We start from the raw sequence: 113,880 nt of genomic DNA, 5'->3' as shown, positions 1-113,880 counted from the left end.
GAGGGCAGTGGCTGAAAAATGCCTAGGGCCACTCCTGCAAGCAGGGCTTTGTAGACCTTTGTAGGGCTCAGGATATAATTTTAGAACCACTGGTCTATAGGAATAACCTCAACCTCCCCCCCTCCTGCCCAGCTCCTGCCATTGTTCAGATTCATGTTACTTTTCAAGAAGAAAGGAAGCATCTAATCCAACAGGAAAGTGTCCAAGGAGAAGGCAGGGACCTGGGCTTTAGGCCAACAGCTGCAGGCAATAGGACCTCGTGGCATTACTTAGGTCTCAGCTTGCAACTTCCTCTTGACATTCAGCTAGCGGCAATGCGGGTTCCCCACCCCCCTCAGGAAATACGTCTTTGCATCTAGTTTTGGATGGTCACTTCCCCTTTTGCAGAACCACTGGTGTCTCAGCACTCACTGCTGCCAAAGGTGCGAGGCCAGGCAGGGACGTCTCAGCAAGGAGTCTGAGAAAGGCCTAACCTGACCTGTGCAAGAGGTTTCATGTGCAAGAGGTTTCACCCTGCAGTGCTGGCTATTTCCTGGCAGATCAAGGGCACCTGCTCTCGTGCATGCTGTCTTTCTGTAACTGCAGCAAGGCAGGTCGGTGGCTTGCCCAGCACATGCCCAAGACACAGGGCACAAAGGGACTGCTTCTGCTTGCAGATCTGGGTGCACACATGCTCCTTATTTTGTCCACCAGTTAGGCCTGATTTCCAAAACACCAATTTTGGATGCTTGATTTCTGCTCTGCTTGTTTACCGGTCATAATCGTAACAGTCCTTGGGTAGTATCAGTTAACGCTTTCTGTTTATATTAATTCGGTCTGTCTCCTCACAGCTTTCCTTAATCAGTGTTATAGAGAGTTCATTGTGACCATTCATGAACCTCTGCCCACTTTTCCGCAGTTGAGCTTAGGACTATGGTAAATTCGTAGACCGCATTACCACAGCAGCCCCCTTCTGTGTTCAACCCACAGCGGATGAGAGTCTATTAAGGCCCCCAGCTACCAAGCCTGACTAACTCAAACTGGAGAGACCCTTGCCATTAGATCTAGGGGTGCCTAGTGCTAACCAAAATGGCAGCAGACACACGTGGCACCAGGACAAAGAGAAAAGGCCTTCAGTTCTAAACCCTCTATCCTCAAACATCCTGCTTCTCTCCCTGGTCTCCTTTAGCAATCAGTACAGCAAGGGCCTTTATACTGTCTGTATGCTGCAGCCAACTATTTGAGGGCCAGAGCATCTCTCACACTATTACAAGGCTGTGTGCAAGGTATGCACCATCTATTTGTGTACAGGAAGCTATTGGTTGTATAGACATGTACCCGTGACTGAGTGCGAGTGGCATGACACTGAACAAGCATATAGGTAAACGCATAACATGAACATGAGGATGCATATGAGTATGCGGCTGGAGAGGAGATGGGGGATAAAGCATTTTGTAGGCTGTGGCTTAGAGAAAGGAATTTGCAGGGATGGAGACTGAACAGAAGAGAAGACAGGTTTCCAAGTGGGATTCATTTCCACAGTGGAAACTCTCCAGCCTTACATGTTGATAGCAGGTTAAATTTAGATGTCCTGGGGTTTTTCTTTTCTTTTCTTTTCTTTGCAGGGGGAGGGCAGGGGAGGACGACAGAAAGTACCAGTCTATTCACAGCTGTTTGGGGCTACGCACTCAAGTGGGTGAAAGGCTCCAGTCACTTGCTGTATGCACAGCAGAGTCCAGATATTTCCCTACGAGAATCCGAGAGAAGGAGCAGCAACGGAAGCTGTTGCATTCATTGCTGAACCCCTAATCCCCCCCTGCATCTTAAAAAAAGGTGCAACACTTTTTTCATTGCCAAGGTTGAGAAACCCAGCAGAAAACTCAAAAAAAAAAAAAAAATCAATCAGGTCCCCACCAAGATCAGCCAAGATCTTCTGGTTATAGAAGTAGTCGGGGTCAGGTGGTAGGGGTGTGTGACTAGAAGTCATGTGAAAAAGGAGGCAAAGCTCTATGCCAGGATTCCTCCGCCACTGGGCTAAATGAAAATGCAAGTCAGTGAGGCCAGCATGAGCACCAGATGTGAAAAGGAATGACAATAGCAAGGCTGGACGTGTCATTTACATCAAAGGCTGCAGGGTCACTTTTAGCAACTGATGTCAGGAGTCGGCAGGTCCTTCAAGCATTTTAGAGCCCTGGCTGGTGCTGGAGGAATACGTAGCAGCTTCATCCAACTCATAGGTTCCTGCTCTCACCAAACACTTATTTCCCTTCGAGGTCACCAGTAACAACAGTACTCCAGGCCAGAGCAGCTCTTGCTCCTGTTCACGTGGCCAGACACGCTGTCAGGGAAAGTAGAATTACAGTCCAGTCACTGGTTACAGAAGATGGCATGGGGATTGGCCATGTGGCCAGACTCCCGCACCATAAACTGAACTGACCATAGGCTCTCTGTGCAGTGCCTCCACTCTTAAACAGACACTTCCCCTCTCCGCAACCCATGGGGGCGGCGGGCGTTGAAGCTGGTGAGCCTAGTTTCTGTTCCACAGAGGCTTCACCACTTTGGTTCGTAATTTCATGGCCTCTTTTTTAAGTGGAATAATGCGTCAGATTTTATTACTCTTCAGTTGTTAGCAGAAGTCTCCTATTTATCTCCACGGTGCTGCTCAGAACCATTTTCAGTGGACTTCCATCTGCTGTCACAGGCTGGGCTTTGTCTTTTGCCGTCTTGCACTGTGGTGACCTCTGACATGCAGCAGCTGCAGATGTTGCTTGTACTCCCCAATGTTGTTACATTTTAAAACAAACGCTTTTCCGTAAAGTACAGAGATGGTTTGCTGAATCCAGAAACATCTTTAATTCGGAGTGCTGTGTGTTCTGTGCACTTAACTAAAAAAAGTGGCACAAATAACTGTTCTAATTTTCCCACCGGACTCTCCCATGCTAAACCTCGGTGCGTCACCTTTATAACAGAGCCAGTTTTTTATGGGGAAATAATAACTTGAGCCCTTTGGCTTCCCACAACAATACTAAAAAAAACAAAAAATGAAAAAACTGAAAAGCCCCCACACCTCTCCCCAGGTCTTGGATTATGGCACAGTCTGAATGCTGTCCAGGTCACTCAAGAGTCAGATCTGAACCTCAAGCAAATTATAGTTTTGGGGTAATTCAGGCCCCTCCCCTCAAAAACCAACCCGGGGTTTATTCTTTGATTTTGGAGGTTTCAGGCTCATTTGCAGCCAAAATACTTGGAAGCCCAAACCTCCCTCCACCTGCAAATAAAACCAGAGAGAGAGAGAGAGAGAGAGCGCGCGCGCGCGCTCTGGTGGGATTTGCCTTAGGAGAACACTATCAGGCTAATCCCGGCATCCTCAGCTTCTCTGCTCCTTGGGAGGTCGCAGTTGTTCCCTTTCCATGGTAATGTAGTCATCTCAAGTCCTCAGTGCGGGAGCCGACAGTTTGCTTTAATTAAAAAAGGAGACAGCCCTAGGTCTAGCTGAGACAGACAGAAAAGCCTCTCCCAGGAGAGGGGAGTCATGGGGCAGGATCCCCGTGGCAGTGATAGAGGGGTCTGCTGGTGCCCCTCCCCTCCTCATTTGACATGGGAGCGAGTCAGCCAGGGAGGCATCAATAACCCTGCGATACCAAGGGAGACATTTACAGGACAGTCTCTACGAGAGCTTCCCAAAGGCCCCCCATCCTCTCTCACTCCCCCCCAAAACATGCTGAACGTACCCCTGTGCAGGGGCTAGAGATCAGCATCCCCCCGGGAGGTTAAACACGCCTCTGACCAAGCTGCACTGCTGGGGAAGGGGGGCCCTTTTGCTGCTGAATCACAGATTTTGGTCTATAAATTCTGAGCTGCTGCTGGCCCCCCTTCCAGCTGGGGGCTCAACTTGACATCTATTCACCCCCAAGCTCTGCAGCCAATTAAAGGGCATCTCCGTCCAGCCATTGCTGTCACTACTGGAAGCCCAACAGCCATCTCTGACTTACCATTGAAGGAGTGCATACCACCGTGGTCGTTGTTAAGCAGTGGAGCCTGCAAAAAGAGGGACTGTCTTTTGAGAAGTGGCCTACGTTAAATCTTTGCAGCACTGCTCTGTGGTTTTGGCTCGGCAGCTAGAGTTGATGTGCATGTGGTAGGTATAACCAAGGAAGGTAGGTGGTTCACCCCTCCTCTAACACTTGGTGGCTTTCCTACCTGTCCCATGCCTAGCATCCCCTCTCTTGCTCAGATTCTGCAGGCAGAGGAATGTAGTTGTAAGTGGTCTTGTTATTTAGCTTCCGCAATTAGCAGTGCTGCCCAATCAAAAGATTCCTCTTTGCTGAAGGGCTTTAGTTTTCATTCAGGAACTATTTGGAGCTCAGGAAAAACAACAGACCCGACGCTGGCACCAAGCATGGATGGATGTGTGTATCATCTTCTCAGACATCAGCCACTTACTGTCAGCAGAAGGCTCGGGGGCACTAACTTCAAACAGGAGGCATTATACAACCATCGCCTGAATGGTGAAGAGGTTTAATCAGCCTTCTGGGAACCTAAATGCAAACTGGCCTTTGCTCATGATTAGAAAGGAGTTGGAGGGGCTGATAGTGGAAGTGACCCAGGACTGGAATGGAAGGCAGGATAGAATACAGTCAGTAATTAAGTGTGTTGGCAGAGCTAGGTAGATGTCTAAGACTGGAATAAGAGGTTAACCTAGAGGTGATTGGGATCTGGTATTAGAAATGCAGGGCAGGCCCACTGACCTGAGACACACTGACTGACCTGTTTGTGGAAGTTCACACCATGTCTTTATGGAATTTGCTAGGCCTGGCTCCAGGAGGGTTATCGGTCCCTTATCTCCTTGAGAACTAAAATCAAAAAACAAAACTCCAAATAAAATAGTGCACAGGGCCTGAGCTCACCCAGAAGCAAGATCTCAATCTTTTCCTACATTGCTGTGAATACTATTTGGTATCCAAATCTGAGTCCATGAGGACACCCCGGGCAAGTTTTCAAAGATGCTTCAGCATCCACACTCAGGGACTGATTTTCAAAAAACACATTGAGTACTGAGCTGTTGAAAACCTGGCCTTACAGCTACAAGAGCAGAACAAAGTTATTTCTTAAGGTTCTAATTCAGTATTCCTCTCCTGTCTTCCCTGGCACTGCCCTCCCTGACATACTGGTTGACTCTCTCCAGCTGCCTGGCTTAGGATAAAATACGTTAGCAAGGGCTGAGAAAAACAAAGTAGGGCAGAGCACCAGCTCCTGAAAGCAGCTGGTTTCTTCTACCAAGTGTGAATGGCAAAAGTCTGAGATGGAGGGAATCTCATCCATGTGGTCACCCCCCACTCGCTTGTTCACATAGACTACACCTGTGACTGTAGCATCTGAGCTCTCCAGGGTTTAGTACAGGCTGTGCAGCTGGAGGGCCAGATGCCTGGACTCAGGGACTCCCTCAGGTGAAATGGAGCTTTAGAGGAGATGGCACGTGAATTGGAAAACAGGAATAGACACAGCAGCAATAAGCTACTTTTTCCAGCTGACCTGGTTACTTGGCCTTCGCCTGGGGTCTAGGCTAGTATGTCACTCAATGGTGGCTGACGGATCATTGTGATAGCTAGAATTAGAGCGTGGTGTGGCGGGTCAAACCTGGAACGCTCGGGGTGAAATCACAGCCTCGTTGATATCTACAGCAAAATTTCCCAGCTCCATATGTCATGACCTACCCTAGAAAGGTCCCCTCAACGCTGGCATATCCCTGCTGCCATTGGTGGTGCCTGCAGTGTCATCACAGGCTTAACTGATGTTTAAGAGTTACCTTAAAGCTAGACCATCCCAGGTTTCTCCTATTAGCAAAGTGGGGCAGTAAGACACATCTCCACCCATCCAACACTCTTCTCACACCCACTCCTCCATCTGGTGTTTCCCTCCTGTCTCCTTGGCCGACTGTTTAAGAACTAGCTTCCACAAAGTCATGAATTCAGAATATTTGCCATGGGTGAACTCCTCCTGGTACCTGCAGTTTTAGGAAGGTGCATCTGGAAGGAAGTGTCAGAGCCCCCCTCTCCAAGGGTTGAGACTTTAGTGACACTCTCCTGGGAAACACTTAATGCCAGCTGAAGCCAGTTATAAACACAGTATTGTTGCAACTTTGGTTCAAGGGCATATCTGTAAGTGGGTCATAGGTTGGAGCCTTCTGACACCCACTTGAGGATGTGAGAGTGGAGGGAGGGGGAGAGGAGGAGGAGACTGGCAGCCTGTGACTTCACTAGAGAAGGAAGGTATGAATCAGCTTGGCACAGCGATCAGCAATATATCTCCTTAAGAAATCCCCATCCTGGGAATATATGTGAGATCAATGCACTTGGGAACAGATAGGGAGCGGAGGTAACACTCAGGATCCATCAGGTGTTGCTATGTAGTATGAGGGGAGTGGGGCCAAAATCTCAGGCTACAGCTCACCAGAAACACAATCAGCAGCACTATAGGACACCCCCCACACACACACACACACACCAGGCACTCAAGTGTGACTTGGTCTAGAAATCTCCTCTTGCTTTAGGCCTCACAAATCCCTCCAAGGTTTGAAAACAATGCTGGGAATCTCTGGTCAAGGCCCTTCTCTGTATGGGTTTCTATTTATAAAGTAGTGGAATGGCTCACACGAAAGTGGGCAGTTGGAGCAATGTCACACCTTCTCCCAGCAGTTGCTGGAAGCAGCCAGATGAGACTGGTTCCTGCTGAACTCCAGAAACAACAGGGCTTCCTGTGTACCAAGGAAAGGAGCAACTGGAACACCTAAGAAAAGCCAAACAGCAACTTGCATCCCAAGGCATGTAAACCTGTCACAGGCTCTCCCTCACCCACTGTCGTGACCAGAGAAGCAGCTTTTGCATTTAAAACTACAGGCCAGTTTCCTGGTAAGTTCGATTCCCTCAGCAAAACACAGATGGTTCAATATTCCCCCCTCATCTCATACCTGATAGGTGCCCAAAGTTCCTCTGATCTTGACTATCCAGAGATGTATCCAGAAGCACTTTATCGTAGGCAGGAAATTAGTATTTTAAGCAAACTAGAGTAGGAATGGGATAGCACACATTATGCAATACTGCACTTAAAAGTGAAATGAAAATAATTTTGTTGGAGCCTTTTCTGCATCTTTATGATATAACAAGAGCATCCTTCAAAAAAAGGAAGATTTTCCCCCGCTGTTACAGACCTCAGAAAAGGAATACCCAGTCTGGTTTCTCCCCAGCCTGACTAGACACCCTCTTCAAATATACTGATAGGAAAAGTCTATTTCACATCACTGCATCTTACCAAGGAGGCATGGTCTTATTTTTCAGCTTACAACCCATGTTGTCACTGGCTGTGCAGACAACTGAGTACCATTCACAGATACCCTTGGGACCCCTCTGCCTAGGATACAGAATACTGCACAAGAAAAACAGACTGGAATATCTAAGGTAAAAAAACAAAAGCAAAAAAAACACCTTTGACAAAAGACTTTTCAGACCTCCTTTCTCCATCATAAAAAACAAAAGTACATCCACCGTTTATCTCCCTTTCCACGTCACCTTCAAGGCATCCCTTGGGTGACTTGCTCTCCTGAGCTTAATGGCTATTTAAGGATTAGCCAATCTGAGGCAATAGAACTAGGGAAGTTCAAGTGCCATTAAGTCATTGGCGTCGTTGGTATGACTGCCAACAAGGGTGCCAACTGGAATAGTAACTTTATTCTCTGATGTGAACACCTGCCCACTAGAAATTGGACGGAAGCCATCAGCTCACAGACAGGCTACCTAACAGCTGTCAGATGGTAATGACTTTCGGCGACTACCAGCCTGGGTTGGATTTGAAGTGCACTGAGCTATAAGTGAACGGCTCCATATACAGTTGCCAAGCCCTCGAGCCATCCAATAAAAATGCAAGCCAAGGATCAATCACAGCCTTCTCTATGCTAATTTGCTTCTTACATAGCTAAACTGGAGGTCTACACACTCTCAGGTGTTGGGTGCCACCCATTTCGCTCCAGCAGAGGATCACTAAAATCGTGGGGTTGCTGCAGTCAGGATAAAACCACAAGTGTTTTCTTTTAATTGACGCCTGAAGCAATCCTTTTGCCATTCCACTTTCACTGGGAAAGGAGCTAAACAGGTACTGAGAGGGCAGGGACGACCCCCAACTGCTCCCATCCTCCTAAAAAAGGAATTCTAAATGGCTTAACATGCCAGCCTCACATTCTTACCAAGCCAATCTTCTTCGTAGCAAGTGATTTGTTAGCTATCTGGGGGAGCACAGCTGATACAGCCTTGCTAGGAGGTGTCACATGCCACAGCGATGGAGGATTAATGCAAAGAATTTAAGGTCAACCGCTTGGGCCAAACCAGCTTCTATTTATAAGTATGAAGGAAACCACAGGGACGGCAGCAGTGCAATTAGGCTCGGTGAGATTGGGTGTAGTCAAGGAGCACACTATACAAGGATGCCATGCTCTAAGCTCTCTGATATGTACCCCATCTCCTTATTAGTTTGGAACTTCAGCATCAGTTTTCTCCAACAAAATTCCTGGAGACTGTCCCTACAGGGTTTTGCATTAGTACTAGAGGGGCTAAAACAGTGCTACTTCACCTTGAGTGGGTTGTGAAATGCAGGAAGTGTGTGGAGATGGAGTGCTTACAGCTTCATAAAAGCCTGTCCACATCAAACAAAAGCTTCCCCTCTCTCTTATACACATTAAATTACAAACCCTGCATTTTTAAGACTGTCCCTTTAAACTGAACTTACTCAATGTCACTGCTAGTTGACAAATAGGTGTCACTGTAGAGACACACGAGGGCCACCTTCCACAGCTGGGATGGGAGCAGAGTCAACTGCTAGGACTGCACATCAATTGGACTTACGAACCACTGAAAATAGGGCTTTTCAGGGGACTGCTGATATGAGATACTGCCTTAACTACAGAACTGTAAACTGGATGCAGTAAAAATAAAGTCAACACCAGCCACAGAACAAAAGAAATGTCTGGCTGGAAGGGACCTTGAGAGGTCATCAGTCCAACTCCTTGTGCTGAAGGATGGACCAGGTGTAGATGGTCCATCCCTGACAGGCGTTTGTCTAAACAGTTCTTAAAAACCTTCAATGAAGTCAATTCTACAACTCCCTTAGAAGCCTATTCCAGTACTTAGCTATACTTATAGTTAGAAAGTTTTCCCTCATATCTAACCTAAAACTTCCTTGCTGCATGTGTATACACAGCTGCTATTTCAACAAGCAACTCTGCTCCCAGATGTCACCCAAAACCCAAGATGACATTTTCTTGTCACACAGTTGCACATCTATTTATTTAAGATTAGAAAGCTTTTAATCTGAAACATTGCTACATTCCATATTCCTAAGCGTCCTATTAGAATCAATGACAGTAACAGGACAAAGTACTGTACAACACATCAAACTAATATCAAGCTGCTACTTCAAATGCATCTTTCACAGTGCAGAGAAAATCCATTACATCACTTGGGGGTTTCATGGAGGTCAGACGTATTAAAACAGAGAGAAAATGTTTTTCTGGATGCCTTTGAGGCATGCTTTAAAAACATTTGCTAAATATTTTCAAGTAAACACATACAAGACAAATTCAGAAATGTTATTGACTGGAGCAGAGTGCCACTAAGAAAAGTATCTCACAGAGGCTGGTAAAAGTGTAGCTGACAGGAATATCCGATGCCCAAAGCCATAAGATGAAAAGCATTAGTGCTTCTAGATGGATGTCATACTTTAAATACAAAGGCCAGAAGTCTTTCCTATAAATTGTATTCAATTGTGATAATTTTTATAGTAGGCTTTGCAAAAATTGAAGAAAAGAAAGCCCTTGCTCCCCACCACTTTACTGAGCATGACAGCTAACAGTATTCGTGCTGTACTCTCCCAATTTTTCATCTAAACTCACTTTCTACTTCCCCACCAGGCTCAGACTGGACCCATGATTCTTGGAATTTCAGTGAGGTGAGCATGCACATCTGTCATTTGACGGGTCAAATATACTAGCCCGGTCACAAAAAAAAGACGGACTTCCATTGACTTCAATGAAAGCTGCACTGGTTTAGACCAAGGACTGCATTTGGCCAATACCTCATCTTCTCTCTTACATAAGTGGGCTGCGCAAGAGCCATCCTTTAACAGCATCTATATCCAATCCACATGGAGCTGGTATAATGCAAGCTTGTTTTTTCTGGATACATGCTGAAAAATTCTTCCACACAAACCACAGTGAAGCAGATAAAACAGTTTATTAAAGAGCAAGAACAATTATTTCATAAAAATAAGCATTAAGTGTTTTTAAAAAAGGAAGCAGAACTGGTATTTCAAAGGAAAGCTGATCTGATGCTTGATCATGAAGAGGATCCACAAACGGAGCAGCTCTAAATTGGCTGACCACAGAATTGGTGGAAGGGGCTCCTGAACATCCCCTCTCAGCTTCTCCAACCACTGAACCCAGAAGTGGATCTGTGAAACAGCAGCACAACACAACAGTGAAAGCTAGGGTCCCTCTTCATCTAAATCAATCCAGAAAATTTCTAAAGCTTCCAAGAACCTCCATACCAGTCAATGTGCCACTGGAAGCTTTTTAATAGAATGCATTGGCACTTCCTGCACCTTTCAACTGAGGATCTGAGAGAGCTTTAACAACACTGTCTCAACATACCTGTTAACTGGCTTATGTTTATTCTACTGATGGGGAAACAGAAGCACAAAGTTTAAATGACTTGCTTAAGGCAACCCAGCAACTCAGTGGCAGAGTGGGGAATAGAAATAGGAGTCTTGCCATCCAGGAGTACTCGAACCACTAGACAATAAAGCCTCATTTAGATCAGGAATATGATCTGGTATTCTGCATCATATTTCCATTTCTACTATGGGGATAAATATTTACCTATCCCTACTACGCACTTTGCAATCGAGAAAAAAAGTACTGCAGAATCCCCTGTAAAATAGAATTTTCAGTTAACTACACAGGAAAGGACACGATCAAGAAATTTGCCATCTAGATACTGAGCTGTGTATTCTACTACTAAAAGGAGAAATGAGAGTGAATGAAATAAGAAACCTCCTTTCCTGCTTAAAATTTCAACTGGGATTAGCATTTTAGTGTGCTTTCCAAAGCTTCCTTTCACACATCGTCTAGCATTTCTATTCTAGTTTTTTCTATATGTTTAATGAAAATCAGATATAAGGCAGTGATGGGTACTTACGAGTTAGATGATCCAAAGCCAAAGCCTGAGAGAAGTGCAAGATTAAAGAAGGATTATTGTTAAAGGCATAAGGAATGCATGCAAGACACAGTACGGTCACCCTCCCATAGTCACTTAGAACAGGGGTTCTCAACCTTTTTCCTTCTGAGCCACCCCCCTCCCCCCAACATGCTAAAAACTCCACGCCCCACCTGTGTCACAACAACTGTTTTTCTGCATATAAAAGTCAGGGTTGGCATTAGGGGGTTGCAAGCAGGGCAATTGCCTGAGGCCCCATGCCCCAGGGGCCCCTACAAAGCTACATTGCTCAGGCTTCGGCTTCAGCGCCAGGTGGTGGGGCTCAGGACCCTCAAGGCTGGCTGTGTTCTCTTGGATTCTGCCATTTAAGATTTCTGGGCAGAGATCCACCTGATGCCTGTTTAGCCTCTGCTCTCTCAAATTTGGGGTAAAGCCCAATAGGAAACTGAAACATGCATTTACTGTAATCAGAAAGGGGAAAATACACCTCTCAATTCTCCTCCCACTCCCAGTTTCGTAAACCCCAACTGGTCAACAAACAAACGGAGCAAGCGTCACAGCTGAGTTCTGAGGAGGACAGGCACAGGAATATGCTAGGTCTCTCCCGCTTCACTCTCTGACAAGGACATTTCAGCTCCTCATACCTCCTCCACTTGACCCAAAGCCAGAGAATCCACTGCTTTGTGTGCCGAAGCCAGCCGTCTGTTGGGACAGCGACCCGAATGTGGGAGCATTTTGATTTGCTAGGGTGCCAAATGACGCAGTATTGTTACTGGTGCCACCAAAACTGCAATTCAAAGAGGAAAAAAACCACAGAAATATTTCATCACTCAATAAAGGAAGACCACGTGTCTGTCCCCACCCCCTTAAAGCAGCTCCCCCTGAAGCCCACAGAATCTCTTTTACTATGTACCCACCCACTGAGAGATGCTTATTTCTTGGTTTTATTAAGAATCTTGCACAGTACTACAGCTACCCCTCTGCCCACCTGCCCTTCAGAGGGAACAAGAAGTGAGCACATGGAGAAAAAGTTCATCTTAGCACACGACAAGCAACAGTGGTGCATTTTCATGCCACGAAATCCCAACTCCTGCCATCATGGGGAATATAATAAATTACACCCCCCCCCACCACCACTTTTTATCCATCCAGCTCAAAAGTGCTGCATCGTTACTGTACCTTACAGAGGGGGAAAACAGAGACAGAGAGGTTGTGAGATTTGCCCAAGGTCACATAGCAAGGGGTATGACAGCCAGGATTTTGAACCCAGTCTCTTGTTTCCCAGGCCAGTGCCTTATTCAGTGAACAATGCAGCCCTCCCATAAAGCCTTCTCCAGCCTTATTCCCTTTTTCCTCCCTATCTCTTTTGAAGTATGCCTCATCTTGCTTCCTTCCTGAACCTCTCCTTGCCTTTGACACTTCTCTCTCACTTTACCTACTGGAACACTTAATTTATTTACCTCTTTGTATTATTAACTTGATAGCTTTTGGGGACACAGTCTGTATGAAAAATGATACTCAAATGTAGCTTTATAGAGAGAAACCAGATCTACCCTTCCCCACTCACCCATCCAACCAAGCATTGTACAGGCAAATATTTCCTTTTTAAAAATAACCCACCACCAGCAGCATCACATCAATGAAATGCCATGATAATTCTGTCTAGCATGGTTCTCACTGGCACCAACACCCTCTCACAATTTTGTATGCTATATTTATGCTTGAAAACAATGGGCTTATATCACTGATATAGTATCTGGAACTGGGAATAGAGTGGGCATGAGCTATCCAAGTTTCTCATCACAAAGCTCTGACAATGCACCTCAGTACTGAGTAATGCAGCCAGGGACGCTAGTCAAGTTAAACAGCGTGCTTGTTTCCTGATGTTGATAAAATGTCAAGTAGGCAGTAGGCTGAGCCCAGCAAGCTCCATTCATTTGTGACGCTCAGTCTGAACTGACAGTGAATTAATCTACTTCTCCATCCATTCAGATCAAGGGAACGTTCTTGGAAGCATAAAAACATACATCTCGAAAAGAGACAGCCCTTGCAGAAGTGCTTCATGCAATTCTCTTGATAAAGAAAAGTAATCCTCTCTGCCTTGCTCTCTTTGTTTAAGAGAGAGTTGTCTATGCAGGTAGTTTCCATATATGGTGTTAGATTCAGACAGGCATTTCAGTGACTTTGCCTTTCAACACTTAAGCCTGCTAGCCACTTACGGCCCCGAACAAGATTCTTGATGTGGCTAGTTGCAGATGGCCTTGGCTCTTGATTGTAAATGAAGCCTGGGCTATATTGCTTTTCTTAGTATTTTTTAAAGAGTGGGAGGAAGGGCCAGTGGTTGACAAGGTTTTTATGACTGTTCTGTCTCCACAGGCTCTGTGCCTCTATCAAATAAACCATCTCTACTAGCTATCAAAGGAACAGGATGTAAAATTAGCAACAAAGAAACCTGTGGTTTAACTGCCTCAATCTTTCACTGGCTACTACAGGCTGTTGAAAGAGACTAAGAGAGGAAAGAATACAAAAAACTAGAAAAATTACAAGTCATTGCCATTGACTTTATTTTAATGGTGTAAGTTCCATTTCTAGAGCTGGAGATGCCACCTGTTAACACCTTAACCTATCAGTCTGGTTTTGACCAAACTCCTCTCCCAGATTCTCAAGGATTTTCTCATGGTGTGTCACTGTGATATTGAGAATTTGGAGGGAGTTGACATTAAAGTGGTGACAGTGAAGGACCATCCCCATCCCAAGTTGTCTTTAGATTTGATAAGGAACTTTGCAGGTATCAAGAAACAGAAACTGCTTTTTGCTGCACTTCCTCAAACCAACGTAAACTGTTGAGAAATGATGCAACTAACCACATGACTGAGTTTGCAACACTGTCTAATGGGCTGAACACAAGACTGAAAGGAGCTGAGTACTAATCCTACCTCCAACACCTTGGGAAAATGACTACCTGGATTTCAGCTTCTCAACCTGTCTCTGTCCCTCCCACCCCCGTGTTGTGATGGGGGGGGGGGGCGGGGAAGAGGGGCAGTGTGGACAGATTCCACTATTGTGGTGGAAGAGGGAGTTGACAGGAAAAGTTTGGGCACAACTGATTTAAGCCAATTCATAGATACTAAGGTCAGAAGGGACCATTTTGATCATCTCGTCTGACCTTCTGCACTACTCAGGCCACAGAATCTCACCCACTCACTCCTGCAAAAAACCTCACCTATGCCTGAGGTATTGAAGTCCTCAAATCATGGTTTACAGACTTCAAGGGAGGGATTTCAATGCTTCTTAAGGAATTTGGACACCCAGTTCCTTTTTTTTTTTTTTTTTTTTTAAAAAAATAGGGACACCAAATCTCTTGGAATAAGATTTTCAAAGCTGCTTAAGTCTCTAACTTCTAAGGTTGTGAAGAAAACTGAGTGCAAGTCATTGAAGTGCTTGCTTCCCAAGTCTTCACTTCCTTAAACAAGAACTCTCACTGAGATGCGAATAGCTACATTCCTGAAAATAGAAAAGGAGTACTTGTGGCACCTTAGAAACTAATAAATTTATTTGAACATAAGCTTTCGTGAGCTATAGCTCACTTCATTGGAAGGCTTGGTGTTTTTTTCCACTGGATCTTGCAACACAGTTCGCCAAGACTTCTTTGCAGAAAATGATTGAGACTGATTATTATGGGATGTGTACGTACAGGAAAGGGTAGCCTTGAAAGCTAAGTATCTACCAGCAACTCTGAAGTGTGGGGTGGATCATTTGCTGCTTCACAAGGTATGAAGCCATGTACTTGCTAGGTGGCACAGGGAATAAAGAAAGTGCTATCTGCTGCGAGATAAGATTTCAGTGCCATGTAAGTGATCAAAGATGAAGAAAAAAACAGGTAACCATCAGTACTCCATCTCTGGAATTGACCAAATATTACTGTGCAGGGATGAGCGATCATACTGAACTCCTCTCAAAATCTCTATCCCATCCCAAAAGTGGGGATGATTCTAGAGATTAAACATATTTATCATTCCACAGGGAAAAGAAACAAGCCCCCTTGCTTGGTACATTTAGAACTAGACTGGAATGCACACTAACAAAAGTGCAAATAGGAAACAAACCGGCACTCAGATACATGGGATAGATGGCCTAGGTCTTTCCCACTTCAGTATTCTAGGATTCAATTTGATAGTTTCCAAATTAAAATGAGAACCTGTTACTTTCACTAGGGCCAGCATGGTTGGAATCATAAACTACTGGTTTTTGTGGTTTTCTTTTCAGGTGGGCTTTTCTAATGAGGAAGCCCGTTGCTCAGCGATCAACCCTAGATCCCTAGACCCTTCTTTATTTGCAGAATCTATTGGATACAGAATGAAGCATAAAAGAGTTTCACACCGAGTAAGAACACTGATTTCCCAATCCCTAGACCCTCTTTAGCTTACCCAAATCCTCCGGCGTTGGCTGCGGCTGTACCCTCGCCGAACACTTTGCCTCCCGTCGAGCCCAGAGGGCTTGTAAAGGCTGGGGCTGAACCGAATGCTGGCACCCCTCCAAACCCAGGGGACCCCCCGAAAGTGGGAGGGCTGCCAAACACTGGAGCAGCACCGAAGCCACCTGAGCAAAACAGAGGCAAAAAAGGGACAAGAACATCAAGTAAACAATAACAGAGAAAAAAAGAAAAACAGTTAGATTTCCAAGGAGACAGATTCTAGAATGAGGGCTGACATTCCTGTACATGGTCACAGCATTATCTATGGAGCTTACAGCTGTGACAAAGCTTCCAAAGTGCAGCACATTTTATTACAAAAGGCATGGGTAGGAAAGCTCGTGAACGCCTTCCAAAACCAGCCCAAAGAAACAGAGACTATCCAGTGGGCAAGTGCAGTTTGGGTTGCTTGAGCTCGATTCCCAGAATTACATTTTAGAGAGCATAATTTTCAGTTTAATAGGGTTCTGTAGGTACACAAGGATATATATGCAGTGTACAAAGCCCACTAACATATATTCATGCCTGTATGGTGTGTGAAGGAATCAAAACAGTCTACCTGCTTTATATAAACTAGATGCTTTAATTGCAAGTTAGCAAGTATTCATGTTAACTGGGTTATACTGGCAATTAAAAATACATGTGGCAATAAATTATAGACTGATGCTTTTCATTTATTTAAACAATGCGCATGCATCCTTCATCAATGATCTCATGAGCTTAGCTTCTGCAGACAGTTTTACAAACCTAATCACCAGAAATTAGATAAATTAAGGTCTGAAGGAACTCCTGTGCAAAAAACCAGGGTGAAAAATTCCCTGCATAGGTTGGTTCTACTGACAACACCCCCAACAAAATGCAATAGAAGCTATTTCACCATAGCTACGTATCTGATATGAAAGATAGCTTATACACAAGCCTGTTGGATCAACAATATTGTTGTGCTGCACACAGATCCTTAAAAACAATGGAAGAAATCTCTATGCAATGGGTAAGATTTGCTCTTCTCTACCTATGTTCTTATACGCTACCCACCATAGCATCTGAGCACCTCAAACAGTAAATTTACCTTTAAAGGACTAATGAAGGAAGGAGATTTTTTTAACCCACAATTAGAGATGGGGAACTAAATCATGGGGATTAAGTGCCTTGTTCATGGTCGTGCAAGAAATCAGTGGCAGAGCCAAGAATTAAACTAGGCCTCAAGTTCCCATTCAGTGTCTTAACCTCCTCCTTCTACACAATCTAATAAAAACCTTTTATTAGGATTTTTCTACTCTACATTCACTCTGTTGATACTGTTTGCCTGTTTAGAACTGACTACATGGATCTCAAAGGGCACATGCTGGTTTGTTTGATTAAGGCGGAGGTTTGGAATAACACCATGCATTTTAATACCCTGGGTGAAATTCCAGTCCAGGCCAAGATAATGGATACTGTCTGGTTGTAAACACAAAGGTCTAGAAAAAATAAAAGCTGGGGCTGAATTATTGAAACACAGATCAGATATCCGGTTACTTTCTTTCCTTCTAGAGACACAGGTCTTTACCTAGCTCCTTGGAGCTTAGTTCTGGACTGGACTCTCTTGTATACTGTGTGTTAATGGACATAAAAATGAGAAGGCGATGCAATATACAGACGGCAAACCAAGAAAAAGAAAGTTCTGTAGCAAGTCATGCCCCTTCTTCATCCCACACTAAATAGGAAAGGAAACTACTGACTATTTTTTATGGTGTCTAACACCTAGCGTTGGATGGGGAAAGGACTTCAAGGAGGTTCCACATCAATAAATCGCCTTCTGCAACAACCTGTCAGGAAATCCTATCTCAAGATTTATTTTGAAACAGGAATTAGAGAACTCTCTCCTTTCCTTCAATAAGGAAGGAGAGAGGAGAATCATTCACTGAAACTACCTATTTCCAACACCCAAGATGAAAGACACAAGACTAGCCTGACAGGCAGAATGCTTGCTACACTATCACACTCAAAGTAGTATTTAGGAAAAACACCAGATATTGTTACTGGGATTAGAAGCATCAACTGACAGTATTAGCTACCTCACTTACCTGAAAGCAAAGCCACGGCTGCCATGTTAAAATACTATCCTGTGAAGTACCATTTCTGTAAGAGGTACGTTGGAGCATCATTCTCTGAATTCTATGGCGCCAACCTTTGTATAGCCTTTTTCCCAGGAAACTACAAGTTGCAAGGGTGCCAACTGGAGGAGTATTCTAAGGTTACAGGAAAGAACCCTTGTTTTGTCTAACCCTTTGGTTTTCTATTTTTGTTTGGTAATTATCAAGGCAAACACCTTGTTTGGTTGAAACAGACTTCATATCACAGTCACCATTACTCCCATTGTTTGCAGCAGGCAAATTACCATAGAATAGGAAAAAGGATTAGGCAAGATTTCCAAGAACGTAATAGTCAACAGAACAGCATGAAGGACCATGTATTTCAGTGTTCACTACAGACTAATTACAGATGAAAAAGTGCCACATGTGTAACAGCAAGGTCAGACTGACTTTAAAAAAGTAGATCTGAAGCTTTCCTGGCTTTGACATTTTGGGGAAAGTCCCACCAAAGACTCTGGTGCATACAAGGCCATGATGAGTTTATGACAGAACGGGTTACACAAGAAGGAATTTGGGATCATCAACAGGCAAAAACACCCAGTTCAAAATAAGTTCTATAAATCACATTGCATGTTACACTATCAGTGAGCTATATAAGCCTGGCATGAACACTCACATCTCACTTCCCTACAAACGGAATGGCAGTTTCGGCAATGAACCCTGTGAAGATAAAGTCTACTCAGTGTTTTTGTGCAGTTCAGGTTCTAAATCATTAAGTTTTGAATCTCACATCTGAATTTCCACTTGCTGGGACCTGTTTTTTTGAAGGAGATAGATGCTACCATATGGTGGAGTATCATGCAGAGGCAATACTCATGCATATGATCTTCCATACACTGGGTATAGATCTTTGACCACTGGAACACACTACTCAATATCTTACAAGTAAGTGTGGGTGTTTATAGCGGGTTTGTTAATACAATACCTGCTTTGGTTGGACTAGAGAACCCAAAGCCTTGAGCGGCCACGGTCCCGCCTCCAGAACTGAAAGTGCCTGTAGGTTTCTGTTCTCCATAAGATGAGTTGCCAAATCGAAAGGTCTTGGCCCCATTGTTTCCAAATAAGCTAGAGGTATCTAGAGAGATGAAGGATACTCGTGAAGCTCATAAGAGACAAAAAGAAGCACTTTCCCAAAAAGCACATAATGAATGTTATATCCAAAATGATAGTCTATGGAGAGAAACTGAGCTTGTCCTAATTCCTGTTCGAATAAACTGCACTAGTAGCCACTTCATTGTCTCATTCTCCACTGACAACAAGACAAACATAACTACTGTCATCTCCAGCGTTGACCAGCTGGTGTGTGACTTTTTTGCACCATCTTGCATTGGACTAAGTGGAAGTCAATCCTTCAAATCAGAAATTGTGGTCACTGGAAACAGTCACTCATGGTGACACAAGTTTACCATCTAGATTTCATGCCTTGAAAAGAATGGTTACGTGACCTAGAGTAATTGATTCTTTGAGACGTTGTAGTCACTGTGGAGCCCACTGTAGGTGCAAATGCACCTTTCGCACACAAGTTTAGAACCTTTTGAACAGCCATGTCTCTTGGGGCCCTGCATGCATCCTGTGCCTATTCATGCTCCCGTGAGGGATGATAAAGGTTGGAGTAGCCACGACCCTCCCTCTGTTCCCCCACAATTCGTAGCCCATGTTAGTGGAGGACTCCAAAAGCAGAGATGGAGGGCAAGTCATAGGATCCACGCTAATTACAACATCTCGAAGAACCACAGTTAATGTAGGGAAAGTGATCATTCTCTCTTCTTCTAGTACGTCAGTATGGCTCCCACAGGAAGTGACTGGCAAGCAGTATCCTCTTCAGGATGGAGGAGTGCCAGGTTCATCAGTCAACCAGGAATCTGAATACTGTTCTCCTGAATCTGGCATTGGCTCTATCAGCCAAGTCCAATGCATAGTGCTTTACAAACAAGAGTGCATTGCTTCAACTAGCCGCCTTGCCTATATACATTCTGGCACATTTTGGAAACAAGTCGAGGATGTTGCTTGAGGTCTGGTAGACTGATCCTTGACAGACAGTGGGGAGCTCTTAATAGTACGATATACTGAGCTACTGTCTTTGGGATGAAGCAACAGACTGGCGGGCTCCAGGAGCACCAAGAGTACAACGGTGGCGGATTGGACTGGTACTGGCCAGACTGTGGGTGGCACATCCACTGCAGGTGCTGCACTCAGCCTATGATGCAGTGTTTGGGGTCTCTCTGTCCTGGGGTCGGTGCCGAGGATGTCTGCCCTATCTATGACGCCAAGGAGGTGCCTGTGGGGGCACGCGCGCCTGGTGCTGACACGGTTCTTTTTGATCTCCTCTCTTCACTGGAACCAGAAGTGAACCTTGCTGCTGAGGCATTTGCTGAAGAAATGCTCCTTGGTTCTACCTTGGATGAGATCTCTCTGAGGTCTGAGGCCACCTTCATGGATTGCTCCAGGAGGTGCAGTTTGAGCCTTACATCCCTTGATTTTTGGTACAGGAGGAGGAGGAGTGAACGGAGCATTTATCAGTGATGTGTCCTTCCCTGAGGCAGAAGAGACATCAGTTATGCTTGCCTATTGGGGGCAACAGACTGTTGCCTGAAGGGCAGGGTTTAAACCCTGAGGGCTTAGAGTTTCCATTTCCAATGGTTGCACGACCTTGCTTTGCTGTAGAGTGGGTCTCCCCCTACAGTCTCTTCTCTCTTACCACTCCCTCCCCCCCCCCCCAAACTCGGAAAGGTCCAACTAAATGGTAAAATCAATAACTAATCTAACACAAGTGAGGAACAGTTTTCACAGCAGTTTTTTGAAGCTCAGACGAATGCTGAAGCAGGTCAGACCCTTGCTAGCTTCCGCCTTACTACCATGGGTGGTAAGAAGGGACTGAGAAGAGGGCAGGGACTGCTCTGCCTGTTAGGCTCCCTGACAGGGGAGCACAAGGAGGCACAGGGTGCATACGTGGCTGATGGACACAGCTGTTCCAAAGATTCCAAACTCACATGTACACATCTACATTGGGATCCACAGTGACAAATACCTGAAGAAGAACTAAAAATTCTTAGCCATTTTGGCAGGAAGAGCCAGGATTTCTTGACATGACAAGCTGCAGTATAACTTGCAGCTGCAGTTGTGCTCTTGCAGCCTCACTGGCTAAACAGGGCCTGAGGTTTTTATCTTCCAGGAGGCAGAACTCAGTTGATGGCTTCGGTAGTCAAATGACCCTGAATGGCCTAAGTTCTTCTTTGGTGAACTATTTGTTTTCCATTAACATGAAGATTAATTTTAAAGTTTGAGATGGGTGAATTTGCAAGGACAAACAATTGCCCACAGCCTTTAATGCTGGTAGACTGCTAAAAGGGTACGAAGGGACCAGATTACTTCTTCAGCGGGTTTAAATGTCTTTTCAACTATACAGAGCTAACGTGGCTGCTTCCCTCTCCTCCCTACTTCCACCTGCTGGCAACTGCATTGCTCTCTTTCAGCCAACCTACCCACTAGACGCTCTTCTCCTATTTCCCTGCTAGCTGCTTGGACAAATTTACAATGGAAGAATAATAAAGGCACTCGAAGCTCCTAATTTAGTAAAAGGTACAGCTGATCAGAAAAAAAGGCTTCTAATTTTGTTTAAATATAGATGTACTTGTTAACCTGCTTATGCAGACCACTGAACTGTCTGCAACAGATACATGCATAATGTTATAGTACTCCAAGTATTCCAAACTGATTTTCAATTCTGGAGACTGGTGGGCATGATATTCAGTCAGTTTCACAGGGAATTACAAAGACCAGCTAGTTCAGAAAACTCAGACTGAAGCAATTTTAGTCCGATAGCCCTGACAAAAAACTTCACACTAACAGCCAATAATTTGAGCCTGGCACTAACTACTAGATCCTGAGGCAAATTTCTGAGGAATCTGATTACCTTTTTCCCACTCCTCAATATACACAAACATCTAAATAGCCTACCAAATCCTTAGTAGCTTCCAGAGGTTCTCTCTCGGTTTTAATATTTCATGACCAACACAATGCAGATTCCTAAAGAAATGAAAAATCACCCCTCTACAATTGGCCTTTAAAAGGCATCTGAAAGGGTGCATATGCTTTGCAATGACTGAACAGGCTTAAAGTCAGCCCCCAAGACAGAACAGCTTGTCCAGGAGTAACAGGTTGAATATGTTTAAAAGACCATCTTTTTACAGCATTAACTACATTGGTTGCCCTGTAAAACATCCATGTGAATTAAATGTATTCTGAGATTTCATCATTTCTTTGATATCTCATCTTGCATGTGAAAAGTGACTGAAGGCCTGTGAAATTTTGTGCCAGAGATTTAGTATATTTTCTTATGCATACAGAAATTCATCTGAAAGAGGAAAATGGCGTCTCAATATTACTATGCTCATTTCTACTGACTTAGTTACACTCAAACCCACGATCCTTAGCTATTTGTACACCTGGGATTTGTTCTATTGATTTATGCAGATCAGTGGATTGAAATCCTCTTGCACCGAAAATAACTCGCATCTCCCTCCGCTACTCACCCACTCCCCATGCACCAGTTGCTTGATTAGTCAATAGATTTCTGATAATTTGTTCATTAATAAAAAGAAGTTAATGTACTTTCCATTTGAGAGACACACTGGGACTTGAGTCGTGAAGGTAATAAATTTTGGCTTTGGCATTAGAGAGAAAAAGGCACCCATTCCAACTGCAAACACAGTGCGGTATTAACAAGGTTGTGTTTGGAATGACAGACTTGCCTTTGCAGGTAAAGAAGTGTTACTGCTTCCTTAATGGGTCAAAAATGCTACTAGACCTAAATGGGGAAAAATCTAAGGATCTTGCTTAGACTGGGGGTGGGGAGAGGGGCGGAAGAGGGGAGCAAAAGGACACAGATCCCCAACCTCTATTCCAAGGAGAAACATCTGAAATGAAAGTTAGATGAAACTGGATTTCATGCCATTATAAACCTCTATCTAGATTTTTTTTGTGTCCTTCATGTAGTATCTGATCACATTACAAAGTAAAAATATTCTAACAGGAGGACAGATCTTTGGTCTTGCTCCCTCTCTCCTCCTACCCTTTCCCAAAGGGATGTTAAGATAAAGTTTTCAGAAGTTACCTAGGAACCTACATCCTGTTGACTTTCAAAGTACCTAAGTTACTTCTGAAAATGGCTGTAAGTGCTTTTAAAAATGTTATCCCTGCTAACCAGTGGCAGGAATCAAGCTACACATACAGCACTTCAAGAACTACAACCCAGAAACGTATGAGTTGAACTTTCCAGAGGAAGATGGTTTTGTCCTTGAAAATTTTGACAAGTCCGTATGGTAAACGACTCTACTTTGATCGGCAGTTTCCCTGGGGGGAAAGTGGGCCATTAAATGATCTCTGCGTTTTATGCTTATGAAAGTAAGAGCTATGTAGAGGGGCATGTCAACTTGTCTCTTCAGTACAAGTCAGGAGAAGGTCCTTAAAATCAAACTATGCCGAACTCAGTACTGTAAAAGAGAAGAGGCTAGCACTTGGAGATGCATGTAGATATACATGTCAGAAGGCTTCATGGCTTGCTGTAGATTAGACTGTAGTTAACAGGCTGCACTGCGCTGCGGAGCATGCCTCACTTCCACTCAACAGCTCCCACTTTCAAGTTTCCTTTTTCACTGTTACTCAGACATTAAACACGCTCTCTCTCTATTTATAAAATCTGAAATATAATTTCTCTCTAAATTTAAAAAGCAAAACCTTGCTGGGTGAAAGTGGGAGGACTGTCTACAGCTATGTGACCCATCTACACTAGCTCTGAAATGTTTTGAAGTGGAGCAGAACACTTGTCCAGAATGAGTGCAATTATACTGGCACTGGAAATGCTTATGAATTGCTAGAGGCACCTACGGGTGTGCACATCCATGTCTTTTTTTTTTTTAAAAACATGAGATCCAGCCTCCGGACCCAACAGTGGAGATGCTAGTTTTCTAAAGCAGAAGGGACTTCACAGTCTCAAGATAATCTCATTTTCAATCCTTGCTTACTCATTCCTAGATTTGAAAGTAAAATCACCAGCACCACCTCTGGTCTATGGATTAAAAGAGATGGGATGTTTGTACAGAACTGCCTGGGATCTGAATAGTAAGTGGATTCATAAATTGAATACATCTGTTGTATTTAAGTGCAGTGCTCATGCTTGGCTCATAAATATCTTGTATCACACATCAATATGAGAAAGACTGCTAAGATACCCTGAGAAAGGCAGGTTCCTGGCTCCTCTACCATTAGTAGCGAGAATAAATATTTTAACAATTTTTGCATAGTTTCCAGCTACAAAATGACAGATCAACAAAAGAATGCAAGAAATCAAAATCACAGGAGAGGAGAGTGGTAACTGTGGGACTCTACAGTAAGTAAAAAATACTGCAGAGGAGAAATAAAGGTTTTAACATCCAATTTAAAAGCTGAAGTTCACTGGTAAGAACTGACAGCACTGAATTTTTAAGACAATTATATTTTGGTACTGAAAATCCCTACAAAATCTGCATGCTCTCTTCATACTTCTCCCACCCGTGCACATGGCTGTTGAACAGGGAAATAGTCCACATAATTTTGCACAAACCTGCAAAGGAAAGTAGATTTTGGGAAAGGTACACACCCGCCGCCCCCTTCCAGCACATCCCCCTCCAACCACTTCCCTCTATTGCTTATTAGGCCTTTCATGCTATCATGGAAATTACCCAAGGACAAAACTACCACCACCAAAGCAAGATGGAAGCTCAGTACATTTTATACTCATTTCCTTTACTTACTCTGGGAAGCTGCAGAGCCAAATCCTCCAGTGGCAGAACTGAAGGGGTTTTTATTGGCTGCATCCTGGCTTGGCTTTCCTCCAAGGCCACTGAAGAAACCTCCACTTCTTCCACCACTTCCAGACCCAAACAAACCCCCAGCAGAAGTGGAGGACTGCTAAAAAAAAAAAGGGCACAAGGCAAGAAAGCATTATAGGTCACTGTAAAAAAAGCACATATATGCAGCTGATTTTGACTGACCTATTTCCATTCACAATAGTGATACAAAAGGGACGAGATGGTGGTCTCCTAATGTTGAACAAAATCAGCATCTACTTAGGTCTCTCTCAATCTTTAGTGACACTGGAGAATTGTACAGTTATAACTTGCATCAGGTTGGACGCACCAGGGGAAGCTGCAATGGTGCATCACATCCACGCTAGCCACCCTGTCTCACATCCACATAGTGCACTTGCAGGGCCTACCAACTGTTGCAACCAGCCAACAATTCCACACACAGCTCACTCGCCCTTCCCTGGAGCAGGTGCATAATGAGCCCATGGTATGTGTATTGACACCTGTTCACACTGTTTTGTTCTGTTGTCTGTTTCAAATGGTTCTGTCTTGCACAAGAGTCCATGCATGCTGCAGGACGGGCAGAGGCTATGTCCTCTCACTCAGATGCCATAGTGGTACATCCCTGAATAATCAAACATTACTGATATAGCCTTGGATAGTTTTTACCTATTGACTGTAAAACAGGTTCTATTTTGCTTGATACAACCAAAGTACTTTGGACCAATCTGTTTGCAAATACAGGGCCCTACCACACACACTGAGACAACACACATAGTAGTTACCTGGCCAAAGACAGCGCCCCCAGTGTTGGCTGCCTGTCCAAACACGGAACCTGTGTTGCTGGAACCAAAACCTGGCCAAAGGAGAAAGGGAAAGGATGCTCCGATATAATTCGATCTAGTGCAATACTATGGTACCAGACAATTTAAAAGGGGATTGCCATTCAGTACTTCAGAAGAGAATAGTTACAGAGTCTCCAGTAAAAAGAAGCAATGCACTTCAAGACCCAAATGATACTTCAGTTTTAACTTTATAATACTGAAAAGGTTATCACCAAATGGAGCTGGAATGACTAGGTACATACCAACACATGAATGGTATAAGACATAAGGGTAAATATCATTTACATTTTATTTGAAGGTCATTATCCCCTCTTCCACATTTAAAACAAACAGAAAATAAAATCTGTTTTAGTGTTTGGGCTGTGGCTAATACTGAATTTCCAATTGGATTTCTGTTAATGTCACTAATGCGGCAATCTATGAACAAATGCTGTAGGATTTTGATTTCCCTTGTGTAGAGAGGATCTGCGCTTTGTTACCTAAAGATTCCAGTTAAAGATAATGAAATGTTTTGATTAAAAAGAACTCCTGACTCCATTTCCCAGTTCACTTAAATACATACTTTGTAATAAGATTTGAAGTCTCTATAATTAGAAGCACCTTCCTTTAGCAGGAGTCCCCCAGACTTAAGTATTCTTTATTACAATAGTTAATGCAAGAGGCAGGTCTGCTATAGTCCCATCTGTTATAATTAAATTAGACTAATTAGTTTTATTGGAAATACATTTTATCTAATATTACTTTGCACTTAGCACCTTTCATTCAAGGCTCTCAGAAGGCTATAACCCTGCCTGAACAGAAAAGCAATTTGCTTTAGTAACATAGGTAACAAGAGAAAGATTGGCAAACAACGTTCTGGCCTGTGTAAACATTCAATTTATCGGCACAGGCAGGGACTCCGAAGCCACATTTCCCCCCTTGTTTATTTGCAAGATATTTCATAAAGGAAAAGAATACTTAGCTAGGTGACTAGTTCCTCATTAACCCACGGCTCTGGGGTGGCTAAAGGTATCTGGTTTAGTCCCTCAGATCCTGATATAACAGTACATCTATATGCTCTGACTGCATGTATGCAATTCAGTTCACTTAAGAGGGTCCTTTAGCTGTATTAATTTCCTCACTGTTACAGGCTTACCTTAGATCTCTGTTTACTTTAATGTAATGCTCTGAAGTCCTTAAATAGCCATTTAATTCTTTGTAATTTGAGACTACACTGAATCCAAAACACTTGAATTATTGGTCAATGAGCAGCACAGCACACTGCTCAGAATCATGTCAAGGTACAGTTAGGAATGGGAACCTAAACTGGAACTTCTTTATTCAAATAGAGCTCCCACTGGAACTATTAGTATTAAAGCAGAATGTTTGTTTCCAGAAAGTTTCCAACTGCAGGTCTCACACATACCATTGGAGGTGCTATGTCCACTGCCGGCAGAAGGCATCAAAATTAGTCCTAATTTTCCCTAGGAAATACTGCTCACCTACCTCAACCTGACAGCTGTATTTGAACTAGACTACCCCACCATCACCGCTCGCTCTTACCTGAAGCTTGACAGAAGCTGAATCCAGCAGATGATGTAGTGGTGGTGGCAGCATTGTTACCAAACACTGATCCACCCTGTGCAAAGCCAGCACTCTGCCCAAAAGCTGGAGCACTGCTTTGCCCGAATAGTCCACCACCCGTGCTGGCAGATGACTGGCCAAAAGAAAAAGAACTGGGACTGTTGGTGCTAGATGGTGCTCCGAAGACATTCCCACTGCTTGAAGCTGCGGTGGACGACGATGGCTGGCCAAAAACAGGCATTGTCCCAAACCCACTTTGAGTGAAGGTAAAACCACTTGAACTGCTTGCTGGCTGTCCAAAGGCTGGTGCTTGCCCAAATGCTGGTGGGCCAAAGCCACCTGCAGCTGCTGTGCCAAAAGCAGATGCACTGAACCCTGAACCAGCTACCTGAGTTGTAGCTGCAGTGGTGGAGACAGTGCTGCCAGTGTGCTGACCAAACGGAGAAGATGCCGTGGTAGCTGCCGTTAGCTGTCCAAAAACAGGAGTGGAAGGGGTGGTGGTCGTGTCACCAGCAGGCTGACTAAAGGCCGAAGCAGAAGAACTGGAATTTGGAGGCTGAGAGAACACTGCAGAACTTGAAGAAACAGCCCCAAATACAGAAGTACCTACAGCTGGGCTTTGAACAGATGTACCAATGTCCGCGGTGGTAGTCAACGTGCTTGTAATTTCTGCAGAAGGGGTGATGGCGACATCTGCTGCAGCTGTGGTCACTGAAATGTTCTGGTCCAGTGGGGCAGAGGTAGAGACTGGAGGAACTAACTCTGCCTTAGACTCACTAACACAGGTAGCTGTAGAGACTGTATCTGTGGAAGGAGTCAAGGAGGTGCTCAGACCTGTAACATCTGCATCTCCTGCTATAGACTGAGATAAAGCAGGTTCGTCTTTAACAGAATCAGACAGCTGTAACTGTGGTTGGGGTGTTTGTGGCTGAGAAGTTAGAGATGCAGACACAGTTGTTCGTGCTTCACCTTCAGATGGCTTTTCATCAGACAAATGTGGTAGCTTGACATCCCCTGCACCATTACTAGAAGCTGCTGGGGAGACAGCAGTTGGCGCTGAACTCAAAAGACTTCCAAATGACAGGGATGCTGAAGTGGGGAGAGTTGCAGGTACAGGGGTGGATGATGTGATACTGTTTGCTTGTGGAAGCCCAAATGAAAAAGGAGGCTTGCCGCCACCTGAAGATCCTCCAAGACTAAATACCCCAGAAGACCCTGTGCTGGTTAACTGGACATTGCCAAATATACCTGTGGTATTTGTGCTGACTGATGTGGATACTGTACTGGTGGCCACGACTAATGTTGAAGTGGCTTCCACGGGTTTCCCTAACTGCAGAGGGCTGTTAAAGGTAAATCCAGGAGGTACTGTGGATGTTTTAGTTGGCTGTCCACCAGCAATGCTGGTGGATGGAGCTTTAACACTGACCTTGGTGTTATCATCTGCTTGACCAACCCTTAATCCTGAGAAGCTCCCAAGAGTTTCCCCAGCCATATTACTCTGAAATAAATGATCTCCTGGCTTTGATGGAAGGACTTCCAGTTTGCCAGAGGTTGTAGAGGGAGCAGAAGTGGCAGTCGGAGCAGGTTTGCTGTTCATCTGGGTGGCATCTACAGAAGAGCCACTCGTCATGGAGACTCCTGAAACGTTGGCTGACTTGATGGACCCAAAGTTAAATGAGCTTTCGGGAACTGTTCCAAATTTAGTACCTCCACCAAGTGAAAATGCATCAGGCTGACTTGACTCTTTAGCAGGGGCTGTCACTGCTACAGAGAGAGACATAAAAGGAATTAAAATGGGTTACAGGTTGCAACACTCGTTTATCCTCTGTATAATACCAGCATGTTGAGTGCTTTACAGACAGGTATGAAGAAAATTCTCCTACCTCAAAGACTTCACAGTCTCATGACTATCAGATGATTAACTATCCCTGCCACTTTCTCAAGCCCTGCTTTCACGAGGATAAAAATGGCTATAACTGAGGCCCACTTCATTATAGATTGGGTTATAGCCATTTTAAGTGCTCTTACTGCCTTCATTTTTCAACAGTTATAATTATCTAACTAAAAAGCCCACTCTCTTTACTACAGTACATTTTGCAGTTACCACCACTTTTTATACCTTTTATTTACTTAGCAAAAAGTTCTGGCACGCAGTGAAGAATTGGTAGTCTAAAGCAGTGGCTCTCAGCCAAGGTTGGGTCACAAAACCGTTTTCTGGCAGATGCTAAGTTTTCTACAGAATTAAGTCTTCTTATATAAAATCTTAACTAAAAAGAGAGCATTAGCCACTTTTATCTAGTCTATCCTAAACTTTGAAATACTGAAGAAAAGCTCCCAAATGTAATTACATTTATTCAATATATAGTTATCAGAATGTGCAGTTTAGAAAATTTTCAGTATGATTGTATATTTTATACATTTCATCACATTTATATGCCTTGACTGTAAATGCCTACTTTGGGCATAAATATATGGTACAATATGCTTAAATTATGTATTAGTTTTGCGGTATTTAGACAGAGTGTAAGAGACTTGATGGGGATCAGCCAATAAAAAGACCAAGTACTTTTGGGACCATAGAGGGAGCAAAATTGAAAAGCCGTAATTTCTCTTCTATGCCCTTATTGACCCATATTTTTTAAAATAAATTAAAATGTCAAAGTGATACAGATTAATATATACTAGTAACAGACACTGAATTAGTATGACTCATTTCCTCATGAAACCTTAAGGTCCTTACCAATTTTCTTCACTCAATTCTCATCTCCACCATAAATAGCTACCAAGGCTAGTGTACTCTTGCTGACACAGGGAGAGTGGCATGAGGAACTGAAATTACTCATGTGCAATGCAGAGCACTACAAATAGTTCATTAGGCCTGCTGAACCTTCCAATCCCCCTTCATTACCATTACTTATCCGAATTTGTAAAATCTTGATCTGGAAATTAAAGATTAAATGAAATCAGTTCTTCCCCCTTGCAAGAGATGGAATAATTGCACTCTGATACAGCAGGGGCTCTTCCATCCAGGTAGTTATTGGTAAATATAATCTACCCATAAACCAAAGTATTAAGTAGGAGAGGCAGCCTGCCTGTTTTTCACATCAGCTTCCGAGAAGCATGAGGCTATAAACCATTCCAAATCACTCACCATGTACACGTTCTACTTAAGGCTGATGGCACTAGGCAGCCAGCCACCTATACCTATGCCATTTTAAAGCCTGCAGATTAAAGATAATAGAGGAAATCATTTCAGATACTGCCCTTTTCATATGCTAATACTTCACTCGATGTTCTTGGGAACAAATATTTTGATTATTCTTAATTGAAATGCAGGTGGCTTGAATTCCTGCATATTACATGGCTTAATCCAGCATATGGATACAAAACACAGTATTTTTACAGCTACTGCAGTTTTAACCAAAAAAAAAAGCAGCAACAGAACACAAGAATTGTATGCATGAAGAAGGCATTATTCATTCATCTGGAGGAGAAATAGAAAAGACATTATTTCACACTTCAGACAATTTACCTTGTGAGGTGGCAAGGCTGGGTGGTGTTGCTGCAATGCACGTGGCTGCACCAAAATTAAACCCAGTCCTAGGGACAAAAAGAAAAAAAGGGACAGAAGACATTTAGTTTATAGTATTAATACTGCCTTCCTCATGATTAACCCAGCCAGTGAAACCCAGATTCCCAGCACAGGGGTGTACAAAATCAGGCTGTGCGTACATGTGTATGTACCCCTGCTGCCTACCCACAAACCTGTTATGACTGGAAATACTTCTGTACAGCAACTGACAAATGCAGAGAGAATGGCTTGCATTTGTTTCCCTACCTATGACAAAGCTCTTAGTTATAGACAGTGAGACAGTAAGTTCAGTTCAATTCAAGACCCTTCAGACCACTTCTTCCCGTGTCCTCTCTCTGCAGCTTTCAAGCCAAATGGTTATGTATATAGACTATGGGTTAATTGTATGCTCTTTACTCCCGCTCATGAAGGAGGAAACCATCCACAACAGGATATACACAAAAAGATTATTTCCACAACCCATTTAATAATACAAACGTACATTAAGGGGGGAAATTCTTGAAATATATTTTAATCTAGTTTTAGTTGAATACAGAACAAAGCCACCATAATGAGGTCTGGGATCCTTTGGGGAACCTAAAAGCCTGCAGGAATTTCAGCATTCTGGCCATTTCACCCCGAGTCTCTGTGACAGATGCTGCTGCATCTTTAGGAGAAGTCTGTGTTGTTTCATTACACTCTGCAGGCACAATCACAGAGGCTCCACATCCAGTGGATGCACTCTAGGCTATGACAAGGGGGCTGTAACTTGAGAGGGTTTTTGATTTTCTCTTTTATATACAAATTTCAACTTCCTCCTTTAAAGATTAAACACCTAGGTCCTTTCAAGAGTGCAACAAGTCGAAGTGTCTACGTTGTTATACCCAACATACAGATTAATAAACTAAGGCAAGAGGGATTAAGAGACCAAAATCATAGAAGTGGCAGTCTGCAATAGAACTCGGAAAGAGAATTCCCAAACCTCTGTTTTAAAATACTTGCCTACACCTGCTTCAAAAAAAGAAATTCACCTGAATGTGTAAATACACACAGAATATCTATTTAACCTGCCTTTGCCATGTAAATTTAAATATATATGTTTATAAAATGTTTTTTTGTCTCACCCTTGAAACATTTTAGAATAAATAATGTGATAATAATGTGCTCTTATCTCATTATAACACATGCCTCACTGTGTGTTATTGCTTATGCAACAGAAATCACCAGATGGCATTGGGACTGTAGTCATCTCCATGAGAAGATTACTTTTCAAGTCACAATATGGCATTCATGCTGTTGTGTCTTTTTTTAACTCCAGTGAGTTCAAACTGGACTGTCTGTCCAGATTTCCAGCCATAAGTGGGAATTTCAGTGCTTGTGTGTATCAGAACCTTGTTAGCGTGTACACCCTCCCTTTTGTAATGAACATCTGTATAATCCAGGGTTGGAAAAATTAACTGGAGAACGAAACCTATCAGCAAAGGTTAGTTAGGTTACAAGGATAGTCAAGGTTAGCCCAGATCCCCTGCCTCTCAATTTTAGCCTCTGGAAGAGGAAACTTCAGGCCTTCTCAACAGTTAGGAGCTGAAGATTTGAAGGTTCACTCTCTCATGTTCTTATCCTAGCTTCACTATTACTTCTCTGTCCTGGCTGGATAAAGAGGTAATAAGAAAGTCACTTCTCTCCTTCACAGAGAAGTGACTATCCCCCATCATGTGGTGTTCTGCCCCTCTCCAAAGGGGAGCACTCTACTTTACACTTGTTTGAAGCACACAGGTAGAGAGTGGTGTCTCTGCTGCACAATTAGGAGGCAGAGTGTGAATTCAGTTTGTCTGACCATCAAGTTGGTGCTTTCATCACTAAATACACTACCACATTTACCAGCACAAACAAACCCTTGGATTTCAACCCAACTGATTCAAAGGTTCTTAGAACTGTATACATTCTCCACAACCCGGCTAATGCCATGCTGCCAACCAGCCACCCAAAACCTATGAACAGAATTCCTCATCCACTTCTCCTGATGGAGAATGTTCACAGCAAAATAAAATAGTGCCAAATTCCCACAGCTCTTCTAACCTTGCTTATGTAGCCTGTGAACCATGTAAGACTTGCCAAGCCCTTGACTGTAGCCATTAGCTTCAATTACACACATACTGCTAGAAAATGCTTATAATTAATTACAGTAGCTATTTTTCATTGCTACATAGCTCTCCGATATTATTCGCTGTAGCAGCACTCTAGTACTTGGAAGATATATCATACAGAAATAAAAAGGCTCATAACAGACCCCAATGAAGAGAATGAAAATATCTTGTTAAACTGTGCAGCAGCCACTGGAGCTGAAGTCACCGTAGGAGAGGTCACAGCTGCAACTGTTTTTGCTGTCGCTTGCCCTAGGGTTACAAGAACAACAAAAGTTGCAGAAAACAGTACGTACAAAACCAGTGCATCATCTTTTCACCTTCAGGTCCCGCTCAGCATAGGTCGGTCATGTCACACGCTGTACCTAGAGAATTTTTTAGGCCAAGCCCAGCAGAGTTCTCACATATCGGATGGATCGCGTGCAGTATCAAAAGGAAAAGAGCAGTTCACAAACACACATTGTGTCCTATTGCACAAACTGGAAACAACAGAAAACAAAAGTCTTGCAAAATTCTAACATCATATCCTCAGAAAGTGCATTTCAGTTTTATTTTATTTGCTTGACACTTATACATAAAAGTATTAATGCTACTAGTGCAAGACTGCAGATCATCTGAACCATTATTTAACACAACTGAAGCAATAATTTGTATTTGACTAGGAGCAAAGTTAATGGTCACATTCTCTCATAAAATAAAGATTATAGAGCAAACAAAATCTACCAAGAGATCCTTGACAGTGTTCCCTCCTGAAACCATCACCATAACAACCAGTGTTCAAATACAGAGAAGGTACTATCAAATTCAACATCTGACATTTTCAACTAACATTTTAAGAGGCTCGTGTTCTTTTTTAAAGTATTGTTTTGTTATGTAAAATGTGGTTCCTGACTACTTTAATTGGCTCTATTCTCTGATTAAGAAGCAACCTACATCTATGGATTAAAGGGAATATTTCATGAATATCAACGATGTGATGGATTTCAGAAATGTATGCAAGAGGTTTTATAAAAACACATACCCATTTCAAGCACTGCTATCTAACACATGCATGAAGATAACTCCTCCTGCCACCACTGATTTCCTCTTTTCTTTATACAGTGAAACAAGCAAGCATTACTGTAATTCTTAATCTTCTCAGCCCCATTCCATTTTACATTTTGTTAGAGGGAAAAGGGGCACTAATTTGGAATTCTCAAGCTACGTGTTACTGAACAATCTTGAGTGATACTATAGTTTGAGGTATTTTTGTTTATGGCGATAAAGGATGACTACTAGGTGATCTGCCTAACAAAAAGAGATATCTTCTAAATACTGACTTTTCAGACACTACAGGCTCTTGCTACTTGATGAACCTAGATCCAACCCCCTCCCAAAATAAAAAAACAAACAAAAAACTTGGGGGGAGGGGGGGAGAGAAGAGGGTTGGAGTTTAACTGCTCTCAACCTTTATTTCTTAAGAGCAAGATGTCTCCTTATTTTGAATGCCCTTGGCACCAAGAAAATGGAGAAGCCAGAGCTGCTATTGAGAAGCCACTGGAAACAACGGAAGAGCAGACAGGGATACTAGTCTGGTGTGACTTCAGAAAAACGTCTTGCTCCACTCAGAAGGCTCACTCTAATCCTAATCTTTGCAAGCATGCGAACACTTATCTAGTTATTTACTTTTATCTATTTTTTACTACAGAAAAAATGTTGAACTGAATAATGCAGGAGACAAGTAACCTTGTGGGGACTTTTCTGCAATAGCTTCTTCTTCCTACTCCATGAATCCCTTTTCTACACCATATTTCATAATTCTCCTAGCAGTCCCTTCATATAGATTTCTAGACATGATTTAGCTGTGTGCTGAAAAACAAGGCTTATTAACAGTCTCTAGAGTATCCCCAAACTGATATGCAAAAGCCAGAAGAGCCTGGAGGGAGAAAATGTTTGACAGTCCCTTTGATCACATCTGAGCACAAACCTCAGAAGTCACAGAAAACCAATGGTGCAGTCAAATGGATTAGTGATTAATTCATGCTGAAGTATATTCAACTACTATTTAAAGCCATTTGCAATGAAATGGCAGTGTCTCATTTTCTAATAACTAACCCAGAACTGCCAAGTTCCAGGTGTCAGCGTGCTATGTGCCAACTGCTTGCCAGGTTCCTCTTTTGGCCTATATACCATACGGGATGGTTGAACTAGGCAGCTACAGTAGAATAGATTAATGCCCACCTATTATCCATCACTTCAGTCTTAGGCCATATCTACACAACAAAGTTAAGTTGACTTTATGTAAGTCGACATTGAGCCTCCGATTTAAGCAAGTCGATCCTGCGTGTTCACGCTATGCTCATTGGGTCATCCGAGTGCATCCTCATTAGCAGGACTTGCATTGACGCACGGAGCACTGTACTATAGGAAGCTATCACACAGTGCACGGAGCAGACTGGAAATTTTGGGTTGGGCTTGCAATGTCTCATAGGACCAAAACATTGGCGCGGGTGGTTATGGGAATATGGCATTAGCCTCCCATTATGCACTTACCTCCCTCCCTCCCTGAAATCAACAGCAAACAAACCAAGCCTTTTTCGTAAACCTGGGTGCCTGTGTGGACACCATAGCATAAGCGGCATGGACTGCACTCAGCTGTACACTGTTGTTGTGAGCAATACAAACACCCTGTGCCTTATCCTGCAGTATTTACACAGCCGACACAGGAGCTGCCATGTGGAACAATGTGATGCCATGCAAGCAGCTCTGCTGGAACACAGAGCGGAGCAATTTACAGTTGATGGCAACAGTTAGGCATCACCTTGACATGGCTGAATGCCGTTTCTGGGCCTGGGAAACAAGCACTGACTGGTGGGACCACATCGTTATGCAGCTATGGGATGATGAACAGTGGCTGCAGAACTTTCGAATGTGTACGGTCATTTCCCAGAAACTGTGTGAAGAGCATTCCCCAGCCCTGAAGAGCAGCAATACTAAAGCGAGAGCTGCTCTGACAGTTGAGAAGCGAGTGGCAACAGCTCTGTGGGAGCTTGCAATGCCAGACTGCTACCCATCAGTGGGGCATCAATTTGGAGCGGGTAAGTCTACCGCGGGATCTGTTGTGATCCAAGTTTGCAGGGCTATTAACAGACTTTTGATAAAAAGGGTAGTGACTCTGGGCAACGTGCAGGACATAGTGGATGGTTTTGATGTGATGGGGTGATAGACGGAATGCATATCCCTATCTCGGCACCAGACCACCTTGCCAAAGAGAACATAAACCGAAATGGGTACTTCTCAGTAGTGTTGCAAGTGCTGGTGGATCACAGAGGCTGTTTCACAGACATCAACACGGATTGGTTGGTTGGGAAAGGTGTGTGATGCACGCATCTTTAGGAACACAGGTCTGTTCAGAAAGCTGGAAGCAGGGACTTTCTTTCCAGATTGCAAAATAATCATTGGTGATATTAAAATACCAATCATGATCCTGGGAGACCTAGCCTACTCCTTACTCCCATGGCTCATGAAGCCGTACACCAGCAGCCTGGACAGTAGTAAGGACCAGTTCAACCATAGGCTGAGCAAGTGCAGAATCGTGGTAGAATATGCCTTTGGACATTTAAAAGGTCGCTGGCACTGTTTGCTTACTAGGTTTGACCTCAGTGAAAGCAATATCCCCATTGTTATTGCTGCCTGCTGTGTGCTCCCTAATATCTGTGAAACAAAGGGAGAAAAGTTTCTGGTGGGATGCGGGGGGAGCATTCAGGCAGATCGCTTGGCAGCCAATTTTGAGCAGCCACACACCAGGGCAATACGAAGAGCACATCGAGGGGCTCTGCGTCTCCATGAGGCTTTGAAAACCAGTTTCAGCAATGAGCCAGAGTAATGTGACACTTATCTGTGGTATTCCTTACCAAACTGTCCCCTCCATTACATTTTCTCCCCTGTAAACTCCACCCCCACCAACCACCATGCGTTGAATGAATAAAGAGCCTTTTCTCCTCAATCCGTTAAGTTTTATTATGCACACAAACACACAGACAGCAAAGAAAAGTAAGAACCTGGGGCAAAAGGGCTGATAACACTGGCGAGAAACAAGGAAAGCTTGCTTATGGATGCACTGCAACAACAATCAAAGGTGTGGGAATGGGCGCCTTCCGGTCCTTGTACCCTCCCCTGGTGTTGAGTGCAAGGGATACCAAACTCCCTCTCCCCACCCCACCCCGCCGCATAGGACGTTTTGGGGAGGAGGATGTAGAACTGGGCAATGATGGCAGCAGGTTCAGCATAGGCTGCAGAGGGACTCTAGCATCCAGCTGCCTTTTCTGAACCTCAGCCAGACGCCTCAACATGTCTGATTGCTCCTTCAAAATCTGCAGCATCTCTTCCTATATGGCACGCTCTTGTTCCCTGCATGCTCTTCTGTCCTCCCTGTCCATGACCAGGTCCTCAGACACTAATCCTCCATGCTCTGAGCTCCGTCTTGCCACTCTCGAAGGCACGCACTAACCTATTGAACATGTCCTCCCGAATCTTCTTTTTTCTGCCTTCTAATCTGGAAAAGTCTCTGTCCCGGTGTGGAGGATGGGCCAATGGACAAGGTTTCAGCTGCAAGGAATGCAACGCACAAGGGTAGCATTGACAGTGCATGCATTGTTTCTGGTGCAAGGTTAATTTTTTCTTTTTCTTTTTTTTTTTTTGAACAAAACACCACCCTGCAATACACTTCACTGCAAGCCACTGGCTATTGCAAGCGTCGGTTTGCTGCTCCAGCCAGGGTGAGTAAGGCCATGAGGCATGGGCAAGAGGTCTTGTGCTGCTGCTTTTGTGAAGACATCCCTGGGATCACAGGTTGGAACTTGAGAAAAGGCCCCTTTCCCCCTAGCAACCTGGATGGTGCTTGAGGACAGGGACCAGGGTAGAGCCCCCCAAATACTTTCTGCTTAAAAAACAAAACTATTTTATGGGTCGGGGGGTGGTAAGGGAGAAACAGGAAGTCACCTCTCCCCCCCCCCCCTTTTTTTTTTCCAGTGCTGCTTGCAACACACAGTGATCCCTTCCAACTACAACCATGGCATGTTTGGGAAAGTGTGGTTGTGAGATCCATATTTCACCAAACAGGGGGGTTGGATTACTAGTTGAATTGTTTGCGGTTTAAGGGCTAGCATCGAAAACTTCCTCCGTTTCCTCTAGGTGACCCTATGCGATATCACTCTCCTGAGGGTAACAGACGCAGCAAGGGAGCAGATGCTGCAAGCGTCTGGATACAGAACAGGTTCTTATGCGGCAATGCTGCGTGCTGCAGAGTTAATACTGGAGTGGCATGGGAAAGTGTCCTACCATGGTGGATGAAATAAGGCAGACCTTCCCAGAAACTTTCTGCAAAGGATTGCAGAGTACCTCCATGAAAGCTTCCTACAGATCTCCAAGGAGGATTCCCGGGCCATCCCCACGCACATAAACAGTCTTTTTTGGACAGCACCCTCTGCATAGCTGGCGTGGCCACCAATACCCACTACACCTACTTTTTTGTTCAGATTAAACATAAAAAAATAATTGCATGTAACCCCGACAGCTTGACTGGAAATGTGGACTCACCAGAGGTGCCTTCCCCAGCATCACGCTCTGCCGTTAACTGGTCCTGTGCAGGGATGGGCTCTAGGGTTAAAAACAGTTCTTGGCTGTCTGGGAGAACAGATCCTCCACTTGCCTGCCTCACATTCTCCTCCTCCTCTTCATCAATGTCCTCCTCGTTGTTGCATCCTGGGGCTCTTGGGAGGGATCTACAAAGTGTTTTGGGGTTGTGGTGGGGTCACTGCCGAGAATCGCATGCAGCTCCTCATAAAAGCGGCATGTCTGTGGGGCAGAACCAGAACGACTGTTCGCCTCTCTTGTCTCCTGGTACGCCTGCCGAAGCTTCTTTATTTTCACATGGCACTGCTGCGTGTCCCTGGTGTAGCCCTTCTCCCCCATGCCCTGCACGATATCCCCTATGCCCCGCATGATCTTGACACAGATGTCAGAGTTTCTTCTGCTGGATTGGAGCTCTGCCTGTACAGACTCTTCTCCCCACACAGCAATAAGATCCACCACCTCCTGTGTACTCCATGCTGGAGTGCGTTTGCAGCCTTGTGTCTCCATGATCAGCTATGCTGGCGAGCTCTCCACGCTGATCAAATAGGAAATGAAAAATCAAAAGTTCCCGGGGCTTTAACAGGGGAGTGGCTGCTTCCTGTGTACCTGACATGCAGTGGAGTGGAAAGTGCTCTCCAGAGCGGTCACAGCAGAGCACTGTGGGACACCTCCTGGAGGCCAATTTATTCAAATTACACAACGCAGTGTCTACACTATCCTCATGTCAACCTGTGGATGTTGAATCAAGCACTACACCTCTCACGGAGGTGGAGTATAGAAGTTGACTTTACAGGCCATTTAACGGTGGAAGGGACTCGGTAGTATAGACACATACATTATTAGATCGACTTAACATGGCTTATGTCAACCTAAGGTTCTAGTGTAGACCAGGTCTTAGTCATGGAATAACAAAGTCCATTCACGCGTATCTTCACTTCGAAGGCAGCAAACGACTATTGTATAAAGACGTGTGGGCAATTCCAAACTCTACATAATCACAGTAGAAGTTAACACTGATCTCTGAAACATTCTTGTGTGTATCTTTGATCATATTTCAAACCATTGGTGCAGCAACTCATGGTAAGGAGGTCTGCAGTAGCCCTTAAAATAGGTAACTTATCGACTGCCTAACATGGGTTATTCTGGTTAATACCCACAAATTCAGAAATCAATAGGGGACAGTCTTACTGTTACCTCTAGACAAGGATGTCATTGTGGCACTTCAGTGGAAATCCTTTACACAATCTAAGAGCTTGCCTACATAGTAAGTTACTGCATGGCAAGCCAGGATGTGAATCTACAGTTCAACAGCTTGCCACAAAATCATCTCGTGTGGATGCTGCTACAGTGCAATGAAAATCCCAGAGTGCAGCTAAGCGTACCGTGCTTTCAAGCCCTAAACAGGCTTCCGTTTTAACTGTTTTTTTTAAAATACACCAGTGTCCAGTTCAGATACTTCAAACATTTAAAGGGAACACACAAGCTAAATATTACGTGTCGTCACCTTGGTTCCAGAATAAAAAAGGAACTTTTTCAAGGCAGAATTTTAGACAAAAACCATGTGGATGGGTTGAGTTTTGAGCAGCTGTTCCATTTATCTTTTGTACCTTTGCTTTTAAAACTCTCTCTCTCTAGACTGAAATAGTAAGAGGCCAGTCAACAGGAGCTGAATCAGTGTCTTGATTTTTTTCCCCTATGCTCTGAAGGACGGGCCTTCTCCCATTTTTGTTTCCATCTCAATAGAAATGACAACTGACCTGAGATTTTGTTGCCCGCTGATATTTGACCAGCTGTAGTAGTGATGGTACATGGTATGGATGTAGATACAGGTGAAGACTGTGCCTTAAGTGAGCTGGTTAGAGATCCCTAAAAATACAAACACCACTTAATGTAAATATTACGTCACTGCACGAGCGTATAATTGAAAAAACTTTTTTTTGAAGTTACTCTGTAATTTTGAGGTGGATTTGGTGTTAAAAAAGGAAAGGAGCACTATACCTAGCTAAAACTAGGAGAAGCTGGCCAAAGCACCTGCCAACACTAACAATGCATCTTGTCCTTATCTGCAGTATACCCCTTCCTATTACAGTTGTGAGACCACACATAGCTCTACAAAACTCAATAGACAGCCCATACTCAACTCTTCCAACGAGTCTCCAATCTAGCCCAGCAAACCTCTGTTACTGCAGTTCTGAGGCTCTCCTGAATGAAGACTGACAACGTTAATGGTTTGGGGATGTGGATGACCATTAACCTGTAGTAGAATCGAATCCTCCAGTTGAAAAGGTTTTATGGAAAATACTGGATGCGGAGAATTATTCTTTCCCCTGATTTCACCACCAGCCTCTGTTTTTGCATCAACTCGGAATGTCCATTAACCCAGTTGACACTATCTCCCTCACTGTTAGTTTCAGACTGACCAGCCAGTCCTGATGCTACAGTAAGACCATGGCCACTTGCAGCCGGCAAGCTATTTTCAAAAACAAAACAAAAGCAGTAGAGTTAAGAGACATAACACAGATATGTCTGGCACTATCCAGTCAGGGTCACAGATTAAGCAGGAGTTTGAAAGGAATGCCAGATAGAGATTGTAGAACGGGACTGCAAGACAACCTATTTAACAGCAGCAGAAACTGAGAGTGGTACAGCATCTGCCTGGCACAGTGCTTAATAGGTAAAAGGTAAACATCAAGAGATACCTGCTTGGCTTGATTTGTAGCAACGGTAGCCAAAACTTGGTGGACGGCTTGGGCTGCAGACTGAGGTACGGAAGATCTTTTAAAAAAAAATAAAATAAAATAAGATTTAATGAAAGGCTAATTTAGAAGCAGGTCTCTCCCCAAAGCATCGACTTTTGAGAAGTCCAGTACAGCACTGACAGCAAAGATTCTGAACACGTGATTCTAGCAAAACCCAAATGAATAAATCAGATTATGGAATAAACCTCTTAAATGAATAAGCCCCATTTAACAGAGCGTGGCTGCAAATGTGTCTAAAGCTCTAGACTTAAGTGATCAAGTCTCCTTCACACCCATTTATGTCACTGAAGAGAAGGCAGTGAACCCCTCTCTATTTCAACAGGGAATTGAAGAAAGAATCAGCAGGTCAGGGGATTGTGCATGTTATACACCAGGCATAAAAAGGCAAGAGGCTTTCCACACATTCCAGAGCCTGGAACTAGATACAAATATACGTAATTCTCATAAGCGATGAACAAAAGGAGACAAAAATGTGGAAAAAACCCCCTGCACTTTGGCTTCAAAGTTGTACAAACAGTGAACTAGTGAGAAAGGGTGGTGGCCTGGTTAATCTGTGATTGATAATGTGATTGCTTGGTTAGGGTGATATGAAAGCTTAACTTGCTTTATAAACTGTACTTCTGAGCCCATGGGCAATCATTAGTGGAAGGCAACTACTACTGGGATGAAACCTAGCTCCCACTGTGTGTCACATTATAGCTCTAATTATTAGAACATGGGAATTGCCATAGAGTCACAGGAACTCCTCCCATTAGCGGTCCATTTGGTCCAATAACATAGGTTTTAGAAGAAAGCAGTAAGGAAAAAACCTTATAATGACCTGTTTTCCCCACATCTAAACCAGTGACAGGTGCGCTGTAAAAAATTGTTCTCTCTCCACTATGAGACAGATCAAGATTCAGAAGTCGTCCTCTCCAGGCAGAAATCAAATCTGGGTCTCAAAAGTGCTGTAACTACTACACCACTCCAACTCCCACACACTAATCAGAAGCGTGTCAGTCAGTCACATGGAAAACTCAGAATTTTCCTAACATCCCAAGGGAATGGGACGAGTACACACAAGAACGATTTCTCACAGCCATTTGCCTTTTTATTGCGGGTGAGGGGAGGGGAAGCTTGACTAGGATTTGATGCTTTAAAAAAGACTGGCACTAATCGCAAGTCCTTCCCTACCAGCAACGAAAGCTCCCCGTGTTGCACACACTGGAATAGCCCTCTGCCCAGCTATCCCAACAACAATTTCAGCAACTGACTAGCATTAGTGAATGCTCAATATTAGAGGAAGGGAGGTGATAAGAAACATCACAAGATGCTCAAGGTCCCTGGGTGTAGAGAGAATGAATAGATACCCCCATGGCATTGGTAACTGGATGAGTCTCTCTCTCTGTCAAGCTACTTGTTCAAGTCCAGGGCATGTTTGTTATGGCAAGTCATTACAACTGACAAAAGTTTAATGGTCTATGTGCAATGAGTTGGCGATTTCAGTACAGGTTTTAGTAATCTGGAGTCCACATTCAAATCATACTTGACACCCTCAGAGAGGCCAAGAATTAAAAGGGCAGGAAGAGTGAAGTGCTCTCTAGCAATCCAGCAGGTGGTCCCTCCACAACAAGGCAGTAGGGCATTAGCGTGGACAGATGGCTTCACTTCTTAGAACCCTCAATTCAGCACTTCTCACATGCACGAAGATGTACTCTGCAAAAGCTGCACCAGCCAGAATTAACCCTATCTAGTGGCTCTAGAGGCATGCAGTGGTGCTCCTGGAAGGGTGTTTCATGTCCCTCTGCAGCTCATGTTCAGGGCAGCACTGACTGGTGCGAAGGGTGGTGGTGTGGAGGGGGTGGTAGAAGCTATAGCCAAGTCTCCTCAGGAGAACGCCTGCCCACCACAGACATCCCACAGCCTAGAAAATAAGTCATTAGTGTTTGTACTAAACACAAATAGCATTTCTGGTTCTACCATATGCCCATCCATCAAGTGATTAAAGGCACTTCAGTCTTGTGCCACACAGTGCATCCAACATCTGAGGTCATTTAGCATAACTGTACTCGTGAATGAGATGGCTTCTAGACAACTATTTTAGATCCTTTGGTTAGCAAGGATCTTTTTCATCCAGATCCCTCTGTCTGCAGACTGTTACACACAGTGCATTACACTGTAACAGTAATGCCCTATATCCTGAATGCTCTCCTCCAATCCTCAGGGCACAAGCTAGTCTTAAGATTCAGACCATGTCTGCCTGCCAGTCAGGAACAAAGCCCTTTTATCTCAAGCCAAGGTGATGTCATGCATTTCTAATACTGAATCAAATGTCTAAGTCTGATGTGACATCATCATTCTGCACGCGCCCTCTCAGGACCACCACCCACCCACATGCTCCCTCCCCACCCGCCAGAACGACAACCATTCAGATGTATTATAACCAGACTGCTACTGAAGCTTCAGGGAAGGGCACCCCGCATTCCTGAACTGAATGGGAACAAGCTATGCAAGGAGCTGTAACCAGCCTGTATAGGGTGCACCGTGACCGATATCTCCACAGATGTTTTACCTTCAGCTCTACATACCATCAGCACACCCAGAGCCAAGTGTCAATAAAATCTGAAACCCAATAATGAAGGGGAAAAGCCAGTACCATGCCTGGAGGCTAGATTTGGTAAATATCACACAAAGATTCCTACAGGTCACGAATACATTGAGCACAGGGGATTGCCATTTCAATACTCAGAATCAGTGTACTGGCAACAGAACTTATTTGCTTGTCATCAACACAATATGCAAGATCCCAGGTGGAAACGCCATGGTAGTTTCCTATAGGTGATCATTTGAAAGCTCTTGCACAAACAATTTACCTGCCAAAAGCCCTATCTAAAGCCCACTTGACTAATGCACAGCTCCAGCAGATGTGTACACCAAGTTCAGTTCATTTCCACACACACTAGATTATGTACAGAATGCAGGGGAGATGAGAAAAGGCAGGATTCAACCTCAGACCCACTTACAGTCATAACACACTCCTAGCATTCTTTCATCCCAGGATCTGAAAGCACTTCTGAACATTAAGCCTAATCATACCTCTGGAAGCAAGTGAGCATTACACACATTTCACAGATGACTATAAAAGCATGACAGTTATGCAGCTTGCCCAAGATCACAAGAAATCTGTGGCAGGACTGGGAACAGAACTCAGGAATCTAACACACAGACCTTTGCAATAACCCCTTGATCTCACTTCTCATTACAGGTGGGGTATTAACGAGCAATGACTGGCAAAATAAGAGCATAAAGACTCTTCAGAAATACAAATCAGGAAGATGAGACATCCCCATAATTTCATTCCGGTGTTCCCTGAAGGTGCAGCAGAGCTGTATTCCTACTGTTGAACTACCCAAAGCAGTTCTCCTCTAGGAATGCTCTGTGTGCAGTACATCGCACTGCTCTCTCCCACGCACAATAATCAATGTTACAAGAGAGAAAATGAATGAGTTTCAGGGACTGCCAGGGCCTACAGATGCCCGAGGCAAGCTGGAGGAACAAAGCAGGACATGCTTGGAGACACGAAGCTAGCTTATGTGAGTTGCAATACAAATACAATTCCTTTCTCCAAGAAATCAGAGAATTGGAACATTCACACACAGCTCAAATACTTGATTTCTAAACACTTCATGGTCAGCTAGAGGAGACAGTCACTTGCTAGAGAAACAGAACTGTGGAGTTTTACTAAATAGCGAATGTGTCAATTAAAGTTTGCCTTCCCAAATCAGCTTTCTACAGGGACAGGGAGGAAGAGAGTTCTCTGGACCTTCTCCCCTAAATCAACAGTTGTGGCAATTCTACTGGCAGTGGAATTGCTGCTCCTTGGGGAGCCACGAGTGTTTGGGAAAATTCTTTAATCAACAGCCTTTTTTGTTTTCCTAATTAAGAGACTATTAAACTAGGCTTAAAGGTCACCTGTGTCTTATCAATTGGTGTTGCCGGGGCTCAGAGCCTCTCTGTGCCTTCTGCTTCTGCAGGGGGCCTTCGGCAGAGAGAGGTGCTGCTGGGGGAAACCCTCAGCATGAAGTCTCTTGGCTGAAAGCCACCTGCTGGAGCAGAGGGCAAAGAGGCTCTCAGTGCAGGCAGCAGATATCTTTCTAGCTGAATTGTTGCATGGCCTGGCAAGTGCTTGTGTCTGGGGTGCTCCCAACACTGGAGGGTTTCAGAGTATTGCATACTAGAAGCAAATGGAAATTCAACTAAGGGCTGTGCAGGGGCTCTGAACAGAAGCTGGGCCCTAGACTCACATTTAACATAGGAGGATGTTCCAGGAGAAATGCAGAAGGAAGAGACAAAAGCAGGGGAGAAGGGCTACAGAGTAAACAGGTAGGAGATTCAACAGGTGACGGGGTGTGACTGAAATATTCAGCTTCTTAAGAGCCCTCCTGGTCCCAAACCCCTTTTAAAAAAAGAACTCTAAAGTATAATACACCCAAAACTGTCAGGTACTGAGTTTTGAGACAAGGGAGAGTTCTCAGCTGCTGAAGGCTTTTTTGATCCCATGTCTGCAGAATCCAAAGCTGAGATATATAATACACACACATCAGTCCTGGAAACCCTTAACTAACTTTTATCATCATGATGCAAAATAGAGCAAAAAGTAGTTTGAAGCGTCCTGTCAGGCAGCACCAGAGAATGCACTTTCCCTTGTCACTTTCAGTCACTGGTATCAGCTGGTCAAGAAAAGTGACAATTTCCAAAGCCAGTGCAGATATGAATCCCCCCGAGTGAAAGCCAACTTTCATCAGCAAAGCAGGATTACTTCTGCTACATGGACAGTTAACTTACTCAAACACTATGCTACAGCCATAAAAACTTTCACTTCTAGCTTCTTCTGCCTCCTATTGGCTACACACAACCACATATCGCAACACAAATGGAACTCTCAAATTACAAAGGTCTATTATACACCTGATCTAGTCCATCTTATAAACTCCAATTTCTCTGACTGCTACCGACAAGGACATTCATATTCTCTCCTCCTGCTCATGACCTGAACTCACTTCACTGAATGCGTTAAGCCTCTCCTCTTACTAGGTCTGTTTAAACTTTATGTTAAAATAGCTACAGACTAACACTTTAAATTTAAAGCAAACATAAAACAAGAATCTAAAGGTCCTAGAATACTTTAGATTAAAAAAAGTTAAAGATATCTGCTATGATTTCATGAAACAAGTCCACTTAAAAAAAAATATACAGACCACCTTTTTTCAGAGGGTCTCAAAGTGCTTCACAAAATATTGTGCCCACTGCACAGATGAGGAAACTGAGGCAGAGGGGTTAGTAACTTGCTCACGGTCTCACAGTGACAGAGCGCCAAATAAAAGTCTGCCACTAGATAATGCTGACTCACTGAAGGCACTCTGGTTACATAGCACATATCAAGTATAAGGCAGACATCTTGTGTATTATTGCTCAAAACTATATCTTGAACTTTTGTGGTGACAAATTAGAACCTAGTGATAAAGATGCAGCCTCACTGTGTGGTGCTGGATGTTCTTTGTTATAATATATAAAGAAATTAAGAGAATAAAAAGACTCACTGATTCAGCCTTCCTGCTCCTTCTACCGGAGCAGTACAGAATGTCAGCATACAGGAGCAGAATGCTGTCGTAATGCGTCGAAGTAAAATCCAGATCAGATTTGTCAGCTATTACCTTCTATATTCACGAAGGTTTTCCAAACCAATTTCAATCACAGATTTATGTACAGAGATCATCTCAATTTGTACATTTCTCTGTTCCCTTGTCAAATTACATCCGGATATCACTGAAGACATTTCAGTGACTTACTCTTTGCAGTAAGAACTTAAATTACTTTTAAAATCAGAGAAAGGTATAAGTGTATCATCTCCATGTAAATGATTTTGTGCAACTCATGACCTTAACATTTGCCAAAAAAGTTCTTCCCAAAGGGGAAATGATAGTGAGCCACTGATGTTTTATTAGAATATGATTTCTACTCACTCAGTGTGTAGCTACACTCGCTTGGTCTGATGAATGTTAGTGTAATAGATATATAGAATATTTATTATAAAGGTGCCAGATTGAAGGTAAAGCACAGAGCAGGTAAATACAGGCAGAGGTGGGGCAAGCTTCCACACACAGTCCCACAATGCTTCAGGATTGTTCTGAAAGGGTCACCTCTCAGAGGAAAATTTGGTCTTCAAGCTCCTTCAATCCTTAGCTCTTCTGATGAAACTATTAACAAAGGAAAGTCTGGTTCCAACTGTGGAGATGCCCTTTGGTTTTTTTGGCGATGAGATCAACCACACACTAACAACTGGACTGAAGCCACCAACTTGTTTAACTACAGGCCACAGAACACCTGACTAGATAATGACTAGAAATCATTGCAGCTCAACAACCCAGAGAAGGTGCTGCTGTGGCAAGAGAGAAACAGGTAGCCTGAAGTAGCAAAAACTGATAACAACTTTGCTGGATGAATGCTCTTTATTTAGTAATCAATGTGACTGGCTACCATGGGTTCTATTTGGTAGATTTTTATTTAGATGGTACACTTTTATGAGGTCAGTTATACAATAAGGCTCTAAAAGCCTTTGAAATATAAAGGTATATGGCACCCCATGAATTATAGATACAGATAGATACTGCAAGTCAAACTATTTGAAGCTAAAATAGTTATATCATAGAGTTCAAGTTAACACTCATCCAAGATGTGCATCGATTGTTCATTTTGGATACAGCATTTCTAACAAGGCTGCATAACGGTGAGTGAGCTTATCATTGAGGCAATATAGTTTAGATATAGTTTCACTCCTGGGGGAATTCTGCACCACTGCACACGTGCATAATTAATGTGCCACACATTTTTAATTTTGTTGTTGTTGCAGAAAATAGCTTCTGCCGGAAAGTTGCTGCCATTCCATCTTTTTCGCACAAGAGGGCGCTATGGCACTAGAACAGATTAGCAGCTCCTGGCCAGCCTCAGCAGAAAATAACTGTCTGGAAAGTTGCTGCAATTCTGCCTTTTCCCCACCAGAGGGCACTGTGGCGCTAGAACACAGCAGCCACTCCCAGCCAGCAAGGGAAGAGAAACAGCCTGCAGTGCCTTCTTCACAATGCCTGTCGGGTCAGGTCAGGAGATAGACAGCATGGGGCTGCTCGGGGTCAGACTGGGGTTCAGACTGGGGTTCATAAGGGCTGGTGGGGGAGGCCAGAACAGGAGTGGAGGCACAAGGCCACGGTGGGAAGAAGCTGCAGGGCCACATGGGGATGGGGGAGGAGGTGCAGAGCCACATGGGGGAAGGGGATGGCTGAGTGGGGACACAGACACATAAGGACAGGGGAAAGGGGGTGCAGGGCTACATGGGGAAGGGGCACAGAGACACTTAGGGACAGGGTGAGGGGATGCAGGGACATATGGGGGCCAGGGAGTGGGTGTCTGAGTGGGGGTGGAGGGACACGTGGACATGGGTGCAAGGACACATGGGGACGGGGCAGATGTGCCTGACTGAATGGGAGAGGCTAGGGGGTCAGCCAGGGTCTGCATGGAGGAAGCTCGCTTAACAATCCCTCCCCACCCCCCGAAAAAACTGTTCCATATTTTTCCCATCCATACCCAACAACCCTCCAAGTTCACACCCAGGCTCCTTCCCAGAAATTACTTCCCTCTCCCTCAGCTCCTCCATTACCCCCAACTCCCTCAAGCCTTTGCACTGCGTCTGACGGGTGCAGGAAATATGGTTCTGTATTGTAGTTTAAATGAATTAATACAGAACTCTGAGTAATAATATGCCTAGTAAGGAATTTATTTGTCAAAAAACATTTCCTGAATCTTTTTTGTTGTCTGTATTGTTACAGACATACTTGCTGACAGGTATTTTGAAATAAGTTACCCAAAATAATAATTGAAACTGGTGAGATTATAATGTGTTGTTTTGACAAATAAAATATGCAGAATTTTGCAATATTGTGTGCAGAATTTTTAATTTTTTGGCACAGAACATGCAACAAACAAACCCTGTAGAGATCACTTCCACAGGCTCATCCCAATTTGGCTTTTGGCAGGAGTTCTGGGCACCGTTATTTGGTCTACAGCTCTTCAAGAAAGTACTGTCTCAGAGGAAGGTAGTTGCTTTTAGGGAAAATGAAATACTAAGGAACTTCTGAACCTTCTCCAAGCATAGACCCTCAAAGCTGGACTCCCAGAGGTAAGCAACAACTGATGCTCACCATTAGAAAACACCTTTTCCAAGGCATTCTGATAAGCTACTTCAAAATAATACTGCTTTCCCTTCTCCATCAAAAAGAGGAATACAAAATACATGAAAACCAGAAGTGGCAAACTGAAATAGTTCCAAGAGGCGCATGTCCAATGCACACCATTGTCTAGGATAAAGCATTTGCAATTCCAGACAATTTACACTGGAAGCTAATGGTGAATTTATCTCTTTTTGTAATACCTTTTTTCTTTTTTCTTTTTTTATCATGGTAGGAAGACAGCATAATCCTTAACTCCTCTAATACTTTTCAGTGGAAATCTCTCCTCCCTCACTTTTAAAAAAAATCATTAATTTCTCTTGGTTTAAACCATCACAGAAAACAAAACAAGATTTCAAGGTCATTACCAACAGAGAAAAGAATTAGTTTTCTGGCTGGCAGCACTGCCTGGTGAGAAGAGAGAAATCCCTGGAATGACCTGAGTTGGCAGCTGGCTGTGGAGTATGGGAAGGCCAACAGTTTCAGTTAAACTCACAGGGAAGTCAGAACCGCTTGATAAATTGTAAATTAAACAGTGAGCACATATTCGTGGGTTTCTGTTGAGCAAGACAGCCTAGCATCTGGATATATTTCTGGGGAGCTCTGCCCCAAATTCATATTTAATCCTTGATATATCAAGGGTTTTATACTATGAAGAAATTCTAACAATGTAAGTTACCAGAGAAGCTGGAGTATAAACTTAATCCTTCAGTGCAGGGACCCAAGGGCATGGCATTAAAGAAGTAAACTACAGAGCAGATGTTTTCTATGGCAGAGGGAATAAACAGGAGAGCAGCTGGACAGCTCAAATACACCGACACTCAGTCAGTTGCAGATGGGTGCGTTTTCCCCACTCAAAAGTAGAGGATACACGCAAAAATACTAGTAACTGGGAAGTGGGGACCATATAGCAAAGTTTCAAGCTCGCCACTGAGGTAATAGAATCCAGAGTTTGCATTAGCAAAACATAGGATCTAGAACCATAACAGAAAGGGGATGTACCAACATTTTATATTTACATACAACCTAATAATGAATAACGAATTTAATACTGATCCACTAGCCTAGATTATCAGGACTCTAAACCAGACACTGGAAATTTCCTGTTTAGGCAAATAATGTAGCATGTCCTTGAACAACTCGGGGAGCACAGTACCCACCACCTTTCCCCAGCAAGACCTGTGTGCTAACAAAACAGCAAGGAGCAGCTGTTCTTTCCTGCATTACTCCGCAAAACACTTCCACTTCAACAGGTTCAGATTATATGAAACAGTAATACTGCCCCCTACTGGCAGATGAACCTTATTGCAAGGGCTCATTAAAGGAATATATTAGAATGCAGAGAAAGGCACGCACCCTATTACCGCAGAAACAGCAGGTGCTGAGGCATTGTTCTTCAGTTCTCGCACGTTCACCACCTGAGGGACGTTCTTTAGAGTTGATTCAGTCAAGGAGGTGCTCACTGCTTTAAGAGTGAACAGAGATGAATCCCACCAATTAGCTGAAATATTCCATTGCACATGGATTATACAAGTATCCAGAAGAGTAGCTTCTTAACTAGACCACCACCTATGTACACTTGGGAGGACAGGGAGGGAATCTGCAGTACACTAGCTACAAGGGAACTCCTGATCTATTCAAATCAGCAGAAACCATGGATTTGGCTCAAATCTGATATGAGTAATTTACTGAGGATTAGAAAACTTGTGATTTATGAGAGCACATCTATGATTTATAGAGAATTTTTGATAACTATGCATGGAGGACATTAATAACTGGTGTGATAACTGGTATCAATACTTGACAGATCTCCTGATTGCAATTCAGAATTCTGGCCATTTTATTCTTGGAACTGCGATTATGATCATATCCCTTTCCTTGCTCTCATCCCCTCCCCGCCAAAAAAATCTTTCAGTGGAGAATAAAAGTCTGTATTAAGGTGCCACAATTATACTGTAAAAGAATGGCAAATATAGAAATACCTGTTGAGTGTGCATGATTGCTATTTTGGCCACATAAATGCACGCTCTGTGTTTGTCTATGTGCAAAACGTGAGTATGTTCAAATATTAGTCCTAGGTATTAAAAGTAATTTTGTGGGTCAGTTTGTGCTGGCAATGTCATATAAACTTTACTATAAATTTAGACTGTAATTACTGTGTAGAATTACTTATCGTAAATTAGTTAGATCACTTTGTATTACTCTAATTTACATAATACAATCCAGTTTACTGGATTCTGTAATATTTGGAATTACCGTATTTTGCATTGAGAGATTTATAGAGAGTAAGTCATACTTAACACAAATCTCTTACCTTGCCCTTTTTCCCCCCGTCCCTTATTAAACTTCTAAGATTAATGAAAAAAGAATTTTAAATGCCTAATTTACTTTTCCAGTATTCATGCTGTCCATCTACTTTTTGCAGTTCCATTCACCTTGGACAAGCAAGACAGACTAGTCAGTTTCCTTTTTGTATGTAGCTGAATTTTATTATTTCCTGCAATGATTGGGTGCTACAAGGGATGTGTAAATCCAAGCAAAAAAAAACAAAAAAACCCTCATATATGGAGATTTTTCTATTAAGGTCTTTTAAAACCCCACAGCCAGATCTAAGGACTAACCTACCTGAACCTAAAGTGTTCCTTTAATATTAATATTAAACTGTTCTAAAATATACATCTTTTAATGTAACTAACATGGTGAACAACTATTAGAATGGGCAACATCTTTTCCTTTTACCGTTCATTAATCATGGAGGATTTTTACATATAGATTGATTATTATTTCAGTTGTGCAATAGTCAACTATCAGGAATTCCTCGGGGCTTATGTATATCAGATGATCGTAATGTTAGTTTTTGAAGATATATAGCAGGCGTGGCCAACCTGCACCTGAGAAGGAGCCAGAATTTACCAATGTACATTGCCAAAGAATCACAGTAATACGTCATCAGCTTTCCACCCCCCCTGCCCACTGGCAGCCCTGCCAATCAGCGCCTCCCCGTACTTCCCAAACGGCTGTATCATGGAGTGCAGGAGGCTCTGGTGGGAGGAGGAGGAGGACACAGCAGGCCCAGGGGAGGGCGCGGGAAGGGGTGGAGTGGGCGCAGAGCCTGTGGCAGAGCCAGGGGTGGAGCAGTGAGCACCCCCGGCACACTGGAAAGTTGGCACCTGTAGCTCCAACCCCAGAGTCGGTGCCTAGACAAGGAGACACATATTAACTTCTGAAGAGCCACATGTGGCTCCGGAGCCACAGACTGGCCACCCCTGATATATAGTCATCAACTCCTGTGTTTCTGCATAGATTAAAATGAATATTAAGTAGCCCTGGATGTTGATTCTTCAGGCATTTTTTTCTGAGAGTTCAAATAAGAGAGAAGAGACCACTGGCAGTGTTGTGTGGGGAATAATATACAGATCCTGTATGTATCAGACTTGGCTCACACCAAGGTCAATGGTTTCTTACCCTCAAAGGCATTAAAAGTCTATTAAATGCACTCACTACATAAATAAAAACACCACACATGTGTAGAAATGCCCAGAGTTTAGTCAGTTAACATTAGTTTTACCTGGAGTCTGGCTAGCCATCTGTCTTCTCAATGCTGCTGCAGCAGCTGCTTGTGGTGCTGGGACGGTGACAGTGGGAGCAGGGGCCCCATGTTTCACAGTCTTTGTTGCAAGCATTGTGCTATCTGCCCCTTGTGGAACGATTCTGCTTGAAGATGTAGGCACTAAAAAAAAAAAAAAAAAAAAAAAAAAAAGATACAGTTCATTGAACTCCCATGAACAAGGGAGACTCAAAAGCCCCTACTAGAATGTACTGACTCTTTAAAAGCGATACACTATATACCTGTTCCCACTGAATCCTCATATAGTCAGACAAGACTAATTTACAACAGTCAAGCAACTAGCAATTCATCAAATCTAGCAATGTTCACTTTCCCATAACTTCTAATGAACTGCAAGAGGTGGAGTCCTAATCAGCTATCTTTTCAGCATGCAGTGTGGGTCAAATTGCCAACCCTTAATCTTACTCCCTTTGGAAAAAGATAACCCAGTTCCTACATTAATTCCTTATCAATCAATCAATCAGAATGTCATCTGCTGAAAAAACACCTTCTCAATCAGCTACCAGACGTAGGCAGTCACATAAAAGCATGGACATATTGGGTGGCTGTTTCTCAGTCTGTCCTTATAGTCATGTCTACTGACATCTTGTTTGATCACTAAGAGGATCCCTACAGAAGCGAGCACAACTCTTCTGGGTGTAAAGAGAAACCGAACACACATCAGTAGTCACCTTACTGTCAGAGACTGGGATGCCAAGTGTTAAACCTGGCTACACCAGTTGAAAGCGGAAGTTAGACACAAAGCTACAAACTGAAGCCCTCAATATGCACATTTGAGCCGCAGGGCCATCTCCCATGTAAGATTTCATATTTATGGCTCAAAAAGGTTCATCCCTTTTTATTGTTGTGGAACCTGAGACACAAGAAGGTCAAGTAACTTGCCCAAAGTCACACATTAGTGGCAAAGGCAGGCGTCTTGACTTTCCCTCCTGTCCTCTAGCCAATAGATAAGATAATCTTAGTTGAATTTCTCAGTCTTGATCTAAATGGCCCAGGCTATAGGAAAAGCACAAAGTTTCCAATGTTACTTCAACACTAGTGGCCTGAGTTCAAGGGGGCTATAATTCTGTACTGTTCATTGCTCTTGGAGATTTGGCAACATGAAGACAGACACCACAAAATCATTTCACCTAGAACTGAAGTTATGACAAGCACTGTAGAGATTAAACACATCAACAAGGTCACAAACAAGAAGGGGAATGCAGTTCCAAAATCTACTCACTTAAAGTGCCCATTGTGAGATGAGGTTTACCAAATGGTGGAGACTGTGCCATTAGACCAGGCTGAATAGAGGGAGTACGGACTACAGGAGCATGTCGGGGGACTTGGACTGGAGCAGCTTCCTCTTCCTGCTCTACAACCTGTGAATCGTCATTCTCCAGTGACTGGGAAATGGAGGATGTTGAGCTGACTTCATCCAAATCTTCATAATACCTCAGAGACAAGAAGGCTGATCGGGAGAGACTGGCTGCAATGGGAAGAGCCACATTATTTTGTCATCCAAAGCCAATGAGGGTGCTATTTAATCTCAATGGCTAGGATAGAAACACCATGTCTATAAAACTTTTTAACTGTCTCATTTTAACTTAAGTGCAGAAGCTAACTTCTCAACTCTGGCACCACATGCTGTGTGGCCAGGCATTACATTACGGTAACATGCAATCTCCCGATCCTTTCAAATTTAAAAATAAGGGCTGCTTTGTTATATTCTTATAACTAATTGGGAGAGATTTATTTCTTCCATAAATAATATGAGAAACATTACATGTTTGAAAGTTACCAGTGCGGTCATTGTCAATGGACATTTTCTGGCCATAGGAACAAAAATGAAAGGGGTTCAAAAGTGTCTCAAATAATGAAGAGAGACTCCAAAGACACTTTTCGTACAATGGCATCAGGGACCCCATAAATGCTGTTAACTCACATGGTCTAATATGAACCGCCGATACACTTCCAAGGCACACAGGGCCGTTGAGGTTCTTCTCTTAGGAGCCTGGGTGCCAACAACCCCCAAATATTGGGATATTGAGACTGATTCAAAAACTACATTGGAGCACGTGACATTCCAAGGCTTCCCAATGCCATAAGAACCATTGTTCTGAGTCATAGGAGCCACCCATCCAAAAAGCCACCCACTGTGGTTATAACAGATGGAAACCTTTATTTTTAGTGGCTGCCCCTATTGCCCTGACAGATCTGAAGGTCACACTTGAAACTGATCTGTTAATATGCAAATTAGGACTCATCTCAATCTCCATATTTGTTACATTTACTGAAAAAAAACTTTTCTTCACAGTGGCATTCAGCGTTTGATGTTCACCAAGTGATGTGACACCTGGTGGGGTAATGAGTGGGCCAAGAGTTCTTTGGAACTCTCAAAGTGTTCATGATAAAGCAAGAGAAAACCCTAGTTTCCAAAATGTTGAAGTGCAGGAGCTGTTTGTGATCCCGAGATTCAGGTTTCAGTCCAAATTGCAGCTTGAAATTCCCCAGCCATGTGTGCAGCGAGACAGCGTTTTGGCTGCTGAAATGCAATGCAGGTATGGAGATGGCAGCGGGAGGGTCGTAGGAGCAATGAGACTGACACTGAAATACTGGAAAGGCCAACTGTAGTAACTGTGATGTCTGTGTGTATGATAAGCTGCAGTGTTGCACTATTTCTGGAAGTTCTGTGCTGCCAAGACAATACTTTCAAGAATGGCATAAAGAGCAGCAGGTTATCAAAACACAAAGTCTGCAAGTGTCTCCACACTTTAAGATACTGAGAACCATTCTTAAGATAAAATTTAGTTTAAAGGTTTCTTGTTAATCACATGATAAGCTTCAACCTCACATCATTCCTCCCAGTCTCATGTAGAAACTATTGTAAAACAGTTATTCATCAGTCACATCTATATCAGTCTCACAAGCTACATTGTTATCTCCTTGACAAACCTGAGACTTTAACAATGAAGTACAATACTTATGGTTCTTAGTACTGTAGGTCTAGTGTGAGGGAAGGAAAGAGGCAGGAACTTGCTATCAGACCACTGCTTCCTGCAACTCTTTGACTGCCTCCACCTCAAGATTTTAATGACAAATTGTTCTCTGCTGTTATTGTAAAGAAATGGTTCTTTGTGATTGAATATGCAAGACTTACACTGAATAACTACTTCAGAACAAGAGCTACTGGTGTTTGATTCTAAAATGAGTGCCACATACTTTGATTAAACTAGAGAACATGAAGAAAAGAGGCATTTAGTTTTAAACTGTCCTATTTTAAAACAATCCTGAACCTGGATTTCAGACTGGAAGGCTCACTGAGATTAAGAGACTAGACACTCATCTTAAATCTGTCTCATGAACAAAAGCTATAGTGTGTGTTTGTGTGTGGGGGGGGGTTGCATATACAGATGTACAGTACAAAGTTTAATGATGCTCTTCCCATGCCTTAGATCAGGGGTTCTCAAACTGGGGGTCGGGACCCCTCAGGGGGTCACAAGGTTATTACTTGGGGGGGGTTGTGAGCTGTCAGCTTCCACCCCAAACCCTGCTTTGCCTCCAGCATTTATAATGGTGTTAAATATATTAAAAAAGTGTTTTTAATTTATTTGGGGGGAGTCACACTCAGAGGCTTGCTATGTGAAAGGGGTCACCAGCACAAAACTTTGAGAACCACTGCCTTTTTTGTAAGCTCTTCAGAGCAAGGATCACCTTTTTGGTTTGTATTTGTACAGCACCTAGCACAAAGGGGTCCTGGTCCATGACTGGAGCTCCTAGGTGCTGAAAATAACTCACTCAGCCATAAAGAGATATTTAGAATTTAGTCAAGCTTAAATAACTTTTAAATATTTAGTATTTTGAGTGATCATGGTTCACAACTAGTTTTACTCTGCATTTTTGTGAAAGGGCTTATAAAAGCCTTCTTTGTATTTTAGCATTGTAGTTGCATTACACAGAAATAACCAACACTACTATGAAGAAAACAGTTAAGAATTAGGGATTCCCTTTAACTTTGCCTCCATTTGCTATTTAGATTCCTTGTCTTAACTGTTTAGCAAATGGCACTATTGTTACTGAAAATAAGGCGGCCAACTTTGAGGACAAGCCAATAAAAGAGATATTCATTAGTCTAGTCTGAGCGGGGAAAGGAAACTTCTAGCTAGAACTAGTTCCACAGAAGCACATTATTTGGGGAAGTGAGGAATACAAGGGGCTACGGTAGCAATGTTTCCTTCTACAGATAAGGCAGGATATTAACAAGTTCTGTGGGAAGGCTTGCATGTTTCAGATTCCTAATGTATCAAGGGTTTACCTGGAGCAGTGGATCTCACAGGTGGAGTCTTCCTCTTGGCTAGGAAATTCCTCAACTGTGCCTGTTTAACTGGGGACAATTTAGCTGCAAAATGGAGAAAAAAATCACTAGTCTATAGAAACCATGGAGATTCAGTTAAATGTCATTTTTAGAATGTGCAGGTGGGGAAAAAAAACCAGAACAATGAGTTACCAGGTGCTTTTGGCAGAGGCTTGGCATACGATTCCAAGGTAGTTTTCACTAAGGCACTGCGCAGGCTCTCAAGGTCACTGTCAAAGCTGAAACAAGACAGAGCAGTGAAACAAAAGACAGGTCCTGCAACAGGAATAGCCATATATCTGCCCCACATAAGCAGCTGTATGGGAATGAAGGAACCACAGGCTCATGTGGAAACACCATAATTTGATGCCCAACTCACCTGGAAGGGCTAAAGGACACAGGATTGTCTATCTGCATATGCCTCAATGACACTGCTTTACAACAGCCATTGTTCAATGCCACCAGAACCTCTTTAGGTGTTGCAATATTTAAATGCATGCATCAAGACCTTAAGTTACTTATGGAAAAAAAAAATCAAATGGCTAATAAATTCCCTCTTGTCCTAAATTAATATTCTATTATAGTCCTCATGAGACATGACAATGGTAGATCATTTTTGAGGCTACACTTTCACAGTGTTTTCATTTCTGTGAGAGCCCATCTTTCATAGAGACACACTGATATATTAAACCAAGCTATCGCAAAATACAACAGAATTAATTTTCACGCCTATTTGAGGAGCACCTGTGTTACTGGTGAGCAGAATTTGCATATTTACAGCCAGTGCTCATTTTTCAGGATTCCCCCCCTCTCCCCGACATCTCTACACTTAATTATATCTACAAAGCATGATTATTAAGTCTGTTTTGGACATGCCTTTTCATACATTACTATTGGGAATAGACTTAACTCAATACACTTCTTGCTACAACCTCCAAATATTACACATACCTTTGAGAACTGCTAAGAGAAGACGTGTCACTGGGCATATTCCATTGAGAAGTCTGATTATATAAGCGGAGCTGCTGCAGGCTGTCCACCAGGTGATTCAGCCTCTTCCTCTGCTGATTAATTATTTCACGATTATTAGCAAGTGTGTTAAACAAAGTCTCTCGCTCAGGAACAATCAGGCGCCTGGAAACAAGAAGAAACAAACAGGAAAAGATGAGAAGACCATTAGACACCTAGCTGCAAGTGCATGTGCATGCATACACAGAAAACTGGTTTATTTCATCTACTGACTTCAGACGACTTCAGCCCCCAAACCACATTTTGGTTTGAATATCAAGGCAGCACAGGTCAGTTGTGTATTTCTCTTTGTAGTACACTGCAAGTTTATTAATTTAACATGTAGGTACTTGTTCAACAAAAGGGCTTCATTATCAGTCTCCCCTGGATGTTTAGTGCATACAAAGCCTATTTTACAGGCATTTCGGAAAGTGGAATTTACAGCATGTAGAGAATTTGCTGGAAAGCATCTAGCAAAGTCAGTCACAGTTAAATAGTCCACAGTCTGAACTTTTAAATACAGGCAAAAATGGCTCAGTCAAATGTTGTTCACAAACTCTTTGAAAAAGTTTTGGAGTGGTAATCATAAAATGCCTTTTGTCTATTTATTAATGTCCTATTCCTAATTCATTAGTATGCTCCTTAGACACCGACTAGTTTTCTATTCCAATTTCACTCACTTACTTTTGGGTTTTTTTCTGTTCCAGATGCCGGTCCCACTCCAAATCCAGAACATCATTCACATCCTGAACAGCAAACTTCACATACTGGTGTAAGCGTCTAATTTCCTACCAAAGAGAAAAAAATGTCATCTTTCAATTCTCTACGGCAGCGATTCCCAAACTTGTTCTGCCACTTGTGCAGGGAAAGCCCCTGGCAGTTTGTTTACCTGCCACGTCCGCAGGTTCGGCCGATCATGGCTCCCAGTGGTCGCGGTTCACTGCTCCAGGCTAATGGGAGCTTCTGGAAGTGGCAGCCAGTAAGTCCCTCGGCCCGTGCCGCTTCCAGCAGCTCCCATTGGCCTGGAGCAGCGAACTGTGGCCACTGGGAGCCGCGATCGGCCAAACCTGCGGACGCAGCAGGTAAACAAACCGTTCCGTCCAAGGCTTTCTCGGCACAAGCGGCGGAACAAGTTTGGGAACCACTGCTCTATGGGAATCTCAAATCCAGTGAAGTAAATTAAAGACCCTGTAAAAGAACCAAAATAGAAGTCATGCAGGACACTCTTACATGTTCACATCTAGAAAATCTAAATCAGAACGGCAGAACCCTATACAGTGGAACTCTGTTTTACTAATCAAATCTGTCACTAGCTTACTGTCTGCCCTTGAGCAAGCCAACTTCTGTACCTCAGCTTCCTGCTTTCTACCAGTGCAAATCGTTCAAGATGAAGTGTGTTACAAATGCTAAGTATTACACAGATCAAACCTGATTTTTCTAGAGCCATTTCCTACTGATGATGTGCTTGTCCCTAGTTTACATTACCTTTAGAAACCAGCAAAGTGATCAAAAACTTCAAGTTCTGTTATCTAGGTATTCATGTGGCCCCTCCCCAGTCACTCAAGGATCTGAGCTCTTCCCAAGCACTTAAGAACCTCTCCTCCCAACACCCACTATCTTCACATTACAGATAAATTACTGAGGCACATGGGATATTAAAGTGACTTGCCCAAGGCCACAGAGTTCATTAGTGTATCTGACAACAGAACCCAGACATATCTAGTCCCAGTCCAGTGCACCAAATGTAAAACTATCCTTCGCCCTGCCTTCATTCTTCTCACATGCCACAGCATGAAAATGCCTAGTAGAACTCTGCCTTTGTACAGTGGAGGTGCATGCAATGGGAAGTTAAAGTTTTACTGATTTCAAGAGTGCCCATTTAAATATAAATATCAAAATGAGATGGGATGCCAAAAATCTATGCCTGCGACAGGATTCCATTGTAACTGTTTTTAAGATTAACACAAGGCTCTAGTAAGACAGATCAGGTCAACATGAAACTGAGTCCAGCTCTGCTGCTGACCCAGGGTTATACACTGGGCCCTGATCTACGCTACGAGGTTAGGTCGAATTTAGCCGCATTAGGTCAATTTTATAAGCAATGCAGCTACACAACCAAATCTGTTCTGTCAACTTAAAGGGCTCTTAAAATCGACAGCTGTACTCCTCCCCGACGAGGGGAGCAGTGCTAAAAATTGACCTTCTTGGGTTGAATTTGGCATAGTGCAGATGCAGCATTGTGCAATTCGACAGTATTGGCTTCCGGGAGTTATCCCAGAGTGCTCCAATGTGACCGCTCTGGACAACACTTTCAACTCTGATGCACTAGCCAGGTACACAGGAAAAGCCCCGGGAACTTCTGAATTTCATTTCCTGTGCGGTGAGCAGCACAGGTGACCATGCAGTCCCAGAATCACAAACAAGCTCCAGCATGGAGCCAAGGGGAGACACTGGATCTGATTGCTGTATGGGGAAAAGAATTTGTGCAGTCAGAACTCCGATCAAAAAGAAGAAATGCTAATTTATGCCAAAATCACATAGGGCATGGTGGAGAGAGGCTACACCAGGGACACACCAGTGCCGCGTGAAAGTTAAGGAGCTCAGGCAAGCCTACTACAAGATAACGGAGGCAAATGGTCGCTCTGGGTCAGAGCCCCACAGATGCCACTTCTATGATCAGCTGCATGCCATTCTAGGGGGAGGAACCCTACCAGTACCCCACCACTGTCCGTGGACACCTACAAGGGGGGAGTCTCATGCAACACAGAGGAGGATTTTGTGGATGAGGAAGAGGAGGAAGAGAATGAGAATGCGCAGCAGGCAAGAGGAGAATCCGTTCTCCCCGGCAGCCAGGACCTTTTCATCACCCTGGAGCCAATACCTTCCCAAGGCGGGTTCCCGGACCCCGACGGAGCAGAAGACACCTCTGGTGAGTGCACATTTGTAACTACACTACAGGGGTTAAAAGCAATTGTGTTTAATGTTTGATTTGCCCTGAAGAATTGGGATGCATTCGTGGCCAGTACAGCTACTGGAAAAGTCTATTAACATGTCTGGGGATGGAGCGGGAATCCTCCAGGGACATCTCCATGAAGCTCTCCTGGAGGTACTCTGAAAGCCTTTGCAGAAGGTTTCTGGGGAGGGCTGCCTTATTTCGTCCTCCATGGTAGGACACTTTACCACGCCAAGTCAGTAGCAAGTAGTCTGGAATCACTGCAGCACAAAGCATGGCAGCAAATGGTCCTGGGTTTTGGTCGCATTCAAGCAACATTCGGTCTTTATCTTTCTGTGTCAGCCTCAGGAGAGTGATATCATTCATGGTTACCTGGTTGAAATAAGGGAATTTTTGTAAGGGAACAGTAAAAGGACCCGCTCATGTTGGGCTGTTTGCTCTTGGCTAAAAGGAATCATCCTGGAGAACAGCCACACAGTGGGGAGAAGGGTGTGCTGCACATCCAACCCAAAACCGCAGCCCCTCCTTTTAAACAGCAAACCCAACTGGCATTGCTTCTTATGGGAAAGGAGGGTGCTTCAATTTGAAACCATTCCTACATGTTATGAAGGCAGAAGAAGCCAACCCCGCGTACCCTTTGGCTTACCATGGCAGCCTGGAAACCAAATTCTGTTGCCCAGCCGTGTGTGATGTGTCACCATACCGGCAGTCTCTCAATATAAAAGGCAAAATACAACCTTGTACCTAAAACACACGTGCTGTCTGCTGTGAATTGCTTGATTCACTGTGAAAGTCTCCCTTTTGTTCTCAGAAATGTATTTTCTTAAATTTTACTCTCCCTTTTTATCCCCCCCGCAGGTGCAAATGTTTCTATGCTCCCCATATCAACTCCGTCCCTGAGGTTATTGCAGATTAGAAGGCGAAAAAAAAAATACTCGTGATGACGTTTTCCAAGGTCATGCAGTCCTCCCGCACTGATAGGGCACAGCTGAACACATGGAGGCATTCGGTGGCAGAGGTCAGGAAAGCATACAGTGAGCATACAAGAGCACAGTCTGCCGCTGCATCCATTGTATAACTGCCTGCTTTCCTCACCAAATTCCATATCCTCCTCACCCAGACACCCAAGAATGCGGGGGGTTGGGGGAGAGCCCCCTCTGGGTACACAGCCACTCCACTCCAGAGGATGGCCCAAGCAACAGAAGGCTGTGATTCAAACAGCTTTGATTTGTAGTGTGGCTACAATAAGCAATGTGGCCTTGTCCTTCCCTCCCCCGCCACCCCACCTGGGCTACCTTGTCAGTGATCTCCCGAAAGACTGCATGGATTCAAAACAATAGGGACTTTATTTCCTTTGCCAGCTGTGGTGGAAGGGGGACTGGCTTACAGGGAAGTAAATTCAACAAAGGGGGCAGTTTTGCATTGAGGAGAAAAACACACAACTGTCACACTGAAGCCTGGCCAGTCATGAAACTGTTTTTCAAAGCCTCTCTGATGCGCAGCGCGCCTAGCTGTGCTCTTCTAATCGCCCTGGGGTCTGGCTGTTCAAAACTGGCCGCCAGGCCATTTGCCTCAACCTCACCATAAACGTCTCCCCATTACTCTCACAGATATTATGGAGCACAAAGCAAGCAGCAATAACAATGGGAATAGTGGTTGCGCTGAGGTCTAACCTAGTCAGCAAACCGCACCAGCAAGCTTTTAAACATCCGAAGGCACATTCTACCACCATTCTGCACTTGCTCAGCCTATAGTTGAACTGTTCCTTACTACTGTGTACGGCTTCATGAGCCTTGGGAGCAAGGGGTAAGCTGGGTCCCCAAGAAAAACTATAGGCATTTCAACATCTTCAACGGTAATTTTCTGGTCTGGGAAGTAAGTCCCTTCTTGCAGCTGTTCGAACAGTCCCGAGTTGCTAAAGATGCGAGCGTCATGCACCTTTCCCCGGCCACCTCATGTTGAAGTCAGTGAAATGTCCCTTGTGATCCACCAGTGCTTGCAGCACCATTAAGAAGTACCCCTTGTGGTTTATGTACTGGTTGGCAAGGTGATCCAGTGCCAAGATAGGGATATGTGTTCCATCTATTGCCCCACCACAGCTAGGGAATCCCATTGCAGCAAAGCCATCCACTATGACCTGCACATTTCCCAGAGTCAATACCCTTGCTAGCAGAAGGTCTCCGATTGCCTTGGCTACTTGGATCACAGCAGCCCCCACGGTAGATTTGCCCACTTCAAACTGATTCCTGACTGACCTGTAGCAGTCGGGTGTTGCAAGCTTCCACAGGGCTATTGCCACTTGCTTCTCAACTGTCAGGGCAGGTCTCATCCTAGTATTCCTGCACTTCAGGGCGGGGGAAAGCAACTCAAGAAGTTCCATGAAAGTGGCCTTACTCATGCAAAAGTTTTGCAGCCACTGGGAATCATTCCAGACCTGCAACAGTATGCGGTCCCACCATTCTGTGCTTGTTTGCCGGGCCCAGAATCGGTATTCCACTGTATCAGGCAGCCCCACTGCCACCACGATGTCCCAAATTGCCACAGCCTATGCTTTCAGGAACATCTGTGTCCATGTCCTCCTCACAATCGTCTTTGTGCTGGTGTCTCCTAGCCAGGTACTGAACATATTGCAGGATAATGCGTGAGGTGTTTACAATGCTCACAACAGCAGCGCTGAGATGAGCGGGCTCCATGCTTGCCGTGCTATGGCGTCTGCATGGGTAACCCAGGAAATAAAGGCGCAACATGATTGTTTGTCGTTGCTTTCAAGGAGCGAGAGGGGAGACTGACGATATGTACCCAAAACCACCTGCGACAATGTTTTTGCCCCATCAGGCATTGGGAGCTTAACCCAGAATTCCAATGGGCAGCGGGAACTGTGTGATAGCTACCCACAGTGCACCACTCCGTGAGTTGATGCTAGCTGCTCTATTGAGGACACTCCGCCGACCTATTGCGCTTAGCGGGGACATACACAATCGACTGTATAAAATCACTTTCTAAAAATCGACTTCTATAAAATTGACCTAATTTCGTAGCATACACATACCCTGAAAAGCACAACTCCTCCGTCTTGTAACTATGAGCACTAATGTAGCAACAGCTCTCAGGTGAGCGAGTTGATGTGTTCAAACATCAAAGAAACCCCATGATCTTTAAAACTCTGCTAAAAGCTCGTATAAGAAGTTGGTCAAGTGAATATTCTTATGCTAACATTCTGCACCCAGGAGATGTGAGAATAGCACTAAGCAAATTTTCACAAACAAAAAGTATCACGAAGATGGGAGGCACACTCTCTTTCAGAGAGTTTAGCTGAAAATCCTCTGTCCTTACTCCTGTCTCAATTTTGCTGCTTCTCTCCCCTTCTGCCATCCTTCCCCATGTTCTTTTTTCAAGGTCTGTGCAGTCAGCTCTTAAAACCAGGTTGTCATACCTTTAAAGTCACACATGCTACTTTGCAAAATGGAGAAACAAGGCAAGTTGGACCATGAAAGAATCTACAGCACCCAGGGGAATTTTAGTAAAATCTGAAGGAGAAAGTGGCTATTCTTTTCAATACAGCAATATATGAATAAATATATGTATAGAACATTTTCTTTTCCTGGTCCTGGATGGGATTCCAACAGGCCCCATGTCAGCAATGAACACTATACCAAAAACAAAATATCTCTCATTATATAAGGACTACATACAAACATGCAATACTGTGAATTAGGAAGGTAGATATTTTCCCTGTAATAGAAATCTGAAATTGCATGCAAAGTGGCGCACTCTGATGTGACATTAACTGCCATACCATTAATTTTTAGTAGCACAAAACCATTTTAAAATTACTATAACACAAAAAGGTACCCTCAACTGCCTAGTTACACTCCCTGAGATGAGCATGCTTTGTCTATAGGGAACCAAGAACTGGATAAGTATCACAATTATAGCGCACACTTATTTTACTTTCCCTGATGTACTTGTCATAGTTCAGGGCAACTGTACCTGTATTCCCCCTCCATGGCCCAGTAAGGGCACCACTCTTAGGCTTCCAGCTATAAGCCATCACACCTCTTGCGTGGAGACATGCGTCGCTCCCTCTCCCAACTGGGGTTTTTTCAAGCTGAGCAGTTCCCTGATCACCGAGTTCCCCAGCAAGCCAGACTGCACAGAGAGGCCTGCATCTGCACTTTGCTTTCTCTCCAAAGGCTATGAACAGGTTAACTGCCCCCCCCCATTATAAATTACCACACCGCTCTTTCTAAGCGAGCATAATTATTCTTACAATGAAAGCATTACTGAAAACTACAAAGTTCCTATATGCATGCTAGAAAGCTCATCAGAGGTCACCTAGTACCTTCATAGGAAAATCCTTGCAGCCCTTCCCAGCCCACCTTGGAGAGGAGGTTCTATCCATTTGCTGGATCAGAAAGCAGGCCCTGAGTCAATTTAAACCTCAGGCTATTTATGCAAAAGTCCTTTCACCTCTGGATAATCCAGTTTAAACCAGTATATGCTAGCCTCTCCAGGTGGCAGTATCTCTCTAGCAGTGCTACAATCGGAATGAATTTACCTAATCACCCCCCCACACACACACACACACACTGTTTTTAGTTGCCGGACAGCTGTGGTCACCATTCCCCATGGTAGAACATATAATCCCTGGCCCACAATGATACATAAACTTAATACAGTAAAATCTCCCAGAGATACTTTAGGAAATTGCCTGGGGGGGGGGGAGATGTACTTTATCCTGGTTTCTTTTATCTCTTTCAAAGCCTTTTGAGTATTTTGGGAAATTTTCCATTGCAATCAGGCATTTAGAACACCATGTAGTTTTATGCTCTGCCATCCATGAAATTAACCACAATATTGTAAGCCATTATAAATCATCAAATTGCTCCGCAAAGCATTTGCTAAAGATAAAAATTATTCTGAAAAGGTTTTATGAAATGCTAAAAAAAAAATTAACTGGCACTTGCCAAAAAAATTCACTTAAGTAACCATTATTGGTTAGACTAGGGTACTGGGAGTCAGGAGCTCTATTTGCAGCTCTGCCACTGACTCTGATCTTGGGTAGGTCACTTCACTTCTGCAGGTCTCTGGTTCCCCCCCATCTAAAATGGGGACAATACATAGCAGTGTTAGGGGTGTAATGTCTGCAAAGTACTTTGAGATCGTTGAGTACTTTGAGACACTATTAAATCATACTGTTGTTACACTGTGCTGAAGCAATGCGAGTGTGGCAGGGCAAAGCTTCTGGGCAACCTACATTCAAGCTTCAATTAGTCGCATTTCATTTTAAAACTCCAGTTTAAAATTAGTGAGCAGCCTTTATACCTGAAGTTGTGCTTCACTTTTGGGGTCCAATGGTTTCTTATACAGCAGATGTAAATATCCCAAGTTATGATTTCTCTCGTTCTGTTCTCTAGCATCTTCCACCCCAGCAAAGCCCTCCAGCAGGGTCGTCTTCAGAATGCTGATATCTCCATGTAGGGACTGTGAACAGATGAAGAGATGAGCCAGATCTCAACGAAAGACCTTAACGGTGCCGTTCGCATCAGTACCCATGTGCGTTTCAGCAAAAGTGTTTACTTTCAGGAACAACTGGGTATGCCCACGCACACTGAAGCAGCACATCCAGACATCTCAGCTATATAGTTCAACACTTAACAGGTTAAGCAAAGACATCTACCCCCAAATGCTAGCCTTAAAGGTCTCAACCAATGCATAAACATTTGGGAGAAGTTCTGGTGTGCTACTTACCTCTGTTGTCTCTTTAATCTCCAAGAGAAAGGTGTGAAGGTCATGAGACTCTGTCCGCAGCTTCTTCATCTCCTCAGCAGTGCCGACTTGGAAACAGGCATTAGAAGTTCGGACCTTCAGCTCTTCCATCTCCTTTTGGAAATGGGCAATCTACAGAGCCAGAGGGTAAAGAAAGTTCAACCATTGTGACATGACTGCTTCTGGAACAAATGTTACTGCTCTGGGGCTGGCTAATATATTTATACAGCCATGAATGCACAATAATTTACAGACAATAAAGGCAGGTCTCTTGCATTCCCTTCCAACCCATGGAAGAGAGCCCTATATTCCCAACATAAATTTAATGCTAGCAGCTTAAGCAACCAAACAGGGGTGACAGTGTTTAAAGAAGTGGTTCAGAGTATAATGGAAAGATCTCCCATGGTAACTAAGTACTGAAGAGGCAGCAAAGAGTCCTGCTGCACCTTATAGACTAACAGACATATTGGAGCATAAGCTTTCTTGGGTGAATGCCCACTTCGTTGGATGCAGCATGCATGAAGTGGGTATTCACCCACGAAAACTTATGCTCCAATACATCTGTCAGTCTATAAGGTGCCACAGGACTCTTTGCCGCTTTTACAGATCCAGACTAACACGGCTACCCCTCTGATGCTTAAGTAATGAAGGACACTAATGGAATATGAAAGAGTGACAGATGACCACACGCCTGTACAGTGATATTTTTAGAAGTTGGAAGACAAAAATCCTTGAAAATCTCACCTCCTCTCTGATTCCTGCTATGACAGGGTCCGAATCCTTCCACTGATGGACCTGTTTTTCTAACCCAGCGCTGGACAATGCTGACCTTCCCTAGAAAGCCAGGTGTTGAGAATGTAAACTTATCAAAATGAAAACCTTTTTTACCAACCAACATCTGCTGCTAGAAATAGTTTGTGTATAAAGTAATTTAAGATGCATAAACTGTCCTATGGAACAACTCTCACAAGCACAAATGTTCACCTAAACAATAAACTGAAAATTATATTTAAGCGTTCAAACAACGCTGCGGAGATTTAACCACACTGAACATATTAAAGCTGTTGGAAATCATGGCTAAATCTTTATGCACCACTTGGAGTTATCCCTTTCACTATATTTTCTAATATTGTTAAATAGTCAAAGCAGCTCAGAATTTTCAAGGAATTACATCTTTCTGCTGATAAAAAGATGTGATTCCACATTTCCACACAGCACAAAGCATTAGTTATAGCTCTGTTTATTACATCAGACTCCAAACCATGTCAGAGCTCCAGCTTCCCAAAATTACATAGCATATCATTCTAATTTTGATAGTTTGAGACTTAGATCTCAGTTCACTGGTCCCTTGACCTAACAGCATTAAATCAGTCCACAACTAAAGTAAATCACAGGTCAGTGAAATTTCTCAGCTCCTGCATAATCTGCTCAAGTTCTCTTAACCTGAATAGAGCTTGATTTTGTTGTAGGAGGGGTGATTCTGGCTGTCTTCAGTAGATTAGATGCTGCAGGCACATTCTGAGCAGGCCGCGCCACTAGAATTTAAAGAGAAAAATAACTATAGACAAACACATATAGTTCTCTAAAAAACAGGTTGATCATTGGAGATGGGACATGCCCACTGTTGGGGACATTCTGATCACTAGAAGGAAAGGTACAAACCCTAACAGCGCAAACCCTAACAGCGCATTTCAACAAGTCCACCCCCCTAAAATGACGCATCAATCTACATCAAGTCAGCAAGGTTCTACAAGCCTAATCCACTACCCTTGCTCCCAGACCTCAGACACAGGACAGATGACTTGGAACTGAAGAACAGGTTCCAGTCTGGCAAGCATGTTCCCCAAATTCCACCCACACTTTTTATTTGTGGGAGTAGTTTGGATGAACTTTGACTCTCATGAAAGTGAGACCAATGGCTAGACTGGCTATAGATCAGGTAGGTGCTCCTCAAGAATTCCTCCTTCCCAACTGCAAGAGCTCTGCTAATATTACTGCTCAGTATTAACATGTGGCATTCCTTCGTCCAATGCTAGATGGAGTTTACTACTTTTCAAGTCTGATCTCTACCACCCTGGCAATTTCAATCCTGGACAACTCCTGCCAGAGACAGCTAATCACATGATAATATGAGAAATGGAATAACATTAACTTGTTAACAGGATGAGATTTAGTTTAATTTCATTTGTGATCAGTTTGAACTCTGGCCATTAGAGATGGAAGGTAATGCATTAAGTCACTGCAGCAGAGCAAACACATTTTGGCAATATAATGAGCTGAATTAGTCCACTGAAGGCACAACAGCTTCTAGGTGAAGATACGAAGCTAAATAGGTTTTAGAGTAGCAGCCGTGTTAGTCTTTATCCGCAAAAAGAAAAGGAGTACTGAATGCATCCGATGAAGTGAGCTGTAGCTTATGAAAGCTTATGCTCAAATAAATTTGTTAGTCTCTAAGAAGCTAAATAGGTTACTTGAGACAATGAATAGTTATCCCTGTGGGGAATGAGGGGCAAAGGGGAAACCCTTCCAGTTCCAGTATTATGCTCATTGCACTATATAGTTTGCAGTTTAAAGATGGGCTTTGGTTCCTGAAGTCTCCCAATCTGCACTAGCTGAAAGCAGCACAGAGAAAACCTCTCATGCTCACTTTATACCTGGTAAGATAGAAATTTGCAAAAAAAAAGAATCTAGCCTTAGCCTCAATGTCATACTTGTTGCAGACACAGGAGTGGATGCCTTCATTGGGGTGGCAGGTGAAGCTGACAGTGGTGTGGACTGGCTTAGGGGCCCTCCAGGAATAGGTTTGGAGGTAGTGGAGAATGAAAACATCGTGGAGCTGTTGTGACTGCTGCTGCCAGCAGAAGCAGATGTGTCTATGGCAGTGAACCTGAAAGACAAAAGGGCAAATATTTCAGCACCCTGAACTGGACATAACTTACTCTTATATACCCAAAATAAAGCATTAACATCTAAAGAGGAGACAGTTTTTCAACTTTCTGAATCAGTACTGGGACTCAATATCCAGATACCAAGTACGGTTCTAGCTGGGAGTGAAGATGGGAAGAAGCCATTCAGGGAATATGGATGAGACTGAATAGCAGAAGGAGCAGGTGGTGTTTTCAGAGGATGGAAAATTGGTGAAAGGACAAAGTGGACTCAGGGACAGTCACCGAATGGGGGCTTTTACACCTCGACCCAGAATGTTGGATTGAAGAGGCATGTGTAACCCAGACAATCTATTCTGAGAAGGTTCCGTGGCTCACATGGCACGGCTTGTGCCTGCTATAATGGGTAACTGCACAGACAATGTCATAAAGGAGAATAGTCTTGGTGAAGGTTATCTGATACTTGGCTCCTGCTGCCTCAACCACCAGAGCAGAACTGTGTGGAGACTATTTCCCCACAGAACTGCCAGAGCTGTGTAGGAGTCAGCTCTGGATCAGGGAATCGCTCAGTTCTAGGAATCATCCCACCCCCAGTTACATCAGGCACAGAGGAAAATTAATAACCAGCAGCCTTAAAACCTGAGCTATACATCAAATGAAACTAGTGCTGACACTGTAAGGTCTGTCAAGTATTACTTTTAAAAGGCAAATGCTGCAGGAGAACAGGAACTTCCATTTATCTTAAAAACCAGGACCAGCACTTGAGATGAATATTCAGCTGATTCAGGAATTGATCACCTTGTTTGTCTTGAACATTAACTTTAAAGAAGCTTTAAAAGCTACAGCCAGAGATCTTAGTGGAAGTAGATTTTCTAATTTAAAAATAATTCTTAGAACCATTAGAAATTTCCTTATACAAATATAAAGAACTGATCTCATTAAACCCCAGCTGCAATTAACATTTCCCTTGGTGTTCTAGTCTCTTCCCTTTAAAACAAACAGAGTGAGTTAAGGGAATCAAATATCTGTGGAGCTAGACAGTGGGCTTTGGAGACAATAACTCTTTGCACTGGTGACTCAAATCCAATTCATATGGATACTGATCAGAAGCACTTATCCTCCAATTGCTTGTGTGAAGTGAGTTTGGAGGTCTCAGGTCCAGCTCTCAATGAACAAATGTCAGCATAAATAAACACTGTTGCCTCTCATTGATAGCCTCAGTAGAGAGAAAAGAATGATAGGGACCTAGAAAACAAATTACTCTCTCACCCCTAGGTCAGGGGTGAGGCACACGAGCGAACAGTGGAGGAAGCTTGCACTGCTACTACCCATTCTGTACCTGCTCTGGACACAGAGAATTTCAAATTGCAATGGTGTTAAATTGGTACCTTTCACTCGTATTAAGTTAACAAAACCAAGAGACAAGATTATGAAAAAAAGAGATAAAAGAACTAGGTATAACGCAAGCTGGTGCTGTGCAAGTTTTGCTGCTTTATGAGTACAACCCATGACAACTCCACTATTCCAACCTCATACCTATGACAAAGCTTTGGGTAGAGAAGGCTTTCCTTAGGACTCCATCTGGAGTATAGAGGATCCCCCTAGAAAAATCACAAACTGGTAACAGCTGTGTGATCTTAGTAACTATCACCATATGCTACACATTCCCAAACTGGTTTAAGCACTGCCCACCCTTTAAATAAGCCATCAGTCTGTACTTACTTCTCGCTTAGGTTTACTTTGACAGTAGATGCTGTAGGGGTGAAACATGGTTTCTGTCCGGCAGATGTGGTAGACAGTGGTGGCACAGGTGCACTGTCTGTAGTTGGTTTAAAATTTGTAGATCCAAAAGAGAAGGAGTTGGCTGTAGCTGCCATGGGGCCTGCAGCAGGGGAAGGAATCATGGAAGCTTTGGAAGAAACAGAAGAGAAAGAGAAAGCAGCTGCTCCACTTAGACTGGAACCCAGAGCTTGCTTGGAGACATCTGATGCAAAGGGATATGGTGGGGGGTCCCCAGACATAGAGCCAGATGTCTTTACAGCTGAAGATGTAAAGGAAAAAGTGGCTGCTCCACCACCAGCAGAAAGCAGACAAGAGGCTGAAGATGCAGGAGCAAGAGGTGGATCTGAGGCAGGAGTGACAACTGGTGCAGTTTCAAACTTTGAAGGAGCAGGAGGGGTGGTCGGGATTGTAGCAGTACTTCCTGAAGAAAAACAATTGGACCAAGTTAGTATTCTATCATTAAAGGAAGTATTGCAAGCCAAATACTGTTCATTGTGGACAGTAAAATTCAATCACACTACGGAGACTGACATCACCACAAAATGACAGGGAGGAATGGGTTTCAGTCTCCAACTCAAGCCGCTGAGATACTGAATGGACAAAGCCCAAGACCTGCTCGATACTACCATTTTCCCAAGCCATTCTGAATTAATTCAGTCTGGAATTTCCGTGAAAAGGCTTCACCATTTCTCCATCAGTTTTGATGTGGTGTGTTTCATCCCATATAAAGCAGCCTGCCAGCGCACAAGTCTACTGTGGATGCAAAGAGAGGCATAATGCCAAACTAAAGCATATTGTTCCAAGCGGTAAAAACAAATGTTTAGATTTAAAAAAGAAAGTGGTAGCTTTGCACTGAAACATCACTCCATGTATACAGGGAAGTGAAACAGAGAATGAATTAAATCTGCCCAGGATGGCACAAGGAGCCCCCTAATCTACATTTTACACACACTGTAATATGCTCAACATGCCTATTAGACTATTTACTTCCCACCAGTTTTCCAATGCTATTGTTGCAGTTGATCCGAAACCTGTTTCAATAAGCCCTCATGATCACAAACAAAGCATCTAACCCATGTCACGGCCCCATGAAGAAACAACATACGGGAAGAACACAAAAAGTTATTTAGGACAGGCACTCTTTTTGTTCCGTGTTTGTACAGTATCTAGCACAATGGGACCCATGACTGGGAGATCATAAGTGCTACTGCAACACCAATGATACATAACACCACAACGAGAGTGCCCAAGATGCCTTCTTGAAAGATACAGGTTATGGCAGTTGGTTTGCCACATAGTTGCAGCCCTGTACCCCAAAAGTGACTGGGTATAAGTGTACAGTTTGAGAAATGCTTTGGGTTCCCTATGTACATTTACACAGCTGGTGGAATGGAACCTTGAGCATGGAAACCATCATGAGCTGGTTACTACATGCTATATGCTGGGGCACAGGCTTGTTTTACTTCACAAAAGCCTCCTGGCGGTCCCCCTCTAACTACCTGGAAAGGAAGCTTAACAGCTAAGTATTTCCAAGTGCCACAAATTAAAGCAAAAGCCTCTTCCCCACACATGGCAGCACCCACCTGCTGCTTTTGGCGCTCTCTCCCCTTCTATTGACAGTTGGTCTGGGGTCACTATGAGCGATCGGACACCTGGGTTTTGATTGATCATGTAAAATGGACATAGCACTCCATCCGTAGAGAGCAATATTAGAACTGGAGCTGCAGGGAGGGTCTTCTCATCACCTGCAAAAGACCACACAGCAGGCTAATGACACCATCAAAGTCATCTGCCTTCATTACCACCACCATCACCCCAAATCCCTCACACTTGACTTTCTTACCATCTCACATCAAAGCTACTTATTCTCTAGAACATGTACTATGATTTTTTTTTATATGTAACCATTTGCTTCCAATAGTTCTACTTGCTATCTCTTGACTCTCTATTCATTGTTAAATAAACTTATACTTGATTTCAGTATAAACACATGTAAGCGTTAAGCGGAGTGGTGATCCGAGGTGAAACTGTAAAGTTGGAGTGCACTGTTTCTTTGGAAGCAGCGAACGTGTGACTAACCAGTGAATCCAGAGACACTCCAAGGAGACACTTGGAGGGCTCAGTGGTTGCAGCATGTCCATCGTTAACCTGTATGCCTAGAGAGGAGTGTTTGTATTGTCTGCGGCTGGTGGAACTGGAGAGCTGGCCCCCTGCAGGCACAGACAAAGCTTCCTCATGCTATAGGAAGGTGGTCGTGAGGTACCTCACAATTCTGGGTATTCCTTGCAGAGCCGTCCCTTGGGTAGGGCGAATTGCGGCGACCTCTCCGGGCCCCGTGCTTTAGGGGACACCACACTTCGCCATCATAGCTCCCCCACCCCATGTGCCCACCCTGGCCCCACCATTATTCAAATGCGGAGGCCGGGGAATGTGGGGGTCCCAGCCCAGGCTGGGCAGGAGCAGCATCCTCACCCAGCGGACAGGCACCCCTGACCACTGTGGGTGGGCCTTGCTCCAGATAAGCCTCCTCGGCCCCACCGCCACCACACCCCTGGCCCCATTCCTCCACCCCCAAAAGGGCCCCTGGGGGAGACCCAGCATTCCCCCTGCCCCATAGGGGGCCCATACAGGCGAATTTGTCCCGGGCCCTGCGCCTCCCTAGGGTCAGTTCCCGACTCCTGGGAAGTATCACAGAGTGGACAAAGCAAGACTAAGCGCAGCCAAAAAGGAGCTGATTGGGTTAAGTGGGGAGGGTATGGAATGTGTAGCATTCTCTGAAGAGATGTCTCTCGTCTCAGGATTCAGCTATGGACTTAAAGAAGCTGCTCCAGTAGATTCCTTAATCCAATAAAAGTGTCTGGATTAACACACAGAATGCTTCAGATCCAATTCTGCATTAAACACAAATTGCGAACCACCATAGCCTGTCGCTACCATAAAGGCTACTGCTCTTCTCAGGTAACTGGCATCCTGCTGTGTTCTACATGCCGCTTGTCCCTACCTTCTGCTCTGCCCAACGGCTCCTCCATTTCCGTCTCACTCTGTGCTTTGAGGGAAGGTTTTCAAAATCCATCAAGATACAGCACAGTGGTGCCATTATATCTTCAAAGCACCTTGTCAGAGACAGAAGCTGAGGAGCCTTCAGGCAGAGCAGAAGCTATAGCAACAATGTAACTGTCTGTACCTAGAGCACAGTAGGATACAAAGCCAGGTCAGGCCTTTTGCTTTAATGCAGAGCTGATTCCTAGGCATTTACAAACCATGCATTTTCCTGGTTGTGGAATTAGCCTGCTTTTCCTTTAGATCAATGCAAATTATATAAGAAAAGAGCCCTGCAGGAACAACTCTGCTACAAGAGCACGCCACTTTTACAGGCAATACTGGAGTAAAACACTACAGGTAGTTTCAAACCCAATATCATCTCAATTCCATCAATTGAGGTGGTGATGGAAACAAAGCACATTAGTTATAGATTGACGATTGCTGAGTCCCAGGTTACTAAGAGCTTACTTAATTAGATAAACTAGATGCTGAACTGTACCAGAGCCCTGGTCAAGATGTAACCTCTCAGGACACCGATAAATGCAAAGTAACGCACATTGGAAAACGTAATCCCAACTATACATATAGAACGATGGGGCCTAAATTAGCTGTTACCACTCAAGAAAGATCTTGGAGTCATTGTGGATAGTTCTCTGAAAACATCCACTCAATGTGCAGCGGCAGTCAAAAAAGCAAATAGAATGTTGGGAATCATTAAGAAAGGGATAAACAATAAGACAGAAAATATATTGCCTCTATATAAATCCATGGTACACCCACATCTTGAATACTGCGTGCAGATGTGGTGGCCCCATGTCAAAAAAGATATATTGGAATTGGAAAAGCTTCAGAAAAGGGCAACAAAAATGATTAGGCGTATGGAACGGCTGCCATATGAGGAGAAATTAATAAGACTGGGACTTTTCAGCTTGGTAAAAGAGATGACTAAGGGGGGAGGGGGGGGATATGACAGAGGTCTATAAAATCATGACTGGTGTGGAGAAAGTAAATAAGGAAGTGTTATGTATTCCCCATAACACAAGAACTAGGGGTCACCAAATGAAATGAACAGGTAGCAGATTTAAAACAAACAAAAGTTTCACACAACACACAGTCAACCTTGTGGAACTCTTTGCCAGAGGATGTTGTGAAGGCCAAGACTATAACAGGGTTCAAAAATGAACTAGATAAATTCATGGAGGTTAGGTCCATCAATGGCTATTAGACAGGATGGGCAGGGATGGTGTCCCCAGCCTCTGTCTGCCAGAAGCTGGGAATGGGTGACAGGGGAGGGAACACTCAACGATTACCTGTTCTGTTCATTCCCTCTGGGGCATCTGACATTGGCCACTGTCAGAAGACAGGATACTGGGCTAAGATGGACCTTTGGTCTTACTCAGTATGGCCGTTCTTATCACCCTACCACTCCCCAGAAGATATCTGAGTTGCTATTATTAACAGTATTCCCCAGTAAACAAAACAAGCAGATAGACTTACTGATAGGTATTGGCATGTTACTGGTGTAATCTATGGCAACACCTACTGGTAAGGTGTCATCATTCTTATCTGTCACAGGAAGTTCTGCTCTGCTGGAATCTTCTAGAACCCACGATTCCCAGTTGTTCTGGAAAGAAAGAATATTTTTGCTACTGTTCTGTGATTTCCAGCACTCTCTCTCACGCTGGGAACAAGCTGCAGAAAAGCACAAATACCTTGCACATGAACTCTGGATAGCCTGGCTTTGGAATGTTAGCCAAAGATTTAGAAAGAATAGATAGCAACAAGATGGGCTATATCTGTCAAAATTTGCCAGATCAAAAAAAAATCCTACAAATATCAAAAACCGTCACAAATTCCTGAGTGACTTTTACATATGGTACTTACATTTTCTGGAATGAGTTCACTTTAAGTTTAAAGTTAAACTAATGAGCTCAGCAAGACTAAAGTCACCATGGTGAAAAGCGATTCAGGATGTTAAACTGGCACCAAGCCACTGATGCCACATAGCCCTTTGGCACTTTGCTCATTACCTGCTATGCTTCAGTACAGTCGTCTACTTTCTGGTTACTAAAAACACTCTGGCTCATAAGCAAGGCAAGGATGTAATAAAAATTTCCTTTCATCTTAAGAGTCTATGTATATCAAATGAGTCAACTCTGAGATGAGCATTCTCTAGCCCTCAGATTTTGATATCCAGATAGCTTTCCTGGAAAAGATACATTTAGTCAAGTGCTGCAGAAAGGAAGGTTACCTGGTCCGCTTGTCTAGAGAGAATGCTGACTTCTGTGGAAGCTGCTGACGCTGCCAGGACTAGATCCCTTCAAGTATAGAACCAAAACAGTGTTAAGTCCAAATATGATGACAACACACATAGAGTTCCTCAGCCCATACTATTGTAATGAGCATCCCAAATACTTATGGCATGCTATATGAATCAAGAATGAAACTAATTTATCATGCTCAAGTGGTAAAAGACAGGGGAGAAATACATGGAACTCTTCATCATTCCAAACAGGTGTCATTAGCAGTCAGGGGTTCAGTTACTTTGTCAGAGGTGATGAGATAAGATACTCATACAACATCATTATTCTAAGCCATTTGTGATGGAACAGAAATAAATAGTTTAACAAACAGGGCATAACATTCACACAGACCTGTGAACAGAAAAATCTAAAAGCCATGCACCACTTAAAGCATAAGTTTCATTCTTAGTAGAAAGCACGACTTTAAAAACCTTTGTGCATTTATGGCACATTATACATTTTTACCACCCAAAAACTGAGAAATTGATAATTTCTTTTGACCCATGTATAAAGAGCTGAAGACTTGGTCATAGGTCTCTACACTCACCACTCCTCAACATAGTTGAGAAAGTAATGATGCTGTCTCTCGGTGCAGCTACCATAGCACGGCTCCATAAAATTCACAAACTTCTCTGGTCGTTTCTCTTCCTTTTTCTGCAGAGACCAGAGGAACAGAAATTGACATTCAATTTAGCTTCCATTAAAGCAAGTTAAGTCAGCTTCTCATACAAATAGGCATACCTAGAGAATATAATTACATTACACTTCTTAGAAATATGCTCAGATCATTACAAAGTTAATCGGGTCCAACTGTGTAAAGTGCACAGGAGCAATCAGGACTGCATGTGTGCATCACTCTACACAAACAGTCCTAGGAGGGTACAATTTGGTATTGCATACAGCAGCAGGGTACAAAAAACAGTCTCTCGGTAGCCCACACTGCGATAAACCACAAGGTTACCTTCCAGAGCACCTGATACGCAGGACTTAAGTCCTATTAACTTGGAGACCTCAAAAGGTTTGCCACAGTCTAATCTCAATAGAAAATGGGATACTGATTTCTTCCCTATTGGGCCCTACTTCAAGTTTTTGCCATTAAACCATTAAGCTTCAGAATTGAGTTTGATACTGGAACCTCTATTTTTATTGTTCTCGTTAGCATCAAAGAACATAGGACACTAATAAGCAGGTCAGAAGAACAAACAGTGCTACCATCACGTTCATTAGCATAAAATCCTTAAAATGAGAAAAATAAAGTGGAGACTTCCTAGCACTTACAGGCAATATGGCCATCACCACCTCTGGGGATGTTTCCAAGGTCCCATCTGCAGCCGCGTAAACTATAGTGAAGACGTAGGTGCCAACCCAAAGCACATCCAGGACTGGAAGAAAAATGAATAATCATCATCCAGAGACATCTTAAAGGAGCACTGCCTTGGATATTGTGTACTATGTGCAACTAAAACCAAACTCGAATGCCACTGTGACATTGTAAATCTCATAGGGATGGTTTACACCTCCGCAGTAGGACGAAGACAACTTCTAATGCGCTACCTAACCAACTACATGTCATCTAGCAGACAACATACAAGAAGTGTTTGAGTGACATTAGGAGACCAACTTGATGTGAGGAAATTCAGAAAAAAAGCTGAAGCACGTACCTGGGCCAGTCTACTGTGCCTTGGTACACTGTGGGCAAGAACACACCATTGTCTTCACACACTGAACATATCTAATGATGGAGTTGAAGCTTTAACTCTAAATTTTCTGCATTTGCATCAGTATTAGAAAGTTCTGAATGTAGTTTTGTAGTGGTGGTTTGAATTTTATTATGAAATAAGGAAAATTATGAATAAAATAAGGTCAGTTCTCTCATGAAGTGTCTGGAAATCTCCATGGCAATATGTAATTGCAGCCTTTAGAAAGTACAGTCCATCTTAAAAGTTGTCATCACACATTGACCTAATGCACATGTTAGAAACCCTAGATATGCACAGGAGCTACTTTTCCCCCCCACCACTAAGGTGCATCGCCCAAATTCATCTTAACATTTTAATTATTTAATTTTTTTGCATGTGCATTAAAAAGCAGCTTGTATTCATTTTAAAAAAACATTTAAGAGTTTTTTAAATGCTTGAATATTCATAGAATATGATGCCAGAAGACACCATTGTGATTATCTAGCCTGACCTCCTGTATAACACAGATCATGGGACTTCCCTGAACTAATTCCTGTTTGACCTAGAGCATATCTTTTAGCAAAACAGCCAATCTTGACCTAAAAATTTTCAGTGACAGCGAATCCACCAAAACCTTTTATGAGTTGTTCCAATGGTTAATTATCCTCACTGTTTAAAAGTTCATGCTTTATTTCTACATATGAATGTCCAACTGAAACAAGACCTTGTATATTAAATTTTGGCCTGGAGGCAGTTTTTATTACCAAATTAACCCCCCCCCCCAAAAAAAAAAAGGTGTCTATGGCAGAAATGCTGGCACATCCTTAAGTACCTTAGCACCAACAAGAATCAACGTAAAGAGGACATGACATGGACATGACATTTTAATGGAAGAAAAAGTCAAAAAAAAAAGAAGAAGAAATACTGTACCTTTAACAGGATTATCTGGGTCATAAAACGGAGGACAGGGAATTACTTTTTTCTCCTGCAGGCTCTGAAAGAAAAAGAATTCCTCTTTCAGAAATAAGAACACTAACAACCCCCATCAGGAGTTTTGCAGATCCCAAAGAGTTGTTTTTAGGGTGCTACAGGTCCTTTTTAAACAGCTGCCACATTCCTCCTCAGAGACCCTTGCATTTCAGCAGCAGCAGATGTCCCAATACCTCTCTCAAAGGCAGACTGAGATGCTTAATGTTTATGACGTGCTTGGAAAGTCTCACACGAAAGGCACTGTACTACCTACACTATGCTCCCAATATCAATAGCCACATGCTGATGAAAGGCAAAATTAAAGCTAATTAGAAGTCAGTGAAAAGAAACGTAATGAATTACTGCACACAAAAACTTACAGGCAGATACTGGACCACAGTGCCATTTTGTTTCCCTACAGCCAGTTGCTTTCCTTTGGGGCTCCAGCACACTAAGTAAACAAGAGGGTTTTATCAGCACAAAATAGAATGGCAGTGGAAGAATTGAACACTTACAGGACTTCCCAGTGACAGCATCAGTAAACTAAATACCACTCAAACTAGAGCCAAACAGCCGATCCTACTGAAGTTGTCCTCTCTTGTGGATTCCATCCACTTTCATTACTATATGGCAATGCAGAAAGATGAGTCCAAAGAGGCTCCATGGCTCAGATTAATTAAAATTTCAGCAACATTTAACTTTCTGCATATCTGCCTTAGAGTCTGGCTACACACAAACTTGCAGTGGTTTAAACTGGTGAAAATCCTGTGATTTAAGAGTAGCCACAAAGTTGCACTGATTTAACTAAATCAATTTAAAAATCACACCTTTTGTAAAACCAGTGCAATGTGTGTTTGAACCAGGCCTCATCTGGGCTAGAAGTCTGGAGAATGCTTGCAAAACACCAATTCTGCTTGCTTGCATGCCACATCACAGAAGACAAAGTTCCTCAAGCACTGATGAAACTGAAAAACGCAGGGAAACAATTCTATTTTACCTGCAATACTGCGCCTTTCCCTCAAGCGATATTGAGGGCCTGATACAATGTAATCTTTTGTCAGAAACATTTAGCTCTAATTCTCAAAGTGGGCTGCTCAAAGAAGATCATGAAAAAAAATTTAGAAAACCGTTATTGGAATATAATTAAGTTCTATTTAAGTTTAACTCCATTTGCTCCCCAGGAGAAGATTTTAAAATTGCTGTAAAGGCAAATACGCTTGTCTCTCTAGTGACATCTACTCTTCCACACTCTTTACAGCATCTTCCATCTTTACAAATTATCATTAAGTCAGAGCTGGGTCACCCACCTGATGTAACAGCCACCGAGGATGGAAGAGTGGCATACACTTTCACAGACTCTGTGACCTGCAGGACAGAGATACTACCATCGGACAGACAGACAGCGACCATGGAGGGGCTAGCAGGGTTCCACTTCAGATCACAGACCATTGCCATGCTGCCTGAGTCTTTGGCCAGTTTATGATAAGCAAATGGACGTTTCTGCTGTTTAGCCTTTTAAGAGAAAATAAATGAATGCCTCAGCCCATAAATTCAGTGTGCAAACAAGTTCTCCCAAACTCATAATCCATAACTATTTGGCCTTGCTGTACTGTAACAATTGTGATGTAGGAAAAAACACTGACTGCTACAGCACACAAACCAAGATTTAATGCAAGTTAAAGTGACATGTTTAGGTTAAAAGTTATGTATTTATTTAAAAATTCTTTCCTTGTGTCATGTTAATTTCTCCAGATTACTAAAAATTTTAAATATTGAGTTTATTTTTTCACCATATAGGTTAATTGGGAGGGAGGGGGGGGAAGAGGAGGGAGAGAATTAGTTTCACTGTTGATTTCTTGTCTGTTTCCCTTTCCTATTCTATAGTGTTGCAATGGCTGGGTTGCGAACAATGAGGGGAATGTGTGAACGTATGAGCACATTGTTTAGCCAGAATATAAAAATGTCACTGCAAACGGATTAATAATTGTTTAAGTATGTTCAGCACTGCACAAGATCAAATATTGTCATTGTTTTTGGCATTCAATAATTGGGGGGTTTTAGGGTTTTTTTTTAAATCTATATTTGGACCTAAACAACCTGATAATGCCAGTAGAGCATTTTAAAAGCCAGTAGAGCAGCTGTGGAAATACTGCTCCCTGTACTGGGGGCTCACATTCAATACTAAAGTTCAGTCTTCAGCACTCTAACATGCAAGCCCATGATACTTGATGCAAAGCAAGCAGTAAACTATACAAAATGTCATGTGGAATAATTGAACAAGGCCAAAATAAGTCATTTTCTAACACTACTGCAGTAGAATTTTTTCTGGATAACGATTTCATCTTTTCTTTCAACGTGTTCCTTATTCAGAGAGAAGTTACAGCTATGCAATAGCAAACAGACAGACAATCACAAACACTGCTTAGCACAGCAGACAGGGCTAGCATACAAGCAGGAGTTTGAATTACCACATTCCAAGTCAGAGGTGGGGCTATTAATATTTGGCACTTTTCTTATTCACAGGGCTGTTTAAACATCAGTTGTGAGATCCTCACAACAGCCCTATGAGGTAGGCGAATAACCTCATTTTACAGATGGGGAAACTAAAGCAGATTTTAATTGAAAAGTTATTGAATAAACCTCACAGTTCTTTGCCTACAAAGCATACTCTACTGTGGACACGCAGGAAAACATTTTGAGATATCCCCTTTCTGCCATCAAATGCTCCCTTTCAAGGTGAAATTTGAATATCTGTTTGTATGTACCTTACCTGATTTGAGAACATGCGGACATCAAAAAAGCCAATGAAGGAACCAAACTCACTGGATGTCATGCAGACAGACAGTGTGAGATTATCACAGCTCAGAGCCAGGTGATGCACAGGAAACTTCATAGGAACCAATATACTTTGAACATTTTCAACTTAAAAACAAAAGGAAACGGAAGAGGGAAGTATGGAGCGGTCACTCTTAGAAAACAGTCAAAAGTAAGTGAGTCACTTTAAGCAGAATTATTAAGAAAAGTAAATACAGATGCCACCTGGTAACCTAAAGTGCATTCATGTAAAGCTAAACACTGCAGACTAATTCTAAAAGATGCGTAAAGACATGTACTCCACTTTCCATAAGTCAAGTCTGAATAATTTTTTGGATGCTTAACTATCTTGAAGAGGGACATTTCTCATTACAGGTTTTTGAGGAATTTCCTTGTTCTGGATCTTGGCATGTGGATTGCCCTAAAACTGAAGAGGCTGAGACTTACATCTACTTGGTTGTAAATTTTAATACACAAATTACTGGAAGGGTCAGATAGCACAGATCAAATCGAACTCATGACAATTTTTTTTAAATTTGATGGATAATATCCCAGCAGGTCTCATTACTTTTGAGGCTAAGATATGGCATCAGAATCACAGAAATGAGAGGAAGACAATATTCCTTACAGCATCCAGTCCTGACCTTTATCAGAGACCAGATACTGGATCAGATGGATGATTTGATTTGATATAGCCAGGCAACTCCTAAATTCCTGTGAATATCAACTGTCAGAGCTAGGAGTCTGGTAACGCTTCTCAGGTGAAAGAACGAACTTATATGGCACACACCACGATTGTACTTTTAATTACTTGGGAGACATTCAGATACTAACAACCACCCCTAAGGAAAAACAGCTTGATGAATTTATAGGTTTGTTTACATGAGCAAGAGGGTGTGTTAGGTAATTTATGAAGAAGTTACTGAGGGAAAATTAAATTGAAGAAATTACTTTTGCACTGAGGTCTGAAAGTGGTAGTTTTGTGATGACTCACCTCTTTTACTGGAGAGAGTTCCACAATCTAGGTTGAGCTCCTGTGAAAATTCTATCTCCTGCTCTCACAAGCCTCCCTAAGTGAGTTCACAGGTTCACTATTGTCCTGATTGACTGCAGCTGTCACAGGAGATCATGGTTGTGCACAAAACACCATTCTCTCCAGAAGCTAAAGTCAATCCCATGGAGGACTTTGAATATCAGGAGGGAAAAACTGAACAGGAATTTATTCACTGGGGAGCCCGTGCGGAGAGTACGGTATCCTGATAACATGTTCCCAGCAATTTATATTGCAAAGCGGACAACTGCTGCATCTTGTATCAGCTGGAGTTGCATCAGCATATGTTGCCTCGTTCCTAAATATAACAAATTCAAATAGTGAAGCCTGGTAGTCACAAATTCATGGATCGCCACAGCCAGGCCTGTATCAAATGGAATGTGGCACGAGTAGACTAATCAACTATGTCATAGACCTTCCAAATGCAGCTCTCTTCACTGTACAGCAATAATTTAAAAATAGCTTACCAATTTTATTGCGATCTTCTCCTGCTTGATTCTGAATGAGAAGGTTTTTAGTGTGAAAGATCTGCAGGCCAGTTGCTCCACCAGCAAAGACTAGCCCATATTTGTTCGAGATGGCAAGGAGACTGGAACGTTCTTTAGGGAGTTCGTCAGGAGCATCAAATATTCGGACTTTCTTCAACGCTCTGAACTGAAAATCCTGTCATAAAATAGAGTTAAAAAGCAATTTTAGTTGTATATATGTGGGGCAGGGAAGGGGACAGAAAACTGAGTTTCACTTACACCTGGAGAAACTGAACTCATTAAAAAGCACTTTACACTTTCCCACTACTATACATACAGCCTCTCAATTGTTACTTCCCACATGGTTGCCAAACCACGAGCTCCTGAAAATGATTTTGAACAGTTTACAGACCACAACGACAAAAATATTGACCCTAAAACTGACCCAAGGTAAAATCATTTGTTACAATCACTTCCAGATTTTTTAAAATATACAGAGAGTGATAGTTCCATGAATTATCTATAAACAGATGGGCCAGGGACTTCACTCAGCACATTTGGTATTAGTGAGATAAGTAATGCAGAATAGGAAAGGCTGTTATTAATCTCATGAAACACTTTAACCACAAACAGTAACAAGTGCCTTTTCAACAGGATATTGAAATCTCTCTCAGAGAGGTCTATTAAATCATTTCTTCTTCACTTTATCTACTTTGCAGCTTGAGCGCCAAGTTATTTTCAAGCATCTTTTTAAAAGTATTTTTCTATCAGGTGTCCTAAAATGGACCACTTCTTTTCACTGTTTACAAAAGAAATTAGGAAGTCACCATTTTAATTCCTGACAGGCATATTTTTTTTTCCAAAGTTTGATAATCCTTAATATACTTGGCACTAATTGGCAGCATTTGGAGAACATGAAGACTTTCCTAGAAGGTAGCACAAATCTTCAATTTGAAAAAAACCTGTGCGTCATGGCTAGTAGAGTCAGAGTGACAGTTAGGGGACACTCAACTTAAGAGTGGTATACGTGTCTGAACATATTTTTACCTGCTATTGTAGTAACACTTAAGATAACTATACCCAAAAGAGTAGGAAAAAAATCCCCCGCCTTCTCCCCCTTGAATGTTTACTTCGTGCATTTGGCAGTAGTTTGCGTGTAATCACACACACACACCCCTATTGTTTGCATTGGGCTTCTGCATCACACCAAACAGAAAAATAGGAAAAAAGGTGATTACAAACCATAACATTTAAAAGCTACATATAAGTGCTGATTGATTGGACAGAGAACTTAATGGTAACATTACGACTATGCAGAAAACATAGGTTCTGTTTAGGATTCCAGTCTCACTCTCAAATAGGTTGACACAAAAACACACAAACCAATGTTTTAAAATATAATGGTGGTGCCTAACGTTAGGCACCTAAACTAACTGCCTGACTGGGAGAGGGAGGATACTGACCACTCACTAGGGTGACCAGATGTCCTGATTTTATAGGAACAGTTCCACTATTCAGGGCTTTGTCTTATATAGCCACCTATTTTCACCCCGTTCTAATTTTTCACACTTGCTATCTGGTCACCCTAGCACAGGGGCTCTCCAAACTGGGGGTTGGGACCCCTCAGGAGGTCGCAAGGTTATTACATGGGGGGGTCACAAGTTGTCAGCCTCCACCCCAAACCCCACTTCGCATCCAGCATTTACAATGGTGTTAAATATATTAAAAAGTGTTTTTACTTTATATTGGAGGGATTGCACTCAAAGGCTTGCTGTGTGAAAGGGGTCACCAGTACAAAAGTCTGAGAACTACTGCCCCAGCACCTGCTGATGTAAAAGGCACTTGTGGGTGCCCCACACCCCTGCAAAAAATATCAGGCCACTTATTTAGGTGTCCCCTTCCCTTAGGCACTTAGTAAAGTGCTTAAATATAGATCCAGGTGTCTAACTCGATACTGCTGGGCATGGAAAACTGAGGAAGCAACTGCATCCTGCCATATGCAGCAATGTGTCAACTAAATAACCAGCCTTGCTACCAAGCTCTATGAGAGAAGCTGGCTTAGCTCCTGCCTGGAAAGAGAACCAGCCGCCCAGGCCGCCCCATGCGTGGCGCTCGCCTTGGTCCAGTGAGTAACATGGACCCCGACAACCTGGGGTCCCAGTTCCAGGGCTCCCCCTATATAGGGGAGAGGAGGATGACTGGGGCCGATGAAGAGGATACGTCTGAACACTGGAAGAGCGGACAGCTGCTGGGCGACAGGCTGCCACCACCCCACCCCAGCCCCCCACCCCCAGAACACAGCCCCCCCCCGTCCACCCTAACAACCCCCCCACCCCAGCTCCCCGCCCACCCTAACAACCCCCCACCCCAAGAACACAGCCCCCCCCGTCCACCCTAACAACCCCCCCACCCCAGCTCCCCGCCCCTAGAACACAGCTCCCCGCCCACCCTAACAACCCCCCCACCCCAGCTCCCCGCCCACCCTAACAACCCCCCACCCCAGCTCCCCGCCCCCCCCGTCCACCCTAACAACCCCCCACCCCAGCTCCCCGCCCCTAGAACACAGCCCCCCCGCCCCCGTCCACCCTAACAACCCCCCCACCCCAGCTCCCCGCCCCTAGAACACAGCCCCCCCGTCCACCCTAACAACCCCCCACCCCAGCTCCCCGCCCCCGGAACACAGCCCCCCCGCCCCCGTCCACCCTAACAACCCCCCCACCCCAGCTCCCTCCCCCCGCGTAGCTCCGCACCCCGGAACACAGGCTCCCCTCTCCCCCCCACCCCAGCAACTCCCTCCTACAACCCCCTTGGGGCCCAACGCAGGGGTCGAGCCCCTCCCGCCCCAGGGCCCACCAGGCGTCCTCCCGCAGCCCCAATGCTCCGCACCGGGCCCCCAAACCCGCCAGCCCTCCCGCACCTTCATCTCCCGCTCGGGGACCACGTCCATATCGTCCCCCATGGCTCCGGCCCAGCGCGGGCGCCAACCGCTCGGCGCCTCCTCCCCGCCCCCGCGCTGCGCAGGGACCTGAGCGGGCGTTTCCGCTTCCGGCGGCCATCAAGCCCAAAGAGCCGCTCTCGCCGCAGCGCTCTATGGTCGCGCCTCTGGCGCGGGGAGAAAGAAGCCTAGATAGAGGTTTGAGGTGGGGGGGCGGGGCCTAATGCCCGGGGGTGGGAGCTTTGACAGGGAAGGGGCGTGGCCAAAGGGGTCAGGGGAGCTGTCCGCTCTGCGGGGCAGGGACCGTTGGTTTGTACAGCGCCTAGAGGAAACAGTCCAGGCTACAGCCACCTCCCGGTCACACAGTGACGCGAGAGACTTCCTTCCTGAGCACAGCTGAGCCTTGCTACACTGCAAATCAGGCAGCGCACCCCTGCCCCTGGCCCCCAGCACTAGAACAAGGGAGCAGGGAGATTTCATCTCTGCTTGGCCCCCTGGTTAAGCTGCGGGGGGCTGGAAAAGCAGCGCAGAGAGAGTTCAGCTGCAGCTGTAAGGTAGTACAAGTGCATGTGTTTATATCACCCTAATGGGCATTTTAGAGCCTACAAAACACTTTCAGCTACTACCCCTTAAAACATTTTCTCTCTAGATCGAGTGGTAAAACCCTGTTTTGGGCAGGGGGAGCTGAAGGACAAAGGTTCTAGTCACAACTCCACACCTGGATGCAAGGATTAAATGTCATACTGTATTATGTGAAGCATGTAAGAATGTCTGAAAGTCTTCCAAGTGTAAACCTTCCCCCTTTTTAAAAATGAACGATACATTCTGAACTTGCACTGGCCCCAACGAGACATATACATTCTTTAGAGAGGCTGCTGGCAAGGCCTCATCCCCACGTCCCACTATGCTGGGGCAAAAGGGCATCTCATACTCAGCCTTCCGTGATGATGGAAAAGAAATCCACCTGCCATCTCCCAGAACCATGAAGCTTGGTCACTGCTTGGATGATTATTTATGGAGACCCAGATGGTTTAGCCAAACCATTGTAAAAGCGAGGGTGGAGAAGATCTGTCAGAAGAGTCTTGTTGCTCCTGCCAGACAGGTGTGCATGTCAAACAGTGACCCTGAAGCAAGTGAGCAGCCAGGAGGCAGCCTGAAATTTATTTCATGAATGTTTGATTTTATAAAAAATAAAATAAAATAAACCTTCCCTTGCACTGTTTAACTCAAACATTGAAGCATTTGATCAGTTACTGACTTAAATAATTTTCACCTGTCTTATACTGATGTAATTTAAGTGCCTATTCTGGGATTTGCACCCTTTTAACTAAATTGATTTAAAAACTAAGTTTTCGTTTATTGGGAACAACTTGAGTTTAGACAAGGCTCCGGAGTAGCAACATTAAATACACTTTTGCTTCACAGAGTTTCAGAAGATTTATTTTCAGTCTGTACAAGTAGAGCTGTGCTGCCCTCACCCACAATGTCTCTCTCCATTGCCGTTCTGAGACGAACAAGAATAGCAAGGCATTTTTTAAAAAGGGCAGCCTTTAGCAGGCGCAATAAGACAAGTTAGTGTTCCAAACAATAAATTGGGTATCTGTTTTTATTTAAGGCATGATTTAAAAAACCACAAAAGTTAAAAGCTGCCAAGGACAAAGGAAAAAAAAGCCAGAGTGGGAGGGAAGAAACACGATAAGCAATGAAACCCCAGGGGCAAACAACTACGTTCCAAGCATTGTAAATACAGAGTACACAGCAACGAACACTTCAATGTCCAGAGCACAGTCCTGCTAGATCTAAGTTCTGGTATGCAGGGGAGTCTTTCCCACCCCCAAAAGTGAGATATAAGATCCCTGTTCCCATAAAAAAAAAAGTTCACGTGCTCAATTTTAATCGCACAGTAGTCCCATTGAAATCAACTGACTCTGCATGTGAGTAAATTCAAGCACATAGGAAGGAGTATGTTTGGAGGATCAATGTCTAATTTAGGAGGTTTTGAGGGCATCAATATGAACAAACAGACTCATCCACAGTTCTTCTGGAACAGCTTAAAGACTCAGACTGGAGTCCCCTTTCCTTGACCTACAGGTTCAGCACATCACAGGCCTCTTCTGTAAAATTCGAAGGCAAAAAAGCTGGGCTCATTCTCCCACCACCCCAATATTTCAGGTGCAAGATAACAGCCAGTTCCAACTGGCTGTTAAAACGGGATTTATTCTAGGCACTTGAACGGATCAGTCAGTGGAGCAGAGGAAGGCTGCAAGCTTCAGAAGCCAGCCACTTATTCACATTACAAGGAAAACAAACCCAATATATTATGAAGTTTACATTTTAACTATATAAATATAAGCAGACAATGGATCCACAGCTTCTACCACAGATGACTTAACAGAATAGTTTCTCTAGCTTCTAAAAAGGAGATCACAGTTGCAAGGGCTTATTCCCCTTGGTCAAAGAGGGACCCTACGGGGTGCTTGCTCTCTGTCCTGCACCATAGTCAAAGATGGAAGTTTTTTGTCTTCTGGTTGGAGGCCAGTGATTGTGATTGGGAGGGCAATTCTTGCCTATTTTTAGTCTCACTGCTGTTATGAGCTCCTTTAAGTTACAGCTATGCAGGAATTCTTTAAGTTACTTGTGCATTCTTTAGTAGTTGCCATATAAGCAAACAATTATATGTTCCTGCAGACAGCTTGAGAAGTACACTTAGGGCTTAAATCTTGCACCTTGGGCAGGCAAAATACTGGTGGATGTCAGTGAGAATTTTGCCTGCCTTAGAACTGCAAGACAGAATGGGAAATCCAGGCCTCATTAGAAAGTCAATGGCAAAATTCCCATTGATTTCAGTAGGGCCAGGATCTCACCCAGAGGCTTTAACAGGTCCGCACTCTCATGGATTTGCACCCTAGTTCAAAAAGACACATGCAAGGTGTAACCACCAGCAAAATCTCTTCCACAGTCCTGATCAACAACGAAAGGAAACAGGGCCCCAAAGAGCCATCCCAGTTCGGCACCAGATCCCGCGCATCCTGGAACTGGATGGAGGCGTAGGGTAGAGCTGAGAAGGCACTTTACAAGGTGTGGCAGGGCAGTACTCAACAGCAGCCTCAGGAGACGCAGATAGCAAGGTAGTGACTGGCAGCAAGGCCATGTTAAGAACATACCAATTTCCCATGGGAGTGACTGGAGGATGCTCTGTGCCGAATGCAGATTCGGCATTTGATTCATTGTGGCTCAGGATCCACCTGTTCAAAAGGAGGCAGCCCTTTCTAGCAGAGAGATCCATGCTAGAGACCACAGAGAACAATCAGCAATTTCTCACCTGAGAACCACAGGTGGGGTTGCAGTTATTTTTGGTTTCACATTTACACTTTTGCTACCGATGAAACTGGCTAGGGGACGCAGCAAAGAGACAGCTACCTGTGGACTGGGGGTCCTTGGGCTTCCCTTGTCATTCCTCTTCTAAGGCAGATTAGTTTCTATCACTAAGACTGACCAACGTAAAAGTAACAAAACAGGTAACCCTCCTTACAGACCACCACGGTGCTGACAGATTTGGCTCTCAGCCTATTGCCTTCAGGGAAGACTGGCAATATCTCTCTCTGGAGGTGGGCCAGAAGGCTTTGGGATGTTTTCATTGGCTTTTCCTTCAAACAGCATGACTCTGGAAAAAACAAACAGTCAGAAGCATGAGTTAAGAAAACAGGTGAAAGTTTAACCCATCACCAGGATCGACAACATCTGTTGGAAAACAACAAGGTCTTTCTCCTATGCTAGAAAGTCCACTAGTTGGAATGCAAAACTGGGTGTCAGGATTCCTGGGTTTTATTCCTAGCTCTGCCCCTGACATACTTTGGGCAGTGTCTTCACCCTTCTGCGTATCCATTTCCCTAACAGTGAAACAGAGATGTTCTACATTGCACAGGAGTGTTGTGAGGCTCAATACATGCCAGCAAAGTGCTCGGAGATCCCCAGATGCAAGGCCTTATAGATGTGCAGAATAGTAACTGGTTTATGTTTTTCTTGATCCGCTCTAAGCTGCAAAAATATGGCTGTGCTATTTCCCCATCGCCACCACTACTCTGTAGCCAGTAGAGGGCAGTATTGCCAACACAGTACAAGGCACAGTATCTCATTTTTGAAGCAGCCATAAAAGTTGTGCCTTGAATGTCACTTGCAAAGTCGCCCATTTGGTTCCCATCTGAGAGCGCAAGGGATTTGTATGTTCACTTTAAGCAGCCACTTGAAGTTGATTGAGAACACATGGCAGATCACTGCTTCTAATACACTATGCCTACAGACATGTGCATTGGACAGCATAACTAGCCACCCCCTGGAAACTACACTGCACGCACATTCAGAAGCAACAACAAGCAATCCATAGCGACTGTGTGCTGGAGAAGGAGGAGGAGTGACTGCCGATTGGGTGGGGCCGTAACTGGAAAGAGAATCCAGAATGCTTTTTAAACTGTCACTGCTTTATTCCTCCCTCAGAATTGTAGCCACTTAGCAGCTGCTATCTTGGTTTGGTGGCTTTTGCTGGGACTGGAACTTTGCATTTACAATTGGAGCAGAAACTCAACCCTGGCCTGAGGACAATGGGATGCTTGTTTGGGTGTCTGCTGAGAAGGGACCTGTCTCTGTCTACCTAAAACTAGTCATATTGGGGCAGAGGATGGAGAGTATCAAACAGGCTTCAGCAGGGGAAGAAGGTTGCCAAGGTTGCCATGAGCGTTTGTGGTAGGAGTCACGGAACTATTAGGAACAAATCCATCGCTGGGGGAGAAAACTCCAGAAACATCCTTCACTAACATACTAACCAAGGGCAGTTAAGGGGAGAGGGGTGGTAAAGATTTCCCTCACCATAAATACACAGCAGATTAATGGCAATTGTTCTGCTGGTGTGGGGAATAAAATGATTCCCTTAACATCCACTTTGGAGAGCCAGTCGCACTAGAGGTATCCTTCAGAAACGGACGAGGGGCACAGAGGAGAGAGGACCCCATCTATCCATCTCGGTTAAGCACAAAAGCAGTGCTAGCATGGTTGGTGGCCATGAAAGGCAGAGAGGATTGAGGAGGGTGGGGAAGGAGCCCATAGACTCCACCCCACTGCTAGGGGCAGCCAAGCTGGTGCCCAGAAGCCATTTGTTACAACAGCAGGGCTTTCACCGCCCTTGTCAGGAGGGCACAAAAGGCTGTGAGAAGCTTACACCAGTGGCTCATACCACAGTAGAAGTGCCTCCCCTCCCCCGCATGCACTGCTTCAAACGTGCCTCCTCCTCCCGCTCCGGTGCCAAGGGAACAAGGAAAATCTTGGCACCAGGCAGGGGGGACTCTGGAATGGATGTGAGGAGATGGGAAGGGGGATTCTGTAGAAAGAGGCAAGTGACAGGAGCCTCCCTGCTTCTCTGCACGGTCGCTGAATTCCCAGTTCCGTGCGGATGCCTTTCAGACAGGAAAGCAAGAGGGAACCTACTGTCCTGCAAACCCGGGCAGACTCAGGTGGGAGAGAGGCGAAAAAGACCTAATCGCTACACTAGCCTCCCCCACCCCCGTCTAGGGTTACAGCTAGATTGGGGCATGAGCGTGATAGGACCTGGGTGGTCCCTGGGGAACACCTGTGTGGACACACACCAGGCCACAGCCTGAGTACGAGGCTATGTCTGTACTACAATCACAGAGCGTGACTGCAGCTCACGTAGATGCAATCTAGCTAGCTCGGTTACCGGCGCAGTGAATCACGGCAGCATGGGCTACAGTACAGGGCTGACCCCATGAGTAATGACCCAGGGTTCCAGGCAGGCTTAGGCAAGCCGTGCTGAGGTGCGTGGTGCCGTGGCTTCGTGTCTATCGGCACCCAAGCTAGGTAGATCGAGCTAGCTGGCGTACATCTACTCGAGCTGCAGCGGCACCCCATGATAGGCCTATTGTGACTGTGTGGCGCACCACCTAGGAGGGCTGTGAGACGGGCCACAGGCTCAACCAGGCAAGTGGCCGAGGACTCCAGCGTACTGCGTCCTGTGTGCTTTGGAGCTGCTTTAACCCTGCCATGTCAATGCAGGACAAAGCCTCTTCCAGATACACCAGGCACCTCTGTAGCACATTCCTGGCAGCATGAGGTGGTGACAGACTTAGGACAGCCCTACCTCTGGATTTGGCACATGGTCCAACTTTGGAAGGTAGATTGAAAGCAAAGGGGGCCTGGAGCCACCACAACTTCAGCCCCCCTCCCCTCAGGCTCAGCCCTCACCCTGGCTGGACTCCGACTCCCGCCACAGTGACTCCCAACTCCTTCCATCCTTGAGATGCCGTTCTGCTCATTGCCTTCCAGAGACATTCTTCATCCTTTTCCCCATTCAGGCTTCCCAGCTTGTCTAGGACACATGGGTTCTTGCTCCATCTTTGCCCCTCGGGGACATGCAGAATAGCCCCTGCCTCCTGCTGCACCTGGCCCCCGAAACCTCCAAAGCGTGGAGCGCAGATCCCAGCATCACATCCTTTGTCTGCCCCCCAAACACCGCCAACACTCACAATTTAAGGACGGCGGAGCGCTTGCCAAGCATCACGTTGACGAAGTCCTGGTAAGAGATGGTTTCGCTAACCCCTCCAGTCACTTCAGAGATCATCTTCTTCAGCTCTAAGTGCGTCTTCGGAGCCCCCAGTTTCTCCATCATCCTTTTGACAGACATCAGATCTGCAAGAGGAAGAGCCAGAGAACCAATGCCAGGAATGGTGGCAGCGGGAGATAGTGCAGCACTGAACGTGACTAATAAGCCTTCGGGATACAGGACATCTACATTAACAACTCAGTCCTCCTCACCCCTTCAGTTACAAGCCAAGCATGCTCAATGGGCAACTCCGAGATCCAAAACAAAAGATCCAGCAAAACCTAAGCTGCCATTTTTTGCTGACCATGGCCACTGTGCCTCACGTTTCCAAGGTATAAAATAAAAAAATAATGCAGGAGAGATCCCTTGCAGCCCCATGCTGCTCTTGCAAAAGTCAGGGCTGACAGTCAGCAGCAGAAAGGTACCACAGAAACCAAGAATTACAGATATTTTTCCTCTGGGTGATGTCTAAGTTCGTTTAGTTACCAAACAAGTATCGGTGGCATCCATACTATTATACTTGTGTGCCTCAAACACTAGTGAATTCAGCCTCCTGTTAGAATCTACCACTCTCTCCTGCCTCGACCCCACAACATTGCTCTGGAAGTGTACGGCCATAACTGACTAGAGATTATCCTGAGGTAAAACATAAGACAGCCCCCACCATAAACCTGAGCATAGAGGTTGTGCCAAGGTGGGAGGAAGCTGCAAGTTAGACAGCTAAGGGCTGCTCTGACTTTTGCTGAGGCCAGTGGCCCTGGAGCAGCGCAGGGCTAAGGTGGTATAAAGCCACCTTTGCAGCCCCTCCCACTGGGTTTTGACTTTTGAGGTGCAGCCATCTGAGGGCACAGCATAGGATCAGACCCCTCGCTTCTAATCCTAACCCAGCTACTGACTCACTGCATGATCTGGGGCTAATCATGGCATCTGTGCCTGTTTCCCCATCCCTACCCTGTTGTGAGAAGATACGAGGGTCTCTGGATTCCAACTCTCCTGAAGTGTAGGAGGCAAGCGGCAGGGGAGGAGATTGGGGGGAGGGAGAGAGAGAAGCACCAATATTAAAGAAACCGAGCCAGACCCAAACAGGCCCCTTGGAAGTGGTGCTAAAACCCCACCCTCAGGCAGAATCTGAGGCAATTTCCTTCAGATTGTTCTCACTTGAACAATGAGCTGCAGGCTCCTTTCCTCCTCCTAACCAGCACCAGGGTTAGGAGCCAGGTCTCCTTCTTCCTCCCCGCCCACCAGGGACACTGGATCAGCTAAAGGAGGTAGAGGCGGCTGTGGCTTGCAGGGAACTAACAAGACAGACAGACACAGTGAATACCCTGTACTTTGGGTAAGTTAGCAACAGGGATGGCCCAAGGCAAAACCTGGGACCCAAATCCTGAACGTTGCAAAAGTCTGGATCTGGACACCGTGGCTTGGCCTCATCTCTTTTCAGCTGCCAGGGCCTGTCCCTGGGAAAGAGCAAGATAGCACCACTACCAGATGTGAGAAAAGCCTTCCTTAAAAACCTTAAGCCGGGAGATCTCAGCAGGTGAAAACAGAAAACTGGGCCCAGCTCCATAGCCTAGACCTCACCTTACAGAGGTCTGGGGGACAGCCCCTTCTCCCCTTACAGAGAGTCTGGAGGTAGGCAAGGACAAGCGAGCTTTGGTTTTGGGTGGAAACCTAGGAGCTTTGCTTGGTTTCCACCTCAAACCAAACAAAGCCTTAACGCTGCAGGCTCATCCAAGCATAAAACCCTGGATAGGAATCCATGACTCTTCCTGATACTTACTGAGAGAGAACCATGAGGAAAGGAGCCCAGAACAGAAAGAGAAGCAAGAGGGCTGAGCAGAGATCCAGGAGAAAGAGGGGAGCTTGGGACCAAGAGCAGACACATGTCTAATGCTTGAAGCAGGCAAGGAGAGACCCAGAGAGAGAGAGAGAGAAAGACAGACAGACAGAGACCATGGACAGGAGGCTGGACATGTGAGGACAGAGTCAGTCTCTCAGAAGCCAAGTGACAGAGTAAGGTTCCACAGGACCAGGCAAGAGATTTGGGGGGGAGCAGCCCGTGGTCTCTTTATCAGCACCTGGAGATAGAGTTTGTAAAAGTAGCAGCAACCCTGGCTTTATGCTTTGTAGTCCCAGTGTCTGCCCCAACAGACCACTCTCCTTCTGGCCCAGCAGCACTGATGTGTTCCTCAAGGGGTCACTCACCAATCTCGCCTTGGTTATTCAGGTCAAACTCCATGTATTTCTCTGGAAGAGACACACAGAAGGGAGTTAGCAAATCAGAGCAGCTTCAGCAGGCTCTCAGGGCAGCTCCTTCCACATCCCAGCTGAGGTAGAGGACAGCACTGAGTGGCACTGCTCCCTGACTGGGCACAGAGGCTAGATCACCAAGAGGATGCAATGAAACACACAGGGTGGTTATACCGGAATGGATCATTTGCCAGCTAGTCTTGCACCACATGACTCTTCGGAAACTGGCAACAACCAAGCCTTTCAGAGGAAGGCAAAAAAACCCCACACCCCAAAATGCCTAACAGTTGCACTATTGTGTGTGGGTAGGGGAGGACGCAAGATGGTGAGGCCTACTGCATACAGCACTGAGCTGGGAGTCAGGAGACCTGACTTCTAGTCCTGGTTCTACAATGATCTGTTATGGGACCTCAGGAAAGTTATTTTTCTCTGTGCCTGTGTCTCCCTTGCCACCTGAGACCCATCTGCCTAGTCAGACTGTAAAGTCTTCAGGGCAGGGAATGCCTCTGACTGTGTACATATAGCACCTAGCACCATGGGGCCTTGATCTCAGCTGTGGGGGCTCCGACTGCTACTGGAATACAAAGAGTGACGTGCCTAATACCACCACGGGGTGGTCACACAGGGACACAAATGTCCAAGCTCTTGGGGTTAGTGCCCAGCCTTGAAAGCAGGCTCAACGGGCTCTAAAGCTCAGTAATGACTTCCGTCGTGGTTCCTTTCCTACAGGGAAAGGAAAGAAAGAGACATGGTACAAAGCAGTGGCCAGTGGCAGACCAAGGTAACGAGATACGGATGAGGACATTGTGGTATGAAGGAGGGATTTACATTAATACAGTATTGCACAGGTAAAGGGCTGATTTTTCCCCAGTCGCTTAGGTCTGATTTCTTGATGACTTGGAAGGGGCACTGCTCCACTGGGTGGGGTAACCTGTCCATAGGATTCACCGGGAGACAAGAGATCCAGGCAGGCCTGCCCATGTCATGAATTTATCCCCTCTTCGAGGCACAGCGGCTCTTACAGGATAGTGCTCTTTCTTCAAGAAATTTTTAGCCCCACCACTTAAAGGCAGCACCATCACCAGAGAGAGATCAGCCATTAGCAACCATTACACAACATGCACTGAATAGATTTTCAAAGAGTGCATTTTTTTTAAACTTTGAGGCACCACGTCTATTACCAGCAGAGACACGCCTTTCAGAATTCGCTGATCCATGGGAGACATCATATACGACATGAGTGAGAACTGGGCCAGGGGTTCTGCAATTGAACCTGATCTCAGGTCACATAAAGGGGCTTTGAAGATACAAAAGCCTTTTTGATGGACTAAGAACCAATTAGGCCAAATGCCAGTTCAGAGGTGCCAATTAGTGCCACAGCCCCCCATTCAGAACTGTGACAGGGTCGCCCCTGGGTGAATGCATAGGGCTCGTTAGTGCTAATGGGAGCTCCGTGCATGCAATGCACCTGGGCAACACGTACCACTCATTAGCGAACTGTGTATTTTCCACACTGGGTAGTGCAGCAGGCCTGTATCTCCTCATGTGACAGAGCCTTGCTGTATTTTACTTGGCTGATCTGGTTTCTAGAGTAGATGGATAACTGGTTTGATGTGGTAAATGATCCTGTTTCCTGAAAGATCAGTGCAAGGCAGATGTATTGGGCCACAAATTCTTTGATTTAGCCCCAAGCTGTCAGCTAACTAGCCACTGGATGGTTGAATGACAGCCTTCACTCTGGATTTAAACACTAAGGCACAATGGGCAGGGATGGTTGGAAAACTAGTGAGGGAAGAAATTGTGTCCTTTGACACACCTAAAGAATCAGGAGAGTCAAGACAGTGTACAGCTTGGGATGGCTTACTGCACGGAGAGCTGGATATTTACTTTTCAGAAAAGGCATTCCACTGAAACCCACTGTTTGGCACTTGGTATAATGAACTGGCTATTGTGTATATGCACAATTTTCCTCTAGCAGCTAGAATCAGAACTCATCTTTATGTCCATGGCCCTATACTGCTAACCTCTAAAAGGAGATTCTCCTCGAGCTCAAGTGGTAGGAGTCTGGTTTGGGTCAGAAGATTCTGTTGCTCCTGGCAACTTGAAATTCCAAGTTGCTATAGTCTGCAGCATGGCAATAATTGACGCATAAGAGGGCTACAGATGCGTTACAATAACTTTCTATTATGAAAAACAGCCTATGTCTAATACCATTTAAGTTGCTACCATGTAGTTAGCTCCACAAGCATTCCCATTACGCGGTGCGCTATTCCTAGTGGGAAGAGGCTGTGTTATTGTCTCCCCATGCCAGCAAAGCCCCTGGGCAAGTGCTGGATACTGCTCCTTATTAATCAGCATCATTTCAGAGTATTAGAGGGGTAGCCGTATTAGTCTGTATCCACAAAGACTTGTAAGGTAACTCCCTTCTCTTCATGTGTCAGTATATTTATGCCTGCATCTGTAATTTTCACTCCATGCATCTGAAGAAGTGGAGTTTTTACCCATGAAAGCTTATGCCCAAATAAATCTGATAGCCTTTAAGGTGCCACTGGACTCCTTGTTATTTCAGAGTATTGTTGTGCTTTACAGTACCAGGCTCAGGAGGACACTCCTGGATGGACAAAGCTACATTCTTCTGCCCCTAAGCTCTAAGCAATGCCCTGATACCACTGTGGTGGGCACTATATTAAGAAATTCCCTCTCTTCTCCACCTTATTTTTGTAACATTAAGCAAGGTCATTTATAGCGGCACAGGGAAGTCCCAGCTCCATCACAGTATTTCCTTGTTCTACGGGCAAATTGCAGTTTAATTGCTCATTGTGCCATGTCCTTGTTCTACCAGCAACAGGTAAATAGCTGCCTCTGTTTACATTGCCCTGTGGCTCAGCTCAGGGCAAGAGGCCTAACCAAGCACAGGGCAGGGCATGATGCTAGAACTGCCCCTATGGCTGAGCAGCAGAGGACCAGCTGCAGGAGGGAATTTCCACCTTGACAAATGTCTCGTCAGCAAGCCCCCTTTCAGTCGCCAACAGAAATCCTGGGCTTGTCGGGGGAATAGCTTGTGACTGGCAGGTGGGCCAGAGGTACAGAGAGCAGCAAGGGACTAGGACAGCAGCTCTTGGGACAAGAGGCAGGTTTAATTCTCTACTTGGAGCGCCCTTCTTTGTGGCTCTGAGTCACTTGGCCAGGCTCAAGCACTGGGGTCACTCCTCCCAGCATACGAATCTGAAACGTGTCCCCCACTGCATGTCTGCTGTGCGCAGTGTGTGTGTTATTTTCTCTGTTCCTCTGAGAATGTTTGACAGGCAGTGCAGAGAACAGAGGCAGCTTTATACCATGGCGCTCTGAGCCTGAGCCTACACGTTCATGTTTCTCTTTCATCCTATGCTGCCGGGATTCAATGGGGTGAAATCCTGCCCTGCTAACCCCAGCGCATTCACACAAACACCGCTTCTGCACAGGGGCTCCTGAGACTCTCTGGCTCAGCTGGGCGAGGGGGACACACAATGCGCCGATTGTTGGGAGAAGCTGGAGGAGGTGTTGGCGGCAGGGAGCGGGACTCCCACAGAACAGGCCATCGAGCCATGGAGACAAATGCACAAGGCGGGGGGGGAGGAGATGCCGAGGCCTCCTGTTACAGGGAGTTCTGCGGCTGTGACCCACAGTCACAATGTTTGAAGAAAGCCCAATTCAGAGGGAAAATAATTCAGGGTTTCAGCAAAAATGGAAGGAGAGGCAGGTGATGGGAGTGGGTGGGAGGGAGGGAGAACCGGGGGAAATTGGAGACATCCAGTTCCCTCACTCTCCACTGGGCAAGGCACCAGCCAGCACCCTCCAGGGCTGAGATCAAAGTCAAAAGCAGCCAATGCCTGGAATGGAAGCAGGTTAGGCAGCTGCCCCAGGGCCCCTAAAGATGGGCCCCTATTTGCTGAGGAGCCGTGTGTGCGTGAGGACAGACGACCAAGGGGAGTATGGCACAGAAGGCATGTTTTCCCAGGGCAGGGTCTTTAAGGGTTTGTCTACACTGCAGCTGGAAGGTGCGAGTCCCAGTGCGGGGAGCCAGACTTGCACTAGCTCTGCTCGGCATGGGCAGCAGCTCAGGTTAGCCACCGGAGCTCGGATCTAGGGGATCGGGCAGTCTTGGAGCCTGGTGGCTAGCCTGAGCCGCCGGACATGCTGCTATTTTTGGTGTGCTAGTTCGAATGGAGCTAGAGTGAGAGTCTGTCTACCCCCTCTGGGAATCCCCCTCCCAGCTGCAACACAGACATCCCCTAAGGTTTGAGCATTGGCCTGCTAAACCCAGCGTTGTGAGTTCAATCCTTGAGGGGGCCATTTAGGGATCTGGGGCAAAAATTGAGGATTGGTCCTGCTTTGAGCAGGGGGTTGGACAAGATGACCTCCTGAGGTCCCTTCCAACTCTGATATTCTATGATTCTAACGGCCTGTTGAGAAACAGAGGCAGCCAAGACAGCTCAGCGTGAGACTTGCCCCACCCAAAACGGGCCCAAACCCCTCACCCAGAGAGCCCCACATGCAGATCCATGCTTTGTGCTGCCCTCCTCCCCACCACAAAAAGAAAAGAAAAAAAAACACCATTCCAGGCCTAAACCAAAACCCCAGATCTAGGAACAGGAGAGTTTTGGGTGGAAAATGAAGATGGGGCACACCTCTAAACTCCATCAATATGGACTGGACTAGGAGAAGGGGTCTGGGAGGGAATGGGTTGGGCTGGACGGCAATCTATAGCGTGTTAGGAAAGACAAGAGGGACAAGTGGCCTAAACAGGGATCCCAAGACCCTCCAATTCTGAGGAAGTTTGGAGCCCAACTTTGTAGCAGAGGCTTCTACTCACTTGTCCAATCAATCTAGGTGCTTATATGGCTACAATCACTTTATTGGCTCAGTATCTCCTAGGATCTATCGAAATACTTTTTCTCTCCTCCCCTTCTCACCCTCTAGGGCCTTGCCTGCACTGGAAGATTCTGTATTTGTTTTCAAGCAATGGTGCAGCCATTGCTAGCATGGCAGCTGTGCTGTTGCTGGAAAACAGGAACACATGTTTGAGCGCAGAGCTGCCCTTAGAGGAGTAACTATTTTGCCAAAGTTGTGTGAGAGGTGCCTGCGGAGGGACCACTTGAGGGTGTGTGTCTGTGTGTGAAGACTCATTGTGGGAAAACAAGTCACAGTGAAGGTTAGCGCTTAGTCTGAAACGTGAGGAGGCTGTTATCTCAGTTTAGTCACTTATCTCTTCTGGCAGCGAGTTCTACAGTCTGGCTGTTCCTAGCTTCTGGGAAAAGGCTACCCTTGGCACACAGAGTACAGGTGAAAGGGGACAGAGAGCGGCAGCTAAGTCTCACCTTTGAACACCGCAAGTTTCTCCTCCAGATCTTCTTCATCACTGAACTTGGGGTCACAGAGAAATTCCTAATAGGGGCAGAAAAGTCCCAAAAGTTAAAAACACAAGGCAAAGCTCCTCAAAACTCCTAGGGCAAGTCTAAGATGGGATGTGTGTTTGACTAGATAAATACCCAAGAGGGGAATTAACTGCCAAAAGTCAAAAACAGATGCTGTTTACAAAGCTGAATATCATCAGTGCCAGGAGAGATCTAAAATGAGTCAGTTCCTGCCCCCACCCTTATAGTGAGAATCCTAGGGAACCAAGAGGGAATCACAGTGCCTGGAGATTTCTTAATGACAACACCTTCATTGCACCAGCAACTCCGGGACTGTTCTAGCGGCAATGCCGGGGGATTCCTTTCAGTTCTGTCCATAGGCAAACACTATAAGAGTGTTCCTGATATAGCCATATAGAGTCTGAGGTAGCAGATGAGAGACTCCAACCCCCTCACCTCTCTCTCCTCTATGCATACACACCAATGGCTTTTGGTTCTTTAGAGCCAGCACAGTTCTCTCAGGGCTTTGAAGCTCCTGGATTCACTCAGGATGTGGTGCACACTGGATACTAAGTTAAGAGGACCTTTTACTAGCGAGACACAGCTAGTGCCTCTGATGCACTGAGACAGGAAACAGGTTCTCCCAAGTGCTGGAGGAGTGGCATGCCTGTCAGTTCTGCTCATCCACTTGCAGATGTCTCCAGGCTCCACTGCCATCATCTCACGGCTTTATTATTAAAGTGCCTTAGCACTGCAAGGTGAAGAGCCTGGAGCTCCAGCACACAGCAGGATCTGGACAGCAAGCTCCACCGCTGTGCCCCTCCAGCGAACCTCTGCTGGCAATATACTCCCTGCAGCTGCAAACTGCAGGGTCTTCCGCTTCTTTTCCAGCTTCCCATGTCCACCCAACGTCCAGGAATTTAGTCACTTGGTCCGTGTTCAGCATTCTTCTCTGCAGCAATCATTAACAGCTGCCGTTTATTTTTTTGCTTGTATGGGGCAAGGACCCTCCAAGGGATTGAGGGGCAGTGGGCTGAGGCTGCTGCACACTCCATACATTCATGGCTACACAGTTTGTGTCTGCAACGCATGGGAGTAGCAGAAGCGGCCCCTGGCCTTAAGGTATTGGGATGCCCAGTCGTCACTAACATTACTGGAAACTTGCATGTTCTTTCCTACAACCCTGCTGGACACAGCCTTTACTGCTAACAAAATAGGAACCAGGCTGCTGGACCCCTGAGGTGGCTCAGAAAGTCTCCGCCTATAGCTCTGGGACCATCAGGTGCTGACTCAGCCATCTCTAGTCTGGAGATTTTAGGGCTTTAAGTACATTTGACACCTGTTTCAGAAGAGAGAAAACAACCAGTCAGCCACACCCAAAGCAGTGGCCAGCATGGATGGTGGGAGGGGCGGGATGTGATGCTTCCCAGGGCTGAGAAGCACTTTGCTACCACCTATCGGAGGTCAGCTCCATGACTGCACCGGCCACAGGCAACACAAGCACTGCCCACTAGGCCTCTGCAGGCCCCGCTGTCTCTCAACCGGTTAGTGATAGGCACACTCCAACCCCTGAGCCCTCCAAGCGACTCCCAGAGCTCCCAGTCCCTGATCCACTGGACACTCCCAGTATTCGCAGATTCACTGCTTCCAAAGAAACAGTGCACCCCAGCTTCCCTGTTACCTCTCAGATCATTGCTCTGCTTCACACACAGCACTTAGATAGGCTGATAGTGAAATCAAGTAAAAGTCTATTTAACAACGTGTAGAGGTTCAAGAGATAGCAAGTAGAAATATTGGAAATAGACAGTTACATATAAAACAAAATCAGAACACGCATTTGACAACCTAGACTTACTGCACCAGTTACTGTCATGTCTTCTATCTGGAGCAAATCTCAGCCCAAGCCCTTTCAGTATTTTACAGCCAGGTTTGGCTGTGATCTTCTATTTGTGAGACAAGTCATTCTATCAGCTTGCCCCCCTCCCAAGGAAATATCCAGGGTCTACCTACCTCTGTGTCCCATTATAACCCAACAACCCATTGGGTTTACTTGTAAGCAGGGCCGCCTCCTGATGTTTATTTCTTTCTGCAAATTTCCTCTCTTGAAGGTTTTTGCAACCTCTTGATTAGCATTTGGCTCAGGATGCAAACCAGCCTCCACTGTGAGACATACAACACACAGGAGACCGGACACGTTACCCCCTGCCGTAAGAATGTTCGAAGTTTGTCCCCTCCTGGTCACCTGCCTTAAGAACATAATTCTCAGCATAGAAACCTAACTCCTTCAATATTACCCATACACACTTGTCACAGTGATTATGGTAACCAAGTGGCTGCTGGCTTTCAATAGAGACTTCACATGCCACCCTTTAGTGAATTATTATGCATATATCCAGCCCAGCAGATGCCTGTAAAACTCTATGCACTCCTGTGCCCTCTGCCAGCTGGCACCAAGAGGTCCGTGGGTCACACTGGGGAAACCCCCAAATGCACTGCTGGCTCTTCCCCAGCACAGAGCTGACCAAGAACCCATCTACATGATTCAATTGCAGTCATTTTTAAAAAAAATCCTACCATACTTGCCTCCTCCCTCTCAGAGCCCACCCCATCCCCGCTCTGTACAAACAGCTCCTGGCATTCTTACTTATAGCACAGAGACAGGCCTGGATCAGCACACTAGGGCTGAATAGTAACACCTCGCTCTCACACCGTGCTTTTCATCAGCGCCTCTCCAAGCAGGTCAGTATCGTTATCCTCACCTAATGACTGGGAAACTGAGGTACATAGTGGTGAAGTCTGGATCCAAATCTGCATTCTGTTAAATAGCCCCATCTCTAATAGGGTCCCTCTCAACTCTTGCTAATTAATTAGTTATTGCTTAATATACCTCTCGACGGTGCTCAGATTTTATGGTGATGAGCAGAGTGTAAGAACCAACACAGAACAGAATGACATCCCTTAGCTCTGGTCTCTCAAGCAACCTCAGAGAGATCAAGCAGCTCTGCTGTGTAAAAGCCCCTCACTAAAGATTTCAGTCATGTTACCGCTGGATCATTCTCTCACCACCAGCGAGCCACACTTTATTCAGGTTCTCCTCATGCACAAGCCTGCCTGTTCCATTTACCACCACCCCTGCTCCCAACCATGCTCTCTGCAACTTAACCTGACCTTTCTTTACAGTGACCAGATCTGAACACTGCTCTAAAGGTGGCAAAAGCACAGTATCCTTAGGCTTGTGTAACATACGCTGCCTGATACAGCCTAGTGTTGCATTAGCATCTGTTACCACAACAGCACCTCCACTTGAGAATTTAAACAGCTGGTCTAAGCAACACACCCAGATCCTTCCCCTCACCCACGTAAACCAGTCTGGTTCCCTTTGAACCACACTTGAATAGAAAAAATGATCCAGCAAAGAGTATCACTCTCCAGTTCAATACTATGTTCAGCCCTGGAACCCAGCTGAAAGTGCAAGGGGAGTTTTGGGCGGCAGAATGCCATTACTCAAGGTGGAATTCAGCCAGGTCATCAGGGTTAGCGTTCTATACGTAGAGAGAGTCTCAGGGGAGCGGTGAGGGACACAAGTGGTCATGCCCTTGGCTTCGTATCTCATCCAGAACTCCAGCAGCACACTATCCCCATACACCATCTGCCCACCCTCTGTAGAGCTCATGGGGCACGGTGGCAGACTCGCAGGCTACAGAGTGAACCTGTGTTGGGAGGGAGGGTTATTATGGGTATAAACAATCTCTGCAGAAGTGACCTGTCTAACGTCACAAGAGGAGGGAGTGGAAGAGCCAGTACAGAACCAGGGCCTGACTCCCAGTCCCACGACTTACTGCCGGAACATGCTGAGCAGAGCAGTGGGTATATTTTTCTCACAGAATGGAGGGGTGGTGAAAAAGGAGAGGCATTTAGGATGGGAGGACATCAACTCCTGCTGCCCTAGGCCAGCTATAAGTTGCCAGGGAAGGTGCCCAGATGCCAACACATAAGAGCAGGTGGCACTGACCCAGCAGGTATTCAGCTATCTTGATGTCAGCAGCCAGTTCTCTTGCTACAAGAAGTTGGGACCGGGGAAGTGGGGGGGGAATGCATTTCATCAGCCGGGGGAGAGAGTCACAGCCCAGCAGCCCTCACGGGGCCTGGTCTGGAATGTGCAAAGCAACAAGGAAGACATTTCAAATGGAAACATTCCACCCTCAACACTGTATACAATTCCTGTTTGTAGCCACTGTGATAAGAACAACAGGCATTAACAATATCACAGAGGAATTCCACCCCCAGGGTCTGGCGACTTGGGCTCTGCTCTAGCGGTTAAGGTTGCTCCCAGAGCCCTCTGCTGGGGCTCCAGCTTTTAGGGGCCTAGTTGCCTATCTAGCATCTTATTACTATGCAGAAGTGCACAAATGAGACACACCGAGTGCACAGATTAGACGGAGCTACTCTTGGTTAGAGGACATCTTCTTTAGGCATATGGACTTGGATGCATAAGCCCTCTCTAACTGCAATACAACTGGGGTAGCAAAAGCACAGACCCCCTCAGCCCCACCCCACTAACCCACCTGGACCTTTCAGGGTATGGAGGTATGATTGCAGCATGTGGAGAGCTACCTAGTTCAGGAACCAAGAGCAGCAAAGCCACCGCAGCATGCATGGTGCAAGCCTGCCCAGGACCCTGGGTGTGTACTGGGGTGGCTAGCTCTTGCGGAAGTCCACGCTGCTATGGCTTCACTGCTATTGGTACCGAAGCGAAATCAAACCTACGCATGCTGCAATCACACCTCCAACTGCAGTGGAGACAGGAGCCTGTCCCTCATGAGGGGCAGGCCCATCTACCTATAGCATTTATAGTGTTTGTAGCGTGCCCATCACTGGGCCTGTCACAACGGGCCATTGAATTCTTAGGCTCTGCTGAGACTGCCCCTTGAAGCAGGGACCTCAACTGGGGCATTTTTGTCAAAGTCCCTAAAGCAGTCCCCTAAGAAAGAAACACATTGGAAAGGATAGCTTCAATGCCCTTTGGCAGTCAGGAGGCAGCAGTGGGGAATGGCTTCCTGCCAGAGGTCCTTATCCACACAGGAGTCAGGAGAGTACTAAGTGCACCATTTCAGCTTCTGACAGCAGAGTCCAGAGGGGACCAGCTGTTAGCTTCCCAGGTGGCATCCCTGACTGTTCTCCCCAAGCCTGCTAGGGAGTGAGGATAGGTGCTCCTAACAGATCTCTATCCTGCTTAATGGAGCTTGTTTGCAGCCCTGGGGATTTTGCAGGCTGGAAAATCCCCTCAGAAAAAGTTGGAGAAAGTTTCTCCTTTTCCATATACGGTCCGGGCTGGCTCTCGAGGGCGACCCCGCCATGCCATCTGCACAGCCTGGTATGCCAGCTATGTTACAGTTGGGAGGATTTGGAGAGGTTTAAATCTCTGCAGTTGCACAGCTGATCAGATTTTTAAAAAGGCAAAAAACAACTATCCTACCTCACCCTCAGTGAAGAGAGGAAGTACAGAGGCTGGTCAAGAAGAGCAGAGCAGGGTTAACTGTCCGCAGCTGTTCCAGCCCATTAATCCCGCAGTATTTGCAGGCTGTTTGCAGCCTGTTTCATGCAGCAGTTGTGTGCACAGAACACGCACCCCTAACACTCAGGGCAGCACACCCTAACACTCAGGCCCAGGAGAGGTGTTAAAGTGGGGGGGGAGAAGCCAGCAAGGGCATTAAGTAGCTCTCCAAGGAAATCCAAGCTCGTTGCATTTCAGACACCCAAACCCCACTACAAGGAGACTCCTGCCGCAGAATGAGGGTGGCACAAGTCATAAGAACGTTCCCACTCAGTGCAATGGGCTGAAACTACCCCAGCTCAAAGTGTCAGAGGGTTCTGGGAAGAGCAGCTTTCCAGAGTCCTGGCCCTTGACACTTCCAGGTGCGATTGGGGGAGGTTAGAGAGCAGAACGTAGCTCTTTCCTCAGCCGCCTTAGCCCCAAATCTCGCAGTTGCCCCTGGATATTAGGCAGTGCTAGAACTGACCCCAATCTCTCTAGTCTCCACATCTCCCAGCCCTGTAAGCTGCCCTGGTATCTCACTCTTAAATCACCCCCACATCAGACACTGTGTCTACCTCTCCTCTGCCAGGTGCTCTCTTATTCAGGCCTCTCACTGGTTCAAGTCCTCTCCAATCCCCTCCTCTGTGGTCTCCAGAGGTCCCAACTCTACAGGGCTCAGTCAGTCCAAGAGATCCTGGCTGCTCTCATCCATACCCAGAAGAGAAACCCACCAAGTGCAATACATTGGCACACAGTGAGGGCAAGAGATTGGGATTGGGGCACCTCAGTTCTACTCCAGGTTATGCCACAGGCTTGCTCTGTGACCTTGGGCAAGTCATTTCCCCTCTGCGCCTCAGTTTCTCCACCTGTAATATGGAGATGACACTCCCCATCCCCATGGGGGTTGGGAAGGTTCATCAGCCTTTTCAAGAGATGCTCAGATGGAAGGTGCTGGCCTGGATGAGCTCCAGATGTTGTCACCCTCCTCCCTGAAGCCTTCACTGGCTTTTGTCCATCTCAGAATCCATTACACGCCCCCACAGCCTTTGAGACCCTTCATGGACGTGCCCCTTCACCCCACACCCTCTTCTCTTCCTAGCCTCCAGCCCACTCGTTATGGGCCTCCTGACAGGTGGAACAGCAGGAAGTCTGGTAAAGTGCCAAAGCCACCCAGAATTAACCCAGCCAGCTTCCTATTGCCAGCACTTACCATCCCAACTCCCCTTCCTCCATGAAGCACCTCCCCTGAGAGATTAAGGCACTTACTGTCCATGGCATGGGCACGGAAGACAGGAGAGAGGTGGGGGGGGGGGAAGATGGACCCATCTTGTATCCTAGTCTCTGGGACAGGAGAAGGTTTCCCCCTCCAGCCCAGGGGCCTCCTCTGTACTGCACCAGGGAAAGGGACCTCATCCAGCCCTGGTACCAAGGGCATTTACCCTAACGGTCCCTTGAACCCTCTAATCCTTGATTTGCTGTTCCTCCCTCCAGCCCCCTGCCAAGGTCTGCAGGACGTCCGGAGGCCCCACCACTGAGCTCACCCACTGGCTACACAGAGCATGGAGAAAAGACCCAAGTCAGCCTTCACAAGAGGCAGAAACTGTGCACTCCTGGGAGAGGAAATCAGAACAGCTCGGTACAGGCTGGGGTGAAAGTTGAAAGCCCTTCCCAAGAACAATAGCTCCTATTCTTCCCAGGGCGCGCTCCTGCAGGGACCGTTATGGCAGCTGGCCACAAAGCATCCACTGGCACACAACGGTCCCTGGCAGAGGCCCAGCCCTTAGCCACACACACGATTTCAGTCCTCACCTTGTAGTGAGGAAGGGGAAGAGCCCGCTAGCTCGGGGGTTGCTGTCAAGAGACAGCCCCTGTGTAGATCCAGCTTTGCTGTCCTGCAGTCTCCTGCCCTAACCTCCTGCAGCGGAAGTGCTCCTCCAAGGGCCACTGGCTGTGGAGAAAACAGGCCTAAGTTTCAGGGTAGAGTGCAATGGGGCCTCTCTCAAAGTGCCCGCCTGGCACCAGCCATGTGCCCAGCACAGGTTGGATCAGGCCAGAAGAGTGTGCAGGGAGCCCACTGAAGGAGAGGAAAAAGGCACCCACCTCCACCCCATCCCTCCCACTGAATGTACCTCTGATCTCTCAGCTGTCGGAGACCGGCCCCCTGAAGGCATTCCTTTGCCTCAGCACCACAGGGCCCGAGGGGACACAACGCTAGACTCACGGCCAGTGGCTGTGGACGTAATACAGATTCCCCATTCCTCACCTTGCCGTCCTGCCCCAGCCACCCATTCCTGCCCCACACCAGACCAATCTCCACCCCAGGCTCAGGCCAGCTCCATTCCTTCCTGGCTGCCACACCCCTGCCCTCTTCTCAGGCCAGCCACACTCCCTGCACAGCACCACTGTGGTTTATGGGGAAGCATTACTGCATACCTCAGGGTTTGCTGCTGCCCCTGTTGAAGCCACAGCAGCACTGAGGTCTGTGGGGAAGAGGGCCGTTTACACTTGTTTTACCTTCACGGGCCCCTCTGCTCCGGTCCTGGTTCAGTCTGGTTGGATTATTCAAACATAACCTCAGATCTGAGCTATGCAACTAGGACAGGAGTGGGAAGCTGCTGGGAAGGGACCAGGCCTGGCTGCTCATTCCCATCATCCTGCCAAATGGTCCCATGATGTATGAACCTTGCCCAGCCTGCAGAGCACACCCAGGGGCTCTGTGAGGCTCAAAGGGGCAGCTCTGTTTTGTTGGGCCCTCTGCCAGCGAACACCCATATGGCTCTATCCAGCTACCTCTCCGCTTTGGACACCTCCCCATCCCACCCTATGGCAGGCTGGGGAGACACCCTCCTTCACCTGTCCACAAGTTTCCATAGTCTCTGAAGATCCCTACGTGCACTGGGAAATGGAACTGAAGCACTCAGAAGGACAGCTGGGCACCTCACTCACTACTATGGCCCCCTAATACCAGAGTCACAGATCCAGCCCGTGGGGATGGGGCTCTCCTTGCTGGGGCAGGACTGGGTCCCTCGAGCCATGAGAGTAGGTCAGCAGGTCTATTCCCATTTGGGGCTGGGGGAAGCAAGCCAGACACCAGACAGGAGGCAGTTACATGAAGAACCCAGTGGGAATTAAGACTAACTAGGGCCTGGCCCCACAGACACTTTAGTCTTTCCACACACCCCACCTCAAAACAGTGCCCCTTCATAGACCCCTCCTGCCAGCCAACACTCCAACTCGGATCTCCATGCAGCCCCCCTCATATGGATTCTTCCCCCGCAGCCTCCTTCCCCTGCAAACGCCTTCGTCTTCCCCTCCCAGCTCTCTACACAGACCCTTAGTTCACGCCGATTTCTCGTCGCTTTTGGGCTTCTAGCTGAAGGATTCAGCTTTAACTAGCTCCTAACCATTTCAATCTGCTCCACAAGGGAGACGAAACAGGGCACAAGCCAAGGGATCAGCTGCCATTTACACTGGGAGACACCCAGGCTTTGTCTGCAGACAGCTCTCCCCACCGGGCACAGGCGGTGGTCTCACTTGCAGCGCAGTTTAGGAGCTGGAGGGCTTTAGTGACACGCTTGGAAAGGTGTTTTGTTTTGTTTTGTTTTTTGGGTTTGTTTTTTTTGGGGGGGGGGGGAAGAAGAGGAGGACTGAGCCAGATCTAGGACCTTCACTACACAACGCCACTGACCATGGTCACTCCGGCTAACAAAAGGTGTCTTAAGAAACGGTGCATGTTTGATTGTTGTGTCAAGCTGAGAATCTGATGGGGGAGGGGGAAAGGGGGATTTCAAAACTTTTCAGTGAAGAAACACAAATCATCCATCCTTACCCCTAACACGCTGGCCCCCACCTAGCACGGCTCACTGGATGAGCTCAAGGCTGGAGGGAGGCACATTAGAATTGCTTTAGGAGGAGGCTCTTCAGCAGATTTTACTAGAGAGCGGGGTAACTGAGGTAGGGGAGCGTGTCCCTGTGGGTAGAGTCCTGAACTGAAGTTCAGGCTTTCCCATCCCAACTTTGGCAAGTGACATCATTGGTCCGTGCCTCAGTTTCCCCAGAGGTCAGCTGTGGCTAGCTAGGCCCTGCCTGGCAGGGGGTGTGATAGGGGTGGCGCAAGCACCTAGACACACCTATGCCCCCAAAACACACCCACGCCAGAAGCCAAGACTTGGCCCCTTTCCCCAGTTCACACGTGGGAGACCTGGGCTGGACGCAGGTTGAGCCGCGTGCGACGTGTGTCGGAAATCGCAGGGCGGCAGGAACTTCTGGCTCCCGCCAGCCACGTGGAGCTGCGGGGCGGCCTGTCCCGGCCCCAGCTGGGGGGAGCCGGAGCAGAGGCGGCTGGGACCGCAACCCCCCGGCCCCCTTCCCAGCAGCCGCAGGTAGGAGCGAGCAGCTCAGACCCTGGCAAACCAGCACCCACAGGGGAGGACCCCCCCCCCGAGCAGCTCGCCTTCCCAAAGCCCCTTCGCAATCCAGCTCCCCAGCCCGAGGGGCGCCGGATGGACGCTCTGGCCAGGTCCCCCCCCGCCCCGTGCACCCAGCTTCTCCAGCGCGCCCGGCTCCGTCCTGGCCGGCGCCCCCCGCCCGCTCGCCTCCTACCTTGTTGATCTCCTCCAGCCGCCCCTCCTGCTGCGCTCTCCGCTGCCCGTAGGCTTTGCCTCCTGCGCCGGGAAGAGAGGGGCATTAGCGGGGTGGGGCGGGGGCCGGGCAGCGCAGCGGGCAGCGCAGGGGGCTGCGCGGGCTCGGGGCGCGCTTACCTTGGAAGCGGCTGTTGAGGGTCACGGCCATGCTGAGCTGCCCCGCGCCCTCCCGCCGGCCGGGCTGGCTGCACTGCGGAGCGGGACGAGCTGCGAGCCGGGAGCGGAAGGGCAGCCCAGCCCCTCTTGAGCGCAGCCATTCACCAAGCGGGGCCCTGGTGACTCAGCGGCCCCTCTGCTGGAAGAGGCAAAAGCATGCACCGGCCAGGCACTGCCCGCTGCCGGAGCCAGGCAGGGGTTAACCCTTCCCTTGCTTCCCTCCCCCGCCCCTCCTCCTGGAGTCGGTTCTGCAGAGCGCCCACAGCGGGCACTTGGAAGGGGCCAGGGCTCCAGAGAGCGTTTCTAGCCAGCCCAAGGCTCGGGCCCTGCCAGCCGCCGGCTTTTCAGGAACCGCTGCAGACGGCTGGTTGGGCCTGGACTGAAGCAGCAAACTGACAAGGTCTCGCAAACCGCTTTGCTGCAGGGGCTAATAACGCTGGCCTCCCCATCAGCCCAGCGAAAACTGAGGTTATGCACCAGCCAGCGCCTCACCTAGACCCCTCCATAAGCTTTGGAAGACACCAGGATCATAGAATCATAGAATATCAGGGTTGGAAGGGACCTCAGGTATCATTTAGTCCAACCCCCTGCTCAAAGCAGGACCAATCCCCAACTAAATCATCCCAGCCAGGGCTTTGTCAAGCCTGACCTTAAAAACTTCTAAGGAAGGAGATTCTACCACCTCCTTAGGTAACGCATTCCAGTGTTTCACCACTCTCCTAGTGAAAAGGTTTTTCCTAATATCCAACCAAAACCTCCCCCACTGCAACTTGAGACCATTACTCCTTGTCCTGTCATCCACTACCACTGAGAATAGTTTCGATCCATCCTCTTTGGAACCCCCTTTCAGGTAGTTGAAAGCAGCTATCAAATCCCCCCTCATTCTTCTCTTCTGCAGGCTAAACAATCCCAGTTCCCTCAGTCTCTCCTCATAACTCGTGTGTTCCAGTCCCCTAATCATTTTTGTTGCCCTCCGCTGGACTCTTTCCAATTTTTCCACATCCTTCTTGTAGTGTGGGGCCCAAAACTGGACACAGTACTCCAGATGAGGCCTCACCAATGTCGAATAGAGGGGAACGATCACGTCCCTCGATCTGCTGGCAATGCCCCTACATATACATCCCAAAATGCCATTGGCCTTCTTGGCAACAAGGGCACACTGTTGACTCATATCCAGCTTCTCGTCCACTGTAACCCTTTGGTCCTTTTCTGCAGAGCTGCTGCCGAGCCATTCGGTCCCTAGTCTGTAGCAGTGCATGGGATTCTTCCGTCCTAAGTGCAGGTCTCTGCACTTGTCCTTGTTGAACCTCATCAGATTTCTTTTGTCCCAATCCTCTAATTTGTCTAGGGCCCTCCGTATCCTATCCCTACCCTCCAGCATATCTACCTCTCCTCCCATTTTAGTGTGGCTCCAAGCCACACACTGACCTGTGTTGGCTGCATGTTGACTAAGGAAGCCACAGCTGACCACGAAAGGGATCTGTGAATTAAGAAAGCCAGCACCACATATGGTCGCCTCCACCACTGGATCTGGAAGCAACATGGACTCTGTCTACAACAAAATTCACAGTCTATAATGCTGTGGTCCTGCAGGTACGAAACATGAGCCTGTTATCAATGGCATATTAGAAAGCTGTACCGTTTCCCTAAGGGTGAGTGCCCACAACTTAGAGAAGAATCGCATCGAACAGCTGGAAGCCCGGTGCCAGGCATGGCAACAAGGTGCAATTCAAGCATCACAACTAGGCAAATGGCTCCATCATGGCCAGTGTGCGGAACGTTGTTCTTCTCAAATTGGGTTCCAGAGTCACGCAAAGACCAACTGGTACGAACTGTGATTGTCTGCGGTGGTCTTGAAGTCGAGGCGGTGAGCGTCCCGCTGCTCCCGGAGCACGAGGCTATGTCTTCTGTCCCTCAGCTCTTTCTCGGTCAGCCCCTGGGCTCCCTCATGGCAGTTCAGCAAGCCCCTATTACCTGTGCTCTGCTCAGAGCTGTGCTTCTCAGGAGCACCAACAGCTTGGCCAGCACAATATGTGTCCCCAAAGAACAGCCAGAGTAGTAGGGTCTGAGCCCTAGAGGATTCAACCCCCCCGAGCTCCGAATGCAGGGACTTCTCATCCGGATTTATTTTCATCCAATGAAAACAAATTATTCTCATGAGGACAAGAGGCTGGTGGCCCAGAGTGCTGGAATCCAGAGCAGTTTGGTCACTGGTGAGATGAGTTTGGGGAGC

At 45.4% G+C, this 113,880-nt stretch overlaps 2 protein-coding genes across 4 annotated transcripts; both read right to left on the bottom strand.

The window, feature by feature from the left end:
- Nucleotides 1-10,236: 10,236 nt before the first annotated feature.
- On the bottom strand, nucleotides 10,237-87,172 carry NUP214 (nucleoporin 214). Of its 3 annotated transcripts, none has more exons than XM_084650540.1 (36): nucleotides 87,042-87,172; nucleotides 84,125-84,320; nucleotides 82,563-82,714; nucleotides 81,100-81,304; nucleotides 80,173-80,243; nucleotides 79,754-79,817; nucleotides 78,423-78,526; nucleotides 77,692-77,798; nucleotides 77,093-77,159; nucleotides 76,339-76,465; nucleotides 73,383-73,544; nucleotides 71,740-72,220; nucleotides 69,844-70,019; nucleotides 68,576-68,667; nucleotides 67,877-67,966; nucleotides 67,115-67,264; nucleotides 66,689-66,847; nucleotides 59,095-59,198; nucleotides 58,354-58,536; nucleotides 57,556-57,641; nucleotides 57,364-57,447; nucleotides 54,292-54,537; nucleotides 53,010-53,171; nucleotides 50,798-50,906; nucleotides 41,124-41,199; nucleotides 40,182-40,290; nucleotides 32,958-33,063; nucleotides 30,629-30,696; nucleotides 27,076-28,860; nucleotides 25,474-25,544; nucleotides 24,635-24,791; nucleotides 18,769-18,918; nucleotides 15,665-15,836; nucleotides 11,882-12,024; nucleotides 11,220-11,244; nucleotides 10,237-10,473 (listed from the first exon to the last, which is right to left on the bottom strand). In XM_084650540.1, exons 1-36 carry the CDS (start codon nucleotides 87,081-87,083, stop codon nucleotides 10,440-10,442), a joined length of 6,315 nt encoding a protein of 2,104 aa, XP_084506666.1. In that variant the 5' UTR covers nucleotides 87,084-87,172; the 3' UTR covers nucleotides 10,237-10,439. The 3 variants fall into 3 exon arrangements, with proteins under 3 accessions (XP_084506666.1, XP_084506667.1, XP_084506668.1); XM_084650541.1 differs by having other exon boundaries at nucleotides 50,798-50,903; XM_084650542.1 differs by lacking the exon at nucleotides 18,769-18,918.
- A 1,465-nt stretch (nucleotides 87,173-88,637) lies between these two features.
- On the bottom strand, nucleotides 88,638-111,816 carry AIF1L (allograft inflammatory factor 1 like). The gene is made up of 6 exons (XM_084649696.1): nucleotides 111,609-111,816; nucleotides 111,451-111,512; nucleotides 101,277-101,343; nucleotides 95,875-95,916; nucleotides 93,593-93,755; nucleotides 88,638-90,723 (listed from the first exon to the last, which is right to left on the bottom strand). Exons 1-6 carry the CDS (start codon nucleotides 111,637-111,639, stop codon nucleotides 90,636-90,638), a joined length of 453 nt encoding a protein of 150 aa, XP_084505822.1. The 5' UTR covers nucleotides 111,640-111,816; the 3' UTR covers nucleotides 88,638-90,635.
- Nucleotides 111,817-113,880: the final 2,064 nt, after the last annotated feature.

This window comes from Lepidochelys olivacea (assembly GCF_965140295.1).
Source record: "Lepidochelys olivacea isolate rLepOli2 genome assembly, chromosome: 16".
Lineage (NCBI taxonomy): Eukaryota > Metazoa > Chordata > Testudines > Cheloniidae > Lepidochelys > Lepidochelys olivacea.
This window is presented reverse-complemented; position numbering and strand designations above follow the sequence as displayed.

Bases quoted from the DNA above. Each gene is read 5' to 3' on its own strand.
- NUP214 (XM_084650540.1), bottom strand. From the start codon at position 87,083: ATGGGGGACGATATGGACGTGGTCCCCGAGCGGGAGATGAAG. The intron at 57,642-58,353 runs GTATGTGTAATA...GTCTTGTTTCAG, and splicing joins TCTCTTAGCAGTTCTCAAAG to CTTTGACAGTGACCTTGAGA. The intron at 18,919-24,634 runs GTAAGTAAAGGA...TCATCTCTCTAG, and splicing joins TGGCTCTGCAGCTTCCCAGA to ATACCTCTAGCTTATTTGGA.
- AIF1L (XM_084649696.1), bottom strand. From the start codon at position 111,639: ATGGCCGTGACCCTCAACAGCCGCTTCCAAG. The intron at 93,756-95,874 runs GTGAGTGACCCC...TTCCTCTTGCAG, and splicing joins GAATAACCAAGGCGAGATTG to ATCTGATGTCTGTCAAAAGG. The intron at 90,724-93,592 runs GTGAGTGTTGGC...TGTTTTTTCCAG, and splicing joins CGCTCCGCCGTCCTTAAATT to AGTCATGCTGTTTGAAGGAA.